The sequence below is a fragment of the Pimephales promelas genome, chromosome 4, assembly GCF_988280905.1.
Source record: "Pimephales promelas chromosome 4, fPimPro1.hap1.1, whole genome shotgun sequence".
Lineage (NCBI taxonomy): Eukaryota > Metazoa > Chordata > Actinopteri > Cypriniformes > Leuciscidae > Pimephales > Pimephales promelas.
This window is the reverse complement of record NC_142772.1, coordinates 45300450-45420969: the sequence shown is the minus strand read 5'-3', so window position 1 is coordinate 45420969 and position 120520 is coordinate 45300450. Positions and strand designations below refer to the sequence as shown.

General features: G+C 36.4%; 3 protein-coding genes across 5 annotated transcripts; all 3 read right to left on the bottom strand.

The window, feature by feature from the left end:
* Positions 1 to 5254: 5254 nt before the first annotated feature.
* sh2b3 (SH2B adaptor protein 3) lies at positions 5255 to 57963 on the bottom strand. The gene is made up of 8 exons (XM_039659603.2): positions 57815 to 57963; positions 40416 to 41375; positions 20289 to 20393; positions 16933 to 17027; positions 12755 to 12840; positions 12190 to 12404; positions 11029 to 11200; positions 5255 to 6975 (listed from the first exon to the last, which is right to left on the bottom strand). The coding sequence occupies exons 2-8, from the start codon at positions 41346 to 41348 to the stop codon at positions 6635 to 6637; spliced, it is 1947 nt and encodes a 648-aa protein (XP_039515537.2). The 5' UTR covers positions 41349 to 41375; positions 57815 to 57963; the 3' UTR covers positions 5255 to 6634.
* A 1757-nt stretch (positions 57964 to 59720) lies between these two features.
* pheta1 (PH domain containing endocytic trafficking adaptor 1) lies at positions 59721 to 66594 on the bottom strand. Of its 3 annotated transcripts, none has more exons than XM_089130573.1 (3): positions 66512 to 66594; positions 64392 to 64483; positions 59721 to 63630 (listed from the first exon to the last, which is right to left on the bottom strand). In XM_089130573.1, exon 3 carries the CDS (start codon positions 63608 to 63610, stop codon positions 62834 to 62836), a length of 777 nt encoding a protein of 258 aa, XP_088986699.1. In that variant the 5' UTR covers positions 63611 to 63630; positions 64392 to 64483; positions 66512 to 66594; the 3' UTR covers positions 59721 to 62833. The 3 variants fall into 3 exon arrangements, with proteins under 3 accessions (XP_088986699.1, XP_088986700.1, XP_088986698.1); XM_089130574.1 differs by having other exon boundaries at positions 64357 to 64478; XM_089130572.1 differs by having other exon boundaries at positions 64392 to 64478.
* Positions 66595 to 69549: 2955 nt separating this feature from the next.
* On the bottom strand, positions 69550 to 113876 carry ddr2l (discoidin domain receptor family, member 2, like). Its single transcript, XM_039658463.2, has 17 exons — positions 113741 to 113876; positions 100247 to 100354; positions 100067 to 100169; positions 97360 to 97588; positions 95261 to 95408; positions 89762 to 89867; positions 87869 to 88055; positions 86366 to 86612; positions 85621 to 85713; positions 85190 to 85338; positions 83067 to 83271; positions 78281 to 78525; positions 76913 to 77040; positions 73759 to 73956; positions 72527 to 72761; positions 70283 to 70432; positions 69550 to 70102 (listed from the first exon to the last, which is right to left on the bottom strand). The coding sequence occupies exons 2-17, from the start codon at positions 100305 to 100307 to the stop codon at positions 69965 to 69967; spliced, it is 2622 nt and encodes an 873-aa protein (XP_039514397.2). The 5' UTR covers positions 100308 to 100354; positions 113741 to 113876; the 3' UTR covers positions 69550 to 69964.
* Positions 113877 to 120520: the final 6644 nt, after the last annotated feature.

Sequence of the window (120520 nt, the reverse complement as noted above, 5' to 3'; positions counted from 1 at the left end):
GATGTATGGGGATTGAAATTCATGTGCTATTGTATTTATGGTATGCCTGCCCTACTACAAGGTACTTCCCAGAATACCATGGAACTCCCTTGAAGAAACCATATTCTAAAACATAATTTTTGGTATTAAACCTTTACTTTTAAAAAAAGTATTGCGATGTCATGGTTTGTTGTGGAGTCAGATGGTAAGGCTACTTTAAAATATACCTTACTATTATGACACAGTAGGCCTACCATTGTACTTTTGTGGCACTTTTGAAGTGTTGTTTTACCATATACTTTTAAATATATTCAGTTAGCAGAAGATTTCATCTACTGATGTATGAATATAGTGCAAGCATAAGTGATTGAAAACAATAGGCTATAAGTTGGGGTGATAAATGCAAGTACCAAATACTGTATCAAACAATATTGATACCATATATCCAAATTTTAGCATCACTTAAAGTGTGTAATATTTGCATTATACTTCATTATAATTACCATAATGCAAAACATTAAATTATTACATAATTCACATACATAGAACATTAAATGATATTACACATTCTTAATGATATATTCATTAAGATGCTTCTTAAGTGTTCCTAGTCTACCAAAACCATAGTACATTTACATGTATTCATTTAGCAGAAGGTTTTGATGTAAAATATGAATGCTTTCCACAATGAAATGAACTTATTTAAGAATTAAGAATAAGTTTTGCATGCAATTTAAATCATTATGACATAAATATTGTGTGGGCTTTAAACAATAATTCTTATATTTAGTTTAATATACAACAAAGAACCAAAAATACTTGGTGTATTTAACTATTAACTTTATTTTTTTTCCTTCTAAAAAGATCAAAAATACAGTTGATAATATAATTTAATATTTATATGGAAAGTAACAGGAAAGTTTGATGAGAAAGCCATGTTGGAGTGGTTAAACTAGCTGAGGGTAAAGCCCAGGGGTTTACAGTGCATTTATAAGTCTCAGAGCAACAACAGTATAGAGAAAGGACATACATTCATCAGCTGAACTTTGAGCGACCTCAGAAGGGTTACATTTGTGACTATAAAGCAATGTGGTGCAGTTTAGGGCCTGTATGAACAAAGCATCTCCAAGTGCACAGCTTCAGGATCAGGGGCCGGTTGCATTGACATAGCCCTTATGTTGAGACTGTGTCTTAAAGGAGTAGTTCACTTAAAAAAAAAAAAAAAAAAAAAAACTTGTGCTGATAATTTACTCACTCCCATGTCACCCGAGATATCCATATCTTTCTTTCTTCAGTTGAAAAGAAATTAAGGTTTTTGATGAAAACATTCCAGGATTTTCTCCATATAATGGACTTCATTGGGGACCAAACGGTTCAAGGTCCAAATGAGAGTTTCAGTGCAGCTTCAAAGGGCTTTAAACGACACCAGACGATGAATAAGGGTCTTATCTAGCGAAACGATCGCTCATTTCAAAAATAAATAGAAAAAGTTTAAGAGTTTATAAGCACAAATGCTCGCCTTGCTCTGTTCTGTGATGCGCGTTCGTGACTCTCCTGTTCGAACTCGTTCATCAAAATGAACGAATCTTTTTTCCGAGTCATTTGGTTCATTCAACGAACGAAATGAAGAAAATGACTCGAAAAAAGATTTGTTCATTTTGATGAACGAGTTCGATAAGACCCTTATTCATCGTCTGGTGTCGTTTGAAGCCCGTTAAAATTCTCATTTGGACCTTGAACCGTTTGGTCCCCTCCCCAATGAAGTCCATTATATGGAGAAAAATCCTGGAATGTTTTCATCAAAAACCTTAATTTCTTTTCGACCGAAGAAAGAAATACATGGACATCTTGGGTGACATGGGGGTGAGTAAATTATCAGCAGATTTTTTTTTTTAAAAGTGAACTACTCCTTTGAGTACTGGTATGTCCAACTAGCATTGAGTTAAGGGACAGCCTTACATTCTAATATCAAATTAGACCAATCTACATTTATATAACTGACTTGAAACAGTCTTAAAGAAACAAAATGTGGTGACCGACTAGTCTGAACGGTTTATGCAACCGGCCCCAAATCTTCCCATTTCCATTACATTATACAACCGTGCAATTGACTCGGAGATGTCCTTTGTCAACATGGCCCATTGAGCACTACGTTTGGCGTGAGCAATTCATTACCAGACTGTTGTTTTCTGATAAAGTCAGCAATACGAAATTTAATCTGTACATATTAAAAATCATATTAAAAACGTATTTGCATAAAAACAAGTGTTTTCTAATTACAAAAGGACATTCTGGGTCCTTTGCAAAGCAGCATAGTCATTTAAACAATACTTTGCTGATTGAATTGAACACATCACTTATTAGTACACGTGCATGTCAGCGACACAATGCTGCTCTGACACTGTCCAATCTAAAAAAAACAACAACAAAAAAAAACAGTCTACCTGGAACACACAGTCCACAATGCAATGTGAGGTAGTGATACACAGGTACAGGTATGCTTTCATTTCATATCGTGTTAAAAAATATGATTATAGATTGTAGAATTTGGTTGCCAAACCACATGCGAACGCGAAGAAACAACGACCGATGAAGAATAGCACACTGTAAAAAAATATTGTTGGTTTAACTTAAAAAAATGAAGTAACCTGGTTGCCTTAAAATTTTAAGTTCATTGAAATGGAAAAATTGAGTTATCATCAGAAACTCAAAATATTATAATATCTGAACTACATAAATTATTTAAGTTGATTTGACAAAAGAAAAAAATGTGATTACAAATCATGAAAATATTTTGTTTTACAGTGCAGGAACAGAACGTATAGCAGAGACCGAATTCTGCAGCAAAGCAGACGAGGAGAGAGTATAGACAAGTTTCTTGCTTTGCATCAATCATGGACGATCGGATTCGTGTGAACTGTTATGAATTCACAAAACCTGTCTGTAATATGGCAGTCATATTTCACCCCACAACCAGAAGAAAAGTCTTAATTGTACATTGATTTTTTTTTATATTGTATAAAAGTACTCTAATACAGTAATTGTAAAACTATTATGAGAATTATTTATGGTCCTAAAAATGAAGGCCTAATTTTCTTCATTTTATGAAAAATATAATTACATATCATTTTAAAAATAAATTAAGTCAAAATATTATATATTAGAAAATATATTTTTATGCACACGCGCACACATACACACACCTGTCGTTATATGAGGACATTCCATAGGCATAATGGTTTTTATACTGCACAAACTGTATGTTCTATCCCAGCTCTAAACCCATCACAGAAAACTGCATTTTTACATAAAAAAACATTGGTTAATGTTTTTAAGCCATTTTAATTATGAGAACTCAGGAAATGTCCTCATAAACCACATTTACGTTGTTATACCAGTGTAATGTTGTTATACAAAATTTTGTCATACATCATATAAACACCTGTACACACACACACACACACACAGGTATTTACAGAAGCATATTGCATTCACTTGAAGAAAAAAATCCACTCTGTTTTTCTGAATTAATTAGTTAATTATCTCAGAATTACGAGATAATTTTTCACGGAAAAAAAGTTTTTGCTCTGTTTTTCGGAATTAACGAGTTAATTATCTCAGAATTACAAATCATTTTTCATGGAAAAAGTTTTGCTCTCTTTATTGGAATTAACAAGTTAATTATCTCAGAATTACAAGATAATAATTCATGGAAAAAAAGTTTTTGCTCTGTTTTTCTGAAATAATGAGTTAATTATCTCAGAATTACAAGATAATTATTCATGGAAAAAAAGTTTTTGCTCTGTTTTTCTGAAATAATGAGTTAATTATCTCAGAATTACAAGATAATTATTCATGAAAAAAAGTTTTGCTCTGTTTTTCGGAATTAACAAGTAAATTCTCAGAATTACCCGATAATTATTCATGGAAAAAAAGATTTGCTCTGTTTTTCGGAATTGACGAGTTAATTATCTCAGAATTATGAGATAATAATTCATGGAAAAAAGGTTTTGCTCTGTTTTTCTGAAATAATGAGTTAATCATCTCAGAATTACGAGATCATTTTTCATGGAAAAAGTTTTTGCTCTGTTTTTCTGAATTAACAAGTTAATTATCTCAGAATTACAAGATCATTTCTCATGGCAATTTTTTTTTTGCTCTGTTTTTCAGAATTAATGGCTTGATTATCTCGAAAAACAGAGCAAAAACTTTTTTCCATGAAAAAATATCTAGTAATTCTGAGATAATTAACTCTTTAATTCAGAAAAACAGAGTAGATTTTTTTCTTCAAGTGAATGCAATACACTTCCGTAGGTATTTCTATAATTATGAGGACTTTCCATTGACTAATTTTATACTGTACAAATGGCATACTATATCCCATACTCCTAAACCTACACACCACAAAGAAGAAAAAAAAAACTTTCTGCAGTTTTTACATTAAAAAAAAATCACTTAGTAAGATTTTTCTCATGGGAACCAAAAAAAAAAAAAGCCTCACTAGTTCAAGAAATTACTGGTAGTACTATCCTTGTGGGATCATTTGGTCCTCACAACGTAGGGACAATCAGGTACACACACATGCACACACTCACACATATACATATGAAGAGTTCAGATGCAAAAGCCTCTAAGTGCCATTTGAAATTTTCTTCTAAAATGGTCATTTTTATCAAGCTTATATATTCAAGTTCAGTAATTTCACTTAAATGACAATTAATAGGTAATCCTCATTGCAATTTAAGTGAAATTACTGAACTTAAATATACAAGCTTGATAAAAATGATCATTCTAGAAGAAAATTTCAAATGGCACTTAGAGGCTTTTGCATCTGAACTCTTCATATGTATATATATATTAGGGCTGTGCAAAAGTTAATTGCGATTAATCGCATCCAAAATAAAAGTCTGTGTTTACATAATATATTTGTGTGTGCTGTATATAATTATTTTGTATATATAAATACCTATGCATGCATGTATATATTTAAGAATTATTTGCACTTAAATTCTGTATATATTTATAAATACATAATCTATATTATATAAATATAAATATTTTATATATTAATAACATATTTTCTTAAATATATACATGCATGTGTGTGTATTTATATATAAAAAATAATTATATACAGCACACACAAATATATTATGTAAACACAGACTTTTATTTTGGATGCGATTAATCACAATTAACTTTTGCACAGCCCTAATATATATATATATATATATCTTTTCTTTTGACTTAGGGGTGAAATATGAGATTTTCCAAATTATGTGTGAATGAGATATAAAGTGATTTGGGTATCTGCACTTGATACAGATTTGACTATCATGGTAGTGTTAAGCACAAAGAAAGACATTCACAACGATTTAAAGAGACAAAGGAGACACAGCTCCGAAGACGTTGAGCAATTTTTTTTTTCTAATGCATTTACTAAAAAACGACTTTTTCAATAGCTTAAAATCAACTATTTATGGCGTCAGATTTTTCTTAGCAGTTAATTTAGAAGTAATATTTCCACAGCTTATGAAGCCATGAAACACACGAGGGTTCAAATGTGTTAAAACAGATAGGAAAAAAAAAACAATTTACGCATAACAAAACGTATCGCCTATAATGCTGGATTGGTTTTGGTTAATTTTCCTCTTTGGTCGGTTAAATTGTAAACCTCTAGAATCCAGGATGACATGACTGACTGTGTTGAGAGACGTACTACATCTAGGCCTCGGCTATGCGACCGAAATATGGTCTTATGGTCTATATTATTTGGTCTTCTTATACACGAAACATAGAAACCTGTGTATTACTACAACTGAACATGAATTAAACAATCAGAGTGTGTGTGTGTGTGCAGCCAGACTAAACTTAAATTTGGATCTTTAAGACGTTCAACAGTCTCTACATCGGACATGTTTGGCATGTGGCAACACGACACAACTAAGTTGCTTATAATGAAGAGCTGTCTACACTGAAAGCATTTGAAGCGGACGGCCCCGTTTCTCCATCTCCAGCCACATCGAAAATGATGTGATTTTATTTCAAAATCAATAAATTGTATTCTGTTCATGTTTAAACAACATCTGACCGTTATATATCAAAGCCAGCTCGAGATGTCTCAGGTCTAATGTGCTAATTGTAATCATTTATTTAACCATATGCAGCATCTGCAATTGTAAGAATACCAACATATGGAAAACTAAGCATAATATTATCACACGCAAAATCAATTTTATGATTTTATGATTTATTGTCATTTTACCGCTCTCAAGCTTGCAGCTGATTGGTCTGTGAACGCTTCCAGTGTAGACTCAGACCTCAAGTTGTCGCAATGTCGGCCACTTCCAGTGTAGACGCAGACGTGTTTAGTTTGTGTTCAACTTACTGACTAGCCATCGTGAAACGTTCCCATTCCACGTTCTTCAACAAATGCTCTGTATCCCCATGAGCCGCTGCCTGCATCTACTTCCTACTTGAGTTATTCTACAATACACACAGATTTGATAGTGAAACATCTGTATAAGACATAAACAAGGCAGACAGCTGTGATGGTGAGGTGTCAGGGCTCTGGCGGTCTCGTTCAGACACATCGTTACCCCCGAGTCTCGCGGGAGCTAGATCTTCTTTTGTTCGCTTTTTCATCCCGTCCCTGTCAGAAGAACATGTACTGGTTGTCGATGGCTCTCTTGCGCCCCCTGTCCAGCGGCTCTAGTTCATAGTCTGAGTCCCGGTTGGGCAGGAGGGGCGGCAGTGGGTTAGGGTGGCGGAGCAGGTTTCTGCGGCCCACTGACTCGCTCCGGCGCAGGGGAACGGGAACGGGACGATTCGGAAGGGAAGGGGGCGTGCGGTGCGGGAGCTCGACTAGCGCTGAGGGGGGCGAACACGACTGGGCCATGTGAGGGCATGAATCCGGGCTACAGTGAGCCAGACTCGGCTCTGAGCTCCAGCGGGAGAAGGGCACCAACACCGGAGATCCCACAGCCGAACTCTGACCTAGAGAGATGGAGCAGACACAACACTTCATCAGCGCAACAGTTATTACAGTTTTCGGTTTAACTTTGAAATTAATTTTTTGGTATGTTTTAGCTTACCTCAAGGGCATCCAAGATGAAGGCGTCTGTTTACGCAGTAGACAATTTTGATATTTTTAGGTCAAACCGTTCTTGTCTGTTAGTCATATAATGGAGGTCTATGGTCACCACCTCAAAGAGCATGCACAGAGAAGTCGAAATTAAACATCATTTAATGACACGTAAATGTAAGTACACATTGATGGCCTAAGACACGAAACGAGCAGTTTGTGTGAGAAAACGAACTGTATTTATATTGTTTTTTACCTCGTTAACATAGCCACAAAGCGCCCGCGCCCTAAGGTCACTTGGACGTGGCTGTGGTTACAAGAGGTAAAAACGATATAAATACTGTTCGTTTTCTCACACAAACTGCTCGTTTCGTGTCTTAGGCCATCAATGTGTACTTACATTTACGAGTCATTAAATCATGTTTAATTTGGACTTCTCTGTGCATGCTCTTTGAGGTGGTGACCATAGACCTCCATTATATAACTAACAGACAAGAACGGTTTGACCTAAAAATATCAAAATTGAAACTACTCCGGAAACAAAGACACCTACGTCTTGGATGCCCTTGAGGTAAGATAAAACACATCAAAAATGTATTTTAAAGTGAAATGTCCCTTTAAAGGGATACTCCACCCAAAAATTGAAGAACGATTGGAACTTTGGCACCATTGACTTTCATAGTATTTTTTTTCTACTATGGAAGTCAATGGTGCCAAAGTTCCAATCGTTCTTCAAAATATCTTCCTTTGTGTTCAGCAGAAGAAAGAAACTCATACAGTTTTGCAACAACTTGAGGGTGAGTAACATTTTTGGGTGGAGTATCCCTTTAAAAGAAGGATGACGGTTTCATAAAGGTTTGATGAACACATAAATGAAGAACCACAAATCGCTCCATCTGCCTTTGATGATGAACACTACACTCAGAAGTACATTTTTATTTGTAAAATTCAGTTCACACCCTTTTGACCAATTACTTTCTATAAATTTTCTGACTTTTACAAATTTAAACAAAAAAAATGAGTAGATTCTAGAGCTGAATATCTCTAAATAACACATTTTTAAATATCACTTTTGTTAGGAAAAAACAACTTTTGAACGATAAAGTGATACTTTTATTTAGCGAGGATGCATTAGATTGATCAAAAGTGACGGTAAAGACATTTATAATTGTACAAAATATTTCTATTTCAAATCAAATATATACTTTTGAACTTTCTATTCAATTCATCAAAGAATCCTGAACAAATGTATATCAGTTTCTACAAAAATATAAAAGCACAGCACAAATCGGTTTAATCATTTTTAATAATGTTATGAAATCAGATTATTAGAATGATTTCTGAAGGATCGTGTGAAACTGAAGATTGGAGTAATGATGCTGAAAATTCAGTCAGTCTATTTGCAGGGTGTAATGTTGTAAATGTGAAGACGATGCCCTCTATGGGATACAGGGAGCAATGTATGGCTATTGAGGAATTATTTAATGTAAGATGTAAAATACACTAAGAAAGTGGTAAACACAATTGAAGCCTTTTAATAATTAAAAAAAAAAAAATCTTACCTATCTCAAGCTTTTGAATGGTAGAGTACACTACAGTTCTGCACATAAATAGATTTAGTTTTGACTTTTTTTTTAGAGCATTTTATTTCTTGGATTTAAAGGAGTAGTTCACTTAAAACAAAAATTTGCTGATAATTTACTCACCCCCATGTCATCCAAGATGTCCATGTCTTTCTTTCTTCAGTTAAAAAGAAATTAAGGGTTTTGATGAAAACATTCCAGGATTTTTCTCCATATAATGGACTTCAATGGGAACCAAACGGTTCAAGGTCCAAATGAGTGTTTCAGTGCAGCTTCAAAGGGCTTTAAACGACACCAGACGATGAATAAGGGTCTTATCTAGCGAAACGATCGCTCATTTTTTATTTATTTTTGAAATGACAGATCGTTTCGCTAGATCAGACCCTTATTCATCGTCTGGTGTCGTTTAAAGCCCTTTGAAGCTGCGCTGAAACTCTCATTTGGACCTTGAACTGTTTGGTCCCCATTGAAGTCCATTATATGGAGAAAAAAGCTGGAATGTTTTCATCAAAAACCTTTATTTCTTTTCGACTGAAGAAAGAAAGACATGGACATCTTGGATGACATGGGGGTGAGTAAATTATCAGCAAAAGTTTTTTTTTTTTTTTTAAAGTGAACTACTCCTTTAATAACCATAAAACTCTCCCTGTATCCCATAGAGGGCATCGTCTTCACATTTACAGAGTATAACAGTGAGAGTGTGTGTGCTTGAAGTCGACTCAAAAATAGAGCATGTCAGTAAATGTGTGTGATAAAACATGGTTTTAGGCTTTGTGTGTGTTTGTGCTTGACCACATTATTACAGCATGTGAGGATGGGACAGCAGGAAACAGAGGCTTAATGGCAGGTTAGTCTGTAGTCGTGATGATATGCATACGAGTGTATGGATGCGCGTGTGTGTGTTTGAGAGAGTGCATGTTTCCTTGTGTCAGGTCTCTCAGAACAACTAAAACCTTTCTAAACCACAAAGCACAAGAGGGAAACGCGATCAGAGACAAAAAAGAAATTGCATGCATGTTTTCAGCTGCCAGATCAATAACTGCTCTTTTATTTTATATTGTATTTTAACACTGCAATAAATATCGCCTTTGTTATTGACACTTAAACGATGTATGATTATGAAGATTATTTAAACATTTTTATTATGCTATTTAATGTGGTTTACACACATTACATTACACATAAGCCCAAAATTAATTTTCGCACAGCACCAAATATGTGAAAAAAACTGGCTTTGGTGAATAAATCAAACGTGTTTACTTGCCAGTTGGCCAATAACAATTACGATCAGATGGTTTACATCACGCTATAAAAATGACTCAGAAGTGATTCAAATCAAGTCGTCTACTAAGAAAACATCTGTTGCACTTTATTGCATGTGCAAAATGATGCTTAAGTGACTTTTTTCCCCATCCAGAACTCCATGTGGCGCCACTTATGTTATATTGCTTGCATTAAGCATTATTAATAGCATTCCTCCATGTTTCACAATGCTCATAATTTAACCCGGGGTTAAAAATTAATCCTGGGTTTTTTCACACTGTACATTCCCAAACCCTGGGTTAATGTCCTCATTTGCATATTTGCGTGCCATTGTTATTGATTGGAGGAGAGACGTGTGCGACCTGTTTATATAAAAGCACTAATATTATGCACTGCAATGGATCACTAAACCCACGCTTCGGATCATAGTACATTTTTGGAGTCACGGATTGGATAATTTTTTCGGATCAGCAAAAAAAAAAAAAAGGGGGGGGGGGTGTAACTTTGCTTTTCATTTATTACTTAAAGACCACTTTAAGTACATCGATACCACAGCAAAAAATTAATAATTTAACATTAAAGATAAAAGTCAGTAATAACATTTACACCACTTACAGGCATATATACATTATAATACAGTTACAGGAACAGAAATGTAATCGGTAAATTGTAAAATAACACTATAGAGTTCACTGTATAAATTAAATATAGATTAATCCTTGTTAAAGATGTGTTTTGTTGTTTAATTCACATTAAATGACAGTCAGCAGCACATTTCTATAGGATACTGTCACTTTAAGACATAATGGACGGATCAATAAACTGATACACATCTGATTTCATTCTCACCTAAGATCAACTGCGATCTGTTGTCCTCTAGCAGACATTACTAATGGACTATAAAGATAATCATCAATTTTACGTCGCCATTTAAAGGTTTCTGTGTGTTTCTGTGACGGTGCAAAGCACGAGAATATGAGGCATGTGATTGGCTGTCGGTTGTTAAGCATCTAGTAATGGCATTCTAACAGTGCATGGTTTCACACTACACAGCTTGAACCGGCTAAAAAGCTGTGCTATACTGTATATATTTCCATGTGTAAATACCTCTAGGCTCACCTGTGTGAGTGGGGTTTACCCGCACATAATTGGCCAACATAACGTCACATGCGGTGCCACACTCCAGTGGGATCGGACAGTTGCGGAAGTGATTCAGCATGTCCGTGACTGATGGGAAACGCAGATGCTGCACACGACACTGACCCCATTCGGTTAAAGATAGGCGTAAATGCTGCAAAGGAAGAAAAACAGTGGAAAATACATTATAAATACTGACATAAACATAGAAAATGTTATTTTAATCATTTTAAAATGCTTACATTAAAATTATGTATTTATACTGAAGTGAATATAATTGTTTCAATATTATATGAATTTAATGCATTTAAATTTAAGTACATGTAATTATTTTAATTAATAAAATATTAAATGCACTTAAATAGAAAAGACATTTATTTTGCGTTTTTATTTAAAATTTGTGTAAAATGTCTAATAATAATAAAACAGAGATGCACTTCATTGTGGGATAAAGTTTTATAAATTAAATTGAAAATATAAATTAAATAAAAGAAATTCTGGCTTTTCTGAGTCTGTGTGTGTTTCACAAAACAGTATAATGTTCAGTAAAAAAAAAAAAAAAAAGATTAATAATTGTTTAATGCTTTTAAAACGCTCAATAATAATAAGCCCTGATATTATTTGCTTTTGCCTTTAAAATAAAAAAATAAAAAAATCTTAAATACAATATATAAAATAATAACAATTAGGGCTGGGAAACGATTCATTGCGATTAATCGTATCCAAAATAAAAGTTTGTGTTTACATAATATATGTGCGTGTGTAGTTATATAATTATTTTGTACATAGAAATACACACAAATGCATGTATATATATTGAACAAATATTTGCATGTATATACTGTATATATATATATATTTATATTAAATATAAATATTAATATTTTATATATTAACAACCATTTTTTTTTTATATATACAAGCATGTGTGTGAATTTTTATATACAAAATAATTATACACATTACACACACATATATATTATTGTAAACACAAACTTTTATTTTGGATGCCATTAATCATTGCCCAGCCCTAATAACAATACTTTAAAACACAAAATTGAGCAATACCCATTTAGTCACTGATATACTGAAGATCCCTAATGAAAATAATATTCATGATAATGGTGATGTTGAGTTCATTACCTTTGCTCTGCCCTGGTAGTTAAACGTGAGGACATAGTCTCCTCTCCGTGTCTCGCTCTGTCTCACCAGGAAGTTCCCATGACCGCTGACCCCGGCGTGCTGTACAAGGTAGGCAGCCCGCACACGTGATATGGGCCCATGGAACCATGGGTAAGAGGACAGGAAGTGATCCGTTTTGTTGTAGGCGTGCTCTGTGAGCCCAAATCCCAGAGAGCCTGTGGAGGCACACAGTGAGACATCTGAATATGACTCGCATCTCATTTTCTACCTAAAGCAAGCCGTCGATTATCATGCAAAATAGTTTCATCTCAAATGTTATGTCTTTGAGATCAATGTTATGTCTTTTGATGTTATGTCTTTTAATCACATCTTTCAACTGATATGTATAACTAAAACATTACATGAACAATAAACATTGTTCACGCCAGTTATTAAGATCTGTTTCAATCGAGTTGACAACAAATGCTTTTGAAGCTGTTAAGAGTACTTGCATTAATATAAATAAGAGGGAAAAACAGAAGACAGGAAGAGAGAACGTGTATGTGTGTGTGTGTACGTGACTCACCCTGGCCGCTGGGCTCTGTGCTCCCTCTGCGAACTGCATTCAGCGAGTCACTAACAGGAAACGGTTCTCCATCCACACTCTCTGACCTGGAATCACACACACACACACACTCATAAACATCTATGAAGTTCTTTAATCGCATGATGAAGAGGTCCCACAATGTCCCACAGTCACATCACATATGCAAAGGTCCGTCCACATTGTTTGATGACTTGATGACTGTTGCGCCAAAGCTCTGGAACAGTTTACCTTGAACCATCAGGACCTCTCCATCTTTGGTTGCTTTTAAATCCAGTTTAAAAACCTATTTTTACTCTCTTGCGTTCGAATAAGGTCATGTATTTATTTTTAAATTAGTCGGTTGTATACGTTGATGCACCAAATGTTTTGCTACTTGATTTTATCTCTTTTTTATTTTATTTCTTTTATTTGATTGAATTATTTTATTGTACTGGAAAGCACTTTGGATCAACTACGGTTGTGTTAAACTTGTGCTCTATAAATAAAGTTTGACTTGACTTGACTAAAAAAGCGAAACTTTCTAAAACAAACGCACCGGGTCACATAAAATATTTAGAAATTTTTTTTTTTATTTGAATTTTTTTGCGATCCATAAGAGGCCCTAAAACACTTACTACACTTTTGTCGCACGTATTAAATGTGCTTAAATAGAAAGTTATTTGCATTTTTAATTAAATTTTGGGTAAAATTTCGATAAAATAATCAAAACAGTTTTGTATACATATATATATATAAATATAAATATAAAACATGTTAAATATATGAAGAGATCAGATGCAAAAGCCTCTAAGTGCCATTTAAAATTTTCTTCTAGAATGATCATTTTTATCAAGCTTGTATATTTAAGTTCAGTGATTTCACTTAAATGGCAATGATAATTACCTATTAATTGTTATTTAAGTGAAATTACTGAACTTAAATATACAAGTTTGATAAAAATCATCATTAAAGAAGAAAATTTCAAATGGCATTTAGAGGCTTTTGCATCTGAACTCTTCATATATATAGGGCCTCCTTTTGTGGCCAATAGAGCCTCAGTTTGTCTTGGGAATGACCGCTTTAAGCCCTTCACAGTGACCAGAGGGATTCTGAGCCATTCCTCTTCCAGAATAGCGGTCAGTCATATTTACTGACAAAATGGCTCACAAATCTTGAGATCTGGTGACTGTGGAGGAAAGACAGTGAACATGAACCCATCAGAGAAAAATACATGTTTAAGCCCAAGATTTGCACTGTTGGCACCAATGAAACCGACATTCGGCACGAGTGACCAAACGTTTGGCTATAGCATCCCAACCATGAATATGGACTCTGTGGAGTGGAGCAGCTGTGGTTTTTTGGATACACTCCGGGTTAGTAACGGGACATCCCTTTTAGACAGGACAGCTTTGGTTGCGGTTCTCCTATGTGGAGATATCGATACTAGAGCTCGCGATACACCACAAAGACTCTCTGTCCTGGTCACAGATGAGCCAGCGAGACGAGCACGGTCCTCTTCTGAACTCTAATATATTTCCCATTATGTTGAAAATTGAAAACATAACATCTTTGAAATTCATTTTTGGTATGTTTTAGCTTACCTCAAGGGCATCCAAGATGTAGGTGTCTTTGTTTCCGCAGTAGTTTCAATTTTGATATTTTTAGGTCAAACCGTTCTTGTCTGTCAGTCATGTAATGCAGGTCTATGGGGTAGTGTGAAGATCTAAATATCAAAATAGTCGTCCATTGCGATTTCCTGTATATCTAAATATGTTTAGAACTTCCGAAATCTATGTGTAAACAATGAGTGACGTACACACGAGAGAGATCACTTCCGAAGCGCCCGTGCCTTTAGATCACTTGGACGTGGCTGTGTTTACAAGAGGTAAAAACGATATAAACACTGTTCGTTTTCTCACACAAACCGCTCGTTTCGTGTCTTAGGCCATCAATGTGTACTTACATTTACGAGTCATTAAATCATGTTTAATTTGGACTTCTCTGTGCATGCTCTTTGAGGTGGTGACCATAGACCTCCATTATATGACTGACAGAAAATATGAAAATTGAAAATACTGGGGAAACAAAGACACCTACATCTTGGTTTCCCTTGAGGTAAGCTAAAACATACCAAAAATTAATTTCAAAGTGAACTATCCCTTTAACCCCTAGTTGCTCCAGAGGTGTGCGACCTCTGACATATATAGCAATTGTAAGTCCCTTTGGATAAAAGCGTCAGCTAAATGAATAAGTAATGTAAATGTTAATCCTCACACTCTACTCTTACTGATATAATGTATAATCAGTGATGATTGGCCACCAGGCCGCGCAAATACATATACGTGAAACCTTCTGTACACTGGCAAGTGTTTCAGTTTCATTGTCTAGCCCCTGTGTGTGTGTCAGACTGAAAAACAAACGTCGCTTTAAAACCAGGGACGAAATGAAGGAAAGAACAGAGGAAGAGAGCAGAAGCAAGACTCAGGGAGGGGCGTTTGGGGAAGTTGCGGGAGAGAGCGGCACAAAAGCTTTTGGTTCGAGTCAGGAAATGTGTCTTGTAATTCTTGGACAAGCAAAAAAAAAAGGGTAAAGGTAGAAAAAAAACATCAGAAAAATCAAACAAGGCAAAGAAAACGAGAAAGCAGGGGGGCATGGAGAGAAAGGAGGCCGTGAGATGTGCTGAGTCGAGTTCTTGAGATTCTTAGTAATCAGAATAACAGGAAGACCTCACTCTCTCTCTCTTCCTAAAACTCACATTGATATATTCACACAGGCTTGAGTTCTCAGTACCCTCACACCAATAAAAGGAAATGAAACATTTGTGCACACACACAAACACACCTTCCATGACAGACATACACACAGATGGAATATACGGACATGTCTGCAAGTAAACAAACAGTCTGATATCTATATTAAGATATTTTTTTTCTACAACGCATGAGAAACTAAACTCTGTGGATTTCTCTTTGAGTCTTGTTCAAATAGAGCTGTTTGTAACACTTTGTGTGAGTGTGTGCAGTTCTGGTAAATGTTGTAGGGACAAAATGTCCCCATAAAGATGGCAAAATCCTTGGGTACATTATTGGTCCCCATGAGGAAAGCAGCTTATAAATCATACTAAATGATGTTTTTAGTAAAAATGCAGAAGGTTTTCTGTTATGGGTAGGTTTAGGGAATAGAATATATAGTTTTTACGGCATTAAAACCATACCGTAAGAACTATAACATAGTTAAAACAAAATCATAATGCCTATGGAATGTCCCCATAAACATGAAAAATTTGTATGCATGAGTGTGTGCGTGTATGTGTTCATGTTTTTCCATCCCGGTTCATCAAAATGAACAAATCTTTTTCTGAGTCAATTCGTTCATTTCGTTCATTAAATGGAGCATTAATGCATTAATGTTCGAACAGGAGAGTCACGAACGCACATCGCAGAACAGAGCAAGGCGAGCATTTGAGCTTATAAAACTTAAACTTTGTTACTTATTTATTAAATGACTGATCGTTTCACTAGATAAGATCCTTATTCATCGTCTGATGTCGTTTAAAGCCCTTTGAAGCTGTGCTGAAACTCTCATTTGGACCTTGAACCGTTTGTTTCCCATTGAAGTCCACTATATGGAGAAAATCCCGGGATGTTTTCATTAAAATCCTTAATTTCTTTTCGACTGAAGAAAGAATGACTTGGATATCTTGGATGACATGGGGGTGAGTAAATTATCAGCAAAAGTTTTTTCAAAAGTGAACTACTCCTTTAAACCTGAATGCACACAGACTCATGGGGACTCGTGTCACTGTGGGGACCTAATATAAATTGAGGTCCCAATAGGGTAAACACGCAAATAAATCAAACACAATTATAATTTTTTGTGTAATAAATGTAAAAATGTGTTTTTTACACATTTACACATTTTTGTGTTATAAATGTAAAAATGCAGAATGTTTCCTATATTGGCTAGGTTTAGGGAAGGGGACAGAATATACAGTTTGTACAGTCTAAACCCCATTACGTCTATGGAGAGTCCTCAAAACCAGACGTGTATGTGTGTGTGTATGTGTATGTAAGAGGAAGTGAGTGGGTTTTCTCAGTAGGGGAATGTCAGGAACTTTTGCAGATGTCTGGAATCTTCAGAAGTAAGTTTAGTTGAAATGCAGAAAGCGCTGCTCTCACCTGCTGGTGATACACTCTCTGAGCTCTGTGGTCCAGGAGCTCACCTGCTGCTCATTATCCGCCTCAAATATAAAACTACGTGGATGGCCAGTAACCTGAGCAGAAAGAGAGAGAAAATGGAGAGAAGACAAGAAGAAAAAAGATTTAGAAATGAACTTGGCTGATATTTTTGTGATATTCAGCATCAGTTAATGAACCATAGTCGAGTTGTGTAAGCTTTGCCAAAGATTAAAGGCATGCCCTGTTTTGCGATATTTTTTTATATTGAATTTGAAGTGAGATTTGAAAAAATAACTAATTCGCTACAATAATACTAATAATCATATGGGTAACACTTTACTTGAATGGGTGTGCATAAGACTAACAAGACACTTTCATAATCATGACATGACATGTCTTGAATATGAAGTAGGGTTTATGCATGTTTATGACAACTGTGTTTCGCTCAATAATGACAATTAGAATGCAAATATGACATTAAGATGTCTTTGTGATGACACCTTGACATAAACCAATACATCATAACCTGTCAGTGTCTTGACATTACTAAGACAACACAACCGGTCATAAACATGACATAGCAGATGAATTATTAAACTTATGAAACCACCTAGCTTTATTGGTTAACATTACATTAAACTGTCAGGTGGTTGGTTTTGACATTGGCTGTCATGAAGCCATTATAACTTTTTAAAGACAAATTCAATTGGTCAAATTTAAATTCATTTTAATGACAAATTCAAATTCATTTGGCATTTGTTTATGTCAAGATTTCAAACAAAGACATCTTAAACAATGTCATATTTGCATTCAAAATGTCATTATTGAGCGAAAGACTTATGTATAAATAAACATGCATAAACCTTACTTCATATTCAAGACATGTCATGTCATGATAATGAAGGTGTCATATTAGTTACCCTTCAAGTAAAGTGTTACCATTTAGATTTTGATTTACTTATATATATATATATATATATATATATATATATGAAGAGTTCAGATGCAATAGCCTCTAAATGCCATTTTAAATTTTCTTCTTTAATGATGATTTTTATCAAACTTGTATATTTATGTTCAGTAATTTCACTTAAATGGCAATGATAATTACCTATTAATTGTTATTTAAGTGAAATTACTGAACTTAAATATACAAGCTTGATCAAAATCATCATTAAAGATGAAAATTTCAAATGGCATTTAGAGGCTTTTGCATCTGAACTCTTCATATATATATATATATATATATATATATATATATATATATATATATAAACAAATACAAATAAATAAATAAATATATTTTAAAAAAAATCTAATTTAATAACTGGTAGAAAATGGTAACAAGCTAGTCACATATATAAATAAATAAATCTTCACAATTTTCACCATTTTAATTACTTTTATTTAAATGTATAACAACTACTTTGAATAGTTTTAGATAATAGCATGTCACACCACAGAGCGCTGCCATCAACTCCTCATCTGCTTTATATCGGCTGTCAGCCGCCTCGCTCTCTAGATATCAGCATAGATAGACCAAAGGAAAACCCATTTTGGTCGACGACCACTAATCATGACGACTTCAGCAAAAATCAAAAACTAAAAATCAAAGACTGAGCTCTCCTTTCCAGCTCTGAAACGATGAGACTCCCAAGAGGTAGCATTAACCTGAGACCGATTAAAACAGGTCGATGTTTTTTCACTTGGGACAACAAATAGAAATTGGATTCGCAAAAAGACTTTTCGGTTTGTGAAAATTTTATAATACAGTATATTACTGTGAAAATACTGTATGTGCACGTTTATAAACCCGTTCTAATATCAGGTATAATGTATCTACAAAAACATTATGTGACCACACATTTTCAAATATCAAATACAGTGGGTTTTGCAATTTTCAAATGTATTTTTTTTATTGTAAAACATAATGACCATGTTTCTCTGTCATGATTTGATTTGTTCAAAGAAGCATCCTGAGCTTCTAAGAAAGATAATCTGGCCGTCTGTACAAAAAGTCATCTGATCAATAATAGTCATTTACTTACATTTGATTAGTCACCTAGAAACAGCATAATCTGAAATATTTCATATTCATTCATAATAATAAAGTTTCAGTGTTTTAAAAAAACAGGAAAGTCCTATAAACTTGTGGATTTCCCCAAATTTCAATAAGGTGTTTAAACTGTATATATTCCATAATTATATATCAATTTAAATTTAAATTTTCACTAAAAAAATTTTGAAAACAGGATGTGCACTATGACGATCCGGCCAAAGTTGATCATCTAAAAATGGTCTAATACCACCCAAATGTACAGAAGCCCTGAACCACAACGTAAAAAATAAAAAATAAATAAATCTAGCATTTCGAGATTAAAGTAGAAAAATTTCGAGATTAGAGTCGAATCATTACAAATTAAAGTCGAAACGGTTACTGTTCTCAACCCAGATAGTGTTGCCTAGACAAGCACGAAAACACCTCAAAAACACTGTCACTAGCAACTGTATAGAATTTGTTGAAAGCCCAGATAAAAGTAAAAAGCTACTATTTTGTATTGATCCATTAATCTCGAAACATTTCGACTTTTTTAATCTCGAAACGTTTCGACTTTTTTAATCTCGCAACGTTTCGACTTTAATCTCGAAATGTTTCGACTTTAATCTCGCATCATTTCGACTTTAATCTCGCAACGTTTCGCAACGTTTCAACTTTAATCTCGCAACGTTTCGACTTTTTTAATCTCGCAACGTTTCGACTTTTTTAATCTCGCAACGTTTCGACTTTTTTAATCTCAAAACGTTTCGACTTTAATCTCGAAATGTTTTGACTTTAATCTCGAAACGTTTCGACTTTTTTAATCTCGAAACGTTTCGACTTTTTTAATCTCGAAACGTTTCGACTTTTTTAATCTCGAAACGTTTCGACTTTTTTAATCTCAAAACGTTTCGACTTTTTTAATCTCGAAACGTTTCGACTTTTTTAATCTCGAAACGTTTCGACTTTTTTAATCTCGAAACGTTTCGACTTTTTTAATCTCGAAACGTTTCGACTTTTTTAATCTCGAAACGTTTCGACTTTTTTAATCTCGAAACGTTTCGACTTTAATCTCGCAACCTTTCGACTTTAATCTCGATACATTTCAACTTTAATCTCGAAACGTTTAGACTTTAATCTCGAAACATTTCGACTTTAATCTCGAAACATTTCGACTTTAATCTCGAAACATTTCGACTTTAATCTCGAAACATTTCGACTTTTTTATGTTGCAGTTCAGGGCTTCCGTGTAAATGAATCGGCCTTGTCAATTTATCATTTTTTTCAATGAAATGAACCAGTGTGTGTCTTCGTTCACCTTTAAGACAAATGTGTTCATATTGTCTGGCATCTCTAGGCGATTACAGCGTCGAATCTCTCTGATGTTCGAACAGTGTACGGTAAGCTTTGGCGTTTTGTAGTCCTGAAACACAAACAAAGCAACAAAACTTCTTTATATAATCACATAACAATTACATCACGTCTTTAGAAACGTTTACAAGTTCCAAAATCTCCGTTACTGTTTATATTGTGCCTGTATAATGTCTTTATACTTTAAATGTTGTACAGTAGCTTGAATTGATCACTTCTGCTTACATTATTCTCATGTGTGAGTTGCTCATAAAAATGTCTGCTATATGAATAAAAGTAAATGTAAGATTTTACACCGAGCAATAAACTGTGATTTGGACTCTCATACTGAAACAAAACCCAACAATTTTCTTTACAGATAAATAAAATACCACTCAAAAAGTTTGGAAATTAATGTTTTATCATCATTTGTGCCAGTGCATGACACACTTCATGAATGTCGTCCGGTGTGTGTTTGAGCAGAAAGAGAGGGAAACAAGAGGGGGACGATGTTCTTGTTCTACTGGGATTAGCTAAGAATGTTCATCTGGAAATTAAGAGAGAATAGAGCTACGACCCGTGATCTGAAACCTTCGACCTACGCCTACACACACACACACACACTAAATCTCCTTGGGAAAAAATGAGAGCGGATTCCGGGAAGTTGCGAGAGCTGCAAATGAATCCGGACGCTTTGAGCTGCAGGAATTTCCAGCATGTATCCCGTCAGTTCTGACACACCAGATTGACAATTTAGCTCTTTCTCTCTCAAACAAAATCTGTCATTTTGAGTGAGTCAGGCTAAATCACGGCTTAAAATAGCTTCACACGCTCTGGCTTGTGCCAAAGCAACGGTGCCGTAATACTACAAGCCTTCCTCTTTGAGTCGCAGTCAACCCTCACACAGAGAGGAGAGGAGAAAACACCACTGACTCATTCACATGCACACACTTCTGCTCTCATTCCAGGAGAACAAGCAGTTATTGAAGTATTCAACACCACACACACAAACCGTAAAAGCAGATGACTTGTTTCTCTTCTCCAATTTTGTTCGCCAAGGCAAATGCATGAAAGCTGCGAAACTTACAGAGCAGATTTCCACAAAAGCAATTCTATAATATATTTCACGAACCACAGACCAATCTCTCTGTCAACTAAGATTTATTACAAATTGATTGAAATGAACTGTTAAACTGTCCACCCAGATAGCAAACTGACATTGAATCGACGTGGAAATATGACATCGAAACAATGTTGATCTGACATTGTTTTGCTCATCGAATTAACGTTGAACCAACGTCAGACGCGTCATTCTTTCAAAACTAACGGAAAATCAACTTGAAATCAACGCGTTGTTTCAACGTTATGAAAGCAAACCAATTTTCGATTTCATTTAGCTTTGAAGAATGCCGCGTCTGACGTTGGTTCAACGTTAATTCGATGAGCAAATCAACGTTGTTTCAATGTCATGAGAGACGTTGTTTCCACGTTGATTCAATGTCAGTTTGCTGTCTGGGCATGTTTCTTGTTCAATTTCAGGTTCTCCATTATGAACATCAACACATTGCACAATAACTTGTTTGCAGTTTGTATGTTGTCTGCGTATACATATGTTTAATAAAACTCCAAGAAAAGTGAGATTTATGGGGAAAAAAACACTGGCAGATGACACTGACAACCACTAAAAACCGGTGGTGATGAGACATACGCGCATACTACAGTAAGGAAACTTACTGTTAAATAATGAACAGGTTTTTGCAGTCACATTTTTACAGTATTTTACCATTAAAGTCACAAATATAGCTACAAATAAACGATTTAAACTAATAGTATACAGTCGTAAACAAACGTTTAGTGAAATTAATATAGTATACATATCGTTATGAAGTAACAAACTAGCATGCTAGTTTATGCTATGCTAGTTTTCGCAGCTATGCTGCAACGTGCAAAAGATGATTAAAACTAGTATACATACCATTATGAAAAAAGATTAAACCTAGCAAACATACCTTAAAAAAGATGCTTAAAACTAATATATTTGCAAAGAAAAGATGAATGAATATAGTTTAAACTAGTATGTATAACATGACACTAATAAACATACCAACAAAAGATGATTAAAAAAAAACTAGTATAATACAAACAAAAGATTATTTAAACTAGTATAGACTACTAGTGGTACAGGTTTACAAAAAACTAGTATACATATGATTACAAACAAAAGATGGCTCAAATTACTGTAGTATAAATGAGTTACACTAGACACGATGTACACCAGTATATGCAGTAAGTCATAAACCAGAAGCATCATGAGTTAGCTTTAGCATAAAGATCAAAAATGATTTAAATATAATCAATTAATCATATTTAGAGAGAAAATCATTTTATTTTAAGTGCACTTCGAACATTTAGTGGCTGGAGCAAATGTGACGCACATTAAAAACAGTTAAATAAAGGTTTTAATCACATTCATTCAAATCCCTTCAATAGTTTTTGAGCCAGATTTAAAATTGCAATCATACATTGTGGAGTATATAACATGAGTAACTACACTTTCAAACCCAGTTGTGAAATGACTTCAGGAACTGCTCTCTAGTCTTAACTAAATACTGCCGAGTGTGACAAATCATGACGGCTCTTAAACCAAAGAGCGAAAAACGGAGAAATTCGCATTAGCTGGATTTCTATGACCATATTTGGCCCCTGTTTCTGTTTGTCAGAGGCTGGAATATTAACCCTCGCGCCACACAATACAAACATTTTGCTAGGCTGTGTGTAATGCTGTTTATCTGTTTTCTGACACGACTCTGTAGTGCATTTCCTCCGGACAACTTGAGTTTCAATGTAAGCAGGACACATGAGATTGTTCACTTGATCCATTTAAAATCCTGTTTTTGTATATTGAGTTAGGATTTCATGGTACAACCTCACATTAAAAAGTTTCATTTCAAGTCACAGATGTTCTCTGGTGTTACCGCATTAAACACTGTTTAATTGTGCACGCGTTTGTGTACGAGTGCCATTTAAAATGCCACAACAAACAGCCATGCCATTCATCTGAATAACTTCACTTCCTAATTGTTACTTTTGCTTTTAGTCACATTCTCAGAACAACCTTTCAAAATTAATCACATAATGAAATTAGAAATAACAAATCGCATGGACTCCACAAACAACAGAAAATAATGAGACTAGGAATCAATTCATATTAAACAATATTACTGACCCGACTGTGCTGACGCTGTTGTACGAGAACTGAACAACTGGATGATGACAATATTTTGCAGAACTGCTTTATAGATGAAATTAAGTCATTTAATAATTCGAGCGGAACTGAATCAAACATCAGCCCAAATGCATTATTTCCCTGTTATCACTGTAAAGCTGCTTTGAAACAATCTGTATTGTATAAAGCACTATATAAATAAAGGTGATTTGACATTAGGAAGAGATGTCTTAGTGATGTTCTGCTGTGATCCAGAGGTGGCCTTTCAGCAATTCAGCGAAAACAGTCAGAGGCCGAAAAAGTCAGACAAAAACATTGTATGCAATGCGACTTGGTTACATTTAAAGGTGCATTGCACAAGTCTCTGAGTTTTTGCAGAACTACGCCCCCTCTGGCGACAAGCGGAACTGCAACCAGAGGTTTGCACCCTCATGGAGCTGCTCATAACCAAAGGAGCATCAGCCGCACAGATCTATTGCTACAGTCATAATGTCTTCAGAGATAATACAATTATAAATCTGCAAGTCATTTTAAATATATGAAAGGAAAGGCATTTGAGTAAATTACACACTTATGTGTGTGAGGGGAAAACAGGGGTAGTAGAAAACTTTGTTTTTTATTTCCATCTATCGCCATGTTGAACTGTTTTATGTGTTTACTGGTATTATTATGGAAACACGTTCATGAACAAGTTATTACTTTGTATAGGACCCGTTTGAGCCCTAGAGCCGACCGGAGATCTCTCCGTTTGTTGAAAGCCTTCCCGATGTTGACTCTCGTCTTATTCCGACGCCTGGCACTAGACTTTCTTTGTCTTACATGGAGTTCGCATTGGGGTTTGGAACGAACTACAAGCCGGTCTCTTTGAATCCATCTTCTACTTTTGTTTTGTCGGAAGTTTTGTCGCTCGAGTTGTCTTCGCTGATACGGAGAATACACAAACCTGCCACACATAGCCAGGCGAGCGCGAACGCGCATGACGTCACGCCCAGTCTCAAACTCCGTCCCGAATCCCTCTTATTTATTTTACTGTACAGGATTATAGAGGCAATTGCAGTGATCTGAGAAGGGCTCATTCAGCCCATCAGGCAACTGTTTAAGCATGTATGGGTTAGAAAAACGGGTATTTTTAACATGAAATGAAAACAAAAATATATGTTTAAAAAAAATAGAACACTACAACATTACAATATAAACTTTCTGATTGCAGCTCTAACAAATTTACCCTTATCTAGCATAGTGTTGTCAAAAGTAGCGGTACTTACATTTAAAAAAATGTGACTATACCAGCATTTCCCCACTAGCATTTTGAGCACTGTTGACCATTGCGTTCACAAGCTCAACATATGTCAGTGATTGGCTACAATAGGGGCTTTCACACCAGAGGAACCTTTTCATAGTTCCCAGAAGTATTGGTGCAAGTACCCGTTTTTTGTTCGAGGAACTAGGAACGATTTTAGTTCTAGGAACTCCTTTTGGAGGAACTAATTTAGTTTCTACTTCAAACTCAGTCTAAACCAGCACTATAGGAACTACCAGTGACGTTAGTGTTCGGTGATTGGCCGAACGCACGAAAAAAAATGTTTTTCCTTATCATTTTTTACTATAGTTTAGGCCTTTTATAGTTTAACTTAAAAGTTAAACTATCCACAAGTTTCCGAGGGGCGCTCCTGTAAAAAATAAAGTGGGTGAAGGCGGCGGAAGTAGCATTCCAATGGTGTTTTGTGTGTTAGTTAGCGAAGAGGCTAGCTGTTTTTCGGAGAATTATTTTACTATTTAAAGACGCAAATCTTTATGAGAGATGTCGTTACGGAGCTCAAGGACAACATGTGCTGTTCGCGGTTGTATGTATAACCGGACTAAACTAATTCAGTGGCTTAAACGTGATTGTTTTGAACATAAGCTGAAAATGAAATCAGAGTGATCCTGCCAACGACTGTAGTTTCCATCACCTCCCAAAAGACGACGAATCTTCCTGTGTACATTTGTTTAAATTCTTAATATTCTATAAACTCTATCAGCATGTGATTGACTGTTCGCTACTGATGTTACACCTAAACTCAGGATCAAAGCCTGTGTTGACAGAATACCAAATGTGCCAGTTAATGTATTCAAGCAGCACATTCATTTATAATTTTGAATAAACTCCAAAGCACAATGACTAAGTGTGTATTTTTTATTTTAATTGTTTGTCAGCTCGCACAACTGTCTGTCACCATGCCTTGATGTGTATTGATTATTAATAATGTTATTATAATACTCCCAATCAACTACTGTGGAGGGTAAAGGTACTGTTATTTAACCCTATTGAATTTCGTTGAGGTTGTGTTCCCACATCGTTAGCTAGTTTGGATCGCTATAACTTGAATGACTGTCAACTGTTGAATGAACGAGTGTCAAGCATGTCAAGTAGCGCTTTGTTTACTTCAAACCGGAAGTCGCGCCCACTTTTGACGCAAGGCCTCATGGGGCGTAGGAAACTTGTGGATAAAAGGCCTAAACTACAGTAAAAAATTATTTTATCATTTTTTACTATAATTTAGGCCTTTTAGAGTTTACTATAAAAGGCCTAAACTATAGTAAAAAATGATATGTAAAAAATTTACAAACTTAATAGTTTATTAAGAAAAAGTATAAGAAGTTAGAACTTTTTTTAATAACAAAATTCATATATATAAATATATATATATATATAAATATATAAAAGTTAAACAATAAAAGGCCTAAACTATAGTAAAAAATGATATGTAAAAAATTGACAAACTTAATAGTTTATTAAGAAAAAGTATAAGAAGTTAGAACTTTTTTTAATAAAAAAATTCATATATATAAATATATATATATAAATATATAAAAGTTAAACTATAAAAGGCCTAAACTATAGTAAAAAATGATATGTAAAAAATCGACAAACTTAATAGTTTATTAAGAAAAAGTATAAGTTAGAACTTTTTTTAATAAAAAAATTCATATATAAATATATATATATATATATAAAAGTTAAACTATAAAAGGCCTAAACTATAGTAAAAAATGATATGTAAAAAATGTACAAACTTAATAGTTTATTAAGAAAAAGTATAAGAAATTAGAACTTTTTTAATAAAAAAATTCATATATATAAATATATATATATAAATATATAAAAGTTAAACTATAAAAGGCCTAAACTATAGTAAAAAATGATATGTAAAAAATTGACAAACTTAGTAGTTTATTAAGAAAAAGTATAAGTTAGAACTTTTTTTAATAAAAAAATTCATATATATAAATATATATATAAATATATAAAAGTTAAACTATAAAAGGCCTAAACTATAGTAAAAAATGATATGTAAAAAATTTACAAACTTAATAGTTTATTAAGAAAAAGTATAAGAAGTTAGAACTTTTTTTAATAAAAAAATTCATATATATATATATATATATATATATATAAATATATAAAAGTTAAACTATAAAAGGCCTAAACTATAGTAAAAAATGTTATGTAAAAAATTGACAAACTTAATAGTTTATTAAGAAAAAGTATAAGAAGTTAGAACTTTTTTTAATAAAAAATTCATCAGTTCTAATGTTATTTTAAGAATGTATAATTTGACAATAAAAATCTAAAACTTTTTGAGGGAATAAACCATCTCAGATGTCCGTTTTCTCCATATTAGGATTTTTCAGCCTAATTACAGTGCAATTGTGTAATTACAGAAGGCCAAGCCATGGCATGTCAATGAGAGGACACGTTTCAGATGAATGGATGGGCATTTAATCACTCTTTTGAAACACCATCAAGAACAAAAAAAACAAAACAAAAAAAAAACGCTGAAAGAAAAGCAGTTCTATTTGATATGCAAACCGCAAGCAACATTAATGACGACATCGTTGCTAATTTTATTATCCACGCCGTTTTCAAGATTAGCCTAACTTCATCAATTAAGCGATAACCCTGTCGGACAGCATCATATCATTACTAAAGCTTTATTGCTGGAGTGAGTTATTTCAAATCTAATAGGTTTTACTCTGGCCACCACTTCCACTGTTTTATTCATGTTAAGCTTTATTTGAGAAAACAGTTACAGGTCAGCCTGTATATTTAAACTCAGCATAATTCTGCATTATAATAGTGATTTTTTTTACCAAATCATGTTTATTAGGGTAAAATACATCCATTTAAACCGATTGCAGTGCCAGTCTAGTGATATTATTTATTACCAACTTTGCTTCTTTGTGGTGGTGGATTCCAAAACGTCACGATCACTGTTCAATGGGAAGTGTGTGTGCTGTCATGATGCATCGGCTTGCATTAAATTGTGTGGTTTTGTGGCCAGTTATCACCATATTCTGCAGTAATCACCATATTTTGCTGATTTTAGGCTCAGTTTACTCTTTCGAAGAAGTGAGAGTGGCTAGTTTCGTTAGTTTCCCAGCTTTTAAAACACACATTTGTCCACGTGTGCATGCTTGTGTTAAAGACTGATTCCCTGATTTTTTTTTTTTTGCATTCCTTTCATTTATTTACCTCCATCTCCCTCCCTGCACGCTGCTAAAATAGTGTCAATTACTCTGACCTTTACTTCTGCTCTCGAAACGAAGCCCCACCACAGCAGTACTGAGAAAATACACATGAAAGAAAGACAGAGATAGAGCGAGGGAGAAGCGCATTAAAAAAAGAGCAGGTTTCCTGTGTCAGTCAAAAACCTCCCGAAGATGGACAAATATCTTACTTTTCTTAAAAAAACGGATGTTTTCTGTAATCTGAAACGGCTAGAAAACCACTTGTCATCCACCGCTAGCTGTGTTAATGTGCTTGTTTGCATTTAATGCACAGCAGGGAGAAAAAGTGCATTAATGCATCAAGCAAAACAGTTCATTTTTCCCTCTCTTTTTAGTTCAATCTTTATCACAGCTTCAGCAGTATTTGTGTAACTATTGATTCAAAAACATCCTGGAATAATGTTGAGAAACCACACTGGCCCTTTAATTACAGAAAGAGATTGATTGGCTTAATCACCATAAATACATATGCAATTTGGCTTGCTGGAAAGTGTGAGTACAATGACAAAACACGGTACAATACTCATACACTAGTGAAAACACACACACTCAACTTCATATTCACACAGGTCGAGCGAGCATCCTGTTTACGGACTACAGAAGGTGAACCACAGCACCTACAAGCACACAAGAGAGACGAATAGAGAGAGAGAAAGAGAGAGATTGAGGGGGAGCGAGCGGTGCTTTCCATGGGTGGCTTAGTGAGGTCAGGTACCAGCTCCGCGGTTGCAGGTTTTAACATAAAGAGCTGCAACAATGCCCACACACACTCGCGATATACATTCTTTATGATCCACTCACACCCCGTCTGCACTGCATGAGAGAACTAGAACACGCCCATTTAAGAGAAGGTGTCAAGTAAAGAACATTATATCATGATGCTCTTAAAATGTTCGATTTGCCAAAAAATTTGCATTACTATATATATTATATATCCTATACATATTTTTTTAGAGAGAACATTTGTATGAGAAAGTGATTCGGGAACTTTTGATAAAAATAATAATAATGTCCTTTTAAAACAATGTCCAAAATAATTCAGTGTTTTTTTTTTCTTCATTATTTCTTTATTTCAACTTGCATATTTACAGAAAAAAAATGTATTATTACATTAATAGCTAACAAAATAAATACATACATAAATACATTTATTTATATAATATATTTTATTCAAATATACATTTAATAATACTTTTTTTTATTTAAAAATCTTATTATTTTTTATTCTATTTTATTTTGAGCTTTGATGCAGAAGCCAATCGGTTTATCGTTTATTTACATTTAAGCAATTTATGGTTTAAATCGGTATATTACTCGCCTCTACTCCCACTAAAATCAACAAAGCTGTCTAGATTACAAACATGATGCATATTATGCGGCAAAACTAGAATGTTACCATTAAAATCAATGCACTGCAAACATGAGACGGCAAATTAAAACGCTCCCATCAGAATCAACCAAGCTGTCTATACTCCAACGCAGTTTTAATATTCAAATGATGTACTGCGAAAATGACGATACTGCACCAAAACGGTCTACGCTGATATGACGCGACAAAACTGAAGCGTCACGTTGGCACGTGCAGTGTAGACACGGCTTGAAACAGCTGTTAGCAGAGAAAAACATACTGCACAACACTTCACTGGATTCACACAAACACGCAGCTATACCAGACACCTTTGATATACAAATTAAAGAGCTGTGGCGTGCTTTCCACATGAACACACACTGAAAAACCACGCACCGAAACCTAAACACCATTTGCTCACGTCAGGGGACCAAAACTGAAAACAAAAGCATGAGATGGACTCTGCTCATCCTAACGGATTTTACACCTTGCATTACCATGTATTTCGTATTCGGATAGAATATTGCATTCACACCTTCAATCCAAAGCACATGGTCAGATTGAAATCGCCAAGTGTAAACGGGGCCATGTGTAGTTACAGGTGAACAAAATAGTGTGTGAAAAAAACGGTATTAAAATTTAAACTTTTATTTTGGATGCGATTAATCGTGATTAATCGTTCGACAGCCCTAGTCAATAGTGTTCCGAAACTACGTTTCAGTAACCAAAACAAGTAGGTCGCTTGATTTCTGATAGGATCGATGTCGGATGGCAAGTTGACATACCCAAACAAAGCACTGTTATAATGCTATGGTATAAGCATAATAGCTTTATAATAGATTTGTATATCAAAGATTCATTTAAAAAGACTTTCACACTGACAGCGATTTACAATCTAAAAAAGCTGACATGAAAAACACCACACAGGGCTCAAGACTGCGACCACAACTGTTTGAGAATGTGCGAGTTCAAATTTGAAGTGGTCGCATTTGAGCGAGTGCATGGTCACGCATTCAATCGGTGTCTACTAACCTCAACGACATCAAAAAGTACAGAAGAAGAGACAATCTATGCGTCAACCCAAAACCAGTGGTGGAATGTAACGAAGTACAAATACTTTGTTACTTTACTTGAGTACATTTTTCACGTATCTTTACTTTACTTAAGTACAATAAATAGTGCCTACTTTTTACTTTTACTTCGTTACATTTTGAGCAATTATTATACTTTCTACTCCACTACATTTCTACAACTTCTGTTACATTTTCGTTACATTTTCAGATCAGTGTTTCCCATGGTTTTTCCCCTGCCAAAGCGTAATCTTACCGTCCGTCCGTTGCACGTTTGTCTCACCAGTGACGTTTGGTTGCCATAGATACTGTATATCAACCCGGTTACACTAAATGCGTCTCGCACGCAGTGTGTTTATCGTACAATTTATAACCGGAAATTTGTTTTTACGTGCATAGGAAACGCACCTTGTGTAATATAGGCTACGTTTGGTTAGGATTATGGCAAGCCAAGAGGTTCATAATTACACCATAAATGAATCGCGCTTAATGCCAAAAAATAGTTATTAACATATAGTGCATAAGCATGATGTGAATATTGCCTAATTGCAAGCTTGTTTCAGAAATGGTGACAACATTTTTTTTCCATCATTATTGAACATCATTATAGGAGTATTAGGTTGAATGAGCTAGAATTAAATGTTTTATTAATCATTAGAAAATAGACATTAAGAGAATAAATTGTTATGAAAGTACTTTTACTTTTAATACTCAAAGTACATTTAAAATGAGGTACTTTTTACTTTTTACTTAAGTATGGTTGTCATTGTGTTACTTCTGCTTTTACTAAAGTAAATATTTATCTGGTTATTTGTACTTTTACTTAAGTACTGAGATTCAGTACTTCCTCCACCACTGCCAAAAACAAGAGTTCAGATGGAACGCAAGAGCTTGCTAATATCCTATAGTATACGCTGAGATTCGATTCATTTTTGTGACGCGTTCCACAAGATTTAGAGAAAAGAAACCGGGATGACAGAAAGCGACATCCTGTTTGTTTCTTTATTTTACAAAAGCAAAATTCTTTTTTTAAATTGTGACTGTAAACGAATAAAAAAAACAGACCCTTTATAATTTTGTATCCGAACCGGTAAATGTACCAAACCGTGACCCCAAAATCAAGGAACATACCGAATTGTGACTTCTGTGTACCGTTACACTCCTAATAATTAAAAACATTCAAACATGTTCCAAAAATGCTGTCGTTTGGACAATTTTAAGAAAAGGAACTAAAGAAATTCACCCAAAACTCATTGTACGTTTCACACGCTGCACAGCTGTTGTGAATATTCACACTGGGGGCCTTTCAACAGCGCTTGGGTCCAAACAAACAAGCATTCAATGATGCATAACACAGGCGTCATGAGGCTGCACTGTTGAATTACAGGCGACACTGATATATTACACACAATATTTTAAGCAGGGGCTGTTTCACACCCACCGCCCACATGGCCGTGTTTGTCCTCCGAGCGCACAGCTCTCTGAGGTATTGGGTGAACACGAAAACACACAACCACTCAAAGATGAGGAACTGTCATATGCAAAGCACACAATGGATCTCATATCAGTCCTGATTCTGCAGATGTGAAGGCTTTGGACTGTCTGTGCCAGTGTGAATCAGTCATGTTGACAGATTTGATATACTAGATCAGTAAATAAACAGACACAGCAAAACGAGTCAAACGGGTAAAAACACTAAATTATTAAATAGGCCAAACAATGATCTCACATATCCAAATATAATTATAGAAAGAAAACCAAATCAAATGAAATAATGCATTAATTAAAAAAATTCAACAAATAAATGGATGCATTACCAAAGCTATTTATTATTAAAAATAATTTCAGACTATTCGAATTATATAATATCCTCAAAATTACAACTTTTTGGAATTTGCATTTATTAATATTGTTGACGAATAAAAACGAGACTAAATGTGCTTTAAAAAATAAAAACTATGCTAAAATGTCTCTTCATTTTTGTTGACCAAAACGAGACGAAATGTTTTTTCGGTAGGCTACTTATACTACAGTATATTGACTGGGTTATATAAACAATTGTTTTACTAAAAAGAGACTTAAATACAATTTTCATCGACTAAACCTAGACTATGTCTTTCGTCGACTAAAACTAGACTAAAATGTCATCAGTTTTCGTCGACCAAAACTAGACTAGACTAAAAAGAGTATGAAAGTGACTAAAACTAATAAAAACTAAAATGACAGCTGGACACAAAGACTAGACTAAAACAAAAATTAAAACAGGCCGCCAGAAACAACGTTAATCAGATCGAAAGTTTCATTCATGTAAATAAGAAACAAGTCAGGCAGGAAATGTCTTAATATTATTCTGAACTATACACGTGTAAAAAATACACAAAATGATTACCAGCTGAGAAACGCTAAAATAGAATGTGTGTGACATGAAACTACAATTTGACAAAGTGAAGAATGACAATAATGCATTTAAAATAAAAATCTCAAATTAAATTATTCCATGCCTATTCTAAAAAAAATTGGACAAATTAAGAAAATTATTACTTGCACTTCTGTTTGAAATAAAAAATGCTGTTGACATCCTGTGAACCAGTGCGCGGTCTGCAACTGTGTGTGTGTGTGTGTGTGTGTGCGAGTACATCTTTTAAGAACGCATCAGTGTGTATTGCTGCTGTGTGCATCTGTGTGTGTGATATAACTCTTGATATAACACTTGTCAAGTGTTATGCTTTCGGAGAAATGTCTGGGACATGTCTGATTTCGTTATGACTGATGACTGTGGCCTACTTATCAATCAGCAGATTCTCATATTGATAAAACTGGGTACGAGGTCAGAGCTCCTCGATCACGTTAAGAAACTAAACCTTTGAGTCAGGCTGGGTTTCAGTCAAGTTTCAGAGCCTTTCTTTAAAAAGCAAATTAAAAACAAACGAGGTCACGTGTCGTGAACAAAGCCCAACGGGTAAAAATCCCATTCATTTTCTCCACAGAAAACGGTCTTTTAGCTTAAAAGTGTAGTTGCAATGTTGCGATTTATCTCAAAGCTGGTTGGCGTGCTTCATTTATCAAAATATTTTGTACTCCCCATGGAAAAAATACATCAAGAACCAAATTTCACTTTACAAAGACCCCAAAAAATGCAAGCATAAAACATACTAAACAAACACTATCATTTGTTTTATGCATTAAATCAGTGCAGACTGTTACATTGAATATTGTGTCGTCAATCGGATTCAGTTTCTATGGAAGTTTGTTTCTGCCACTGAATAAAAAATAAATAAATAAATAATTGCGACTTTTTATCTCACAATTGCGAGATATGAAGTCAGAATTGTGAGAAATAAAGCTGCAATAGCGAGATATAAAGTCAGAATTGCGTGATATAAAGTCAGAATTGCATGATATAAAGTCGCAATTGCATATTATAAAGTCAGAATTGCGTGATATAAAGATTTGCTAGATATAAAGTCAGAATTGTGTGATATAAAGTCAGAATTGCGTGATATAAAGTCAGAATTGCGTGATATAAAGAATTGCGAGATATAAAGTCAGAATTGCGTGATATAAAGAATTGCGTGATATAAAGAATTGCGAGATATAAAGTTAGAATTGTGAGATATAAAGTCAGAATTGTGAGATATAAAGTCAGAATTGCGTGATATAAAGAATTGCGAGATATAAAGTCAGAATTGCGTCATATAAAGTCAGAATTGTGTGATATAAAGTCAGAATTGTGAGATATAAAGTCAGAATTGTGAGATATAAAGTCAGAATTGCGTGATAAAAAGTCAGAATTGTGAGATATAAAGTCAGAATTGCGTGATATAGTCAGAATTGTGAGATATAAAGTCAGAATTGCGTGATATAGTCAGAATTGTAAGATATAAAGTCAGAATTGTGAGATATAAAGTCAGAATTGTGAGATATAAAGTCAGAATTGCGAGATATAAAGTTGCAATTCTGAGAAAAAAACTGCAACTTTTCTGCGCCTTTTTATCTCACAATTCTGACTTTTTTTCTCACAATTGAGAGTTTACATCTCGCAATTCTGAATTTATAACATATAATTGTGAGTTTATGTCGAAATTCTGACATCTTTTCTCAGAATTGGGAGATATAAACTCGCATTTGCGAGTTATCGGGTCAATTCTAAGAAAAAAAAAGACTTTTTTCCTCTCAGAATAGTTTATATTACGCAATTCTGACTTTATATTACGCAATTCTGACTTTATATCACGCAATTGCAACTTTATATCTCGCAATTCTGACTTTATATCTCGCAATTCTGACTTTATATCTCGCAATTCTGACTTTATATCTCACAATTCTGACTTTATATCTCGCAATTCTGACTTCATATCTCGCAATTGTGAGAAAAAAAAAGTCAGAATTGTGAGATAAAAAGTCGCAATTACCTTTTTTATTTTTCATTCTGTGGCGGAAACAAGCTTCCATAAGTTTCAGTTGTTAGTGGCTTGTTAAAGAGTTAAAATGACTCTGGATGTAGTTGTGCGAGCATCTGCATGTGCATAAGGTCACCCTGAAGCTCTAACACACTCCAGATGGGAGGATGCGGTTTTCTAGAATTAGAAATATTTTCCACAGCACTGGACGCGATTGCTGTACAGCAAATAATACTAGAAAAACAAGACATGATTACACCTCCAACACATAAACATAATAGCAAAATCTGAACTCTAACTTTATTATGGCATGTCTTCCTTCTCGCTTGCTCACACACCAACAAACCACATCAGAAGACGTCAACATACAACACAAGCACAAGCTCTTATTCAATCCATACTCTGTTGACTCAAGGGCACTGCAAACTTCTGGCTATTCTGGTGTCCATATATATATATATATATATATATGAGTCTGTGTATGACTTCTATCTGATTTAAGGTTTCAAAGCACAGCTCGACCAAACTTGTTCAGACAACATCAGCAATTAAAGGTCTGTGGTCTCTAGCTCTAGAAGCCCGGCTTAATGAACACTATCATTTGAGTCCCGAAACAGATGTTTCTCAAACCTTCCAAACAACATCACGTACACATAAACAAGCAAGAAACCAAACCGTCCAGTTTTTATACACACATGAGTCTAAATCTGGGGGTAATAAGGTGTAATAATGGAGTTATGGACAATATTTTTAAAGGTGCATTGCACAACATTTCATGTTAAAAATACCCGTTTTTCTAACCCATACATGCTTAAACAATCGCCTGATGGGCTGAATGAGCCCTTCTCTGATCACTGCGATTGCCTCTTTAATCCTGTACAGTAAAATAAATAAGTGGGATTCGGGACGGAGTTTGAGACTGGGCGTGACGTCATGCGCGTTCACGCTCGCCTGGCTATGTGTGGCAGGTTTGTGTACTCCGTATCAGCGAAGACAACTCGAGCGACAAAACTTCCGACTAAAGTAGAAGATGGATTCAAAGAGACCGGCTTGTAGTTCATTCCAAACCCCAAAGCAAACCTCCCGCAAGACAAAGAAAATAAAACGTTTGTCTAGTGCCAGGCGTCGGAGTAAGACAAGAGTAAACATCGGAAAGGCTTTCAACAAATGGAGAGATCTCCGGTCTGCTCTCGGTCTCAAACGGGTCCTACACAAAGTAATAACATGTATTGTACATGAACGTGTTTCCATAATAATACAATGAGCGTGCACACCTCTGGTCGCCAGAGAGGGCGTAGTTCTGCAAAAACTCAGAGATTGCGCAATGCACCTTTAAAAAGTGTTTTTTTTCACTATTATTTTTAACATAATCTGCATTTTCATGGGTTTAAATATTTGTGTTATAAGAGACAGACAACTTTGTGCATGAAAACCACTCCTGGTGAAAAAATAAAAAACTTGATTTGCAAGTGTCAACGAAATTTTGACAAGCCAAACATTTCAATCTCTTAGTAACATGTAATTTATTTAAGTCACAAAATCCGTAAAATAAGTATAATGAACTACGTAAATAATAGCATTTCGAATTGCCCAAAAATCAAAACATAGTTGACACCTCATGTCAAAACCTAGACTGGCTGTCGTTTGGAACATTTGGACTAAAAATATCGACATAACACACTCATGGGCATCAATCACTTCATTGAATACTTGCCGGCTAATAAATAAATAATTAATTAATACCGTATGATCCATCTGGTTTTCAAATCCACATTGTTTGAGCATCACGGCATCGATGTCTGTCAAAAAACGTTGCATAACTCTCTAGTATTTAAGGTATGTCCAGCGAGTTCACGGGAAAACCCACACTACCGGATATTTCGACTACATCACTGTTTGCTTTCAGAGAAGAGAGAGAAAATGGTGGCCTGAGCAGCTTCAAACATACTGTCTGTCTGAGACTAACGCACGCACGTATAAATTTGCTCTTCACTTGCTGAAATTGAATCGGAATGATCAAGATAGATAGACAATCTAGAAACATAACTAGTCAACTGTTTATGCTAAAAATGAACTCATCCTTCTTCATGAAGATCCTGCAATTATGAATCATCTAGCAAATTTAGTGGGTCATGGTTTTAAAATGTCATGCACTGGAAAACTGTACCTGGAAAAGCTTGATGTTGAGCCCTGGATACACAAGTAAACGTACATCTAATGTCTATAAATATATTCTAACACTTTTGTCTCTGGCCTATCTAGTCATTTTTAGCTTGATAATAATAAAACGCTTCTGTGAAATCTGAAAGCAGATAATCAAACTAATTTATCTGCTGTGCACAGGCTGGTTTTAAAGTTAGGACTTCCCTGAAACAAAGTTTCTCACGCAAAGAAATTATCAGCCACCCTGCAGCTTCCTCTCTTAGCAAAGCTGCCCTCGCTGCTGCTATTGTAGTGAACACACCAAACATAGAGCACACAATTACAGAATCAAGGCACGGACTAGTATGATGCACACACCAATACATAAGACACAGTGAAATAAACTACAATGCATGCTCATCCCTCCTTTTAAAATGATAAATCTAATAAAATGTCAACAACAACAACAACAAAAAAGAACCAATGAATGCATTGCTAATTTGAAGCTTGCATGCTTCTGAGATTTATTGGAGTCTATAAACCTTAAGTGTTTGAACTTTCTTGGTCTACGTTGCCGTTCCCTTATATAGACATTCAGAGCAAGTTCTCGCATCTCTGCCAAGATTCCTCGGCAGCCAATCAGTGCCTTGATATAGCCGTACCGTAACCCCTCAAGTGAGCAGACGTCATTGGCTGTTTGAATGAACTAACAAAACTACCAATTAGGCCATCATGCAGTGTCAGCCAAAGAAATGGAGCGAGGCGGAGAGAAATGCAGACAACACAGTAATTGTGTCCTTATTAGTTTCATTACATTTGATGGTATCAATCATACTTTGTTCCAAATTGGCTGTTTGTCTTTCATGTGGGTGGATCATAAGGTTATACGAGTGTTACTGTGAATACCAATGAACGCCTATCATTGGTTTTGATTAAAAACGCATAATTTACACATTTTTTGATGTTTCAAAGCCAAATGTAAGGCTACAAGTTTGAAACTTTTCTAAACTTAAGTTGTTATTTACTGAAATTCCTCTCCTCCGCCATATAGCTCTTACTGTAAATCTCATTTGCATTCGCGATTATGAAAATGTAAGGCCTCAAGTTCGTTCACACAATGTTTGACATCAAATCCAATTGGTTCCCATGTTTCATTGAGATCAAACGTGGCGCAACACATCTTAATGCATCAAATTTGCATCAGGTGAATAAATTTTTTTTTTATTAACTAAAACACAACAAAGCTCTTAAATCTCGATCACATTTGCACGTATTTAAACATAACGCTTGGTTTTCACGTGTCATTCGTTGACGACAAAACTGGTGCAACACATCTTGAGCTGTGGATAAAATTAAAATTTTTATTAACTACAACACGACACGTCTTTCAAATCTAATTTACAATTGCATATATTTAAATATAACGCATCAAGACAAACCGCATCAGAATTCATGTCAAAATTTACCAATGCTTTTAGTTCTTGTGCGATTTGTCATTTGCATCAACCTTCATGCAACACATCATGATATGTTGCATTTAAATATACCACACGTGAATGAAATTTACATTTTTTATTAACTACCACACGACTTCTCCCTAAAATCTCATTCACGTTTGCACATATTTAAATATAACGCTTCAAGGTAAGTCACATCAGGCTGACATCAAACTTTGTACAACACATTCATTTGAAGATACATGAATGCAAATGAGATTCTGCTAAACAACTAATTTTTTGTTCATGGAATTAATTCATGCGTTTTGAGCAACATACTGTAAAGGCCTTTTCACACCGGGACCAGTGGTGGAGGAAGTACTGAATCTCAAGTATAAATAACCAGATAAATATTTACTTTAGTAAAAGCAGAAGTAACACAATGACAATCTTACTTAAGTAAAAAGTAAAAAGTACCTGATTTTAAATGTACTTTAAGTATTAAAAGTAAAAGTACTTGCATAACAATTTTTTCTTTTAATGTATATTTTCTAATGATTAATAAAACATTTAATTCTAGCTCATTCAACCTAATACTCCTATAATGATGTTCAATAATGATAGAAAAAAATTGTTGACAATATTTCTGAAACAAGCTTGCAATTAGGCAATAGTACACATCATGCTCATCCTTACTATATGTTAATAACTATGTTTGGCAGTAAACGCGATTCATTTATGGTGTAATTCTGAACCTCTTGGCTTGCCATAATCTTAACCAAACGTATATTACACACGGTGCGTTTCCTATGCATGTAAAAACAAATTTTCGCGTATAAATTGCACGATAAACGCACTGCGTGCGAGATAGACACATTTTGTGTGACCAGGTTGATATATCTATGGCAACCAAACGTCACTGGTGGGACAAACGTGCAACGGACGGATTACGTTTTGGCAGGGGAAAAACTGATCAGAAAATGTCACAGAAGTTGTAGAAATGTAGTGGAGTAGAAAGTATAATAATTGCTCCAAAATGTAACGATGTAAAAGTAAAAAGTAGGCACTATTTATTCTACTTAAGTAAAGTAAAGATACGTGACAAATTTACTTAAGTAAAGTAACAAAGTATTTGTACTTCGTTACATTCCACCACTGACCGGGACGAATTTAACGCGCGTCATTCGCCGACGTTTAACGCCTTGTGACTAAACAAAGGGCGCCAATGTGAGTGTGCACAAGCATAAAAGCGTCATTTAAAAAAAAAAAAACGCCTCGGGTTCATTTTTTTTAGTTTGACGCTCTGCGTCAAAAACTATCCGACCAATGAGATTGGCGCTTTTGCTCACGTGTTTGGAGCTTCTGAAGTTACAGTAAAACACAACTTGGGGGCGCTCAAACACAAAACGGTCTTGCCGAGCACACATGCAACGACGAAGATGATATACACCAAGTATCGTCGCCGTCTACACAGACAGGAAGAAATAAGACGAGGAAGATGCGAGGCAAGATGCTGGTCTCGTTGGTGCTAGAAAGAACTACAGTATATGACAAACGCGACAGAGACTACAAACATCTTGATAAAAGTGAACTGTTATGGAGTGGTATTGCAGAGCAAATTGGCGCCATCTAATGTCAGGGAATGAATTTGCATGTTCACTCGGCTCATCGTCAAGGAAAATCGCTTGGGTGTGAACACAAAAAACGCATTGAAAAACGCTGACGAATAGGTAAGTAAATAGGTAAGTAAATTTTCCAAATTTCCATGAAATATACCTTAACATTTCTTCAACTGAGACTGATCTAATCTAAAAGATCTGATCAATATATCAAGTTACAGTAAGACAGAAACAACTACAAACTCTGAGAGATACAATTAACAAATTAGCGGGGAAAAATAAACACATGTCTTGAAAACTTACCTTGGGTGGGTCATAGAGCTCTAGCTGGTACCTCTCGCTAGCTGTGTGGTCATTGGTCCTCCTGACCTGCAGGCGGCAGCGCAGCCAATGCGGGGGTGTGTCTGAGATAGTGTCATCCACCTCCAGGTACCGCAGCTGCCCCTCTTTACAAACACTTCCTGTCTCTTGCCGCCGTCTCACGGTTCGCAATGGATTCCAACGTTCCCACAGTGCAACCTTCTTTGCGGTAACCTGCACAGTCTGAGGTGGGGTGCTTTCAACAGTCGCAGATGGTCCGCCCACCTGGAGTGAATCGTCCCTAGGGTAACCACTTGAAGATTCATCAAGTTGCGTCGATTTCTTAAAGAGTTGGGACACGCTTTCCCGGATGCGTCTGACGGAAATGTGCGTTACCTCACTGCGCGAAGGGAAGGGAAACGCAGGGTGCGTGTATCTTTCTGACCCGGTCCTCCGCTCCGGGTGTTCATCTTCCTGGCTGTGTGGCCGCGTTGCGCGTGTAGTGTCTGTAGGAGAGCAGCGCAGCAACTGCTCCTGTTCCCTAGGGATGCCAATGGCATCTGGTTTGGGCGCTAACGCGGCGACTAGCGGAGACACTCCTGGCCGCACGGTCTCCCGGTAATCCAGCACCCCTGAGAAGGAAGTGATGCGTAAGCGACTAGTCATGGGTAGTAATGGCGGTGGCCGCAGGGGGGGTTCTGCAGCTTTAGCCACCTCACAGCTGAAGTGGTGCTGGAACAGTGCACTGAATTGCTTGGAGAAATTTTCCGGCGGGACCACATCCTGTACCGGCCGCTCTTTGATGAAGCGCCGGTAGTGCTGGGCAAGTTCTCGGGCCGTGGTGCTGGCATGCAACTCGCAGAACTCCCTCCATCCACAGGGGGGTGCTACGGACAGTGCAGTGCTTGTGGTCTGCTGGACAGTGTTACCATTCATTGCAGTAACCAGCACAGCAGGAAATCACTGCGAAAAACAGATTAACAACATCACAAAATTGCATCCATGCGCAATAAAGTCCGTCCTATACTGTGATTGCTAACGAGAATTGAAATGGATTTGCAATAACCCCGCATCAAGTTGCTTTTTTAAGACACTTACTGCTTCATGAAAAATATCAATTACACGCTTCATTTTGTGAAGCTACTTCATTACATGCAAGTTGGGAGTCCCGAATTAGCCAGGACGTCCCGTATTCTAGGCCTAAATTATTTGTCCCGTACGGGTCAATCACATAAATGTGATTGGTCATCATCCAATCACAGCCCACACTCATGCCTACCAGACCATACCAATAACAAACTCTACATTGAGAATTAGACTAATTATTCTTTTGGGAAAAATCATTGGAGAAGAATCCTCTGCTGTCTGGACGCTCCCAGTTCGACCTGGACTCGCGCTAATGGCAAATTAGTTTTGGTGAATTCAAACAACGTGATTATTGACAAGTCCAACATCAGATATGCAAGAAAACATGAACTCTTCCTGGGGGATTAATATGCTGATGTGATTTGCTGCCTTTTTTTTTAAATTCAGGATTCTTTGATGAATAGTTTCAAAGTAGATTAATCCGAAATAAAATAAAAAAGCTTTTGTAACATTAGTTTTTTCTTTACGGTCACTTTTGATTACCTAGTTTAATGCGTCCTTGCTTAATAAAAGTACTTTCTTTAATTTAAATTAAATGTATAATGTTACAAAAAGCTTTCTATTTCAGATAAATGTTATTCTTTTGAACTTTGTTTAATGTGATCTTTTTTGTGTGACCCTAAAATTCGTTTTCGAATTAAATTGTACATAAATAGTTTATGTCTGAGAACCTTTAAAAACACATTCGAGCCTGAAATGTCATATACAGTGTGATGCAGTACAAATATTTTTTAAGTGTCCCTTATTTTCATGTAAAGAACCACGATTGTCCCGCATTTTACTTTTTTGAACTTGTAAGCTAAGGTTACCAGACTCTATGTTGCTGCAAATTAACATAGAAAATAACTTGCAGCAACAAGGCAACCAACATGATTCATTTTCAAAAGCTACATTTAAATGCAAATTAATAATCCATTTAAAATTGGACTGAGGGCTAAATTGGACTGAAAAGATTTTATGTAGATGCCTCAAACAATTCAAATGAGCCCAAATTTCAAATGAAATTTCGAATCAATTGAGAGGTGGCAAAGATCGTAATCTTTTAACAGGAACATTTTGGCCTCGTCTCAAATGTGTTGAGTGGTCAAATGACATATTACGTCTAGTGAATGTGCATGTTTATTTATGCTAACACTCACAGTAGCTCTGGTGACATTCTTGTTCTGGGTTTTTTTTATGTGGCAACTGGGCACTTTGCTTACGGCTGCAATTTTGCTCAGAATGCACACGCAAACAAATATGCCAATGTTTGTGGTCTCAAGTTTATGGTAGAGTTTGGTGATGGCGCAGTGGATAAGACACATGCCTTTGGAGTGAGAGACCCGGGTTCGAATCCACTGTGAGACACCAATGTGTCCCTGATCAAGACACTTAACCCCTAGTTGCTCCAGAGGCGTGCGACCACTGACATATATAGCAATTGTAAGTCACTTTGGATAAAAGCGTCAGCTAAATGAATAAATGTAATGTAAATGTCTTCTAAACCTTTGGGGGAAAAAAACAGTCTACATAAACATACCTAATAAGAACTGCTGATCTCCACCGACTCAAGCATCAAATATGGCTAAATGCAAATAAGCAGCAGTGTGATCGCTCAAATTCGGCATGAAATCCTAATCTTTTTCGAAATGCATTTTATTGGTCTTATTGTGAATGATCCATCCATGCATGTTTCATTTGATTTATGTATTCATTTATATTCACCTTGTAATTTGATGTCACATGTCAATCTTTTGGTGGAAATATACAGACCTCTCTCTGGTGATGCATGGCACCCTTTTCTTACAGTCTGATATACCCTGGCACATGGCAGCAACTCAATGCATTTAGGCATTTACAAGTTCAATCAGAGCATTACAATGGGAGGGAAAGGTGATTTAAATGACACTGAACGTGGCAAGGTTGTTGAGTATTTCAGAAACGGCTGATCTACAGGGATTTTCAAACACAAACCATCTCTTGGGGCCAGTTGTTCAAAGGTAAACTGATCGGATTTTGGTTATCGGATTGGATTAAATCTTGAAAATGGGTTGTTCAAAATGGTAAATGGACTGCATTTATATAGCGCCTTCATAGACCTAATGGCCACCAAAGCACTTTACATTTGCCTCACATTCACCCATTCATACACTCATTCATACACCGACGGCGGTGTCAGCCATGCAAGGCGCCAGCCAGCTCGTCGGGAGAAGCTGGGGTTAGGTGTCTTGCTCATGGACACCTCGACACTTGGTCAGGTGGAACCGAGGATTGAACCACCAACCTTTCGGTTCGTAGACAACCCACGTGAACCACTGAGCCACTGCCCCAAAAGGAAAAGTAGGAATCTGAAATCAGATTAGATCAGGGAATCCAATCCTAGTTTTAATCTGGATCAAACCTTCAGTTTGTGTTGTTCAAAACTTGTCAGTGGGATTTGGATAACTTTGATCCAAAAAAACAGGATTATCCTGATCCCAACTTGGTCAAATAATACATTTGTATCATTTAGTGTATATACTTTTCTTTATATTTTTGCACTTGACTTGTGTAACCGTTGTAACAGTGATAAAGTAGACATAGGCTAACAATTAAGCTATTCAGTATATAAAGTAAAAATAAAATAAAAATGATCTTGTCCCCATTTGTGTTTTGTGTCAAAATAAGAAACACTTACAGTGACCCCATGTTGGCTCTTCTACCTGTTCTTTACATAGCTGGTAGCCCACATTGTGATATGTTGTCCCATTTAGTGCACTGGTAATCTTGAAAACTGTGTATCTGGATCAGGGTGATCCAGTCCAATGTTGCTTTGAAAAACCGGCATAAAAGTAAGACGGATTACCTGATCCTGGATAGGAAAAAATGGGATTTCCAAATCCGGATCATTTTGATCCAGATTAAATGTTTTGAACAACTGGCCCTTGGGTTTACAGAAAAAGAGGAAATATCCAGTGAGCGGCAGTTCTGTGGGTGCAAATGCCTTGTTGATGCCAGAGGTCAGAGGAGAATGGCCAGACTGGTAAAAAGGCAACATCAACTCAAATAACCACTTGTTGCAAACCGAGATCTGCAGATGAGAATCTCTAAATGGATTGAACCTTGATGCAGACGGCCTAAAGCAGCAGAAAACACACCGGTGACACTCCTGTCAGCTTAGAACAGGAAACTGAGGCCACAATTCACACTGACTCACAGACATTAATATCTTGCCTCCATTCAACCAACAACCAATACATTGAACCAAGTTACAATACGGACGATCTGCATATTATATAAGGTTTTGATATTCTAGTGTGCGTGAACACTTTCTCTCTTTGTTTACGCTGATTGAGCAATCTCTGTACCGAAACTGTTCAATGAATCAAGCTTTCTATGAACGCTAACGAAGTGTATCAGTTTAGCTCATCACTTCTGAACTCAGCTGGTACAACAGATTCTTCACTTTTACTCACTCCCTCATTCATCTCTCCAGTACAGGAAGAGCGTGACTAATATCGCTCGAGCCACTTTACAACGCGCGACGGGTCAAACACAGAAATATCTGAGGGCCATTGTTGATGTGAAGAGGAAGACTGAGGAAGTTGAAAGTGTCAGAAGCATCTGATACCAGTCACTGATGGGCCCGCGGTTTTCGATGCGGAATTTGCTCGTGAATGTGCGCAGTCCCTCAACACGTGGTGCAAACCACCTTCGGAATCAGATCACAGTCGCCATTTGCAGCTGGGGGAATTTTTCTTTTGAGGCTAAAAAAAAAAATCTGCACATGGGTGCCGCGCTGCACCAGACGCGTTGCGACACAACTGGAGCCAATCTCCCCATTCTCTTCCCCACATCCTCATTCACGAGCGCACAGGGCTCTCGGACGCCTGCGAACGTTTAACTCTGCGTGAGAAGTGAAGGCCTGTTCTTAAAGATCCGTTGGAAGCCCTGAAGCATGACAAAATGAAGGTTTAATACACGAAGAAAGCAACAGATCAGAAAAACCACAACACTCGCATACTGAAGGAGAACAAAAAGAGAAGGGGGGCATTCTTTAGATGGCATCATGCACTTTGCTCTTTTATAGGGTGACAGGAAGCATTAACCTACACAGGGAGAGGAACACCCATCACACATTTAGCTGGTTTCTTTGGTGTGCAAAGTCCTTTCTAAAAAAGACGAGGTCAAAGCTGGTCACGAACGTCCTTTTGCACTCAAGGCTTCCTAATTTGCTTAAAGAAATGGTTTGGTCAAAAATGCAAATTCTGGTATCGTGGACAAAGTTTTAAATCACTGTGGTTTTTTATTGAATTTACAACCACAAAAGAAAAAAAAATCCACAATAGCATTTTTATGTGACTTTACAAAAGGCAGAACGGATTAATGTCAACGTAATAAAACAAAGGATAGTGTTGTAGCGTACGACGGAAATAAGTGTGGAAAAGAATCATCACAGTCTTTGAAAAGGGTCCGTTTTTGATGGAAATCAAACCCAAATTTGTTTTATCTATTCAATAACCATGAGACAAAGAATGATAATTTAATCGAATTAAGTGAAAATTACAGATCATTTGGTTATTTTCCATATGCAAACCATCACACAAAACACATTTCTGCTTTTTAAAAAAAAGGTTGGGGAAGTGAAATGGAAACTCTGGGATCATTAACCCAATCATTGTAAGGCAAGGCAAGGCAATTTTATTGTATTGTATGGTTTTCTTTCAGCCACTTTTTGTATTCCACAGAAGAAAGTCAGTCATAGAGGGTTTGGAAAGTCATGCGATAATGTTTATAGGGTGAACCATTTCTACAATGTCAGACTAGCACCTAACCAGCCTGGCAAGTCATCGACGCGAGTGCATGTCTCGTGTTTACACCATGGCCCGTGCTTCAGAGCGCATGCCGTGTGACGTAGTCCCGCCCCCTGTGCTGGCCCCCGGGTGTTCGTTCTATCAGTGATCATCCGGCCCACTCATGACTCAGCAACCTCCAAACAAACTCACATCATTTCCTCTCTGGCCGTCTCTATTCTCTCCTTCCTCATCCTTCACATGCATGCATGTTAAATTCCCGTTCTTGCAATACCTTTTCATCCTAACTGCCCTTTTACTCCATCTTTAAACTTCGACAAACCCAAACAACCACTTCATTGTTTTCTCACTTAAACTCATTTCCTGCTTCACACCATTTTCATTTTCCTCACTTGTCTTCTTTTCCCCTCTCCATATACTGTACATGCACTTGTAGCTTTTACTACCGAGATAACGCTCTTTCTGGCATTAAAGTTGGGCGGTAAGACCTGTACCTTAAATCACTTATATGTACACACAAAAATCTATTCAGCCAATCACATGGCAGCGACTCTATGCATTGAGGTATCATAGTCAAGACAATCTGCCGAAGTTCAAACTGAGCATCAGAATGGGTGACATTAAATGTGCCATGGTTGTTGGTGCCATGCCATGTTCCGGAAACTGCTGATCTACTGGGATTTTCACACACAACCATCTTCAGGATTTATGGATAATGGCCAAAAAATTAGATAATATCCAGCAGTGTTGTGCACTCGAGACTCGGACTCGGTCTCGAGTCCATATTTTAATCTTGGTCTTGTCATGGACTCGTGTGCATTTGAATTGACTCGTACTTGAACATATTGGGAGTCGGGACTCTGACTTATTCCCGAGTCCACTCGAGTCCCATTCAAAATACGTCATGATTATTATTACTGTATGTTAATATTTCTTTAAATTTTTGTTTGATTGAAACGTCCAATGATTGCTGACTTTCTTGTGCACAACTGTGCATGACTTGAAACTATAACGTTCGCAGCACGCAAATGCAGCAAGACCCAGGTCAGATGTGATGTGAAGCCACTAGCTCAACTATGTATTGAAAATGTCTGCCTTATCATCCCTAATGTTCTGTGAAAGAGCACTTACTGATTGTAAAAATTGTAAGTCATATACCATAATAAAATTACCTTTACACCACTTTGTGGCCTTTTTACCATTACAGTGTACATGATTCCATGGTATATTTGGTTTACTGTTTGAGTATGGTGCCAATTTTATTGTTACCACCAAATATTTTACATATTCTTGAAGATATCTTTAAGTCTAGTTTGAGACCCAACCTTAGGTTATCTAACTTCTCTGGTCTCGGTCTCGACTTGGACTCGACTGTCTTTGGTCTCGGTCTCGACTCGGACTCGACTCTCGACTCGGACTTGAGTGAGCTGGTCTCGACTACAACACTGATATCCAGTGAGCGGCAGTTCTGTGGATGAAAATGGTCAGAGGTCAGATGAGAATGGCCAGACTGGTTCCAGCTGATAAAAAGGCAACATTAACTCAAATAACAACCTAAATACGTCTAAATAACGCACTCACAACCTTGAAGCAGATGGGCTACAGCAGGCTACAATTCACACTAGCTTACCAAAACTGGACAATAGAAGATTGGAAAAACGCTGCTTGGCCTGATGAGTCTCGATTTCTGCTGCGACATTAAGATATTCGGGTCAGAATATGGCGTAAACAACATTAAAGCACGTATTTATCCTACCTTGCATCAACGGTTCAGGTTGCTGGTGGTGTAATGGTGTGTGGGATATATTCTTGGCACACTTTGGGTTCTTTAGCACCAATTGAACATCGTTTAAACGCCACAGTCTACCTGAGTATTGACCCTGTAATTGTAATTGACCTCTGATAATTACAGAAGGATAATGCAACATGTCACAAAGCTCAAATCATCTCAAACTGGTTTCCAATCCAGTAGAGCATCTTTGGGATGTGGAGGAATAGGAGATTCGCATCATGGATGTTGCAGCTGATAAATCTGCAGTAACTGTGTGATGCTATCATGACAATATGAACCAAAAAAATAAATGTTGAATCTAGGCCAAGAAGAATTAAGAAACTTCTGAAGGCAAAAGGGGTCCAAACCGGTGCTAGCAAGGTGTACCTAATAAAGTTGCCAGTGTATTTTTCATTTGCATTTGGAACTCAATGGACGCATAGCAAAATACAAGATTATTCAGAGCAAACGAGCAGGGCTGTTCACATAAAATGCATTTTTGCGTTACAAAATGGAAAAAGTTAACTTTTTTTAGAACGCCGCTTCTTAGGAGACAGCAAAATAAATGCAAGTACGACACGTGTTGTACGGTACGTGTTGTTTACATATAACAATGGAAAAGCAGTGCAGTGGAATGCAAAATGGTGTTATGGGTGAACAGTCAATATGTCTTGCATCTGTACAAATGTGTCTTCACACTATACAAGGCTCGAGTTAAAATCAAACAACTCAAAAAACAGCATTCAAATCCAATATACTATCTAGCAAACAGTTACGGTGTGAACGGTGAGTCACAACCATGATTGGCTGTTGTGGTTGGTTGCCACGGCATTGCTATGGGGTTGCTAAGGTGAGCTGATAATTTTTAGTTGTTGCTGTGTAGTTGGGCTCTGAAGGGCTTTGATGGTTAAATCTAAACATGCAATGCCTACTAACGTTAAAGTTACCTAAAAATACTTATATTTCATAAACAACTCTTCAGCACAAAAGAAATAAATGGGGTTAATTTAAGTGTATGAAAAATCATGAATTTACCAAGATCTTAAAATGTGGTGAAAAGAAACAAGAGTATCGTTTCAAAACCGTTTCGAAATTTCTGATGAAAAATACAGTTTAAAACACAAAACATTTTTACGTTTTGATTCGAGCTGCTAATATGAAATATTAAAGTTAAACAGATATTACGAACTGCTACAAATCAACTCCTTATTAACATTAACCAATTCAAACACACACAGTTCAGAATCATCATTCAAGCCAAACACTTGGTGCACTGGTGTAATTTCCGAGCTTTGTATTCCACCGCGACTTCAAGTCCATTACGTTTGCAACCTCTAATTCCCCAGCTGGGGTCTTTGGAAGCTCGACACACACAGAGAGTTTCCTGTACTGTAGGGTCATGATAATAAAAGCAGTGCCTAGATGATACCGACTCTCAGAAACTGATTTTGTACACGTAATTTTGCTGAATCAGAGAAATCGCAAACCTCGTGCCAGCTTCCTCCTTATGACTTGACGAGCGTGCAGACCACACGGAACAAACACTTCGCACAAGCATGAGAACTTCTTTATAATGAGACACAAAAATAAAGAGTGCGGGAAGCAGACAAGCAGTGGACTTATTCACAGAGACAGGAAACCCTGCCCTGCCTTAGTGACCACTTACTATTCACACACACACACACACACACACACACACACAATACACACACACACACACACACACACCGTTCACATGCAGATATGAACTTTGACTTCAAAGTTTTATGCGTGAAAGGTATGGTAGCTAAAGCAAAACGGCATTACGGCTTCCAATTTAACAAATTCATTTAATGGAAATAAATTATTACAAGACAATAACACATCTACTCAATTAATAATGCCCTTCCAATTCATACATTACTCCATAATTAAGAATATCCCTTTCAAAACGGACCATTTGAGCAATTCACGTTTAAAGTAGCATCTCTTTGCGCATCCTCACACAACTAGACCACACTCTAAAAATTCCTGCGTTGTTTTAACCCAACTTTTGGTCAAATATGGACAAAAAACCACATTGGGTTACATTTTTTACTTACATTTTTAACCCAACGTTTGGGTTTGTCCATATGTGACCCAAAGTTGGGTTAAAGCAATCCAACATTTTTGGAGTGTAACCTCACCAAACTTAAAACGGGCATTTTTTTTAGAGTGGAATGTGACGATACCCATTTTAAGTTTGGTGAGGTTACACTCTAAACATGTTGGGTTGTTTTAACCCAACTTTGGGTCACATATGGACAAACCCAAATGTTCGGTTAAAAATGTAATTTAAAATTTTAACCCAACTTCAACTTTCACTTTCAACAGTAATGTTTTTAATTACATTTTTAACCCAACATTTGGGTTTGTCCATATTTGACCCAAAGTTGGGTTAAAACAACCCAAATTTGGGTCAAATAGGGACAAACCAAAATGTTGGGTTAAAAATAAAATTTAAAATTTTAACCCAACTTCAACTTTCACTTTCAACTGTAATTTTTTTTCCAATTACATTTTTAACCCAACATTTAGGTTTGTCCATATTTGACCCAACATTTGGGTTGAAATAACCCAGCATTTTTTAGAGTGTGCAAATGAAAATACCGGAATAAAGCCAAATCCAACAGAGCGAGACATTTTTCAAAATGAACTACTTTTAACTTAATAGCAAAGGATTAAAAAACAGCAAGACGCAACTCACTGCCTTAAGATGTACGAATGCATCCAGTGTTCAATGCTAACCTCGGACAGATTGACGAATTGTAAAATGGGATTCTGTGGACTTAAGTTCAATGACATGAAATAGGGCTGAACAAGGCCTTGATTGGCCAGTGGAGGACTGAACCGTCCCGGATCAAATCCAATAAAAGACACCGTTTAAAATATCGCAATGAAGATATATTGCAGAGGACACTTACAACGAGCTGACAGATAAGACAGAGCAGGTTACTTTTGATAGGAAAAATAGATTCAGCTTTTAAATTCCATTTTAATATGAAATTCAAACAATATATCATCAACTCTTCCTCTTTACTACTAGTTACAGCACGAAATAAACATGAGCATCAGAAGGTATGTTGAAAGATACAGTACAACTTACTGATATCTGATAGGCTATCTATCCAAATTGAATCGCAAGCTTATGAATAGAAAACTTAATAAAAACAAAGTACCAGTCATTGTAGCAGTTGAACTATTGATGACTTCAGAGAAGGACAAAAAACGTGAAGGAGATTGGTCTATTCATTTGGCTTCACAAGCTGAAGTGATTTCCTTGTTTTATTTGAGAGTTAGAATATGTATAAATAAATATTGCAAACAATCGCAAAAGCTGAATAATCGATTAAAATATTCGCAGATTAGTCGATTAACCATAAGTAAATGTTGATATATGAAATTAATTGCGATTAATTCAACAATTTAAATCAAAGTAATCAACATGGAAGGAATGGTCTGCAAACAGCCAGAGCCACAGGAATCAGGATACAAAAAAGAAGGGGCCCTTGGGATTGTTTTCCCCCTGTATGAGTGCGTTCATGTCACATTTCCGTTGACCTATAGCTGGCCACATGGTCCAGACATTGTTTATGCATTCTCTCACACATATGTTGTGCTCAGAAATACAGAAAAATGCATATTATTTATTTTCAAATATATTATTATGTATATTTTACATTTCAGAGTAGCTTAAAAAGTTAACTAAAAACATTACCTTTTTAAAATGATTTGCACTTGATTGATTTTCTTATTCGCAAACAAGAAATAAATAAAAAAAATCATGTAGGCCGCCTACTTGACATAAACAAACCACTAAAACAAAAACATACATAAATCAAGAGTTAGTCAATAAAATGCTTTAATAAGTAAGTTCATCATATTGACCATGACCATTATTTTCATCTCGCCTCATGCTGCTACTACTGTGGACTACAGAAATGCAAAAAATGTCATTTATCAAAATAAATATCAATCTTCCCTTGCAGACTATATGGAGAGTTCTTCAAGGGCTGCCACATGCCCTAAATCCAAAAGCCACACAAAAAACTGAGGCCTTGCGTAAGTTTTAAAGCTTTTCACAATCACACGTCTGCCCAACAGGATGGAAGCTTATTACCGCCACTGAATAAAATCATACAATTCTGTTTTTTCTCAAAATTGCATGAAAAACTTCTTTCTGAGAATTGCGTGATATAAACTCGCAATTCTGCTTTTTTTTCGGAGAATTGCTTGATAAAGCTAAACTCGCAATTCTAACTCTTTTCTCAGAATTGCGTGACATAACGTCGCAATTGCAAGTTATAAAGTCAGAATTGTGTGATTAAAACTAGCAATTACAAGAAAAAAAATCCATGGCCAAGGTTTCACCAAGAATGTATAAACTCCTAAGACAGAGAACATACTGGGTCTGTGATATCTTTAAAATAATTATAATCATGTACCTATATCTCCAAAAATACTGGACTTCAGAGCATTCTCTCTCTGGCATCGACAACATTGAGGATTATCCTTAAACACACTCTAAACAGCAAAATATTACATTTTCTAATGTGTGTCACAGACACAATTTTGTTGCCATGCAGTTGCTGGCCAGTTGCTAGGTGGTTACTAGGGTGTTCCGAGTGTTTGATTGCCGGCCCCAAATCAAAAGTGCCAAACCCCAAGCTGCGTATAAAATATAAATATTACAAGATGGCAACCAGTGACGTTTTTTGAAGTCCTCAGACTCTGATTTATGCGTTTTATCAACACTGAAATTAACCTGCAGCAGTCAGCAGGTACAACTAGAGCTCTGTAAGTGGTTTATATGCATTATTATTGTAATGTTATGTGCTTTACGACATGAGGTAATAGAGTGCCGAAGTTACGACGTCACTCTGTAGGCCAAAACGCGGAAGTGAGTTAGCATTTTAGCACTACCGGTTCCCTCGCTCTAAAGCCTATGGGATTTTTGAATGGGTTTTTGCTAAATCGCCTGAAATAAGGTCTGTGGTGAACAAAGCCTCTGAATATTTTCACGTTTTGATCTATGACATAGAACACACAGTTATAACCTGCTTATGTTTTTTTAAACTTTATTGTGTCTGATTGTGTTTTTTAAAATCTTCATATAGGCTTCAAAATGTATAAATTTTATCTTGCTAGACAAAACGTGTAAGGGTCACAACTCTTTGTTAAACACAGATCTTATTTTTTTGCGATTTTCCAAAAGTCTATGGGGAAAATGCATTGCTTTTCGACCGAGGGAACCCATGCGCCGCTAGCTTCCGAGATGTCCTACAAAGTGACGTCATCACTTCGGCACTCTATTTAACTTTGCAGACTATGCTGTGTTTGTGTTTTGAAGGAGGCCTGGCTTTGGAGACGCTCTGAAGGGAGGGTGGGATCCTATGCTTTCAAAGCTAGCTTGCTATTGCTAGCTTATTCGAAATGGGCTAATATAACTTTAAGATTATTTCGTATTCAACAACTTAACATTCTTAACAAAATATTTGAGAGGATTTCTTAACCTTCAAAAGGTCTTCATTTCCTGTTTACACTTCTAGGCTCCGGGGTCTGTAAGACCCCAACAATTGATTGAGTAATTGTACAAAAAATATACATTTTCAATCATGCAAATAATATATCATTTTTTTTGTTTATATCTCCAAAAACACAGCATTAATAAATAGATGAGAAGTAAAGTATTTTTGTATCGATACTAGAGCCCGACCGATAAAAAGATTTTGAAGGCCGATACCGATACAAATATTTGGGGGTTTTAAAATCCGATATTCCGATATATCGGCCGATATTTTTTTTTTATTAAATATTGTTGGATTTCACACACGTGTAAAAGAAGAGCTAACTTTTCTGCACAAGATACGTTTGATACTTTTCTCTATGTCTAAATGTTCACTCCTCGCAAGTATAACGTACTGTACATTTTACAATGCAGGGACTGTAACTAGAGATATGCTTGTTATAAATACAGTAATAATTACTTTATTTAGGCAGAAAAAGTTCATTGTGGTTTCCAAGCTCATTAATGTTAACGTTAGCAGTCTTCCACTGATGATAGTGGCATTAGCTAGCTTTGTAGTTAGCTAGTCTAGGATGAGCCATAATTTAGCAATAGATAACATCATACTGCAAATTGTAAAACATACATTTTCAATATAACAGGCCAAGGAGAGATGATTGAAGCGTGTTTCGTCCGTTTTTATTTTATTTTTTAAATATTCATTTATCGGCCATTATAACTGCCGATACCGATATTATGGAAAATGCCTAATATCGGCCGATAATATCGGCCGGCCGATAATATCGGCCGGCCGATATATCGGTCTGGCTCTAATCGATACATCACACAATTACTCAACTACACCATTAGCTTGCATATGAAATATTACTTTTTTATGATACATTGCATTTATGCTCTAGTACTGTTTCATTTCTGTGTAAAATTTTTTTTTTTTTTGACACATGAAAAAAAAAATATTTAGTTTTTTCACATTTCCCATTCATTTCAATGTGGGGTCATATTGACCCCGAAGACCAGAAGTGTAAACATTTTTTTTGTACATACCTTCAGAATCAAGCCCAGTTTTTTGTGTGTAATGTGTATAGATAGATAATGTATGAAAAGTCACAAAATCTTATTCCACGGAGATCTTATAGACCCCATGACCCGATTGAGGGCTATGAATCTTGAAAACACTTTCATGAATCCGGCCCCTGGTCCCTATATGGCTCAGGATCCTCCTTCCATGTAAGTTTTACCGTCCACCATGTCAAAATTGTAATTCTGATTGCTCAAATTAAGTTGAGGTTCATAGCACAAACTCCCATATAAGTTACGCACAATTTTTTTTAAACAAACCTCTAATTCCTCAATGTGACCAACAACAGTGCTAGGAGTGTGTTAACACAGAGCACTAATTATACACACTTTGCGGGAGTCATTCCAATGTATACCTTCAAATAAGGAAAAACACATATCAACACCTCAATGGCACTCAACGGTGTCTGTGCATCTGCTAGACAAATATTCCATGTCTCCAAACACACAATGACAGCATTCTTGACTCGACCGCAAGCAAGATACAATGTAACCTTGTAATTCTCCCCTGTCCTGTTTGCACAAGCCCATTCAATAGTCGTTCTATCCCTCCCTGACACTAGCATGCACAAAAACCAGCCAGAATGGCTGATGGTGGGGCAGAAAACACACATTAAAGTATGTCTTTGTGCCCTTTTATGAGGCTGCAGAACCTGAAGGAGGTTGATCAAAAGGAAGTGCATGTACACACACGTCTGCACACACACATGCACAAGTAGCACGTTGCTTTTAGGCTACCATATCACACAGCCACATCTAGACACACTGTTCCCTGGGTAAGAGTTCAGGGGCCAGCGAGTGTGGGAACAGGGGATTCTTCCAGCTTGAGACGAAAGCATTATGATGCAACAGAATCCCCTGTTCTATACATGAACACACACATATTGCCATCAGCACTTACTCATACTCATACATTGAAAAGCTTTCGAATGTGCTCTGAGCCGTGTGAAATTCGTTTCAATATAATACACAGAGAGACGCACAGAAAACCACAACTAAACTAATGCATGTTACAAATATCACACCCAAGGTAAATATTTAACACTCACCAAAGTCCATCCGAGACTAATAAGCATTTTATAGAAATTACATTATAGATGTTAATTTGGTTATGCATGTATCTGCTGCTCGACACAATCAGCTCTTTTTAAGGAAGTTAAATGGCTCCACTGACACAAGGTTACAAGTATATGCAAAATACAGTTTTGTGGGCTGTAAGAAATCTTTTCAGCAAGTTAATAAAGGCCATGTGTGGCAAACGGTGAGTTTTGGACCCTGATCATTAAAATGAAAATTAAAAAGTACTAAATAATCAGTTTTATATGTTATTTATATATAAAATATTTTTATTTATTAGGGCTGTGCAAAGATTAATTGCGATTAATAAAAGAATTATTATATAAGAATTATATAAAAGAATTATATAAAAAAATTATTTTGCGATCCAAAATAAAAGTTTGTGATTACATAATATATTTGTGTGTGCTGTGTATAATTATTTTGTGTATATGTATATATATACACACACACATGCATGTATATTTAAGAAAATGTGTTATTCGTATATAAAATATTTATATTTATATATAATATAGATTATGTATTATATATATATATACAGTATTTACATGCAAATAATTCTTAAATATATACATGCATGCATATGTATTTATATATACAAAATAATAATACACAGCACACACACATATATTATGTAAACACAAACTTTTATTTTGAATGCGATTAATCGCAATTAATCTTTGCACAGCCCTAAAATATTTCTTAAATATTTCTTAAATATTTTTCACACATGCATGTGTGTGTATTTATATATACTAAATAATTACGCACTGTGCACACACACATATATATTATGTAAACACAAACATTAATTTTGATGTGATTAATCGCGATTAATCGTTTCACTTGAACATCATTTCACCACTGCAAGAACATTCACGCCCCCAAATATCCGTATAGGAACTCAAATTTAGATTCTCAAGTCAACATACACTTAGTCACACACTCAATATGCTACTGCTACCTAAATACTTCACAAATTATGATTTGTATTTCAGCTGCAGGACTTTAACATCTGCCTGACATAAACATCACACACTGATCCAGATGCCCGGAAGATGAAAGCATATCTAGCATGGAGTCATTTGCAAACACACGAGCCCATTTTACACGTATATGCAAATGAAAATTGCACATTATTATTAGTATTATTATTATTAATAAAAATACATAATAAACTTAAGTACAGGCCGGATTTCCGGTCGCTTGTTCTAGATAATGAAAACCACATCTGGCATAAACTCATTTGCATACACATGTTCACGAGCCGATTTCACAATAATATGCAAATAACCATGCCATATTATTATTGTTATTATGAATAAAATGCATCATAACTAAAGTAAAAGCAGTGTTAATTCCATAAATACATTTGAATACACGAGACCGTTTCGCATGAGTATGGAAAAGAGCTCGTGCCACATTAATTAGTAATGATAATGTATGTTGTGTAACAAAAATTACGTAATCCATGGACTTAATTCGATGTCATTAAGAAACTTGTAAGCGGGTGCGAACGCATGAGCACGTGCAGTTTAATCGTGTTAAATGATCGTACTAATTTTGCGCTGCTTTCTTTAATTGCCAGTTCGAAATGACGCAAATTCTGAGAATCTGTACGTAATTCACGTATCTTTCGGACCGAGCCAGGCACGCGCTGTGAAACTGCGTGATCCCTTTAAACTTTCTTCTGCGCGTGTCAAGTTCATTATAACTTTGCAATACATTTTGAAAGGGAAGATAGCATCGCATAACCTCAATAGCCAATACATGAGTTGTATTAAACTTTCATAATGATTACTGCGGTGTCATAACTGTCGGAGAACAGAAACGGGAGACCCCCCTCCTCTCGACTCAAACTCTCACGTTCTGCGTTATCTGCACTGACCAAGAAACTTCTGGCCCAAAGTGTCTGGATATATAGCACGAACCGTTAATCATTTGCAGAACTCTATTAAACATCTTAACTTACAAATAGAGAGAGCTATAGTAATGATTAAACATGACTTGCCTGCCAGCCGTGGTGTCCGTTACTTTCTCTGTCATGTTGGATGCGCGCACCAACAGTCCTGCGTAAACTTTCAGGAAGAAAAAAACACACACACACACACACACACACACAAACTTTTCATGGACACAGCGACAACAAGCGACGACCAATCCTTGATGTGGCGAGACACACTGAGTTTCCGGCAAAATAAAAGCCCCATTTTGTGTGCAAAGCCATTCGTGTAGTTTTTGCAACTTTCTCATACAATTGCGTCACTCTAATATTCATGATATTTCAAAACACGGACATCATGTATACAAATGGTTTATTCTGAGAAACATTTAAGAGTTCTTGATTTATCAACATCTTAGGGTGATAAAAATTAATATAAAACTACAATAAAAAGAATACAATACAGTTAAAAATGATGATAATTACATAAAATAAAATTACATGTATGCGATGTGTATATATATATATATATATATATATATATATATATATATATATATATATATATATATATATATATATATATGAGAGAGAGAGATGTACAGTTATGTACACACATATAGGCTGCTATACATTTTATATCACACAAATTAAGTACTTTAAAATACTGCCATCTAGCCACTCTAATATTCACACAAATTGCATGTGTAGTAGACTAATTGTAAACAACAATGTTGTAAAAATAGGTCATACTGGACAACTTTGACCTCATGTCTACTCCTAATTTATAATCCCCATAAAATCAAATTGATTTTTTTTTTGATTGGGGGGGGGGGGTAATTTTGAATGTTTTTTTTTACATTAAATTAAAATAAATGTTACATTTAGAAGGTATAAGCATTCAAAACTTTCGAAGATATGGATAATTGATTTTGATGACATCTCTCTGAACTTCAGCTTTTCTGTCCAATCAAAAGCTCTCTATAATCTGAAGCTCGGCCCCTACATTATAAATACATTGAAGCTAACCTAGGCTAAAATTGTTCACTTGTTCACACACATTACTATTTTCTACAAATGACACCAAGTGCACTAGGGAATAGGGAGCTTTGCGTCACTGGAACCACTGCAGCGCACACATAGTCTAATAGTTGGCGCAGACCAGAAAACATACCGGACCCATTTGAATTCTGCTAACTCACAATGCTATATTTTAAAGTGATAGAGATTATGAGGAGAAACAATAAGAGATAAGGAGGAAACTGCGGCAATAACAAGACCAATGGCTCTGTAAACAAAACCCTATTTTAAAAGGGGGAGGGGCTGTTCGATATGTCCCGCCCTTTCATCCTGTTTCTTCAAGCGGTTCAAGCAGAGCCCAACGGCTCTAGGTTCAAGGCACTTCAGTAGCCCTTTAAAGTAGCGCTTTGGGACTTTTATTTTGAAAACAGCTTCAGGTTCAGTGCTTTCTTTGTGGCTTCACATGATATATTTTGTAGTTTCCGTTGACAAACGTGTTGTCCATTAAAAGCGTGTTACTATATGAAATTGTCAACGAAATCTTCATTCAGAGTACAAAAAAACGTACGCTCCACAGTAGTAGCAATGCCCTCGAAACTTAATCTTTACTTCCATGTCCTTGAAAGGACCATGAAGGGCATGTCAAAGTGTACTTTTCATGGTTTATTTTTATTATGCGCATAGCTGAAGATGAGAAATGTACAAATAAAGTCAAGAGCATTGAATTTTAGAAACCACCCAACAAATACAAATTCAAAGCATTCTCCATACATTTCTAACTAATGCAAAGAAACTGGATCTGTGAATGAATGAACCCTTCAGTCTTTCAGAAAATGGAACTACTCACCGATACAAAATATAAATACAAAGCAATGCTGAGCCACCTTGTGGTTAAATTGTGCGAGTTCACATTTTGAAGAAAAAAACAAACACACACACACACACAAATAAAATACACATTTTATCTTGATGCTCATCTTTATTTGATTCCTTAAAAAAATTCTCCTTCAAATTGAAATATTTTACCCAATGAAATTTCAGTGCCTGTTTATTGCAATACAGCTTCAGCAACAAGTAAATTCTATTGCAGTACCGTGTTAATACACAAGCTGTTATGATTAAAACCATGTTCATCTCTTAATTCCCATTTTTATTTTACATGAAATCTGAAGGCACTGTGGTTGGCCAGTCAAGGACCCTAATTAGTGTTACCGTAGACAATACCTCCCCATGATATGATTACAGGATTGCACTCAATTCGTACCATTAAAAATGCATTTTGAAAAAGTCATAAATAAATTCAAGAGCTCTATGTATAATGAATTAAATGTTGGTCACAGTATAATGACTATAATTGGTCCGTTTTAAAAGGCAAAGCAAAACATTGACATGCTAATTGGCAAGATAATACATAATTAAGTATAGCAAGGCTTAGCATAACAATTAATAACATTGCTTCAAAGATCTATTGACCGGAGTCCTGAGATTACATGTTAGCTGGCTAGTTAGATAGCTCCATTGTCTCAGACACCTTTACATATTTAGAAATCATTTTGGCAATTCAGTTTTTGGCAGGTTCGAATGTAGATATCCTAAAATGCAGAATAAAAGGTTAACTTGCTTTTGATCATAAAATATTGAAAAACGATGGCAAGTGACCATAGACCAGCTTTGGCACTGTACTATTTAACATTCAAGATGATTTTGATTCTGAAAACACAGATATTGTACCGCTATTCATTTTTTTTTTTTTATCAAGACAAACATTGTGAAAAGTGATTCACAGTGTTGTTCTACAAAGAAGACGTCAATTTAAAAAATATATATATACATTTAAAAAAAAAATGAAAAGAATTGGCAAGCCACTTCCACATGAGTTTCTAGGAAAACCCCCACATGAAGCTAAGAGACTTTTCAGTTCATCTAAAAAAAGAAAACGCCGTCATCATTTACTCATTCTCATGTCCTTCCAAACCCACATCGCTTTCTTGCTTTCATGAACACAAACAAATGTTGTTTGGCTCTTTTAAAGTAACACATATTAAGTGTTTTTCACTGATAATCTTCAAAAACAGACAAACTTGTGAGGAACATTATGTTAAAGGAGTAGTTCACTTTAAAAAAAAAACTTTTGCTGATAATTTACTCACCCCCACGTCATCCAAAATATCCATGTCTTTCTTTCTTCAGTCGACGGACTTTTTAATGGACTTCATTGGGAACCAAACGGTTCAAGGTCCAAATGAGAGTTTCAGTGCAGCTTCAAAGGTCTTTAAATGACACCAGACGATGAAAAAGGGTCTTATCTAGCGAAACGATCGCTCATTTAATAAATACATAAAAAAGTTTGTTTTATAAGCACAAATGCTCACCTTGCTCTATTCTGTGATGAGCGTTCGTGACTCTCCTGTTCGAACTCGTTCATCAAAATGAACAAATCTTTTTTCGAGTCTTGACTCGAAGGGTCCTTGATAAGACCCTTATTCATCGTCTGGTGTCGTTTAAAGCCCTTTGAAGCTGCACTGAAACTCTCACTTAGACCTTGAACCGTTTGGTTCCCATTGAAGTCCATTATATGGAGAAAATCCTGGAATGTTTTCATCAAAAACCTTAATTTCTTTTCGATTGAAGAAAGAAAGACATGGACATCTTGGATGAGATGGGGGCGAGTAAATTATCAGCAAAAGTTTTTTTAAAAGTGAACTACTCCTTTAAGATGATTTTAAAGTAAACTTCAAAAGCAAAAATTGCATAAAGTTAAAATGAGTTCAAACTGTGTTCCGATGAATTGATTGAAAGATTAATTTAGGTCAACCCTCAACAGTTCAAAGTGCATTATTGGTTAATATTGTGGTTTATTTTGTCATATTTGTGCATATAGTTAAACATTTTTTCCCAACTTTGGTCACTTGCTGTATTTAAAAAATAAATTAATTAACTTTATTTTTCACAGTTGTGACAGAATGTGACATGAGGGTGAGTAAACAATGACAAAATGTTCCTTTAAAAAAAATGGCTTGGTCTTGTTTAATAAAAAAAATAATAATAGTAAAAAAAAATTACCAGTTAACAATGGAAAAGTGATTTTCATTTTGATGCTCTCTCTGTTTTTAGATTAATGACCTATTATGTCTTAAAGGGATAGTTCACCCAAAAATCCTTGTCTCGTTCCAAACCCGTAAGACTTTCATTCAACTTCAGAACACAAATGAAGATCTCTTTGATGAAATCAACTACAACTACAGAACTACCACTACCACTTTGACGCCTTAAAAAAAGTTCATAAAGAGATCGTAAAACTAATCTATATGAATCGAGCGGTTCACGATCCCTATATATATATATGAGGAACAGATTCAATTTAGGCTTTTATTCACATAATATACACATTCAATGCACACATTCAATGCGGAAGCTCAAGCATGATCGCTTGACGTTTGAGAGCCAATGAGGTTCGTTCTCATGTTACGCATCACGTTTGAGCTTCAGCGAGAACCAATGAGGTTCATTCTCGTGTTACGCATCACGTTTGAGCTTCAGCGAGAACCAATGAGGTTCATTCTCGTGTTACGCATCACGTTTGAGCTTCAGCGAGAACCAATGAGGTTCGTTCTCGTGTTACGCATCACGTTTTGAGCTTCAGCGAGAACCAATGAGGTTCGTTCTCGTGTAACGCATCACGTTTGAGCTTCAGCGAGAACCAATGAGGTTTGTTGTCGCGCATGTTCTCTTCGATGATCAATGTTTATATGTGAATAAAAGCCTAAATTAAATATGTTCATCATATAAAGCGAATTTGGACTAAACCACTCAATTCATATGGATTCATTAATTTAAAACTTTTTAAAGCGCCAAAGTGGTAGTTGTGTAGCTGTCAACGGAGGGAAAATAATACCATCATTTGTGTTGCGAAGATGAACGAAAGTCTTACGGGTTTAGAAAGACATGAAGATGAGTAAATAACAGAATTGACATTTTTAGGTGAACTGTCCCTTTAAACCATGATCGCAAGTTTGGTATGTGTGCGGCTGCTTACATGTTGAGTCTCTTGCAGATGTCCAGCTTCATTCATTTACTCTGCAGCCATTCCGTTCTCAGTTCAGCCACCTCTTTGCCGTACCACTCGTGTAGTTTGGAGAAGCAGCTCGTGCCGGGAGAAACAGGGCTCTCGAGCGACCCGCCGTTGGTCTTCCTCCGCGGAGGCACCGGAGGTGGTCTGACTCCACTTGCCCTCGTGCTGCTGTCCCCGTCCCAGGCACATCCCTCGCTGACACCGTTTGCCAAACTGGTGTGTTTACTCCAAGTCACCCCGTTTTCTCTGCTAGACAGCCCCTCCTGCGAAGGCCCCGTTATGGCAGCGTTCTGTAGGGACGGGGTGGCGGTTCGAGGGCCCGCTTCTACCCCCTGCTGTTTCTTCGCCCTGCTTTTGGCTTGTAACGCTCTCGCTTCACGTACCTCCTCCAGCTGCCTCTCCAGCTCCTTCACAACCAGGCGCATGTAGTCGAAACTGGCTCGGGACAGAGCCTTGACCCACGATTCCATCCCGGCCTGGCTCTCCGCAGCCATCTTGTACACTCTCGCTTTGATGCAGTCGAATTTGACGGCGAAGGCGAACTCTTCAGATTCGGACTCGCAGAGCTCCACCGTACAGCCTTCCAGGACGATGACGCCAATGGGCTCTCGACTTTCCCTCTCCTCGAAGTAGAACAGCATGTTGCCCTTCAGGATAAACCAGCGGCGGTGGTACGCCGTGTTCCGTTCCCCTTTCTTAAAGAGGAAGCCTGTCTTGTCTGGAGGAGAGTTGCACGTGGCATAATGCGCCACGCTCCTCTCATTCAACTTCATGATGGCGAGGACACCTGTCCCTGAAATAGAAATTAATAAAAACTACATTTACAGTGGAGATAGATAATATGATAATATGTAACCCAACCTAACTGTAATAATTAATAACCCAATTTTCTACTTCTCATAAAAAAGTTGTTCTGCACATTATTTATCAGTCAATATAAAACAATGATTTCAATGCACTAATATTTGGCTTTCTTAAAGACTGTGTTTTGCAATATTTTATATCCAATCCAATATATCCAATATTTTAAAGATGTGCATAAAAATGCATAAAGAGTTAAGATTAAGTTTTGTTGATTAGTTGAATCAATGAATGTAAACAGATGCAACAATTACTTGATTCAGTTCAATTTTAAACTGATTTAAAGATTAATTTAGGTCAACATTTAATGTTAAATGAAGTGCAACATTTCTTATGTGTTAAAATAATTTCGTAAAAATATATATATAGGTAAAAATGGCTGTTTATTTTGTCTTATTCTTGCATATAAATTGATATGTGTTCCCCTACTTGTGTTCACTTATTCAAAAACATTTGTGCCAAATATTTATTTTGTGGGAACACACTACGTTTTTTTCCCCCCATAATTCTTTGATTGATAGAAAGTTCAAAAGAGTTAAAAAAAACTTTCAGTAACATTATAAAAATCTTTATTGTCACTTTTTTAATTTAATGCAATTTAACACGTCCTGGCTGAATAAAAAATATACATTTATTTTTTTTAAAACAGTGTACTGACCCCAAACTTTTGGATGGTAATAGATCTAAATTCACCGTTCTATTAAAGCTCTTCTGCGACGCCTTCACTTTTGGCCTGTCTCCAACCGTCAATCAAAACACCAACACATCTCCATCCCATTTCTGCTCTAAAAAATATAGAAAAAGCCACAAAAAAACTGAAGTCAACAACCGATGTGTCATAAATACAGGAACATTCGACTTCACACGTCTGACCTGGTTTAAAAAAAGCAAATTCCTCTTTCTTAAAAACAAGTGCCATAAATAAAGGTCTGTGTGGGGTCTGGGGTGACTAAACTATACATGAATCAGACCTAGCGTTAAAACCATGTGACAAAAAAGTAAAAAATTCACACACACATATATATATATACACTCACCTAAAGGATTATTAGGAACACCATACTAATACTGGGTTTGACCCCCTTTCGCCTTCAGAACTGCCTTAATTCTACGTGGCATTGATTCAACAAGGTGCTGAAATAAAGTAAAGTAAGCCATGAAAACATCCCCCACACCATTACACCACCACCACCAGCCTGCACAGTGGTAACAAGGCATGATGGATCCATGTTCTCATTCTGTTTACGCCAAATTCTGAATGTCTCAACAGGAATCGAGACTCATCAGACCAGGCAACATTTTTCCAGTCTTCAACTGTCCAATTTTGGTGAGCTCTTGCAAATTGTAGCCTCTTTTTCCTATTTGTAGTGGATACGAGTGGTACCCGGTGGGGTCTTCTGCTGTTGTAGCCCATCCGCCTCAAGGTTGTGTGTGTTGTGGTTTCACAAATGCTTTGCTGCATACCTCGGTTGTAACGAGTGGTTATTTCAGTCAAAGTTGCTCTTCTATCAGCTTGAATCAGTCAAGCTGCATCAACATCAACAAGGCATTTCCGCCCACAGGACTGCCGCATACTGGATGTTTTTCCCCTTTCACACCATTCTTTGTAAACCCTAGAAATGGTTGTGCGTGAAAATCCCAGTAACTGAGCAGATTGTGAAATACTCAGACCGGCCCGTCTGGCACCAACAACCATGCCATGCTCAAAATTGCCATGGAAGCCTTCCATTGCCTTTTCCAGCCATGGAAGTAACCATATTTCATTGATATGCCAGGTACAATCAATCACTTTACCATGTTACCACTACCAAAATATATTTTATACAGTTCATACAAAAGTATTTTCTGAAGTACCTTTGTATACTAAAATAAACAAAGCTGTTTGGACATTTACTATGATAAATACCATGTACCATAGCAATATATATATATATATATATATATATATATATATATATATATGAAGAGTTCAGATGCAAAAGCCTCTAAATGCCATTTGAAATTTTCTTCTTTAATGATGATTTTTATCAAACTTGTATATTTAAGTTCAGTAATTTCACTTAAATGGCAATGATAATTGCCTATTAATTGTTATTTAAGTGAAATTACTGAACTTAAATATACAAGTTTGATAAAAATCATCATTAAAGAAGAAAATTTCAAATGGCATTTAGAGGCTTTTGCATCTGAACTCTTCATATATATATATATATAATATAATATATATATAATGCTATGGTACGTGGTATGGTTGGAAGTTGCATTTAATATCATGTTAACATGCATCAAAATACCATGGTTACCATCTGATACTGATAGTGATACTGATCTACGGTACTGCCACAGGAAAAACAAAGAGTTATTCATGATACAACTAGCTAATACAGCCCACAACTAAAGTTTTAGCAATCCAGACAGCAGTCTTATACCATGAATGTGCGTTCAAAAAAAAAAAATGAACTGTGACATGCAGTAAGTTACACATTAATTTACATTTCAAGTGCGCATCAGAAAGCTGCAGAAATATACGGTCAGACCACATCCGCAGCAAACAAGCTAATATAACATTATCAAACTCACTTACACTAGTCAAGAAAGGAAATCACCATAAGCAAAACATGTGGAAATGAAGTCAACATGACTTAATACAGTCTTTGTCATTCTCGGCTGAGCTCGAGGAGTTTGCTTTGACAAACCATCAAACGCAGCCTTGTTACTAGCGTAAAGCTGTTAAAGCCGAGTTATAAAGACAGAGAAACTCATGAAAAGAAAGGTTGTGCGTCATTTCGAGCATATATCGCTGTTTAACTTGCCTTCTGAGTGTGTTATTGGGCGCCAGCATACAGCTTTCCTCCCTTCATTCTTCCTTTCCTGACTGGCGATCACGTGACTCTCCTGGAATCTCTCTAGTAACAGCAGCAGTGCTGCGCGCGCTCATGTGTGCATGATAGATTACTCGCACAATCGGGTATTATAAAGATCATAATGAGTCCCACGCGCTTCTCACATATTTAAACTTAAGCTTGAGATTGGATACATAATTATATATATGCATTCAGATTATATGCATCTCGTTTGGTCATAATTATCTCCCTTTTTTGTACTGTGGTAGCAACAACCCTTCTGGGGAAAAATAACAGCTAAAACCAACCTAAGCTAGTTGGCCTGGTTTTGGACACTTTTCTTCAGCTGACCAGGCTTATCTTAGCTGTTCAAGATGGGAGACCAACTAAAACCACCAGCTTAAATCATCTACTTACAGCTAGTTACACCTTATAGATACATTTATGGTACCAGATGCTAATACCATCAAGCAACATGGCATTATTACCATCTAGATAAGGTACTGGTGACTTTTTATGGGTGGTTTTGTTAGTAGTAATGTTGGTGTTTTAAAATATGCCATTGTATTTACAATACCATCCCTGTTGGAAACCCAGAAGTCTTCTAAAAACTCTTCTAAAACCAGCTTGGGAGACCAGATAAAACCAGTCAACTAGCTAAGGCTGGTTTAGCTGGCGTTTTAGTTGGCGCTTAGGCCCAACACACACATTAATAAATCATCTATTCCTTTGTGACCGAGTCTACAGTCAAACCAAAGTCAAACATTCAATGTCACATTGGTAGCATTAAAATAATAATGATAGCAATAATACTGATAATTCTAATATAAGATCATACTATTCAGATTATTAGATAAGTAAAAACACGCTAAACACGCCAGTTACAGCAAAATCGATGTTTATTATGGAAAATAAGAAAGAAGATGAAAGAAAAAGGTCTTAGTCCCCAATATATTACTATACATACAGTATCTTCTCTGCTTATGTAATGTACATGAAGGACACATACAGAGTTAAAGGTTTGAATGAAAGACTGTTATTGAGTACTAAATGCTAAAAGAAGGTCAATTAAATTTCACTTGAAATAAAACCACACTCTCAGTGTCACGCATTCACACAGACATGCATTCTTGGTCTCTAAATATGTAGAAAAACAAAAAAAAAAAACCCCTCTGATCAGTTATAACAGAAATTGCCTCAGGCTCACTTCAGCAAAGGCTTCTGGGAAATTGAGTTTTAGTGGTTGCCCTTGTCAATAAACCACGTCCTAGCTTTCCTACCACCAACATTCAACCGAAATCCCAGTGTTATCGGAGGACTCTTCAATCGTCCTGCGTAGCCAAACCCCTCAGCAGCCAAACAGTAAAACTTCTCCTGTACATTTGACGACAATTTCTGAAATACAGTAAACACAAACTACACAAAAAGGAATGCTGTAGAGACTAGTACAAAGACAGAAATAATAGATTTTGATTACATCGTAGTGCACCAAATCGTTTTGATGCGACACTCATTCACAAACCTTTACTAAAAGCATTAAATGACAAAAGAAATTGTATAAAACACTAAAGTGGGTTAAAAGAGAGAAAGAAAAATGTGCTTTGAATATTTTTAATCTTACAAACATAATCCCCTATAACCATGTGCCTTTTACCGAGATCGAATGGATGGATCTCTATTGTATTGATATTATCAGTCCTGTACATCAACCTCAGCCAGATTTAAATCATATAGATCTCAGACAATATCACGGAGTTGTAGTGTTTGCCTTTACAATTGAGTCTGGCTGTGATGGTGCACTATTGCTGGATTTTAAAGCCAACATGAAATGGCATTAACACATTTTACCCTTATAATTAGACACTTGAATGCAGAAAATGAAGGTGAAAAGAACATTTTGACAAGAGATTTTTGGTGCATCAAAACTGAAATGCTTCTTAAAAAAAGTTATCATTTTTGTTGACGAAATTACAATAACACTGATGAATTAATCACAAATGAGACCAGAAACGTGTTTGAAAAGGCAGTCCATTCTGATTTCATGTCGACTTTAAAGTGGCCTGTTACAAGTTGGGGGAAGAAATAGTGCATCAAATTGCACTTCAGTCCATTGTTGGCTCTATAACCCTCTCCTCTCTCCTCCGAAAAGGGTTTTTCAATCTAACTATAACAGTAGTTCTGCTAGATCCAGGCAGAGCAAGTCTCCGACCCGGCTATATCCAAAGAACCTGTAAAAACATTCATATTCAGAGAGCAAAACAACACTTAATATCATAACAAGACACAGTAACTCCAGTGTGGGGTTAAATATGAAACAAAAATAGGACAAAAATGAAATAATAACCAAAGACAGCAGTGCTTAACGATACACGACCACAGATCTGACAAACACGACATTCGTCCAGTTGGTTCTTTCTGCCTATAATACACAGTAGGCTTAAGAGTCACTGTTCTTCTGGGAAAACAACAAACAGAAATAACATTTAAAGGGATAGTTCACTTTGAAATTAATTTTTGGTGTGTTTTAGCTTACCTCAAGGGCATCCAAGATGTAGGTGTCTTTGTTTCCGCAGTAGTTTCAATTTTGATATTTTTAGGTCAAACTGTTCTTGTCTGTCAGTCATATAATGGAGGTCTATGGTCACCACCTCAAAGAGCATGCACAGAGAAGTCTAAATTAAAGATGATTTAATGACTCGTAAATGTAAGTACACATTGATGGCCTTAGACACGAAACGAGCGGTTTGTGTGAGAAAACGAACAGTATTTATATCGTTTTTACCTCGCGCCCATGCACTCAGGTCACTTGGACGTGTCTGTGGTTACAAGAGGTAAAAACTATATAAATACTGTTCGTTTTCTCACACAAACCGCTCGTTTCGTGTCTTAGGCCATCAATGTGTACTTACATTTACGAGTCATTAAATAATGTTTAATTTGGACTTCTCTGTGCATGCTCTTTGAGGTGGTGACCATAGACCTCCATTATATGACTGACAGACACGAACGGTTTGACCTAAAAATATCAAAATTGAAAATACTGCGGAAACAAAGACACCTACATCTTGGATGTCCTTGAAAATTAATTTCAAAGTGAACTATCCCTTTAAGGAAAAGAAAAAAGAGATACTCAAAGGAAACATTAACAACGATAAGTACAAACAAATCTCAAGTGTCTATGGATTGGAAAAAAGCTCTTTGAGTCCCAATGGAGATGAATATACAAGTAAGTGAATGAATGCATGAAGGAATGCCTTTTGTGAAATCGCATCATCTTTAAATCTCCCCTCCATTGGATTTCTGATGCTCTAATGACGCTACATTGTGGCTATCACGTTTGCGCTCTACGTCCCCGACGGGCAAGCAGTCAGAGTACTTATATAACAGTTCTCCTCCAGGTTGTTTCAGTAGGGCAGGTGTCGGTCATAAGTGGGGCGCAAAAGTTCGCAGGGCCTGATACAATCTGTTAAAAGAGGGCCGGTCCACGATGTCACGACTCCAGCAGCGCATCATCAGCTCGAACAGAGAGGATGGACAGAGTGGTGGGCCGGAGAGAAAGATCTAGAGAGAAAAATAAGAAGATCAGAAGTCTTTTTAGATAAAACCTCCAAAGAAATAAGGTACTTTTCATCCTGCAACAGTGCATTCATTCAAACACTGTAGTTTGCAGGAACAATGAATCACTTCATGTGGGATTCACTCACTCAAAAACACAACCCAAATCAAAGGCAATGTGTGTACCTGTCTCCCCTGGTTCCTGAAGAACTCGCCGGTGTTCTCGATGACCTGTTCATCAGACAGCAGGCTGTAGGGCTGCTCCTTACATAAAGTGAAAATCTCCCACAGAGTTACTCCAAAAGCCCACACATCACTAGCTGTTGTGAACTTCCCCTAGAAAACACACACATGTATCACATAATGCACTGATACAAAGAAAGAAAGCTGCTGCTGATGGATGTCTCCAGCCAATAGTTAAAGGAGCAGTTCACTTTTAAAAACACTTTTGCTGATAATTTAGGCCCCGTCCACACTATTGCGTTTTCGTCAAAAAACGGAGAATTAAAACGAATACGATCTCCGTCCACACCAGCGTTTTATCTGCGTATTAGAAACGATCTCCGTCCACATTAAAACGACTGAAAACGCGGATCACGTGACCATTCACCAACACTGGGCATGCGCGTGCTGGTGTAAACAGTGAATGACGAATCAGGGAAGGATACGTCATGACTGATAACACCCAATCATCGTCATCATTTGTAAACTCCTCCGTTTTGTCTCGTCCACACTAAAACGGCCTCCGGATATTCAAAACGCAAAACGCAGCTGCAGCGTTTCTAAACTTCTCCGTTTTAGGTCTTCGTTTTTCCCGTTTTAGTCTGGACGGGAGGTGCAAACGTAGCAAAAGGTCTCCGTTTTTAAACGAAAACGCAGTAGTGTGGACGGGGCCTTACTCACCCCCATGTCATCCAATATGTCTACGTCATTCTTTCTTCAGTCGAAAAGATGAAAACCTTCCAGGATTTTCTCCATATAATGGACTTCAATGGGAACCAAACAGTTCAAGGTCCAAATGAGAGTTTTAATGCAAACTGTTCAAAGGGCTTTAAATGATTCCAGATGATGAATGAGGGTCTTATCAAGCGAAACAATCGATCATTTAAAAAATAAATTAAAACGTTTAAGTTTTGTAAGCACAAATGCTCGCCTTGCTCTGTTCCGTGACTCTCCTGTTCGAACTCATTCATCAAAATGAACGAATCTTTTTTCGAGTCATTTGGTTCATTCAACGAACAAAAGGAACAAAATGACTTGAAAAAAGATTCGGCATGCATTTGTGCTTATAAAATGTAAACTTTTTTAGTTATTTTTGAAATGACCGATCATTTCGCTTGATAAGACTCTTATTCATCGTCTGGCGTCGTTTAAAGCCCTTTGAAGCTGCACTGAAACTCCTTGAACCGTTTGGTTCCCATTGAAGTCCATTATATGGAGAAAATCCTGGAATGTTTTCATCAAAAACCTTCATTTCTTTTCGACTGAAGAAAGAAAGATGTGGACATCTTGGATGACATAGGGGTGAGTAAATTATCAGCAAAAGTGAATTTTCTTTTTTTTTTTTAAAGTGAATAGCTTTGGAACAATTCATACACTACCGCTTAAAAGTTTGCGCTTGGTAAGATTTTTTACCCATGTTTTTGAAAGACGTCTCTTATGCTCCTTACAATTTCAAATAACTGTAAATCATTGTAATATGTCTTAAAGGTCCCGTATTATGCCCTTTTCAGTCGGACAATAATGCCTACAGAGTCAGAGTGCTGTATAGAGATGGTATAGTTTCATAGTTAATTACGGTTTAATTACGTAATTAGTTTAATAGTTTAATTACGGTTATTATAACGTATTTGTCATCTGCTTGTATGTAGAGCCCGACCGATAAAGGATTTTGAAGGCCGATACCGATACAAATATTTTTGATATTCCGATATATCGGCCGATATTTTTTTTCTTTTTTTTTAATTCTCAACGAGAGTTGCCAACAAGGACGGTGTAGAGTGCCCTCTGGTGGACAAACTATACAACTCCAACACTCATGACATGGTTCAAGCGTGTTTCGTCCGTTTTTATTTTATTTTTGAAATATCAATTTATCGGCCATTATAACTGCCGATACTGATAGTTTGGAAAATGCCTAATATCGGACGATAATATCGGCCAGCCGATATATCGGTCTGGCTCTACTTGTATGTATCCATTATTTATTTATTAATAGCCTATAGTCTGCTGTTTCGGACCAGGTCCGAATGATGATCAAACATATACTGATAAGTTTAATAAAGTTTATTGTACATCACACAAACAATGAAGCGTCAGTTTTACTTCAGAAAATCACCGTAATGATCTTACGGACCTCAAACTTTTGAACGGTAGTGTACTGTACACGCATGCACCTTTGCTTTTATCAACAGCTTGTCTTTCCCTCACCAGTAGGATGCTCTCCCAGGCCATCCAGCGTATGGGCAGTACAGCGCGCCCCTGTATACGATAGTAATCGCTGCTGTACAAGTTTCTGCTCATGCCAAAATCAGAGATCTTTATGGTGAGATGGCGGTCCAGGAGGCAGTTCCGTGTGGCCAGATCACGATGCACAAAGTTCAGAGAAGCCAAGTACTTCATCCCAGAAGAGATCTGCACCGACATGTGCAACAAGTCAGCAATGCTGCAAAGAAACAGAAATAAAAGGGATGTGAACAAAAACATGACTTTGAATCAGTATCATCAACACACACAAACCTTTTAGGAGGAAAACGTACCCAGAACATTCAATTTCAAAGTATGGAAAAGAGCAGTTAAACGTATTTTCAGTTAACTGTGTTGTATCAAAAATGGCTGCCGTTATTTAAAATAAAGCTTAAATTAAATATAAATCTTAGAATTAAAATGTTTGCCTTGCAACAAACTAAAATACACAATTTTAATTTGAAGTGCTAAAACCACTGAAGAACTGTCAAATTGAAAAAATAAAGTAAAGCTAAATCGAAATATAACACTTAAACTATAATTAAAAAATTGAAAAATATAAAAAATTATATAAAATTATATATATAGAAAATTGAAAATATAAAACTAAAATAAAAAGGCAAAATATTAATAAATACAATAATAGTAATAAAAATACTAAAATAACACTGGTGTGAAACAACGGAGGCTAGTAAATCATTATAAAAATTGTACCTGTAGCAATATTTTTTGTTTTGTCTTGTTATTTGGCTTGTAAGCTGTAGGTTTGATTATGTGAGGGAGGGTTTCAATGGGGTATTAACAGTGGGGAATGATAATTTCAAAAATTCAATGTTATTATCTGTTGACTTGATGTTCCAACCAGAAAAACTATTAAAGAGATTTAAAATAAACAAAAAAATCTCTTTCCAACAACAACAAAAAATGTACCTGTAATAAGATTTTACCTTTAAATTCAGCTTTTCAAAAAGGAACGGATTGAAATGACTTATTTATATGTGATTATAATGACTTGAAGACTGAGAGGTCTGACATGAAAGCCTGGCTTCATTTTAAGCCTGTAATCTGAAACATTTCCATCATAAACTGAGAGCAGACTAGGTTAAGTTGAAGAATTCAAAGGTTAAGAATGCTAAGCCTGACTAAAAGATGAAAGTCTGTACATGTCAGTGTTCTTCATAATGATGGACACACACCTGACAGACGGAATGTTGTTGGCGTGTGTGAGTGTGCTCTCCAGCTCTCTCTGGGACAGGAACATGTTGAGGTCTCCGTTCTCCATGTACTCCGTCACCATGCACAGCGGGTCGGAGCTCACGCACACGCACAGCAGCTGAATGATGTTCGGGTTATTCAGACGCGACATGATCTTTATCTCCTTCAAGAAGTCATTTCTACACAGACAAAAGTCAGAAGTTATCATAGGATCGGGTGAAAGGATAAAAAAGGTAAGCATCCATCACTAAATATTGATGTGAAAATAAGATTGAACAGTGAAAATGACTGATGACTAGGGTTGAGTATCGAGAATCGAGTATCGATTGGAACCGGGACTAACTTTTCGTTTTTCCCGGAATCGTTCAAAAGTTCAAATTTCGATTCCTAGTTTCGATATTCACAGTCCGCCGACCGGAAGAAGAAACCGCTGAACAACACCAACGAAGAAGTGTTGGCATAACCGCGCGAGTCGAACATGAGTAGCTTACGTCGGCGGTCCAAAGTGTGGCTTCACTTTTCACGGCAAAATGCGAGATTTGTGAGAAAAGGAGTATTTGTGACAGAAGGAGTATTTCTTTCAGAAAGACCGTTGGTTAGCAAGGTTAGCTAAACTTTTTTGACCCTGCCTCTTTAAAGAATCGGAATCGAGAATCTTTAGGAACCGGAATTGAATCAAGGAATCGGAATCAGAATCGTTCAAATTCAAACGATACCCAACCCTACTGATGACTGTGTATTCTGAAACAATTTTAGACATTTTTATGGAGAGATACACGGGTTTAACCCCCAAATTTAAAGGGTTAGTTCACCCAAAAATGAAAATTAAGTCATTAATTACTCACCCCCATGCTGTACCAACCCCGTAAGACCTTCGTTCCTCTTCGGAACACAAATGAAGATATTTTTGATTAAATTTGAGAGCTGTATAACTACCACATTGGCTCCTAAGGGACTGCCTCTTGACGGCCCAGAAAGTCATTGAAGAAAATGTTTAAATATCCCAAGTGACTACCGTGGCTCAACTATATGTTTATCAAGCGACGCGAATACTTTTTGTGTGAAAAAACAAACAAAAATAACGAGTTTATTCAACTATTTCTTTTCTTCCTTGTAGGCCAGAAACGAGATTTCCTTATAGATTTCCACGACGCATGCGCGAGAATTGAACTGAAGTAGTGTAAGCAGATCGCAAATCTCGCGCATGCGTCGTGGAAATCTAAGCAAATCTCGTTTCTGGCCTACAAGGAAGAAAAGAAATAGTCGAATAAACTCGTTATTTTTGTTTGTTTTTTCGCACAAAAAGTATTCGCGTCGCTTGATAAACATATAGTTGAGCCACGGTAGTCACTTGGGATATTTAAACATTTTCTTCATTGACTTTCTGGGCCGTCAAGAGGCAGTCCCTTAGGAGCCAATGTGGTAGTTATACAGCTCTCAAATTTAATCAAAAATATCTTCATTTGTGTTCCGAAGACGAACGAAGGTCTTACGGGGTTGGTACAGCATGGGGGTGAGTAATTAATGACTTAATTTTCATTTTTGGGTGAACTAACCCTTTAACAAGGTGCTGGAAACATTTCTCAGAGATTGGTCGGCTGCACATCCATGATGCGAATCTCCCATTCCTCCACATCCTAAAGCTGCTCTACTGGATTGAGATCTGGATTGAAAATGGGTTCACTGTGGTCATAAAGGGATGGACTTGATCAGCAACAATATTTAAGTAGACTGTGGTGTATAAACAATGTTCAATTGGTGCTAAAGAACCAAAAGTGTGCCAAGAATATATCCCACGCACCATTACACCACCAGCAACCTGAACTGTTGATGCAAGGTAGGATAAATACATGCTCCCATGTTGTTTACACCAAATTCTGACCCGACCATCTGAATGTCGAGACTCATCAGGCCAAGAAGCGTTCTAAGCTGACAGTCAGACTGCTTCAAGGTTCAATCCATTCAGAGATGCTCATCTCCAGATCTCGGTTTGTAACAAGTAGTTATTTGAGTTAATGTTGCCTTTTTATCAGCTGGAACCAGTCGGCCCATTCTCCTCTGACCTCTGGCATCAACAAGGCATTTTCACCCACAGAACTGTGCCGCTCACTGGATATTTCCTTTTTTTTTTAGATAATTCTCTGTAAACCCTTGAGGCGGTTAAATTTCCCTGTAAATCAGCAGTTTCTGAAATTCTCAGACCAGTCCGTCTGGCGGCAACAACCATGCCATGTTCAAAGTCAGTCACCTACAGTAAATCACATTTCTTCCTCATTCTCGTGCTCAGTTTTAACTTCAACAGTTTGTCTTGAACATGTTGCTGCCATGTGATTGGCTGATTCATGCCCCAATCAATTTTATTCCAACCAAGCACAACACATCCTAATCATTTAAGCACCTTCATAACTACTTCCTTGAATGATTTAAAGGAGTAGTTCACTTTAAAAAAACACTTTTGCTGATAATTTACTCACCCCCATGTCATCCAAGATGTCCATGTCTTTCTTTCTTCAGTCGAAAAGAAATTAAGGTTTTTGATGAAAACATTCCTGGATTTTTCTCCATATAATGGACTTCATTGGGAACCAAACGGTTTCAAGGTCCAAATGAGAGTTTCAGTGCAAACTGTTCAAAGGTCTTTAAACGACACCAGACGATGAATAAGGGTCTTATCAAGCAAAACGATCGCTCATTTAATAAATAAATAACAAAGTTTAAGTTTTATAAGCACAAATGCTCACCTTGCTTTGAGTGTTTGTGACTCTCCTGTTCAAACTCGTTCATCAAAATGAACAAATCTTTTTTCGAGTCTTGACTCGAAGGGTCCTAGATAAGACCCTTATTCATCGTCTGGTGTCATTTAAAGCCCTTTGAAGCTGCACTGAAACTCTCATTTGGACCTTGAACCGTTTGGTTCCCAATGAAGTCCATTATATGGAGAAAAATCCTGGAATGTTTTCATCAAAAACCTTAATTTCTTTTCAACTGAAGAAAGAAAGACATGGACATCTTGGATGACATTGGGGTGAGTAAATTATAGGCAAAAGTTTTTTTTAAAAGTGAACTACTCCTTTAAGGCAGTCTCACTCCATAATGCAACTTTCCAATCAAATGTTAGTTTTTTTTTCTTCAAACCTGGCATTGCTGGTGGCGTCCGCTCTGAGTTGTTTAACTGCTACCAACACTGGCCTGCCATCCTGCTCTGGTAACGGTGCACCCTCTCCCAGAAACTCTGCCAAACCCTCGGCCTCACACAAATGTACCTGAAAACAGCAATGGCAGCAGACAAGAGCATGAACATATGTGACGCATCATACTTAAAGGAGTAGTTCACTTTTTAAAAAACTTTTGCTGATAATTTACTCACCCCCATGTCATCCAAGATGTCCATGTGTTTCTTTCTTCAGTCGAAAAGAAATTAAGGTTTTTGATGAAAACATTCCAGCATTTTCTCCATATAATGGACTTCAATGGGAACCAAACAGTTCAAGGTCCAAATGAGAGGTTCAGTGCAGCTTCAAAGGGCTTTAAACGACACCAGACGATGAATAAGGGTCTTGTCTCGAAAAAAGATTTTGATGAACGAGTTTGAACAGGAGAGTCATGAACGCTCATCACAGGCGAACATTTGAGCTTATAAAACCTAAACTTTTTTCTTTATTCTAGAAATGACCAATCATTTCGCTAGACAAGACCCTTATTCATCGTCTGGTGTCGTTTAAAGCCCTTTGAAGCTGCACTGAAACTCTCATTTGGACCTTGAACCGTTTGGTTCCCATTGAAGTCCATTATATGGAGAAAATCCTGGAATGTTTTCATCAAAAACCTAAATTTCTTTTCGACTGAAGAAAGAAAGACGTGGACATCTGGGATGACATGGGGTGAGTAAATTATCATCAAAAGTTTTTTAAAAAGTGAACTACTCCTTTAAACAACGTGAGAATGAAAACACGCTTGCACTAACAACAAAAATACCATAACGTACTATTGTATTATCATGCTATATTTTGATTGATTTAGTGAAAAATTGGAAAACCATACTATATAAATACCCATAGTAATCACAGTACCCATACATACAGAACCGTTCAAAAGTTTGGGGTCAATATATATTTTTTTTAATACTTCATATTATCAAGAACGCATTAAATTGATCAAAAGTGACAGTAAAGACATATATGTTACAAAAGATTAATCGAAGAATATAAGTTACAGTATCAAAAAAGTATCAGTAACACTTCAAAAAAAAATCCTCTCAAACTACAGTAGATTTCCAATGAATTTCTTAATAAAGCCATACATTACAGTCATGCATGGTCACTAATAACAAGGTTTTCTGGGAAACACTCAAACATTAGGCCTTGCAGCACTGTTTGTATAAAACAAAGCATAAACAGTGTGCAAAAAGATTCCAGCTAACTATAAAAGACAATCCAAGTGGCTCCACAAGTGAGTCTACGAGACCTCCTATAAAACCTCCTGCTGTGGTTCATCTACACTCACCTCACCAAACTGGCCTTCTCCCAGTTTCTCTCTGAACAGCAGTCTCTCTCGAGGGAACTCGGCCACCGAGATGTCCTTCCGCGTCAGGGAATCCACGGTGAGGGCGGGAACGGCGTACATGTTGCTGCCGGTGACGCCCTGCAGGCTAATGATGTCAGTTTCAGCGTAGTGCGGCACGCTGCTCTGAAAACCCTGGTGTGGGGTGCACAGGGTAACATCGGGCTCGGCGTAACCTCCGCTACAGGCTACAGAGAGAACGAGATGTCAACATGTCAGGAATTGTCATTTATATATAATCAACCAATTGTTTTCTGTTTTTATTTTAATTGAAACACTTTACAATAAGGTTTCATTATTTAACATTTAGTTAAAGAATTAAATAACATTAAGGCCGTGTGTCCATTTAAGTATTTTTAGCCAGCTGAAAACGCCAGACGGTCTGCTGAAGGGCGCTTGAGAGCTTTTTGGCAGCGCAGCGTTTTTTCCGTTGAGACGTTTCGTTGCTATGATACAGAATATCCGCAGCACAGTTTACTTGTTTCATACTAAAAATTTATTTTTCATCCATTTTGTTCGGTTAGCTCTGTTGGTTGATGTCGTTGTACAGAAAGAATGTTGTGACAGTTGGTCGGTGTGGTATTAGTCCCGCCCCTCCTCCACTGTGATTGGATGGCTCGGTAAGAAGTGACAGTGATGAGCGCTGCGTTTTATCCAAAGTTGAACATTTTTCAACTCTCGGCGACCAGTAAAAAAACGCGGGGCGCCCGGCGCTTCAGCGTGAAAAAAGCGTTTAGCGCCTCGTTACGCTCATGGCATTTAAAGGGTAACTAAACCCCTGGTCAGAGCCTGACTCCACCCACTGGCAATATTTGAAAAATGCTGGAAAAGTGGGCAGAGCCCAGCGGAGGGGGGGCGTGCACCTGAGACGCATCTCTTTGTATGGAACTTGCCTACGTCACCAACAACCGCTGTGTCACGTACTACCGCAAACATCCAATAGGAAAATTCAACTGCAGTAGCCACCGTTCAACCTGAAGAGGGCAGCGCTAAGACGTTTTTACACCATATATTGTAGAAATAGAACACTTTATAAACAAATGCCAAAAAAGTTACTCGAATCAATGACTGGTTTTAATAAAGATCCATTCTTACCGAGTTGGTTAAGTGTTTAGTTACTCTTTAAAAAACGCGGCGCTCCCATTGAAAACAATTAAAAACATAAGCCAGGCGCGTGGAAAAACGCTTTAGAGGACACACGGCTTAACAACGGTCTTTTTTTTTTTTTTACAAATCGAATTATTGTCCCCTAAATGAAAGAACTGATTCTGAAGAGCCTAAAACGAGTCGTCAGTAATTCCAGTCTTACTTCCTACACAAAACTATTCGTAAGCAATAAGTTACGAGAGGATGTGCTTTCCTCTCGTACCTTATTACTTACATATATGCTTTTATAAAACGGTCGGTTACCACACAATAAAAATATTTTTTAAAAAAATTATTAGTGCAACTTTCATGAAGTAAAATCACTAAAAGTGTGAACGGCAACAACGCTACAATGTGTAATATGCATGAACTGCAGTGTTGCGCAGTGATAAATAGAGCCGTTGGGTGAAGCGATCATAGGCGTGTTTTATCATGAATAAAGCGCAGCTATTGACCAATCAGAATCAAGGATTGGAACTAACCGTTTTCTAAAGGTTTTTAACATATTTGCATAATTCCAGCCTGTGGTCTTCATTGGCTGCCCACGAACAACATCTGCTTTGACCCACCCTCGATCAATGTAGTTGTATCTGAGGCCTGGGAGAGTTTGGTTCATGTTTTCGACGCCAAGAAGACACTGTTTTCTGTGCCGCTAAAGCAAATCTACTTTGCTTCACTTCTAAAGGATAAGGACTCGGCTTGATCTGGTAAAACCGAAGCCATCGTTATTGATCGTATCACTAATAAGGGCCCTTTCACACTTGCCTTGTTTGGTCCGGACTTTCGGACTTTTCAGTTTGGTCCGAATCAAAATTACAGGTGTGAAACCTCCCTCGGACCACGGTCCGGACCAAACAGATGAAATTTGATGTGACAAAAAGAGGTAGTCTCGGTCCGGATCAAACTGAACAAAGGTTTGGTTTGTTTCTAGTGTGAAAGCATTTCTGTACGGTTCGGACTTTCAGACCTTTTACAGGAAGTTCTGGTGGTTCCCAAAAATCCGAAAAAGATGAGGAAATGAGGTTTTTAATTGAAGTATGGTCTGATGACATAATAGGAAGTCAACTTGCAGTCAATTTTAAACAAAATTAGACACCTTTAACCCCTTAACGCCTGAATTTATATAGCTGTATATAAAAAAAATGTTTTATGTGTGATTTTGCCTTTAAGTAGATGGTAAATAATGTTGAGATTATCAATTTCACTTTTGCACAACAAATAAATCTAAATTTTGGTATGTTGCAAATCTGCAACAGCGAGCATAATGGTCAATTTGGTATGTTGCAAATGTTCCTGACCAGAGTAATCCTCGTGCGTAAACAGGAAATAAGTCCGTCACTTTGTGGTCCCACTAGAAACAAGTGCTTGTCGAAGGTCCTAGGTCCGTAGTGAGTATGCACTAACCGGCATTAGGGGAATGCAGATGTTATCTCGGCTGGTTGACTGAGTCAAACGGTTTGTAGCATATTTGTGACAGTGGGCGTTAAGGGATTAAAATTGCATTATCTTTAATAAATGCTTTAGAAGTATTTGTCATTACGCAGTTAACTAATATTAGCAAATTAAACTTCATCGTAAAGTGTTAGCATTTTGGCATTCCCTTCATTTCATGCATCTCTTTATTAATGTCGCCCTATTTATTTTCTCCATCATTGATTTGCAATATTTTAAATGCTGACAATCATGTCCCTCGAGCTTTGTTGACAATAATAGAAAGAGGAAGAGAGACAGACAGAAAAAGCAGAAGATGAGAAGAGAGGAAAATGTCAACTTCAGTCATTTTATTTCAACCAGAACACTGAGGTGACCTGGGTGCAAGACTGCATGGTGTCAAAAAAGGAGCAAAAGAAAATCTAGCATCGATTCTTACCCTTGCAAAGTCCGTCAGTCTGGTAACAAGATCAGATGGAGGTCATAGGCTGCGAGCAAAGGCTAAAGAACGCAAGACTAGAGGAGGAAGAAAGGGAAAAGTGCATTGGCAGGCAGCATGCAAAATGTCGAGGAAACAAGTGTCAACGAAACTAAGTTCATTTAAAAGGGTAAAAGATAGAACGAACGAGAGGTTAGTTTTAAAAAGGACAACATAGAGAGGTATATTATTCAGTCTTCACAGTAGCTCTGGTCCAAAACCTTCTAAGATATCTATTTGGGCATTATTTTTAGGATTCAAAGTTGAGCTCCTGACATGAAGGCTGCACCATTAGGCAACAAAATTATGCTTATAGTTTTATAATATTTGGCCAAATTTGCATGCATCCCAGACAATCCCAGACTGCGCAGTGAAGTGCATTCTGGGAGTTGTTGTCTTTCATCCACATAGGCCAAAAATACAATTTCTGGCTTTTTCTCAGTCTCTAGAAAACATTTCTTCACAGTTTTTCTACATAAATGACCCATTTTAAATACCCATTCATCTTTCCAGAGTTGAAGTATCCCTTTAATCTGTCATCTATAACAGAAGTTTATGTATTAGCATCTGATTATTTCACAAATAAACGTAAAATTACACTTACATCCCTTGGCTTAAAGGATTAGTTCACTTTTGAAAAAACTTTTGCTGATAATTTACTCACCCCCATGTCATCCAAGATGTCCATGTCTTTCTTTCTTCAGTCGAAAAGAAATTAAGGTTTTTGATGAAAACATTCCAGGATTTTTCTCCATATAATGGACTTCAATGGGGACCAAACGGTTCAAGGTCCAAAAGACGGTTAATAACAGTTTCAGATGCAGCTTCAAATGTCTTTAAACGACACCAGACGATGAATAAGGGTCTTATCATGCGAAACGATCGGTTATTTCAAAACTTATTCCAAAAATGTAACTTTTCTAAGGACAAATGCTAGCCTTGCTCTATTCTCTGAGGCGCGTTTGTAACGTCACGTATTACGTAATTACGTTCAAAAGGTCACGGGCGACGTAGCCGAAAGTACAGAGTCAGTGTTTACAAGTTGAACGCATAGGTTGAACGTGCAAACTAGCTCAAACACCGTTTACAAAAAAAGGAATTAAAAGGAAAAACAACGATGTCGGACGATTTTGATTCTGTACTTCCGGCCACGTCGCCCGTGACCTTTTGAACGTAATTACGTATTACGTGACGTTACAAACGCGCCTCAGAGAATGGAGAAAGGCTAGCATTTGTCCTTAGAAAAGTTACATTTTTGGAATAAAACCGATCGTTTCGCATGATAAGACCCTTATTCATCGTCTGGTGTCGTTTAAAGACATTTGAAGCTGCATCTGAAACTGTTATTAACCGTCTTTTGGACCTGAACCATCCGGTTCCCATATGGAGAAAAATCCTGGAATGTTTTCATCAAAAACCTAAATTTCTTTTCGACTGAGGAAAGAAAGACATGGACATCTTGGATGACATGGGGGTGAGTAAATTATCAGCAAAAGTTTTTTCAAAAGTGAACTACTCCTTTAAGACAATAGTTTTATATTGTGCCTTCCTTACACAATTTACATAAATAATTACATAATTCCCAATGATTTAAGTGATCAGTATCCTGTTCACTGATGAACAATAGTGTTTGAGACAGAGCTAGAGTGTGTGTTTGTGTTTAATGGATCGTACCAGAAGCCTCTGCGCTTTGAGACAGCTCTGGAAGTTTGTTCCTGAGCGCAGCGGGATCCTGATACTGGGGGTCCAGAAGGAAGATCCTCTCGTAGGGGGGGTCGAGGGAGACGCGCGGGGGCACCGGGGGAGTCTGCAGGATTATAGTGTCACTGCTAGAGGACAAACGCACCGTCACCTCCTCCTCCAAAATACGCCTTGGAGCCTAAGAGAGAGAGACTTTCTGTGTCATCATATTTTCCCAAATTAAAGTCGCACAGGGTGACCTATGGCTAAGCCACGCCCCCTCCACTCACATTCGGGTAGCTGTCACAGTGGGAGACATTTCACAGGAGGCAATTGGTGATTTTTGGAGACAGAAAGATTATACATCATCTCGAAGTCACCTAAAGGGCCTTAACAATGCATTGACGGGTTATATTAATAATTTTATTGTTGAGAAGGTCGATGAAAAGCTTCAGCTCCAGGCAAAAATGTTACAGGTCACAGTGTAAACGTGATAAACCACGTTGGCACTACAGTATTTACATGAATCATTCAGCACAACATTGTTAACATTTGTTATCTCGGTTATTTACTGATACGTTAATGAAGCTTACAACGCAGCTAGAAGCTAACGCATTAGCGTTGTCTAATGTTAGGCTAACGTTAGAGATTTTCAAGATAACGTTCAAATATGTTGTTGACTTAACTTAGAACAGATGCAGACATCCTTGTTTAATTTATGCACGTTTAGTTGGTGTTGTGTCGCATAACTTAATCCAGAGCAGACACTTATCTCGGTTGAGATGTGGCTTCCCAGATAGCAGACTGACATTGAATCAACGTGGAAATATGACATCGAAACAACGTTGATCTGACATTGTTTTGCTCATCGAATTAACGTTGAACCAACGTCAGACGCGTCATTCTTTCAAAACTAACGGAAAATCAACTTGAAATCAACGCGTTGTTTCAACGTTATGAAAGAAAACCAATTTTCGATTTCATTTAGCTTTGAAGAATGCCGCGTCTGACGTTGGTTCAACGTTAATTCGATGAGCAAATCAACGTTGTTTCAATGTCATGAGAGACGTCGTTTCCACGTTGATTCAATGTCAGTTTGTTATCTGGGTTGGGAAAGGGTGAAAAAACACACACCGTCCGTCGCCCAGCCTCTCGGGAACCTAGTGTCGGATCTGTATGCACACCGTTTGACCATTTTAAACTTAAAATGACAAGAAAAAATGAATGAAAACTGACTAACTGCAATGCATTTCGATGGACATGGAAGCTGCGCACTGTGAATGGCTCATCGCGTTTGAGGGCGTGGCTTAGCCATAGGTCAATTGCATTGTTGAGAGAGAAAAAAAAGTCATGTTTTATTATTACATCCAGAAATAATGTAAAATACAGGTAAATAGAATTAGTTAAAAAGTGATCCTTTGAATCTGGACCAATGGAGGAATATCATGGAGGAAATATGCGCAATGGAAAAAATGACCCACGAGCTGAGACTGGAAGCACATAAATGTAAAACACGATGGTGGAAATGGACTTGCTATGTAACTCATTTAAATGTATGAAACAAATGGAAGACCTGTATTTGTAGCACCCTACTAGTTGTTTGTTTGTTTGTTCATTGTGTAAATTAAGAAATGCAAATAAAAAAAGAGGGGAAAAAAATACAGGTAAATAAATAAAACATTTACAAATAATAAACACTTAAAATATGTCTTTAAATTTCCATCACAACAAATCCTTTAAATGTAATGGTATTCAGAAAAGAACAGGCAAATTATAATGGCATTCATTATAAACAACATTTATACCCAACACCAAGCAATCACGTTTACTTAAAGCATTTTATTGAACTACTGTTGTGTGGGAAATGCGCTATACAAATAAAACTGGGCTCCCGTGCCTCTCTCATTCGGCGCAAACTCATGGTTTGCATGCTTTATGCAAGTAACTTTGTAATAGGGGATACAAATATGCTACTTATATTCCCTAGAAAACATGGGGGGGGGTCACAACTTCTCAGACACATCTTGAAATTCAGCTATGAGTAAGGTAGACCAAGGAACTCTACACTCCTCAAATATCACATGTATTGTTAAGCAGAAATACAAACACACACACACCTTCTCCAGGACTTTGCACACATATTGGCACCACAGAATCAGGAAGATGATCACCACCAGCAGGAGAATAATAGTCACCAAACAGCCAATCAGAATCGACGTACTGCCCTCTTCAGGAGAGCCCGTCTTTGAGGGCGTCGTCCGGTCCTCTATCAAACACAGACGGTTTATTAAAGTTCAACTGAAGTGGGTAGAACGCAAGTTAGTACAGTAGTCAGGTGGATTTATTTAAAGTCAACAGGAAATGGTGTACGCAACCCATTTTACTTCCATAATGTGACACATTTCCTCCATTTGTATTCATCGGAAACATGACTGGATCATGAAAAACAGTCTCTACATGATTTGGTTGAACAGACATTCAATTTTCGTATTAAGAAAGTAAATGTGTGAAATTTTGTTTCATTTTGACAATAGAAACACAGCCTTACCTGTTATCCGAGTAGTTTCTGATACTTTGCTGTTAACTTCATATGAAGGGGGGGTCAAAACTGGAGGCCTCTGGGTAGGAAGCACATTAGTTGCTGCAATGGAAAATAGTTCAAACACAGGAAATCACTAAACCTCAACTTACACCCACTTTAAAATACATTTATAACTCTAAATGTGACTAAGTAATTGGTCTCACTGTGAGTGATGCATGCATTTCCAATAAGATGCTTTTGATTAATACTTTTTTTCAGCAAGGATGCATTAAAGTGAATAAAATGGGCAGTAAAGACATTAATAATGCTTAAATACTTTCTATTTTACAAAGAAACCATGTATCTTGATTTTCACCAACATATTACAGTAAACAGGACTGTTTTTAACATTAATAATAATTAATATAAACAGCAAATCAGTATGAATAATTTCTGAAGGATCATGTGAAACAGAAGACGAAAGTAACGATGCTGAAAATTCAGCTTTTATAAATTACATTTTAAAATATATTCAAACAGATTTTTTTTTTTTTCATTTTGTAATAATATTTACTATTTTTTGCTGTATTTTTGATCAAATAAATACAGCCTTGGTGCAAAAAATATCTCACTGACCCCAAATTTTTGAACGACGGTGTAAGTGGAAATTAATAAATTGGGAATGATGATATGAAAAGCATTTCACAGTTCTGGCTGAATTTTAATGAGGAAATACTGGGAATACCAGAGGTGAGCTGTTCTTATTTCATACCAGACTGAAATGAGATCTCGCTGAACATCATCCAAGTGTCAGCAAAGTAGAAGCGGCAGCGCAGAGCCGTGGCCGACCTGTGCTTTAACGGGACGGTCACGTAACGGGCGCTTGGGTTCCTGTCGTCTAGAACGGTGTGAAACTCCACCGGCTCTGCTTCCCACTCAGAAATGAGATGCAGTTTAAAAGCGCAGGACACGGATGCGAAGATCTTCACACCCCGAGAGAACATGTTATTACTGTGAACCTGTTAAAGAGAGGATAGATAACATCTGAAGCCTTTCCGTGTTCACTATACATAGAGGTTAAAGTCAAACGCAAGTGACATTTATAACTCATTTCTCTTTCATAAAGGGATATAATGAAAAGTGGACATTATTTTCAGGTTCCAGACGCTTGTGGACAATCTTCTTTCTACTCATCAAAGAATCCCGAAAGAAAATGTACCATGCTTACTGTACAAACGCAGCATATGAGACTTCTTTCAAAAACATTACATAAATGTACTCACCCCAAACTTTTGGATGGTTGTGTAAATCTGAAGTAAATAAGATCAAGTCTGATTTCATGCTGACTTTAAAGATAAAAAGCAACTAAAGCAGTGACCAGGCTTCAATAAACATATTATGATTTTTAATATAAAATCATTACTTCAAGATTAAGTCACCTTCATCTATATAGCGCTTTTTACAATATAGCTTGTTTCAAAGCAGCTTTACAGTGATAATAGGAAATTAAAGTAACTATAATAATATAATAAAAACATAATAATAAAGGAAATTAAAGTGTTTTGGCTTTACAGCAGCTCTAGAATAAAGTTATTGTCCAGCTAAAGTTATTTTTGATTGAATGATCATTAATTATCAACTTAAGTGGCTGCTAACATGACACCATTCTTACAGAAAATAAGATTTTAAGTTTTAGAAGCTCAAATTAACCATTTGTCGAGTCCTTTCGTTCATTGAATGAACCGAATAACCAAAAAGATTTGTTAATTTTGATGGAGTTGATGAAGGAGAGTCACGAACGCTCATCACAGAACAGAGCAAGGCGACCATTTGAGCTTATAAAACTTAAAATTTTTTATTTATTTTTTAAATGGCCGATTGTTTCGCTAGATAAGACCCTTATTCATCATCTGGTGTCGTTTAAAGTCCTTTGAAGCTGCACTGAAACTCTCATTTGGACCTTGAACCATTTGGTTCCCAGTGAAGTCCATTATATGGAGAAAATCCTTTTCATCAAAAACCTTCATTTCTTTTTGACTGAAGAAAGAAAGACGTGGACATTTTGGATGGCATGGGAGTGAGTAAATTATCAGCAAAATTTTTTTTTAAGTTAAAAACATTCATTTTGTGTGATATCTTCACGAATACTAGAGGACTTTTGCCTAATCAAAGATTAATTAACTTAGAAAAGTGGCTCCAAAAAAAACCTTCCTTTATTTAATTCTTCATTACACTTCATTCACTGTAATCACCACAGCTCTTCCTCCACTCTCACCTTCATAGAGGTGAAGTTTCGTTGTCTGTCAAACTGGAACTCCATCTCTACAAATCCAGGGCCCAAGCTGTCGTTCCTCCAGCCCACGTAGTCATATCCGGGCCACAACCGGTACTGCCTTCTCTGTTCAAAGTCATCCTGACCAATCACACCATCCGTCAGCTGACCCAGCCCCCAAGACAGCTTCCTGTGGGAACAGAGACAGACAGGAAGCACTTAGCTTTGGGCGACGAGTGATTAGCATTCATTCTAGAACTTAAAAACAATCTTGATTGTTCTCCCACAAAATGAGTCTGAAAACTGTTGGCTAGAATCGGCAAGAGGATGTAAAACGAATGTGAAGAAAAACAGACAACCACCAAACAATGTATGTTATAAAGCTTTTTTAAAAGGATCGTTCACCCATTAGTATTTACGCGTGTTGTTCCAAACCTGTTTGACATTCTTTCTTCAAATCATTTAATAATGGAATATACGTTTTTTTTTTAATTATTATTATTGAAATGTAATCCGATATTAGACATTTAATTGATTTTTAATGTCTTTTAAGGCTGCACTTATTTCATCAACAATAAAGTAAAAACAGCAAAATTGTGAAATATTATTAAAATTTAAAATAGCTGTTTTCTATTTTAATATATTTTAAAATGTAATGTATTCCTGTGATTAAAGCTGTATTTTCAGCATTATTACTCCAGTCTTCAGTGTCACATGATCCTTCAGAAATCATTCTAATATGCTGATTTGCTGCTCAAGAAACATTTCCTATTATCAATTTTGAAATAAATAGTCTATTTTTTTAAATAAAATATATTTTTAATTTAAAAGGATTCTTTGATGAATAAAAAACTTCAAAAGAACAGCATTGCATTTCATGCATCCTTGCTGAATAAAAGTATTTCAAAAACAAAACGTACTAACCACAAACTTATTGCTATTGTTTTAAATGTAGATTACTTTCTCCATCAACTAAAACATGCTTAAAATTAATCTTTAAAAACACCAATAGTTTAACAACATTGTTAAATGTAATGTTTAGCAAATCTCAAAATTAATATTCATTTATCTTTCTGAACATTATAATGGTGTGGTGCCTACTTAACCCTAAAACCGTATTCTGGACAAATGTGGGCAAAATAGTTTTGATTTATTTTTAAAAAATACTTCCCTTGATCTGAGCGGTACAAGACTTGGCTAATTTTCCTAAGTTTGCCTCCTGAACACACAATTTTTTTTTTGACTCAATTCTACAATGTTAAGTGGGTGAAAAAAACTCCTTAATCTTATTTTTGGGTCAAAAATGGGCACCCATAGAAATGAATGGGAAAAACAGTTAAAATAAGCCAAAATAAGATACCAGGTGACAGCAAAGTCACTTCGTCTTTGGGTTTTAGCTCTAAGAACTTTTTGGAATGATATTTTAATGTAGTTAAAAATAAATAAATAAATAAAACATAAAAATAAGCATAATTTACATAGCAAATATGGTACTTTTTGAAGTAAATAAATTCAAAAATACCCCCAAAATAAAAAAATACACCATAAATGGATAGACAAAACTTTATCGAAGACAGTGATATAACATTTATAATAAATAAAAATTCGAGTCCTCCGTGCCCACATTTGTCCACAATTACAGGATTAAGGGCTATAAAGTGAATACGGTTTGAGGGCTACGTCATTTAAAATGACAGATTTGAGTTTTTCATGTTTTATATTTATTTAGCCAAAACCATATAGTTTACTCAATATAAACTCATTTGAAAACAAATTTTAATTTATCGATTGTCCGCCATTACATGATATAAATATTTATCGGCTAATTGGTATTCAGTGCATCCCTAAAAGCTAAACATATTCTTTGAACCCTTCAGCATCAGATTAGCCGTTCACCTGCGTTCCAGGGACCCGTCGTACGTCGAGTCATTGAGAGGTGTGATGGGATAGCCAGGAGCCATCATGGTCTGGCCCTCCGGAGAGCTGTACGCCGTCAGGCCATCTGCACTCCAGGAGGAAGACAAACAGAGAGGTCCCAAACTTCAATATTGCTTTAGCTCCAGAATGTAATTACTCATTTCTTTTGGCTCACGTTTAAGGCACTAGAGCAATTGAGTTCAAATGAAACTAACTTGCAGCAAATCAGACACTGGGGGGCAAATCCACACAGACCACAGCTGCTCGAACGTGACTGCCAAAACTATCGGCTTCAGTCTGTAGCCCATATGCAAGCATGAAACTGTATTAGCATGAACAGCATGAGATCATGCGTAACTCACGACTATGAGCTTGTGCACAACCGGATTATTATGAATGTAAAGTTTAAGGGACAGTTCACTCAAAAAATGAAACTTCTGTCATCATTTACTCACCCTCATGTCATTGATCTTCGGAAATACAAATGAAGATATTTTGAATGACGTCTGAGAGATTTCTGCCCCTCCATTGACAGTCTATTCACCCAAAACTATGACAGTTCAAAACTCAGATCGTAAAATACATCCATATGGATGGAACGATTTAATCCGAGTCTCCTGAAGAGACGCGATTGCTTTAGTGTATATGATGAACAGATTTCACTTACAGTTTTATTCACATATAAACCTTATGGACCTCAAACCTCATTGGTTCGTTAAATACTGCTGACAGTGGCAACTAGTCATGTGCCAGGAATCGTATACCTTGTATGCATTTATTTATTTATTATTATTATCTATTTATGTATTTATCTTCTTGAACTTGGGTCAGAGATGTTCACAAGTCGTTTTTTGGAAGTCCAAGTCAAGTCTTAAGTCTTTGAGGGGCAAGCTCAAGTCAAGTCTCAAGTCTTTTGCCACGAGTCCAAGTCAAGTCTCAAGTCTTAAATTATTAGGCATTGTCTAATTAAACATGTGCGAATTTGCATATATTTAAAAAAAAAAAAAAAAACGAAATCTGAATAGCCTATTAGAAAAAGCCAGGTTTAAAATATTTTTTTCATTGTGTTCACATGCAGTAATAGATGGGGGAAAAATAGATATTTATGGATATCTACTTTTGTTATCCTGTTAGATTTTCGCCATGTTTTTAGAAAAACAATGTTATATAAATCAAGGTAGGAATAATATATTTACAAATCCATCTGTAATAGTCTTCATAACAAAACTAGGTACAAGACTGGACAGTTTGGTGTATTAGGTTTGGTATATAGGTGCTACTGAAGTGGAGATTTCAGACTTGGAGTTTGAGAGAAAAGTCATTTTGAGAAAAACGCAAAACGGGATCTAAAGATTTCCATCAGGCCAATGAGATTGCTCATTTAGAGTTAAATCCCCCCTTTTACTTTCGCGATTGGTTGCTGATTAAAAGGAAATGACCATATTTGGATCCGACAACATTGAACTGGAGAGAGGTAGAGAGAGAGAGAGAGAGAGAGAGAGAGCCTTCTAGCGATGTCTGTGATGACGGTGCAGATCGCGGAGCAGCGAGATGATTTACAATGCCAACTTTTGTTGAATTTATGAGAAATCTACAGACACAAAGTCAATGGAGACGGTTGGATTGTTTTCCCCCGCTGTGGGCGTGGCCTAAATACGCTCCGTCTCATGCACAGTATGACAAAGGGCGGGGGACATGCAGCTTATCATACGCTTCCCCAACGTATGCGCTAGGGGTTTCATCAACTAGTCGACTGTCACAACCACTAGTTGGCGCTGTTGGCCTTAGTCGACTAGTCGGAAACAAAATGATGACATATAGATATATATTTTTTGTTAACTATCCCTTTAAATACAAGCGGCAGTACTACTATAAGCACTATAAGGCGCACCTTCAATGACTTATTTTAGAAAATTTTTCAAACGTTTGACTGGGTTTGCATTATGCATCCACTAGATGTGCTAAAGGGAATGCAGCGAGTGCGCGGCGTCGGAGGTGAGGCGTTTATTTAGTAAGCGTGAGCGCGCTGGGACGGGCACGTAACTTACATTCGCAGCCTGCTGACAGCAGTGTCTGTTCGTGTGTGTGTTAGAGAGAGCGCTCGTGAGCGGGAGACACACATAACCTGATTTATACGAGGTTGAACTGGCCGTGTGACAAAGCGGGCATAAGATGGACACGAGCGCGAGCAATTGATCCATATATAATGCGCTCCGGATTATAAGGCTTGAGAAAAGGCCGGATTGAGAAAATTAAAGGCTTTTAACTCTTTCCCCGCCAGCGTTTTAAAAAAAAGTTGCCAGCCACCGCCAGGGTTTTTGACGATTTTCGCTAAATTTTAATGCCCCGCTGAATATTTTCTTCCATGAATATATGAAGATGATATATATAAAAATAAAGATCTGAGCCTCTGCTTTTAGGCAAAAAAAACGTTTTTATTTTATCTTCATTTGTTCTTTTTTTATTGCCTCTTGAACAGAGGTAGGTTTTGTCAAAAACACAACATTTTGGACAAAAAACTGAGAAAAAGGTATTTTTATCAAACACGTGCATTTAAAAGCAGAATACATTCAGATGTTGTTTCCTTCATATATAAAACTTTCCAAAATAAATTAAAAACATAAATAAATGTAAAATATATCAAATTTCCCAGGATGTAAGGGAAATGTAACTTTTGCAATAAAACTTCTGCCTCTGCCTCTCTGTGTTCTACCTGTGAATAATGAATAATTGGAATTACAATAAAAAGGCCTACACGTGTACACACACACACACACACACACACACGCACACACACACACACACACACACACACACACACAAATACATATTACAATGTGGTAAATGTGCACAAAGAGAGAAATAATTTGACAATTACACCTTCATATTTAGACAGCCACACATAAATGCCTGCACACACACATACACATTATAGTGTCATAATATTATACGATCTATCTGCGGCACGTCCATGGCTAGAACTTTCTGTGACAACATGTGCATCTCTCTCACTGACTACTTCGTCCCGATCAGATTCAGAATTATCAAATAAAGAGTGATCGGACTCCGAGTCCATTAACCTCCAGTACTTCAGCCATATACCTCTGCATTGTCTGTCTGATACATTCTCACTACTCCACTGTTTGAGACGATTGCAATCTGTTTCTCTGATCAAAGAGTTGCGCACTCATTCAGGACATGCGCGCGGGTCTTCCTTACCGTATACCACCTAAAACACGGATACCCGGAAAATTCCGTGTTTGGCGGGGATGCGTTTTTTCATTAAACACGGAAAATTCCGTGTTTGGCGGGGAAAGAGTTAAGTGCGCTTTATAGTGCGGAAAATACGAGTACTACTCTCGCTTTTAGACCAGCACGCGACGTGTTTAATATAGACGCATATTAGCCTACACCAGATTTTCCGGCAAGGCTTATGCAAACAATGAACTTTTGTGAATTGCAGTGTCCCGTACCAATTCCTTAAAGTGTGATGTGTAGGCTACGTCGCGTTGTACAGTTGAGACAGAGGCGCCAGAACTGATAGAATGCACTGTAACACGATACTACTACCATATTTCTTCAAAAGCAGATCGTGGAGACATTTACTATTCGTGATATCGCACCCCTAGAATAAACCATTTAACGACTAGTCGACTAGTCGTCGACTGTTATGCAAAACTAGTCGACTAGCAAAAATCAGTAGTTGTGAAACCCCTAGTATGCGCCAATAAAAGAAAGTATAAATACATTCAAATGAATTTAGATTTAAAAAGCAATAATTGCATGAAAACAGGTCTTTTGGGTCGAGTCGCAAGTCAAGTCTGAAGTCTTTTGGGTCGAGTCACGAGTCTGAAGTCAGCGTTTGTGTGACTCAAGTGCGACTCGAGTCCGAGTCTCAAACTCGAGTCCCCATCTCTGACTTGGGTCCCTGCTCAGCTCATGTATTAAGATCGGTGTATTTACTGTTTTGTTCTGGTGCCCAAATGCAATATCACTGACAGTGTTTCTGAATGTTTGATTGATTGTTGTGGAAGGCTAAAACTGAATTGCCCTATGGGGATAAATAAAGTCGTTTGAATTGAATTGAATTGGTTCTTGTTTTCAAGATTAAAATACAGTGGTGCAGGTTTGACGTCAGAACCAGACTATTTGCCACTGGTTCCCTTGAGATTTTCCTATGGGGTTTTATTTAGTCTGCAGTAAACATAACTTGACAATACTTTGACGTTTTGTTCTACAACATAAACTGCACACCCATTGTGAAAATGCACATTTTGAAGCAGTCATGTTTATTTTTGAAAACACATGCTTCTAACAAGTAACTACATAAGACAGATTGGGTTGTGAGCGTGTGCAGTTTGTGTTGTAGAACAAAACGTCAAAGTGTCGTCAAGTTATGTTTACTACAGGCTTTATTTTACTCATAAATGGCAATACAGCTGAACTAACCCTTTAATAGAAGGCACTGATAATTAAAATGATATTTGTAAAAAAAAAAATGATATAGTATTAAAGGGATAGTTCACTTTGAAATTAATTTTTGATATGTTTTGGCTTACCTCAAGGGGATCCAAGATGTACAGTAGGTGTCTTTGTTTCCACAGTATTTTCAATTTTCACATTTTTCGGTCAAACCGTTGTTGTCTATCAGTCATACACTGGAGGCAAAGGGGGTCCACCAAAAAGTACGCACAGAGAAGTCCAAATTAAACATGATTTAATGACTCGTAAATGTAAGTACACATTGATGGCCTAAGACACGAAACGAGCGTTTTTTGTGAGAAAACGAAACAGTATTTATATCGTTTTTACCTCTTGTAATCATAGCCTTGACAAAATGATTTGACGGCACGGGCGCTTCGGTCTGCGCATGCGCTTGAAGTGATCGCTTGCTCGCCTACGTCACTCTTTGTTTATACAGAGATTTCGGAAGTTTTACCTTTCACTAAACATATTTAGATAAACGGGAAACCGCAATGGAAGACGATTTTGGTATATCTAAATATGTTTAGTAAAAGGTAAAACTTCCGAAATCTCCGTGTAAATATTGAGTGACGTCACACGCAAGCGATCACTTTCGGCGTAACATTGAACTGATTCAGTTCGGTTCAGTTGGACATTGCACAACTGATTCAGATCACTTGCATTACACGAGGTAAAAAAACGATATAAATATTGTTCGTTTTCTCACAAAAACCGCTCGTTTCGTGTCTTAGGCCATCAATGTGTACTTACATGTACGAGTCATTAAATCATGTTTAATTTGGACTTCTCTGTGCATGCTTTTTGGTGGAGCCACTTTGCCTCCAGTGTATGACTGATAGACAACAACGGTTTGACTGAAAAATGTCAAAATTGAAAATACTGTGGAAACAAAGACACCTACGTCTTGGATGCCCTTGAGGTAAGCTAAAACATACCAAAAATTAATTTCAAAGTGAGCTATCCCTTTAATTATGGGTAATTTTCATGACTCACCCTGCCAGGCACATCCAAACAGCTCCACTCTCATACACACAGTGTGTATGGCATCCGTGACAGGAATCAAGCGCAAGAACCGAGTGATGATGGGAGGATGGAGGTCTCTCACCACAGAGTCGTAGGTGTTTATATTTCCCATTATAATCTGGAGTACAGAAGAAATGAGTTCAACAATAAGGTACAAGGCATGAACATGCGGTGCATCCCAAACCGCTACTGTATAGTAGGTACTATCTTTGATTTGAAACTTTCTTCACAAACATAATTTTTTTTTCTATTCTAGTGTGTAGTATGAACGAAATTCGGATTTAGTACATCCGCCATGTTGTCACTGTCATGTGACTCTCCCGTGGCATCACGGGATGGTAAAGTCTCCAAACTTGCTTTGCTTACATGACAACATTTACACCAAAACATAATTCAAGCAAAAGCTTTACTATTCAATAAACAAAATAGTGTGAGAATATAATTACTATGATTATTGGTTACTTTGATGGAAAATTGTAGTTTCATCTGCACATACAGTATAATGCACTATATACTAAGGCTGTCACTTTACGATCAAAAATCGATTCCACAATCGATAAGACCAACCAACATAAGTTTTAGAAAACGAAAATAAGATTTTTTTTTTTTTTTTAAACAAAAATGTGTTTTAGGTGGCCAGATCAATACAGGACACAGAACATGTAGGATGTTGGAAAATATATGGCCTTTTAATATTCACTATTACTTCAATGCAAGTGATCAAGCGCGCCGTTATTTGTTGCGTAGTGACGTGTGTGTTCAAGTAAGCCCGAAATGAGCAGACTCTGCGTAATATGCTGTGTTTAATATATCATGAGGACTCACGAGTTGCGTATTTGCGCTAAATCTGTGCAGATTTGGCCAACACGAACTTCCCCAGCAAACTGAGTAAACATAGAAACAAGCCAGATTGGCTCGGGATTTGAAAGCGTTACCACCAAAGTTCATTTTTACCTGCATTTGGCGGGTTGGAGGGTGTCTAAACTCCCTTTAGACGCCAGAGGTTTTTTCCGAAAAACGTTCCGATTTTGACATCTTAATTTCAAAAGGCTGTATCTTAAAAGTGATAAAAAATGGAGACTTTTTGTCAATTAGACAAATATTAAAAATGACCCAAAGTTTATGTAATGATTATATTTTCCCATCTAATTTGCATATTATGACGTCATATAGTGGCGGCGATCTTGGAATATTGAATTTTTCATGAAAAGTCACATGTTTAAATGATAAAATGCAGCATTTCTTTCCACCGAAAATGTCCATCACCTTCTGTATGCTATATTGCACAATAGTGAATGCTCAGGTATATAGTAAGTAGTAAACAAACTGTGTAAATCATTACTAATAAATGGTAGAAACAAACCGAATGCATGTAGTGGTTGGCCTTTTGCTGTAGAGATTTTCCATTTACTAAATACATTAGGCACTCTGATTCCATGTATAAGGCACATATATATTATTCATATGGCACACAAACACAAGTAGACAAGACCTGTTTAGTTCCTATATTTGGTGTTGGAAAATCAATTTTACAATCGATTCACTAAACACGTATGTCTCAAAAATCAAACAATGTCAGCCCTACTATATACACTACTTTTTTTTCTTCCAAAAATGTATATTTTATTCAGTGACAGTAAAGGTATTAATAATGTTTATTTATAATGACTTTCTCTTCAATCCTGAATACAATCAAATCAGAATTATTCCCATCAAAAATGTAAAAAATGCATCATGGTTTCCCCAAATAATGGCCTCTGAAAATTCAGCTTTGTTATCACAGGATTAAATTGCATTTTAAAACATTAGAATACAAAAAAGTTGATCAAAATGGAAATGTAATTTACTGCATTTTACATCAAATGCATGCAATGAGCAGAAGAGACTTTTTTTCAAAACTTTTTAAAAATCTTACGACCCCAACTGCATTGTACAGCATAATTGCTTTCTGATTTAACGTACACATTTGCTAATATTAGTTTAGCACCAAAACATCTGTTCATTCAGGTCATTTATATAAAATCGGATTATATAGTCCCTCATAATAGTCTCTATAAAACACATCCTACCTCAATGCCAAGGCGGTTTCTCCAGGAGATCCAGCGACGTCCATCGCGACTGTACTCCAGACGGTACTTGCGTGCATACTCGTTGCCGGAGTTGCGAGCATAGCGACCCTGCGTAGCAACCACGGTGAGGAAGATGAGCTGACGAAGGTCAATCTGAAGATACTGAACATCTGAGGGTTGCAGTTGACCAGCAGGACACCAGGCGCCGTCCCCTTCCTCACGGTTTAACCTGACGCAACAACACACAGATGCAAGTGATAAACAACCACTACACACTCTATAAGAGGCCTGGAGCTTTATTTAAACAGGTCAGGTCACGAGAAACCTAATTTTACCTTAATCTTTAGCAATAAATGAGCTTGATGCACTATAAAAACACTCCCTAGCTTTGTTTACTATTAGAGCTGCACAATATTCGAGAAAATATTGTGATGTGAACAAATACAGGAAGTTTCACCAAATGACTTGAATAGTTCGATTTGGAAAGAATGAATCATTCTAGAGTGAGTTCGGTGATTTTATTGGTGATTGCAAGTGATGTCGAAATTGAATACTTTCCTACTATGTAGTATGCGAAAAACAGTACGCGAGCAGAGTAGTATGTCCGAAATCATAGAATTCGAAAAACAGTGGGCGAAAAGTACCCGGGTGACCTACTACTTCCGGCGAGATTCTGAAGTGCGCATACAATGGACACTTTACTATCCCATGATGCCACGGGAGAGGAGTTAGATAGCCGTTATATTTGAAAATGGCGGAAACCGGAGACGCGGCTGTAACGTTAGGAGATAAACACAGACACACAAGCGTACGTATCTCTCTTGATTCATTCATGTTTATCACAAGCAAACAAATGGCTTTTTCCTTGCCAAAAATCAACATCTGTCATTGTTCATAGTGTTTTATGAGGTTAACTTTATTAGGTAAATAAATGTTATTTGAGAAATTCTGCACCGTTCCGTTAACCCGTTACCATCCTGACGACTAGGGATGCACCGCTATGACAATTTTGGTCGATACCGATAACCGATAATTCTTTATATTTGAAAGCCGATAACCGATATATTGGCCGATAAATCTAAATCCAAATTTTTTAGACAATTTTTGAGAGCCTGATTATAAAAAAATTCTCCTCATTAAAAGTCAAGATACAAACACAATTATGATGTTCTTATTTTAATATTGTGTAGCCGATATGACAAGACTTGCGCTGCACATTTTGCACTTTAACTGGATTTTCCTTTTTTAAAGTGATTTCAATCATATTTCAAGCAATTTAAAAGCATCATGTTGAACAGTGCACATCTAAAGTGCCTCAGCTGAAGGAAATAATACATTAGTTATCGGCTTTTAGATATCGGCTAAATGTTCCTGTTGGGCCGATAACGATAACATTAAAAATTATCATTTATCGGCCGATACCGATAATGTGGCCGATATATCGTGCATCCCTACTGACCACTGTACTAAACACTGATAAATCTATGCTAACTTGAAGTTATCCTAACTGTACTATGCTACCAACTAACTGGCTACACAAAATAATCTAAATAACTACATAAATGCTATGCTAAATAGATGCTACAATACTCTATCCTGATCGTTTTCAAAACTCGTAATTCCCACTCTTGACTCGCAGTGGTTTTGACGAAATAAGATGGTTTTTAAACTGCCGAGTGTGTGGTCGCTCGTACCAAGGGCGTGGTGAGCTGAAACCGAAGTGTGGAACATCCAATAGGAAAATTCAACTGCAGTAGCCACCGTTCAACCTGAAGAGGGCAGCACTAAGACGTTTTTACACCATATATTGTAGAAATAAAATACTTTTTACCCAAATGTTAAAAAAGTTACTTAAATCAATGATCAGCATTTAAAAAGCCCCATTCTTACAGATCATTAACTAAAAAAAGTTGGTTTAGGGTTTAATTACCCTTTAAATTGCAGCCTTCACGATATAGAGAGCCTAAGTCCCGCCCCTCCACTTCCGGCTCATGGGACCTTATTTCGGAAAAAATATGTGTGGTAGTCAATGGCTACCGAGAGATAACTTATCTTTTTATTCTGTCAGAACTATGCCCTGAATTACACATGATGTTTGTCAAATTAAAAAATAATTCTGAAAATCAAAAACGTCGCAGTTTGTTATAAAACAGAAGAGTAACCTTTAGTTTTATGTGAAAATCACTCAATGAACTACATCTCCCGGGAAGCGAAACAGGGCGAGATCCTCTGCTCGTGTGTGTGCAGTCTGGTACAAAACACTCAGGCATGACGGTGTAACGGTAAGTTTATAACGCAAGACTATAGAAACAATGACAGACATTAGCCTCAGTAAAGTTAGCTTCATTCATTGAGAGAAAATGTGCGCCTTTGGGGTTTGTAGTCTTTATAATTACGTATTTTCACAGTCTTATACCTCAACGGTTTTACAGCAAACGGCGACTTTCTTTACTTTAAAATTTATCTTTTAAATTGACAAACATCATGTGTGTAATTCAGGGCATAATTCAAACCAGATCAAAATATTTGTTGTCTCTCGCCATTGACTACCATACAATATTTTTCCGAAATAAGGTCCCACGGTGGTCGACCGGAAGGGGAGGGACTTAGGCTCTCTATGACAATCGCACAAGGCCATATTGATTTTACTTTGATATATCTTACAGCCATATCGACTACTACACTTCAGTGTAGTCTGTCATATTACCTTGCATACTGAGGGCCCGTGGTTTCATACCACTGGCTGGAGGCAGTGATGTCGTCGTTTTTGATCCTCCCGTCCTCCATACCGAGAGGGTAACGACAGTGAGCTGAAGGACACCATGAGAAAGTCAATGTTTTGGTCCTGTCTGTATGAATGTTTGTGTAGGTGTGCATGTAACATTACCTGGGTCTATCTGGCCATAGATGTTGGTTTGTAAGATGGCCAGCAGCAGATAAAGCAGCATAGTGAGACCTCAGAGTCTGCCAACAGACCGGAGTGCAGACTACATCTCTGAAGAACACAAACAACACTAATTAGAGCCAGGCCGATATTATCGGCCGATATTAGGCATTTTCCAAAATATCGGTATCGGCAGTTATAATGGGCGATAAATGAATATTTAAAAAATAAAATAAAAACGGACGAAACACGCTTCAATCATCTCTCCTTGGCCTGTTATATTAAAAATGTATGTTTTACAATTTGCAGTATGATGTTATCTATTGCTAAATTATGGCTCATCATAGACTAGCTAACCACAAAGCTAGCTAATGCCACTATCATCAGTGGAAGGCCGCTAACGTTAACATTAATGAGCTTGGAAACCACAATGAACTTTTTCTGCCTGAATAAAGTAATGATTAATGTATTTATAGCTAGCATATCTTTAGTTACAGTCCCTGCATTGTAAAATGTAAGTTATACTTGCGAGGAGTGAACATTTAGATATAGAGAAAAAGTATCAAACGTATCTTGTGCAGAAAAGTTAGCTTTTCTTTTACACGTGTGTGAAATCCAACAATATTTAAAGGATTAGTTCACTTTTGAAAAAACTTTTGCTGATAATTTACTCACCCCCATGTCATCCAAGATGTCCATGTCTTTCTTTCTTCAGTCGAAAAGAAATTTAGGTTTTTGATGAAAACATTCCAGAATTTTTCTCCATATAATGGACTTCAATGGGAACCGGATGGTTCAGGTCCAAAAGATAGTGTTAATAACAGTTTCAGATGCAGCTTCAAATGTCTTTAAACGACACCAGACGATGAATAAGGGTCTTATCATGCGAAACGATCGGTTATTTCAAAGCTTATTCCAAAAATGTAACTTTTCTAAGGACAAATGCAAGCCTTGCTCTATTCTGTGAGGCGCGTTTGCAACGTCACGTAGTACGTAATTACGTTCAAAAGGTCACGGGCGACGTAGCCGAAAGTACAGAGTCAGTGTTTACAAGTTGAACGCATAGGTTGAACGTGAAAACTAACTCAAACGCCGTTTACAAAAAAGGAATTAAAAGGTAAAACAATGATGTCGGACGATTTTGACTCTGTACTTCTGGCTACGTCGCCCGTGACCTTTTGAACGTAATTACGTATTACGTGACGTTACAAACGCGCCTCACAGAATGGAGAAACGCTAGCATTTGTCCTTAGAAAAGTTACATTTTTGGAATAAGCTTTGAAATAACCGATCGTTTTGCATGATAAGACCCTTATTCATCGTCTGGTGTCGTTTAAAGACATTTGAAGCTGCATCTGAAACTGTTATTAACTGTCTTTTGGACCTTGAACCGTCTGGTTTCCATTGAAGTCCATTATATGGAGAAAAATCCTGGAATGTTTTCATCAAAAACCTAAATTTCTTTTCGACTGAGGAAAGAAAGACATGGACATCTTGGATGACATGGGGGTGAGTAAATTATCAGCAAAAGTTTTTTCAAAAGTGAACTAATCTTTTAATTAAAAAAAAAATATCGGCCGATATATCGGAATATCGGATTTTAAAACCCAAAAATATTTGTATCGGTATCGGCCTTCAAAATCCTTTATCGGTCGGGCTCTAACAGTAATGCAACATCTACTAATGTTCCAGTCAATATAACGGTCACAAGAAGTGAAAGAGAAATACATGAAAGTGTACACATTGAACCTTTTGTAAACCAAATTAGGGGTGCACGATTCAGAAAATGTCACGATTCGATTCGATACCGATTTTTTGTCTCGAGATTCGATTCAAAATCGATTTTCGATTCAAAAACGATTCTCGATTCAAAAAACGATTCGCAGGTCTACATAAATGTAGTTTACTTTTTCCTATGTGATTGATTGCAGTAGACATAATTTAAAAGAAAAGTTTGATATTACTTTATATGTCTTCATACAAAAATAAAAACTTTTGCAACTAAAAAGTGCGAAGTGCCAAGCTTTGGCCAGCTTTTAAATACATTTAATTCAAGTTTAAAATAAAACTGGTAACACTTTACAATAAGGTTCATTATTTAACATTAGTTAATGTATTTATGCACTAACCATGAGCAATACATTTGTTACTGCATTTGTTCATCTTTGTTAATGTTAGTTCATGAAAATACAGCTGTTCATTGCTTGTTCATGTTAGTTTACGGTGCATTAACTAATGTTAACAAGATTTTAATCAAGTATTAGTAAATGTTGAAAATAACATTAACAAAGATTAACAAATGCTGTATATGTGCTATTCATTATTAGTTCATATTAACTAATGTTAACTAACGAACCTTATTGTAAAGTGTTACCATAAAACTTAAATAAAAAGCTTTTACATTTAGCTTTAAAGTGCTATAGTCAGATCAAACAAACAATTATGCTAAATGTGGTTTAAGGAGTAGGCCTACTTCAGCTACCAGGTTGACTGTTGAAATGTGAACTCGACTGGGCACATTGAACTTCCTAAAAATATATACTAATTTCATAGAACCCTTGCGAAAATATTTTAAATAGATTTAAAAAAAGCCACCGCTACTGGTAACATCTATGGTTAGATTGATTTGTTTACATCCAGTGAAGTCGTTCATAGGCGCTGTAATTTGCGGGTATCTCCAGTTAACTAGCAGAGCATTCATTTAGTTCGCTATTAAATAAGAGACCTGTTGTTTTTGAAGTCAAGCTGAGCGCTCGTGTCCGCTGCAATCAGTGTCATGGATACAGTGTTCTCTGTGGCTCACGCAGTCTTCTCTCGGACGCGCGCTTCAATCTATCGCCGTTGTGGAGACTCCGGTGAAATCACAAAATAAAATGCACACAAACGTGATGAACATATTCGGTTTTGATGAGAGAGAGAAAAAACTATACGAGTGCGGTTTAGAACCCGTCACCTCTGACACGCTTGGCAAAAGATCTACAGAACTCAAACAGATCTGCGGATCGATGCATTTATTTACGGGTTGAGCAGAGTGGCTGCACAGTTTGACCAGCGGGCAGCAAGAACTTGCAATAACTATTTATCAGACCGGCCCTCGCAGCCTCGAAACCATAGAAACACTACCGGACCACCGGTAAAAGTCCCGACTTACCCGATTGCCACTCCGCCCCTGCACGCCATTAAAAAACATAGCCTATGAATCGATTTTTGGAATTCTATGAATCGATTCTGAATCGGTAAAGATTGAATCGCGATTCAAATGTGAATCGATTTTTTTGCACACCCCTAATATTAACCATTAAAAAAATTTGAATATAAGAATTTAATCATTTTATTCAGAAAGGACACATTCAATTGATTAATTGAGAATACTTTTGTTATATCAAGCAGCACAACTGTTTTCCTGGATAATAATAAAACATGTTTCTTGAGGAGCATCATGTGACTGGAGTAATGATGCTGAAAATTCAGCTTTGCATCACAGGAATAAATTACACTTTAAAATATAATAAAATAGAAAATATAATTGTAATAATATTTCACTGTTTTTTCCTGTATTTTTGATCAAATAAATTCAGCCTTGGGAGCATGACACACTGATTTTCAGTGCTTTTTTAAAAGCATGTTCGTTTTTTAACTGGGATCCCATTTGCACTCACTGACCGACGTTTAAAACATGTCGGAGAACCGACTGTAAATTCAATACAAATCGGCACCCTGACGCTCTCACGCAGGGCGCAGCTGCACAATCCTCTGGGTTTTCCGAGTCCTGTGGGAACCCACAGGTCATATTAGCATCACTGCTATGCTAACTATGCAAACTATGCCAGAGCAGATGTGGCCGGGAATGACTGAGAATTCCAGCTCACTCAGGGTGGGACTCTCAATAATGATGAATAAAAGAGGCTCTTTCTTAAAACACTCAGAATCACTGAGACTCCAATTGTAAAAACAAGAACTGTTGCATAACATACCATGCCATTATTACAACTGTGAACAATAATGTTTTATTGCCTGCAGTTACTCATGCATGGCATATCATTGTGCATTTTGTGAATACAAGTTAGTACATGTATATATATATTTTATTATATATAGGGTGGATCTGTCAGGGGTTTTATCATTTATCATCTGGAAGAAAACTGTAATTCTGAAAGTAATTCCAAAGATATTGTTTCTTTGTGCCTTTATCGTGGACTCTATCTCTATCGTAAACTCTATCTTTATCATTATCATTACAGTTATCATTCTTGTTGTACGAACTTGACTTTATTCTTGGATACGTACCACACGACGAGTTTGTGTTTTGTAAACACAAACTTTTATTCTGTGATTAATCACAATTAATCTTTGCACAGCCCTAATATATATATACATACATATATGTATGTATATATATATATACAGTATATATATATATTAGGGCTGTGCAAAGATTAATTGCGATTAATCACATCCAAAATAAAAGTTTGTGTTTACAAAATATATGTGTGTTTGCTGCATATTATTATTTTATATATAAATACATATGCATGCATGTATATATTTAAGAAATATTTGCACGTAAATACTGTATATATATATATATATATATATATATATATAAAAATACATAATCTATATTATATATGAATATAAATATTTTATATATGAATAACACATTTTCTTAAATATATACATGCATGTGTGTGTATATAATTTTACGTAATATAATTTTTCATAGCATTAATAATAAAGCACAAGCATCAATATTATTGCTCATATTTAGGAGTTAGACGTTTAGACAAACCTCTAACCCTATCATTAGTTGGATTAAATTAAATGGATAGTACATCCAAAAAAGAAAATTCTGTCATAATTTACTCTCATGTCGTTCCAAACCCGTAACATTTTCACTCATCGGAAATATGAGATATTTCTGTCCCTCCATTGACAGCTACGCAACTACCACTTTGATGCTTCAAAAAGTTCCTAAGGAGATCGTAAAACTAATCCATATGAATTGAGCGGTTTAGTCCAAATTTTCTGAAGAGACTCGATCGCTTAAATTTAGGCTTTTATTAACATACAATCAATAATCCGCGAACATAAACAGAAGCTCAACCGAACCTGCTTGATGCGCGACAACAAACCTCATTGAGCTTCTGTTATGTGCACCTTGATTATGTGAATTTTTGGCAAAATTATGCAAAAATCACAATATTTATCAGATATTATAATTTTTGCTCATATGGTGCAGCCCTAATTGGAAACGCTTTGAAAACATGATAACCACCAACAAGGCAACATCCTAACAACCACCCTAGCATTGATGCAGAGTGTTTTTCATGGGCAAACACCACCCACACTTTCCTCAGAATCTAATTTACATGCATTTACTGTATGTTCCTGGTAGACACATCATAACCGAAGAGACTTGCGAGAAACTGAACAAATCAGAATTCTTCAGACCAAAGCCTAACAAAACTTTCATCAAAAGCCTAAGCCAGACTTTACAGCTCTTTCCCTGGAGCCGGGGTCCCGGGGGCCCCACTGATAGCCGTGAGTATCAGCGCTGGAAAGACTGAGATAAATGTTAGTGTTGTTGTTAGGACAGACAGTGTGCACTTCGAGTTTGAAACTGTGTTGACTGCAGTGCGATTACTGTGGAGGGTCTCTCTTTTCCCCCAAACCTCAGACCACAGGAATGCGTCTGATTTCATGACTGCATCACGCCCCAGCCATTACCCCAGAGACAATTACACACAAACCATCATCAGCCATTACTTACAACTATGACACGTTCAGAGAGTTTGGTCGTTACGAAACAGCATCACAGACAACTGGTCCCGGCTGATTATTTACATTATTCGTACTACAGCACTGTAAAAATGTTAAAAAAATTGTGCATGGGTCCTTTTTCAAATAAATGAAAAATAAACAAACATTGTACGAGTTTGGTTCATGTTGGTGAGATGTCGAGATGCTGCTGTTTCCTGCAAAGGATGAGGACTCACAGTGGAATTGATAAGTATCATAACTGTGGAACTGAACTTCAGATATGGGCGTTTCGTTAAATTCTGACATGTGGTGAAAGCGATCGACCAATCAAAACAGACTGGCCATCTGACCAATCAGACGAGAGTAGTCTCTCAGAAAGGAGGGATTTAGAGATACAGATTGCTTTATTGAGCAGTTTCTGCATGCAAACCTATTGCAGGAGACCTCTAACAAAATTAGGAACTTTTAAAATATCATAATAGGAGCACTTTAAACAAATCTTACCAACCAACTTTTGAATGGTGGTGTATTATCAGAAAAAGCTTTTCATTACAGCCTGTAAACAATTATGATGTGTGAAGGTTCATGTGTTTATCATACAGCATGTTTTCATTGTGTTGATGAGAATACCCCATGAGCCATTACATAATTTTCAAGATCGGAACATATTTCACTCCACTTGTATGTGAACAAAAACATGCGCATATTCAAACTTTCTGGAGTGCAAATTAAACGTTTTGAGAGAAAATTGTGCGATACTTTATTGCCACTGCATGATAGGGGGCCGCAGGTATAATGTGCATACTAACGGAAGAAGAGCGAGAGGGAGAGGATAGAGGTTGCAGATGGTTTATGTAATATTTGGCTAATGTAAAGCCCTGTCCAGTCCCGGGATTCCAGCCTTCTTGCTCATCTTTCTAAGGGGCCTCATCATGTGACCGACTGGGAAACACAGCAAAGCCACAAAACATTAACAGCACTAACAGACCCTTTGCTAACAGGCAGAATCTAAAAAAACAAAAACAATCTACTTTCTTTAAATTCAGCATAAATTAAAAGAAAGTATGATGCGTGCATGGTTTATAATTTACATTATATATTAGGATTGTCAGGTTATACGTTCACTTTTTCAGAAAAGAACTAGTTTCCTGCCATTTCATGCCATTTCCTATTGGTCAAGGTTTATTGGAACTATTGGAATAAGATGGTGGTTGCCTAATAATATATCATTACAAATATGGTCAAGGAAATTTAATTTAAGATTTTGCACAAATTGTACCCTGCTAAACATTTTCGATCCAAATTGAACAAAGATATATATGTAAATTGTTCATTTTGTTTTTTGCAACCAGAAACTGCACCTTATATTTTTTGGCACTGTCAGTATACAAAGAGGTTATGGTGGGAAGTTTCTAAATTTATTAATGACAATTTGGATTGCAACTTCCTTTTGTTAAATGAACATGTAATAATTGGTTTTGTCAAATATGAAAAAAGTATGGAAAATGAAGCATATATTATTAATTTCCTGATTATATTTGTTATTTATCGGTGTAAATTTAACAATCAGAAACCTATTTTTTCTGTGGTATTGAAAGAATTAGAACACTATGGTTTCTATTAAGGACAATACAAACAAAAAACATTTTTGGTTAAAACCATTCATTTATTGAATACATTTATGATTTTCGGAATTGTCAAAGCTTTTTAATATCTGTTTGGTTTATTATACCATTTTTTAGTATCTTATATATTTTTGTATACCTAACCCTGGCCCTTTAATTTTTATTTTATTATTATTTATTTATTTAATTTTATTTTTTCAAGATTTGTAATATACATATATTTAATTTTTCCCAAAAGCGTGAAATTCCACAATTCTCCTAGCCAATTTTAATATCACAGCAAAAATTAATTAATTAAAATTAATTAATTAAATTAATATACTAAACACATTCCTTTATTGAGGTTTAATATTAATACAGTGTAATTATTTACAAATTAATTAGTATTTGATCAGTATTAATTAGCATCAACTTGAAATAAAAGTGGCGGTACTTATATATCAAATTACCCAATTTTTATAAGGGAAAATTACCCAAAATTCTGCATACAATTACACTAACTGGGATCTTAAATACAAAATTTAAGCTAAAGTTGTCTATGAAACCATTAACTATACCAGGATTTACTTTAAAACAATTTTCAATTTTCACAAGTAATTACTGAAAGTAACAGATTGAATTAAACACTGAAAAAAATAAATAAATAGTATTTTCTTGTGAAGCATAGGCTACTCCAATAATCTGGTATATTTACAGCATTGAAAAAATATTTTTTATAGTGCACAGAAAGAAATTTTCACTCAGAAACTGCTTGTAAATATCAAACTACAATTACAAAGAAACGTAGTAACTCAGACAGGACTGAACATGAAATTCAGAAGTAGAAAAAACGAAAAACCTTATAATTAACTTTGGAAAATGATTGTACACCAATTCATTTTTAAGTAGGTTAAACATACTGTAGTAAATCAGTGAATTAAGTTACATTATGTTGCATTTGCACACAGCACCTTTCCTGAAAAAGACAAAGTGCTGCAAACAATGAACAGGCTGTTTCATGAGAGAAAGTCTATCCTATCCAAATTCCACACTCTTGCAACTAGCATGTACATGCACGCATGCTGACAAACACAAGCATGCAGGGACGCGTTTGCCCTACTGAGCTAGAATTAAAGGACCGAGAGAAACGTGAACCCTCATCTTACACAACATGTTTCGCATACAAACACATTCCTACATCCTGGTGTTAGGGAACTGAAGTACAGTTCACTCAATGGCCTCTGACAAGCCTTACTGCCAAACATCTCAAAATTATGCAACACAAACAATGTGCAGAGCAAAACCAAGAAAGAGTCGCTGGCAGCCCACCAGAGAGATAGAGCGAGAGACTACACAAAACCACAGGCAGAACCGACGTTAATGTTGTAAATAATCTCATTCAACAGTCAGTTAGTCAGGTTAGATAGACCTCAAATGTACTTCAAATCCACCACACAGGGGGAACAAAACATGATACTACTAAAAACTGAGGAGTCTCAATGTACCCAAAACCAAATGCTGTTGCCTCAAGGACAAACTTACTATGGCCGCACAATTGCAGTTGAAGAAATCTTCAAGTCCTTAATCTATTCGGTTCATGCTAAGATGTTTTTCAAGTCAAGCATGAAAAGATCACATATGAAAGGAAAAAACACAAATAAGATTTTTTGAAATATGGCTACTAGCAAAAATATATATATTTTTAGTCTGTAATTCCATTGTACCAGACAATTAACTCATTTATTTCTAATGTTATTTAGAAGAGTGTGAAGGAAAAAAAGTCAAATGAAACAAGTATCTGCGCAATACTGACCTTGGGTAGCCTTTTGTTTCATGGCCTTGAATTGAAGTCTGAGAACAGCAGAGAAGACTAGACGTAAGATTGGTAAACTCAAAATAAGGTATGATAGCAACGAATCAGCGTCACAGTATATCACATTTCAATGTGAAAGAGCGAAGTGACCCACTTTCTTAATAGCAGGACTGATGTTTTTCTCTAGTGGTATCACTACTGTTATTGCTAATAAATAATTTGGGATTAGCAAGTGTGCAGTTTCTGAAACTACTGAAACTACTACAATTTTTTTGACTCTTATGCTCACCAAGGCTGCATTTATCTGACCAAAAATACAGTAAAAACTGTAAAAGTATGAAATAGCTACAATTCTTCAGCATCATTACTCCAGTCTTCAGTGTCACATGATCCTTCAGAAATCATTCTCATGGGACCCGCTTAAGAAACATTTCTTATTATTATCAAGGTTGAAAACAGTTATCCTGCTTAATATTTTTGTAGAAACCAATTGTTTTGCCTGGGATGCTTTGATGAAGAGAAAGCTTAAAGGGATACTTCAGGATTTAGCATTAAGCTTTATATTAGAAGAAAACCTGTAGTATTTTCGAATTACCACGCTTTCCACCCTCATATCCCCCTGAGACGAGAGATTTACGTATTTTTTTTGTCTGATGACGTAAAAATCATCATTTTGCGTCATCGGAGGATTTTTTTGTCCAGAGGCTAAAGACTACAGTCAGTAGTCGGGTCTGTCCCGCATGTTCTCAACCCGCCCATAGAGGGCGATCTCACTCACAGAATGAACACATAGTGTCGCCCATCTTGTTTTGGAAGCTAAGCTAGCAGGCTCTTGTTCTGTGGAGAAAGCTGAGTAGTCGGGGTTACCATCCTCTTTTTCCCGGACATGTCCGACTCCAGCCGTCGATGTCCGGGATTCAGCTTTTGCTTTCTGCAGTCGCCATTCATTGTTTACATGCACAGCTTTTGTTTCAATCTAACTGAATTCATTCTGATTGGTGGATCTGACTGTAGTGTTTACATGAACGCTAAACAAGTGATCGGCTGATGTGCGTTTTAACATTGCTAAGAAAATTCCTAGGGATGCACCGATATTAAAATTTTGTCCGATACCGATAATTCTTTATATTTGAAAGCCGATAACCGATATATCGGCTGATAAATTTAAATCCAAATTTTTACCTAATTTTTAGAGCCTGATTACAAAAACAAAAGTCTCACAATTAAATCCATGTCCCAAGCGCACAATTATAATGATGTTCTCATTATAGTGTTGTATAGCCGATATGACAGATTTGCGCTGCACATGTTGAACCGAACCATATTTTCATTTTTTGAAGAGATTTCAATAATTTTTCAAGAAATTCAAAAACATAAACAGTGCTCAACAAGTGTCTCAGCTGAAGGGAATAATACATTATTTATCGGCTTTAATATATCGGCCAAATTTTCTTACCAGGCCGATAACGATAACATTAAAAATGAACTTATATCGGCCGATACCGATATGCTGACCTATATATCGTGCATCCCCAAAAATTCCCGCTCCTCCGTGAGAGATACGAGACCGGTGCGTCTTACAGGTGTCGCTCATCGGTAATCACGCCACCGGCCATGCGCCGTTCTCCCACGGCCCTCACTCGTCACAGTAAACATAATGAATGGCGACTCTAGAACGCAAAAAACGAATCCTGGACATTTTGGGCGATCTCGAAACACATTTTCGGGCAGACTCATCACGGAGACTCACTAGTAGCCTAGACTTGTTGTTTAACTACTGCGCTCTGTTACCGGTGGGCGTGGCCTCCTAGGTCAGCGAAGCAAGTGCATTCTGGGAGTTGTTGTCTTTCATGCACATCAGCCAAAAATACATTTTCAGGCTTTTCTCAGTCTAGAAAGCTCCAAATTCAAAAACAAGTTCACATTTCTTCTACATAAATGACCCATTTTTAAATACACATTCATCTTTATCGTCACTTTTGATCAATTTAATACATTTTTTTTTCTAAATAAAAGTATTAATTTCTTTTAAAAGTGAAATTCAGAAATTTGGCAAATGAGACGACATCTCCTTGTGCTTGGAAAGCTCATCCATGCCCTACAGTCCATCGGTGAATAGATTTTGTTCTTATTTCTGGGAAATCACTTAGGTAAGAACAAAATTGTAAATAATGAGCTTCACTTGCATTCAATGTACAGTTAGTTTTAGCAAGCTATTAGTGAATAAGGCTTTTTGTTGCTTCACCACATCTACTGTGGTACTTAAATATCACTCAACCTCTCTCATCAAATTCATATTGTCTCTATAACAAACGCATACTCTCTTGCATCCCCAAAACCATCATCAAGCCAAAAATCAAACAGTTGACGGTAGCCATTGACTGCCATAGTATTTTTGTCAATGGCTACCATATTTTGTAGTTCAACAGAAGAAAGAAACTCTTTCAGGTTTAAACTCATTCAGCAATATAAGGGTGAGTAAATGATGACAGAATTTTCCTTTTTGGTTGAACTATCACTTTTACGGTCTGCAGTAACTTTCACAGATACAAGATGGAACAGAGAGCCTGATAATCAGACACAGACAGAAACAAGAGCTGTGAGCATGAGTGAATTTACGCTCGAGGCATTTTTCATTTATTAGGCAACATCTGACCTCTGCTCTGGCAAACACAACACTTTCTTGCATCACAGGAGAAAGAAAAACAGTGAAAGTCACTTAATAAAAAACAGAGGAAATCGCTGTTATAACTGGCTTTCTGAAGATTAAACTCGGAGATGAAATGCCTCGGATTCTCAGTTACAAATGGTTTATATCGTTAATAAACATCAATAACCTGTCACCTCTTATGCAACAGGTGAACTTGATGAAATTCAATTAAAGATCTTTCATTTTTCAAATCTATCACCAATTCCTCCTCACTGAGAGCAAGACCCTGAGCTGTGTTGTTCTTTTATGAAAGTTTATAATAAATTCCTGTTAATACACTGGGGCTAGTCGTCACACTTACTCCAGTGAATATTTCTCAGAGTAAGTTTAGCATTTTTTTTTTTCTTAAAATCAATTCAATAGCAGGGTAGCCTAAATTTGAAGGAGTAAGTTGTCACAATTTGAACCTGCCAATAAATAGCCTAGTCTATTTAGGTTTTTTTTTTTGCACAATTTAAACAGTAACACATTTATTAATTTCATTAAAAAATAATTCTTTGAAAATGTATTAAATAAAGGGTTTAAAATGACAACTTATAAAAACAACATGACTCAATAAAAACATGCCCCGATGTGATATTAATATGGACCAATGATGGAAAGGCAGGCTCATTTTATTTCCCCGAATTGGTTCTGTGTCCAAACAGTTTGAGTGAAAAAACTGGATGAAAAAAAATGAATAAATAAATCTGAGATTCTTTTACAGCATGACGCAATCCTTTACTTGACTTAAACATTTGTGCATGTGTTGATATTTTTTTAACTCTTCGTATGCAAGTCTAAAATAGTTAGTCTGTTAAAGAAACTGCAATCAGTAAAATAGCACATTTAGTTATGAATTGAACATGTTGGAAAGAATCGACTCTCAGTTCACAGAGTCAACAAGTTATAATAGAGTGCAACAGTCAGGTTCTGGCAAAAACTCCCTTAATTTTCTCTATATGGAAATTGATCACTTTTTTTCATGAACAAACACTAAAAAAAAAAGCACTGTTGCACTTTTAACCGCTCGGACTGATTGATTGAGTTTGATTCGTTGACGAATCGTTCAGACCGGTTTGTTTGTGAACCGACTCGGGAAAACGATTCATTCACTAATCGGACATCCCTTATGCAGAATCCATAAGGTAAAACGTCTAACAGATCTTTTAGAGGTAGTCATGGTAACGGCGATCAGTTATTATCGGTTTTTATAGCTAAAAGTTAGACATGCGCAGTTTAAAAAGCTGATTGTCAAGGAGACAAATAAAAAAACAAAGCATCAACTTACAACAAACTCATCAGAACAATAAAGTGAAAAAACAGCCACAAAACATGCCACCATTCTACGGATATAATCATCAAACATAAAAAAGAACCGTATGGATGATATTGTCAATACAACACTTTATAGACAATCTAGACAACTGTGAATGAAATAGCTATGTCTTTAAAAAAGCGTCCAACGTTGGCAAAACAACGTTTCAAGCATCTATGAATCACCTCGAGTTCATCTGATCTGTCTGAACGCAAGAGTGTTTCTCAATCGCAACAAAAGAGTCCAGAAAAATCATCAACTTCAGTTTGTCATCAGAAACTTTTCTATCTTTCGCTTTAAACTGACAGATTACCTGTTTTCGGGATCCTGACAATCGTTTCGTTGAAGTCACATCCGAAAGTCAGCACGCCATTACAGATGTCGAGGCATTGTGTTCAAGAGTTTATGTTCTTCAACACTGTTACAATGCATCGGAAGATCTGCTGCACAAGGGGAAGAAAAAAACGGTTCAATGTGATTTTTACATCACATCCCTCTTCCGGCCACTTGGAGAAGGAGAGCAATGGATGTAACACAACTGAAGGAAGACATTTGGAATAGAAACATTATTATATGCATTATTATAAATATGCTGTAAAACAAGACATATGGGAGAGTCTGGGTTTCACACTGGCACGTTTTCACGAGGGCAATATAATCCTAAATCCAAATCAGGGTTAGGCCTATTATCATTGAGTTAAACTAAATCTATCAAAACATTATGGTTCATTGAAATAAAGCTGAAATAAAATAGAAATATTGGATGGAAAAACTTAAAGCTACATTAAAATGTTGCATTTGGCAGCTAACTAATATATATATATATATATATATATATATATATATATATATAAAATAAGAATATTAATTTAAAAACAATATTAAGTCATAAAGTGAACCTAATATAAAAACAGAACTATGACAAAAGCACTTAACTAAATAAAAACATGTTAATATTAACTATATTAGTATATGTATTACAGTTTTTCTCAAATGCTAAAACACATTTCACAAACGTTTCGTCCATGTTCTCCAATGTCTAAACACAACACCCTTTTCTAAAGCTACATAAACACAACCACACCTTCTCCCTTCAAAACTCAAACTTTCACACCAAAAGAGCAGCTCGAAGCTTTCAAAAATGTAAACACTATACACATCATTACACACTACAGGAAAACAATTGAAAACACAATGCTCAATTTGTGAGAAGGTTCATTGTATCATAACTGCCAATGCATATTTTTAGAAACTTTACAGTAATGGATCTTCTTAGATCTCTGCAGAGGATTAATCATTTAGATTTGTGAGTTTCATATGAAGAGTATAAATCTATAGTAAATTCAGTACACTACTGTAACACAACTCAATGCAAAAACAGAATCTATTGCTCACAACAGTACTCTTGAAAACATGATCAGGGTGTGAAGTTTTTTTTTACTGTAATTTATTTTATTTACACCACAATCACTGTGCGGCATCATGTCGCTGAGCTGCATCGGGCCACATCACCTCATCCACATTGCAGGCTATATTGTCTCTTGCCAGGCACCGCGGGAAAAACGCCCTGGATCCATCTTTGGAAGTTCTCCACTGGGATGTCATTGTCAACACACGCCAGTTCCATTGGCCTTAGGAGGTTCTCTAGTGTATGGTTGTCTGTCATAAACCTTCCATCTCCACGATGAGAAGAACTCCTCTATAGGGTTCAGGAAAGGGGAGTAGGGTGGCAGACAGACATTTACTGTAGTCTGATGAGGAGTCAGATGAGGTTGTTCTCACGAACCATATCCACAATGAGGGTTTCTTGTGCCGCTGTAAATATGGCAACCCTCACACCTCTATGTGGCATTCTTTCAACTCTAAAGAAAGAAGCGTGTTGTCAATTGACATGTTTTACAATACAGTAACAACTGATTTGTATTGTGACTTAGAAAGCAATAGAGTACAATACCTGTTGTGTTACCTGAGTTTCCCACCATTAGCAACAGGTGTTTTCAATTTTGAGTTGTTGTGTGTAATGAATGACGCCAGATGTGTTCATTTTGTTCAAATATTGCTGACTGTGGCAAGCATTTTGCATCACATGAGCTTTCATTTGAGAATATGAGCAGAGTTCTTTTGCAACTTGTGTTTTAGCAAGGAAAAATGTGTTAAGATTTATATGAACGGAGGATTGTGTTTTGTGACTTCATGTGAAATGTGTTTTTGATATTGGAAAATGATGGCTAGATTTAGTAAATGTGTTTAGACAACTGGTCATTTGGTTTAGAGGATTGGCTTTTGTGTTTTAGCATTTGAGAAAAACTGTAATAATAAAATTATTTATTTATAAGTATTTATAATAATAAAAAAATACAACCATCTCGAGATTAAAGTCATTATAATGCGAGATCAAACTCCTTAAATTTCGAGAAAAAAAGTCTAAATACAATCTTGAGAATAAACTTATTAAATGTCGAGAATAAAGTCGTTGTGCTTCGAGAAAAAACTCGTTAAATTTCGAGAAAAAAGTTGAAATACTATCTTGACAATAAAATCATTAAATATCGAGAATAAAGTCGTTTTACTTCATGAAAGTTGCACTTATATATATATATATATATATATATATATTTTACTTTAATATTTTTATTGTGTGGTAACCGTTATTGCTTACTTGAATAATAATAATAGTTTAGCTATAAGTCTAGCAATTGTTTTAGTGGGAAGTCCAATAAGAAGCAAGTTAGTATTCGAGACGTGAGGTTATCAAAACATGAACTAGTTTCAGTATCTTTGGGGCTGAGTGCAGTCGTTGGGCAATATTTGGAAGGTAGTAAAAGCCAGTCTTATAATAGAAGTAGAGTTCAGTTTATGAGATAGATTTAGTTTATATGAAATTTTTAATAGGTCAAGCAGATTTGTAAATTTGCTGGTCATCAGCATAGTAAAAACATGACAATGGATATGACCAAGGGGTAACAAATAAATATTGAAAAGAAGAGGTCCAAGAACGGAGCCTTGAGGCATACCTTGAGAGAGAGAACAAGTGGGAGAATTATGGACAGCAATGAAGAATTGTCTCAGTGAGATATGATGTAAATCAAGAAAGAGCACTAAGCATAATGTCTAAGCTGAAAGATGAGGAACATATATGTGATGGGATACAGAGTCAAAAGCTGCTGTTAAATCAAGCATGATGAGAACAATAATAAGCCAGAATCAGCAGGTCATTGGTCATTTTTAGCAGTGCACTTTCACTTCTATGGCCTAATCGAAAACCAGATTGATATTAGGGATCAAGAAGATTGTGAGATTGTAGTTGAGAGGTTACAATTTTTTTCCGAGCAGTTTAGAAACAAAAGATATATGCTTTTATTAATAGCGGAAGAAACCAGTCCTGATTTATTCCAAATCTAGCTAGTTTGTGCAGTTATCACTTTTTACAGAAGATGAGCTGGTGAGAGGAGGATAGAAAGAAAGATTGGAAGTTAGAAGAAACTTCTGAAGAAATTGATGGAAATGTTTCATAAGTAGATGTTACTCTGAGTATTAAATGTGAGTGTTATATTTAATTTGATTATTTATTACTTGAATGTATTTATGTCTTCAAAAAGCTACTTAAAAATCAGTAATTTCAGGCAGTTACTGTAGTTTCTCATTTGGTCCACCAGGGGACAGCATAGACTCGTTTTTCAGTCTCTCTGACAGCGGTGGCCTCAGCTGTTTTGGCACATGGTCTCCATATTTTTTTTTATTTTTTTATTTAGTGAGCATGGCTTACTGGCAATCTGGTGAAATATGATGAAAGCACAGAATACTTCTTGGGAAGTGCCAGGAAGGAGACTGCAATGCCATCATGTTTCATTGTTGAAACTGCTTTTCAACCTGTTATGGATTCTTGGTTTACATATATATAACTTCACTTGACTTGACTGAGAATTGAACTGGACGATGACCTATTTTTTTTTTTTTTTTGCAGAACTGCTTTATTGACTAAATTTACTATTTCAATAATTGATGGTCTTTACAAATCAACTCTGAACTGACTTCAGCTAAACAAATGCTTCATTTTCCTGTTTTCACAGCTTTGAACAGTATATTGTATAAAGCGCTAGGTTTAATACTGATAAAGTGGGACACTGATAATTTTCCGTCTGCATAATTTTTTATTTTTTCATATGATTCTATTCTAAATGGCTTAAGAGCTCTATACTATACAGAATTAAGGATGGATGACTATTCCTCAAACACATTGACCCTAAACCACATTTTTCCAGGTGCTACTGTCAAACTGGGACAACTTTATTGGCAAACTGGGACACTTCAGACAAATTCAATTGTTATTCAATTGGCCAAACAACAATAATAATAAATAGCACTTTTTAATAAAGGAGTAGTTCACTTTTAAAAAAGCTTTTGCTGATAAGTTACTCACCCCCATGTCTTCCAGGATATCCATGTCATGTTGATGAAAACATTACAGGATTTTTCTCCATATAATGGACTTCAATGGGAACCAAACGGTTCGAGGTCCAAACGAGAGTTTCAGTGCAGCTTCAAAGGGCTTTAAACGACACCAGACGACGACACCAGACGACGACTAACGATCTTTTTTCGAGTCATTTGGTTGATTCAACAAAAAAAAAAATTAACGAATTGACTCGAAAAATGATTCGTTCATTTTGATGAACGAGTACGAACAGGAGAGTCACAAACGCGCATCACAGAACAGAGCAAGGCGACCATTTGAGCTTATAAAACTTAAACTTCGTTATTATTATTTATTTATTAAATGAGCAAACGTTTAGCTAGATAAGACCCTTATTCATCGTCTGGTGTCGTTTAAAGCCCTTTGAAGCTGTACTGAAACTCATTTGGACCTTAAAACATTTGGTTCCCAATGAAGTCCATTTTATGGAGAAAAATCTAAATCAAAAACCTTAATTTCTTTTCGACTGAAGAAAGAAAGACATGAACATCTTGGATGACATGGGGGTGACTAAATTATCAGCAAAAGTTTCTTTTAAAAGTGAACTACTCCTTTAAGTAGCAGATTCACCCACTCCCTCCCTCCCTATCTGCCCACAATATTTACTTTTGGGTTTAAATTTATTTTAAAAAAATACATTTAAAAAAGAGGAACCTTCATGAACCTCTCATATAGGCTAATTCATTTCAAACAGGCTACATTTCATTTCATTTCATTTCTGTTTTCTGTACGGTAGTTAATCAAAACATCAATCCAGCCAGTGCAAGTGAATGCGTCTTAAATGAGGTCACTCTCCTCGCCACACGTCTCAAGGGAAGCAGTTTCATAATTTTTTGTTGAAATATCTTGCAAGCTAACAAAATGTATGACAGACGTATAAAAAGGGAACTCTATTAGAATTGGGAATTAGTTCCCCATTAAAATGTCTTGAATAGCAAAATCACACACACACACACACACACACACAAAACAAGAAGATTAATATAAATGTAAAAATTCTTATGCATCATAACATCCCAGCAAAGTAGGCTATATATCAATTACAAACGAGTTTATCTTTGTTTTCATAACCGTAACATGATTCATCTTATTTTATGATCCATCACGGTTCGGGTTCACTGCAAGGTTGTTGAATATGTGCCACACACCCCCGAAAGTGATGTCATAACCACGTAACTTTTTTTTAATCACATACTTGCTTATAATAAGCTCAGTAATGGAATTTTTAGTAATGGAAGAATACTTGACGTAACTATAGAAAATTTGAAGCATAACTACCCCACTTTACCAGTATTATTCACTAAGGTGACTTTATGTTTCATATTGGCTACAGTCAACTAGTCATTATAGGGGGATACAATAGGGAGGGGGGTTGGGGTTGTGAATTGAATATACATTTCCAGACATCCATGAGTTGTAATGTTTTCACAGCCTGACCGGCAAAATCTATCAAAATAAAAAACCCAACTGCTAGGAAATGCGTTGTCATTCTGGTGGACTAGCTGACCTCTTCATCCTCAAAGTCACGACTCACACGAGCGGCTCAACTAGATGACCATTCCACGTGAAAGTGATGAAGGATTTGGGAAAGGCCTCTATTAAACAACACTTGAGGGTGATGTAACGTTATTTCCTCTCTTCTGCTCAAGTAGCCTACGCTGGCACGCGTGGAGGAGAGAGAAGGAAATGAACACTCGGGCAGAGCATGTGATAAACACCGGAAATAATGTTGATCCTGACCTAGTGGGGAGGTTTGGAAAACACATTGTGAGTTGAGTTGGGATTTTTCACTTGTCTTTTGTTATATTTAAACTGATTCACAATTTGAAAATGATTTGTGAGTTTTCCATTTGCATTTGGAAAGATAATGTTTGTATTGACATATCCTTAAAGGTACACTGTGTAACTCTTTTAGTTTATTCTTAGTTCTTTCAAAAATATATGTGCTCATTAATGTATATTTACTTAGTATTCTCGTGAGTGTATAATATGCCATTGAAAATACATACGGGTAAGGGGATCTAATGTCGGTCGCCATGTTGCCCCTCCATCTTGAAAGTACATTAGCCAAAGAGGGACATACCCGTTAATTCAAGCTTCGCCTTTCGCGTTTACGTTTGAGTTAACACTCATGGACGAGGTCGAACTGGAAGCCATGTTAATCTTGGACTACATTGGCCACCGTAGGAGTTAAAACGAAATCGGAATTGAGAGGAACAGAAACTAATATTCAATGGATGGTCATATACATTTTCACCACTAGATGGGGGTAAAAATCACACAGTGTAGCTTTAAATCTCATGCTACATTATTTATCGTCTGCCGCTTTAAAGTGTATTAACTAATAGTGCATTAACTAATTTTTACAAATACAACATTTGACTTTAATAATGTATTAGTAAATGTTGAAATTAACTAAGATTAATAAATGCTGTAGGAGTATTGCTCATTCTTAGTTCATGTTCAATAAAGTAGTTTATGAAACAGTTTGTAATTGGTTTTTGTTTACAAAAACTTGTGTATTGTGTTTATTCTAAACGAATGAAGAGGAATTTTATGGACATGCGATTTAATGTGTGTGTGTGTGTGTATATATGTAAAAGACAATGAAAAAATGTT

Excerpts from the sequence above, each read along its gene's own strand:
- sh2b3 (XM_039659603.2), bottom strand. The coding sequence starts at position 41,348 with ATGAATGGTAACACTGTCCAGCAGACCACAAGCACTGCACTGTCCGTA. Across the intron at positions 17,028-20,288 it reads TGAACACATTTGTCTTAAAG|GTTACTGGCCATCCACGTAG; the intron begins GTGAACGAAGAC and ends CTTTCTGCTCAG. Across the intron at positions 6,976-11,028 it reads GGTAAACCCCACTCACACAG|GTCAGAGTTCGGCTGTGGGA; the intron begins GTGAGCCTAGAG and ends CCATCTCTCTAG.
- pheta1 (XM_089130573.1), bottom strand. The coding sequence starts at position 63,610 with ATGAAGTTGAATGAGAGGAGCGTGGCGCATTATGCCACGTGCAACTCT.
- ddr2l (XM_039658463.2), bottom strand. The coding sequence starts at position 100,307 with ATGCTGCTTTATCTGCTGCTGGCCATCTTACAAACCAACATCTATGGC. Across the intron at positions 97,589-100,066 it reads ACGGGCCCTCAGTATGCAAG|GTTAAACCGTGAGGAAGGGG; the intron begins GTAATATGACAG and ends TTGTTGCGTCAG. Across the intron at positions 77,041-78,280 it reads GAGAAGGCCAGTTTGGTGAG|GTACATTTGTGTGAGGCCGA; the intron begins GTGAGTGTAGAT and ends TGCTGTTTTCAG.